This window comes from Chamaea fasciata, unplaced genomic scaffold (assembly GCF_029207755.1).
Source record: "Chamaea fasciata isolate MVZ Bird 193981 ecotype frontalis unplaced genomic scaffold, bChaFas1.0.hap1 SCAF_3, whole genome shotgun sequence".
Taxonomy (NCBI): Eukaryota; Metazoa; Chordata; class Aves; order Passeriformes; family Sylviidae; genus Chamaea; species Chamaea fasciata.
In genome coordinates, this window is record NW_027094088.1 from 14,774,662 (window position 1) to 14,918,840 (window position 144,179).

Here is a 144,179-nt window from a genome sequence, read left to right on the forward strand (position 1 = left end):
GTTTTTTTTTTTTTTAAGAAAGACTTGATTCAGTATTTTATAACCATAATTGGAATAGCACATTAAGACTCAACAGCTCATTTTTTTATTCCAGGAAATGGCAAACAACACATCTTGTACTCAATCAGTCACATTAATAGAGCAATGCTAAAAAATCTTGTAACATGCAGCTACCCACTAGTTTAATTCCTCTTACATATTTGTTTGCCATATAAACAGAGATGAAAATAATCTTGGTGGGCTTAAGAAAGTTTCTTAAACAATTTGGAGCACTTCTCAGTGTATGCTTCGTTGAGCACATCAGCCAGAGAATTGAAAGAATAGGTGTTCTGCCACTGAAATGGCTAAATAAAGTGCAAAGCATGCTCCTCCAGATACAAACTCACATCAATACAGTTGTTTCTGGTTTATCATTAGGACTGAAATATTAAATTCAGTTTGCAAGCAAAGTCCCATTCACATCTCAAAAAGAAAAGCACCCAAAAAGGTGGTGGTTTTGTGCAAACCTGCTTATTTAACTTGTTTTTGCATTAAACATTGCTTCTAGGATTTGAATGCACATGTTTAAGGGAAGGGAACTGTGAAATCTTGGTGTCATTTATGTCAACAGCACAAAATTCCTGATGACTAATATTCAGGACTGCTGGGAAGTTCTCTACATAGTTCTCCACATGCAACTGATGTGGGAGACACTCAGGCAGCACGTTTGGCTCCTTGACACTCGCTCTAAAGAGCAATCACAGATCTCCAGACCTCTGTGGGTTTGCACAGGCTGCTCAGTGCAGGCAGGCAGGCTGGAAACACAGAGCCAGGGACTGTGGCTGCCCACAGAAGGGCACAGCTTGCATCCCCCGCAAAGCTGGGGATGAAAGCTCCGGAAGGTTTTCATCCCTAGAAGCTAGTGATTAATGTTCGGCTACAGAGAACCGTAGGTATGGAATCAGTCAGGGCTTAGAGTGATACAATTATGAATTCATAGCCAGACTGTCATGATACAAATTAGTCTCAGCATTCATTTTCTTTGGCAAAACTCCCATTCTTTGGATGCCTTTCTGGTGAAATTTACTGTGACATGAAAGATATCCAAAATACAGATAAAAGAGTAGTTTTCCAAGTGCAAAATCCACTAGAAGTGTTCACCATAAACTCCCCATAAAATAAGCTGGAAGGTAGCTTTCATGTCTGGTCCATACTCCTGCTCAAAAGAGGGTCAGCTTTGAAGTGAGATGGGGCTACTCCGGGCCTTATCCAGATAAGTTTTGAATATATCCAAGAATGAAGAGCTTACACTCTCTCTGAGCACTTATTCTAGCACTTGATTTTCTTTACCATGAAGTTTTTCTCCTTATATCTAACTGGGATCCACCTTGCTGCCGCTAGGATTCACTGCCCCTTGCCTTTCATAGTGCACCCTCAAGAAGAGTCTGGCTCCATCTTTCTATTATCATTTATTAGGTAGTTACAGAGAGCAATAAGATACTCCCTGAGCCATGCCTTCTCCCAATGAACAACCAGCTTGTTGTTCAACCTGTCCTTGTACTCAATATGCTCCAGCATCCTGAGCATCTTGGTGTTTTTTTTGCTGAACTTGACCCAGTATGGAATCATAAAATGGTTTGAGCTGGAAGGGACCTTAAAGATCACGTCATTCCAATCTCCCACCATGGGCAGGGACATCTTTCATTAGACCAGGTTGCTCAAAGCATCATCCAACCTGGCCTTGAACACTTCCAGAGATGGGGTATTCACCGTGGCTCTGGGCAACCTGTGCCAGTGCCTCACCACCAAACTTGTTGTCTACCAGAACCCCTGGGTCTTGCCTTGAAAGCTGCTTTCTAGCAAGCCCTGCCCATGCTGTTGTAGGACATTACTCCTTACCGGGTGCAGGGCTTAGCACTTGCCTTTATTGGACTTCATGAAGTTTCCCTCAACCCATTTTTCCAGCCAGTTGTCATTCCTCTTCAATGCCCTGGCCTTCAGTGCATTGACTCTTCCACCAGTTTTGGGTCATCAGTGAACTTGGAGAGGTTCCATCCCACTCCATTGCCCAGCTTTAAAGAAGACATTAAATAATACCACACCCTGCAGTGAACCCTGAGGAGCACCACCAGTAACCAGTCACTACTTCAACTCTGATCTGTTGCATGGAATACCTGGAGCCCTGTGGTCCAGTCAATTTTCCACTCATCCTCCTCTCAGTGCTCCTGTCTTCAGCTCAGCACCCAGGATACCACAGAAGGCTGTCAAAAGCCTTGTTGGAGTTCAGGTAAACAACACCCACTGCTCCCCAATGCCTGCTGAGGTGGCCATGGCCCTCTGGCACTGCCCCTTCCAGTGCCCATTGGCATCATTGACCATGGTGTTGTCCCTAGGTTTTGTCACAGAGACCATGTGAAAAGATTCTAATGTCACTGATCTCCTGGTACAGCAGATACAGCCATGAGGACTTGACTGAATACCAGTGCCAAGAGACAGCAGCAAAGTAAATTTTGTTTGGAAATATTGCTGCAAAATCATCATATCCATAGAGAAGGGTTTGATGTATTAGTAATCAACTTCCCTGGAATATTCCTGTAATTGTTATGGTTCCTTAGGGGTAAGGAAACGATTTTCTGGATTTGGCTCACTGTGTTAGTTAGTCTGACAAGCCCAAAATAAAGTAAATTTTCCCACATCAATCATTAGCATATTTGCCTAAGAAACAGAGTGCAGAATTCATGCAAAATCAACAGCTTATTCAAGTAAATACATATTCATAATTATTCTATGTGAAATATTGCTTTCTGAGTTTATTCAGTGAATGCAAACGACATTCCTAACAAATATACAAAAATACCAGTTCCCCTGTTACTATGGAGAGGGAGAGGAGAAGGTATTGTGCTGGAGAACTAATTGTAAAATCTTTGGAGCAAGAATGAGATAGTGTGATTCCCTCAGATACAGTAATAATAATTCAGCCGCCCAAGGTTTTACATTCAAGGTTTTGGAGGGAGAAATGAGAAGTTGCTGATGAGTTAGTCTAGAGATATACTGAAGGGGTGTTTCATGGGAGGGACATTTTCCATCATTCCGAGATACAAGAAGGGAAGGTGTAATTCTTGGCTGAAGCGAAACAAACACAGGAACAGGTTGGGCATTAGCAGCTATGCTGCATCTGAAATTGATTCGAGCTCGCCGGACACAGCCACCCTTACCAGAGCCCATCCCTCTCACATTGCCTGCAGCCCAGCTGGCAAAGCCAAGCAAGGATACATATCCTTGAAGGAATCAGTATGCACATGTATGCACGCGGCCACTCGATACCTCATCTCCATAATGGGATTTGCAGGGAGCAAGCAGAACGCGACCGCTCCGCCCCGCCCCTCTGATGCATCGGAAAGAGCCAGCATTCCATGCTTTATTGCCATGGGTGTGGAAAAACTGGGCTGCGAGTCACATTGATCAGAGAGCCAATAAAGCGAAGAAGGCGCCCTGCAATATGGAGCGTGCAGAAGCACTGCCAGGGAGGGATCACAGCACTGCCAAGTGTCACTGCAGCGAGGCACAGAGAGGCTCAGTGCTGCATCAAAGAAAAGACGGGGCATGCTGCATTTTATAGGGCAGATACAGACAGGAATTTACACCTTTTTGCCAAAGATTGCTAAGCACTCTGCACCAATTCCTGACGTTCGGGTTCCCGGCGCCAGTATGTGGTAGTTTTCCATATGGCAGAGGGGCTTTTTCATCCCTAACAGTGTGCTGCACTCATTATTATGCAGTAGATTTTTTTTGTTTCTGTACACCAGGCCTGGGATCTTACAAGGAAGTGATTATACTTGCCTAAATAGAGGTTCTGGTGACAAGATAATTTACAACGCTCTGTTGCATAATAATTGAGCCAAGGTCAGGGAAACCATTGATGTAGCACAGTCAGGGCAGTTGTAAATAAACCCCACATCACGAAAAGGGCTACTGCCAGTGAGAACAGACGGACAAGAAAGGACAGAAAAGAAAGAACCTTCAGCTCTCTCACCATGGTGATTTCTTACTCTCCTCCCTTATCTCCACAGATCCCATGGTTGGCTAATTAAAGAAGGAGGTGTAACTATCAATCTAATCTCACTTGTTCTCAAATTTACCATAATTTCTACACTTGAGAGGCTGGTGAAATGAAACAGCACTACTAGAATTTCCCATTCATCAGCAGGAAGCAGAACAACTCTGGGAAATAGGCTAAAAATAATTAAGAAGCAGGATCAGGTGCTGTGCACATGCATCTGTCTGTACATGGGCATGCAGGCACACAAGCATTTACTGGAGGTAGAAGCAGTAGCACAGGGGGAGATGAGCACCACCAGTAATTTTATCTTAACATATGAATGCTTGCAGATGTACTCACAGCATACTTATTAGAACAACAAAAACGCCCAAGAAAGCTGCCATCAAATTATGCTACAAACAAAATCAGCTTTTTAAGCAGATAAAGCCACCAGCAGTACTTCAGGAGACACTTGGGAGCTGCTGGGGTGGCAACAGCACACAGGGTGCTCAGCACATGGCCCTTAGCCCAGCACACTGTGGGCACAGAGCAGGTACACCCCCTTTGAGCAAGAAGGTTGGCATTTTCTGGAAGCATCTGTGAATTTCACACACTTTGCTTTGTTTAGCACTTGTGCAGTAACACTAGAGCTTTTCAGAAAGTGTTAGTGGCTTCTGCCCCTTCTCCATACAGGCAGGCTGGGAGTGAGGTGCTGCCAGGGGCCTTGCTCTGTTTAACACAGTGAGGGTGCAGCTGGTCCAGGACCTCCTCCAAAAGACAGACTGATCAGACACACAGATATCCTGGATCACCAGACCTCTTCTTCAAAATCCACTTCCATTTCAAAGGAAGATGTACCTGAGAGGCAGGACTAGGACAGAGGATTTACTAAATAAGTAGCTCTTACCTGAGGAATCAGCTATCTAGCAGAATGATTTTTGAGAAAGATCCTCCAGCTTTACGACTAGTCAGCCTAAACATACAGCTACTTGCCATGTTCCAGGAAAAGCCTGTAGTTTGCAGCTCCTCCACGAAGGGTATAAGGAGATGGTGATGGGCCAAATCCTCAAGCCAGTGTAAATCAATGCTATTTGTTTGCCTCTGCTGGAACCCCCACCTCTCTATTTCACTTAAGAGCTAACATGCAGCAACTAAATATGTATTTATGTTAATGTTTGCACTTTGCAAGGTTTGGTAGATTGCGTGGCTGGCACATGTCAGGCTGAATGTCACTTTCAAAAGGTAGCGGATGTCACTTCCAAAAGCTAGGGGACCTACTGGAAGCTGCCATTAAGAGGGACTAGCTGACAGCATGTAGTTCCTCCCTGGAAAAACCTTCCCATCTCAAGTGCCTCCTTGTGATTAATCTTTCAACTAGACAATACATATTACTATCTAAAAAACTCTGAATTTTTAAGGACAGAATGCATTAATGGACAGAGGAAAATGTGAACAAATTAGTACCTTCAAGCACTGCAAGACATAGGGAAAGGACACATGGACAGAGTGGCCAGGCCCCATCAGAGACCCCTGTCTGCAACATTGCCTCCTGACAGCATAACTGTATCCAGCCCTGGAATCCAGACTCCATGCCAATCACTCCAGAGCAGTATTAAGATGCATGGTGTCTTGGTAAAATTCAAATCAAAGTTTCTTTCCTGCACATTGGAGTGGGACAGGTAGCAAATGTTGACATAAAAACTAAGCAAGCAACAATGATGGGGGATTGTATTACACAAGCTAGAAAATAGTGTGGAATAAAAATGTGTGCATTATTGTCTTTCACACTTTATCTGATCTTGTACTGCCAGACAACTTAAACTAAGAATATGTGGCAGAATTCAAGATCATTTTGCAAAGACTTTTCATTCTCCTTCACCAGATCGCTCTCAGTAAGACCTGATGGGGAGGGAGTTGGAATACATCATATTGGAATGAATATAAATGGTAATGATCATGCTCCTCCGCAACACATCCACTTTGAGGAATCAGTTAATTAACCCTGAACTGAGCAGGCTTGCCAGGCAGGAATAGAGCAGCCCAATTGATAAGAGCTTCCTGACCCCGACTTCTCAAGGACAAGATTCAGTAACACTTATTTATGTTAAACATTAGCTTACCCTGTGAGGAACCTCCAGAAATCAATAGGAATTGCACTACACGAGTAAGACTGACAGAATCTGATACCAATTATAAACTCAGATTGGCCCTCAGCTGGGTATTTGTCTGCTCTTTTCCTTTTTATTTTTTCTTTCCATATTCCTCCTCCCCCATGTCTGCACCCAAGAAAATACAGAACGTTCCCTCTTATAAAAGGCACTTGAATGGTTGCTTCTCCTCTTTCTCTTTAATCCAAAAAAGTATGAATATTTCTTGTTAAAGGAAGGTAATGTTTGACAAAACCTGGCAGATTGAAGTGTATTTCTAAACCTGGAACAAGCCCAGCCTTTCTGACAAAATGGAAGCCACAATTTGTTACTTTTAAATATGAAGTGGTTTATTTCTTCTTGAAGAAAAAAGTGTAGCTGAAACCACTAGAGAAAGCATTAAGGGAAGCAATCTGGACTTTTTTTTAAAAGAGATACAACATCTACACTTTTTTATTTTACTAAAGCATGTGAGGGAAGAGGTGGATAGAAACAAGGAGACGTATTTTCTATTTGCAGTTCCTTTCCCCAGAATTTCCCAGAAGCAGAACAGGCTGTAGCTGGGTAGAGGAACTGAAAGCCTGAAGATACTGGTAAAGAGAAAAATACCCATGTGATGTAAAAGGGAGGTGGGAGAGAAAAATCCTTCAGCCTTTTATTTTGAGTCAGCTCAAAGTGAAATTACATCTTGCTGCACAGGGAAACCACGTCTCCTGAGAGCTGCAGCCTGGCTTTCTGTGTCTCCTCTCTGGTCTGGCCTCCTACGTTGGACTCCTTCTCCCAAAATGTCACTGCCACGCACCACCTACAGCAATCTCCTTGACTCAGCCAAGCCAGAAGAGCTGTTTTGCTGTTGGAGCAGTTGTTGGGATGGGGAGACTGGAGGATGGCAGGGAAGCAATTCAACCTTCAAACTCAACAGGCTGAAGGACAGTAAACTCAGGCCAGGCAACCCTAAATGCAACACTTTTTTTTACATCACCTGATGAAAGAGTTGTTTGTGCATTAGAATTGCTCATGTGGCAGAAACTGCATTTTTGATCAAAAACATGGTTTTAATGGGAAATTTAGAAGCAGATCTATTCTTACTAAAAAGGAATAGCAGAAAAATCCAGTGGGATCTCAGGAATGAAATCATGTAGAAATCATCCTTCCAATACTGATGTGCAGGCACAATAGACGCGGGTGTTTTCTGCTGCTGAATGACTGTTGCGGTGCCTTTTTCAAAGCCGAGTGACAGATTGTGCTGGAATTAGATGGGAGGCATTGCTACCTTGAAGCTGTCTAAGTGTCTGTGACTTTACAACACTGACTAGCTGTGTGTCTCTATTTTCCCCCAGTATAGTAGGTACTTTTCTGCATGAATTAGATGCTTCCAGATGTTTTGAGCTTGTGTTTCACATCAGACAGTGTCTGGTTGCCTTAAACTATTGGATACTTAGGAAGCCCGAAAAAAAAATAAAAAAGACCTGTGCTTGGCTCCGGTGTTGTTTTCTGCTCATGTCCTAAAGCTATGTCAGGTTGAAATAAGGTACACAGCATCTCTCCCATCCTCCTTCATTGGCAGTGTCCCAGTTTCTGTGGAAAAGAAAACCTGGAGCATGCACTGACAGGAAATTGCAGCATGGTCAAATAGGTTTCTGATATAGGAGAGTGGGGCAGCAAGTCTGCAGGCTCCTCCCTGCCTGCAGAGACAGAGCCAGCAAGCCAGGAGCTCCTTATTCTTTCTGTAGACACAGACAAGAAGATTTACTGCTTAGTGTAGCACTGCCTCTGGGGCTGGAATTGGATTTCTCCCCAAACTGTTACTTCCTTTCAAGCTCCTCTTCTGTGCAGAAAATTTTAGAAGGAAATGCCACTGGATTACACAGCTGTTGTCTGCCTGGGCTTTAAATGTGCCAATTTGCATCAGTCTGTAGGCAGTGCTGAGAACAGGCTGGAAGTGACTGCAGTCTTCCTATGTTACTGGTGGCATCTTACTTGCAAATCTGAAACAATTGAAGGGAAAAGGTGAAGTAGGACTAAAGACAGCCAGCTCTCAGATGCTAGAAAAAAACTAAATTCTTCTTTTCTTCTGCGAAAAGCAGGTGTGAAACACAGCACTCTTGAGGGATGCCCTACAAGACATCAGGGTGAAGCCTCAGTAACTGATGGAAGCAAAATGAAGTACAGAATGTCCCCATGAAGTAAAAATGTCCCCATTTGTGCAACTGATCACGCTGGGAATGAAAATCTTTGAGAACAAACCTGTCACTAAACACATTGAAAAATTTTCAAAGATAAATTGTAACAGTATCAGTGCGCTATGAGAAAGCTGATTCCTACTAGTTTTGCAGAAACAAATAAATAGGATAAAAGTTCAACTGCAGAAATGCTGGCCAGAAATGAAGTGCTAAAGCTTTGCAATTAGGTTTTCTGTTAACAGATAAGCAGGCACATTGTCACGGGAAGCATCATCATGTAGCATCACTGGGAATTCTTTTTATTTCTTTTACCTTTACAGTGTGCAAGCAGGTTTCCATCTCTTAGAGAGATCTGCTATCTTGCTGTTCAGTCCTTGGGTTATGCAAGGTCTTTGTACCTTGGCAGGCTCAGGAAGAGGCACTGTGAACAGCCTGGAAACTGGCTGTCTGCCTTGCTTCTCGTTAAAGTAATTCTGGCATTAAGAGTTGTCACTTGGGAACCAGACAGAGATGTTGGGCTAGGACTCCTACATGAAGGAGCTGCCTTACATGTTGGCTGTACATCCTAAATTTAGGACTGGGATGTGTGTGTGAGTTAAGTGATTGAAATTTATAACACCCTCAGACTTCTTCTATGCCCAAAGGAAGGCATAATCACCTGTTAGCGATGCATAAGACACCCAGATGTTAGAAGAAAAGTCAACAAAACTTCAACTTACCTGCCCTTCTTTATAGGAGAGGCTTTTAAAGGGTAGAGTACAGGAAAAACCCTGCATGTGCTCGGTGCTTCCGCAGAGGAGGATAAATAAACCCTTTAGGCCTTGTTGAACCAAGTTAGTAAAGCATAAAAATATTTAGTAATCACCATTCTAGGGGTGCCTTCTTTTGCTGAATGGTAACTAATGTTATTTCAAGACATTTCTAAATATTTGTATCAACAATGTCATGACTGCAATATCAGCTACTTGAGTGCCTCTCTCCTCAATGGTACGTGCTCCATTTCAGCTGGCACGTTTGAGAAGCTATGTTCAGTATCTTAGGTGAAGAAGCACTTAAAAGGCATTAACTAGTAAATTAACATCTCTCTTTTCAAAGGGATGTGTGAGAGGAAGAAAAAGGCAAACTCTCGAGTTAGCACTTAAAAACATAAGTGAAATCATACAGAATTTTTAAAAGAAACTAACTTGGACAGCTGCTGTTATGATTATCTTATGAGATTCATTAAAGCCCTGTTTGACATTCAAATAAGTTCTTCTTTCTGGTGGTAAGAAAGAGGGAGTGTGTACTTTAAAGAAATTACAGGATTTAGAAATGAAGATGAAAGATTCAGAACTACCTTGTAGTTACTTTTTACTCCTGCTGCCCTCTTATAAACTGGAAATATTATGACAAGAGGCACAGTGACCTCTGATGTACCGCACAGGAAGAAATGAGAAAGTTAATAGGGGAAGCACCAAATTAGACACCTGAAAGAACAGGACTAAAAGATGAATAAGAATATTATATCACTTGTCAGCATAGCATTACAGAGTCCAACTTCATCTTTTTTTCAGGTTTCATTAAGGAAATTACTAGATAGGGCTGTTTCTTTCCCAGCCCTGCACAGCCTATTGAAAAGGCAGGATATGTTCACTCCAGTAGGATACATTCACTCAGTAGTTGCATGCCAACAACATGCAAGGTCTAAAAATTATTCCATTATGTTCCTATGGATTTGTACTGCACCTCTCCCCCTACCCTAACTGGTCACAACTGCTCCATGCAGCTCATTCTATGGGTGGGACTGAGCCTCCTCAGAGCTGCTTCACAGGCACTCGCACAGCCAAAGCACAGATGCTCCTTGTGCTCCCTCTGTTACATACACAAGCAGAGGGGATTTGTATCACCTGAGTTCCCCATCTCCCTCTCTGGCTCTGCCCCACCCAGTCATCCCATGACAGCACAGAAGATCAGCTACAAGTTCTCACTACAGCTTTAAAGGAACTAAAAAATGTGGGTGCATTCTGCTCCTCATTTACTATCCAGCAGTACTCAGGCTTCAGGTGTGGATCTTCCTGAAGCAAGATTAGAACTTGCTGCATTTCAAGCAAATGCTTGCAAGTATTAAAGATACCATTAGCCATCCAGGCTTATTCCTCTTGGACTCCCATTTGTTCCTGAATATCTACTAGCCATATAACAGAGTATTTCTTCCCATATGTGGTCTGTAGGAGGTTATGATCAAATACTATGATGATGAATATGCTCTAAAAATATAGAAAATCTGAGTAGATTAAACGAAAATAAACATGGACAAGGGTATATTGGGAGATGATCCTTTTACTTGGAGCTTTCACCTTTGTGTGATAAGAAACAGACTTTTTCTTTCCTGGTATATTATGAATCTTGTGGTTTTCCCCAGGCAAAAAGATGTATTGAGAACAGCATAAGTGGGTGAAAATATAAGAACTGGCAGACTGAAGTGTAATGGATGATGTTCTACTTTTTATCAGCTTATTAGGTGAATTCGTGCTGGTTGCAAGCCCTGGGAAAATACATTTTATAAATTAAAAAATCAGAAAAAAACAGTATACTGCAATATATCTTCACTGGTTATATGCATGCAAACTCTTCTTAGAAATGGGTTCTCAGATTCCAAGTGGTTTTGAAGAAGTTCATTTTGACCTTTAAAAGAAATTTTAGTTATATGGATGTTTTGAAGTGGCACATATTAAAGATGGAGATGTTCAGTTATTGTAGTAACTTGACTGACTGACTCAATACACAGCTATCAGAAAACAGTAGGATTTTCCTCTTTCTTTTCAGTTTGTACAGGTTTGTATTGCTTGGCACCTTACATTAGAATTTAGCTGAAAATAAAGCTCAGTCAAAAACCACTCTTATCAGAGTGAATTCCAAATGGTTTGGAAGTTGATTTGGTGTCCAAGTACATTCATTCCCACAAGAACTCCCTTCAAGACATGAGAGACTGAGTTTTAAGTTAATTAAACATGAGACAAGATTCTAATTGGTTTGATTTTCTTTCAGAAGGCTTGATGTGCCCTTCACAATTTCTGGCACATGCCCCTAAATAAGCAATGTGTCACAATGCTGTGTCACAATGTGCACAATGCTGCATGTGTGGGACTGAATAAGCAAAGCCTTTCAGTTACAAAGGGATGTTCAGCCTAGGCCACTGAATTCAAGTTCTACCTGTATGATCCCACTTGATTTACCAAAGGCTGCTCCCTTAGATATCTGCTCAACCTGTCTGAAATGACTCACTGGAAACATTCTTAGCATATGCCTTAGGGAAAAAATGAAAAGAAGAAGCAGAGGAGTGGAAGGAAAATAAAGAGTGAAAAGGCAAAATAACTGTTCTGTGTTATTTAATCTCTCAGAGCCTTATTTCATCTTGCATTTTGTCACTGTAAACCTCTCAAGTATTTAATTACTAATTTTTTTCTCTGTTATTTTTACAGGGACTGTGCAAATTGATCTGGAGAATTTCTATTTTGGGTGCCATTAAGTAAGTATTATCTGTTCATTCTGACAGCTGATCTCTGACAAGAAATCAGCTGTTATCATTCCTCTGTCTTTTTTCCTGGGTTCAGATGGAAACATTTCACTTGAAATATTCTAACTGCAAATATAAGAATTTTTCTTTACATCTGAGATTATCTCCTGTATTCTGGCTCTCTGAAAAAAAGAGTCCCAGGGTCTTTTTTAACATCTTTCATACAGCCTAAACTTCAATAAAGATGGAATGTTTATCCCTTCGACTTTTTATGCCTGGGACACATCTATGCAACAGCAGAGTGCACAAAGGTGCTTACAGCAAGGATGTTAAATGCCCACAGACGTCTCATGTCATGAAGATTGATTTCGTTTGGTTAACGCATCTGACACTTCCTTTTTATGGGAGGATGTTCCTAAATAAATATCCTGAACTTTGGGAACACCCTTATCTGCTATGTGATCTGAATTAATCTTCTCCTATATCACAACCTCTTATTTGCCTTTCCATTCTTTCTATTTCTTCTGCTGAAAGTTTCACAGGAAGAAAGAATCACAGTAAGCCTTGTTTCTTTATTGCTTATCAAGGCCACTGTCTCTCTTGGAATCAAAATACTATGGTGGAAATCTTCAACTCGTTTTCTTTTACCTCCAAGAAACAGATGGGCAGCCACATGTATTTATCCAAAGATAAAACCCCTTTCCCCATTAAAGCATATTTCTTGATCTTCTGCAATGACACTAGGAAATTATACACTGCCCCTCACATCCTCCTCCTTCTCCCCTGCTTTCAGCTAAAATTTGCAATTACAGGGGCTCCAGAGCAGCCACACTTCCACGCAGAGTCACCCTCCTCCCCATCTCTAGCCCTGTGCAACAAGCCCACCCCGTGAAGTCCCTGTTCACTGAAGCGTCACGTCCCTCTCAGGACATTTTGATACCTCAAGCTTCATCTTTGTCTGTCAGGGAAGACTTCAAAGCACTGCTGGGGTCAGGGTTCAGATCCTTCTCTGGAAAAACAAAAGAAGATTCTAACTGTAGCTTATGAGGAATGATGCAAAGCAACTGATTGCATTTTGTCAAGGAGAATGAACTAAGCCCGGGCTACCCAATAAACAAATCACTTAAAACAATTTGCAAGTCATATTAACTCCAAATTCTTTTAGGAGGTAACCCGAAGGACTTTAGAGAGACATTTACAGAGGAGTTGTACCTACCAGGAGACAAAGCACTGACTGAAACACTAAAAGATTACCAATGAAATCCAAGAAGTTCCATACTGGAGGGAATTTTCTTCCTTTTCTTGAAATGCAGAAATATCAAAGTCCTAAAGTGCAAGCAAAGACAACGATAGTAGGGTAGCCTAAATCACTCCTTCAGGAATTCCAGACACAATCTATCATGCAAGTAAGTGCCCATACTAAACTGCAGAAAAGAAAAATGTTGCAGAAAAGGAAGGGAAATGCATAAAACTAAATGCTAGCCATATACACTTGTCCGTTGAGTTATAATTTACTCACAGGAATACCAGAAAGAATTATTAATCTATAACCAATCTTGAAAATATGAGGAGAGCTGACCAAGTTCCCAGTTGACAGACAACCAGATCACCCAATTGCCCCTTGTGCCTGGATGAGACTGAGCAAAGGGAGTATAAAATATCCTGAAGGATACTAAGATGTTTCAGAAGGTGTTTACCACTTAGTAGAATGGGGAACAGAATAAGCAAAAAGGTTGGGGACACACACTGGACCTGAGACAGCTGGGAAGAAAGGTTGGTTTGGGTAAATTTCTCAGTGATCCTTCTGATGCCATGTGCTTAGAAAAAACAGTAAAGACGACCTGAATTCCTTGGACAAAATCCCTTGCCTTAATGCCAATTTGCTCTAATGACATTAAATCTTGTTTGGAAACTGATGAGGTTATCCAGGGTAAGGGCAGGAACTGGATCCCTATCCAGGGAGATGCTTACAGCTCTCCAGAGGATGATCAGTAATAACACAAATGCAGTTCTTACTCCCTAAACCTGACATCAGTGATGGCAAGCTATTCCCCTTTCCACACTCTATTACAAGTCGTTGTTTTTGCTGTTACTGGTAACAGCTGCTGCTGGTGCAGCGGCCTGGAGACGTTCACCAGGCTCAGCCCCATGGTGCCGAGGGCTTCTTACACACCCAGTAAATGCAACTTGCAGCCTCTCCCGGCCCAGGAGCTCGAGTTCAACAGGACAAAGCAATCAAACGGCAGGAGCAGATCAGAGCATGGAAAGATGGAAAGGGAATCAGCCAAAGGTCACCTCAGTGTCAGAAGGACAAGCAAAGCCAGGCTGTGCTGGCTGCAGGCCCCTGGAGCCCTGGCTGATCCGCACTGGTTCCTTGGTGCCACTTTCCCAGAGAGCTGACTCTGACTAAGCTGGCTCTTCCAAATCAGAACTTGCACAAATCCCCAGATTTCTTACCCATTACTTGCATTTTGTGATGCTGATGTTTATTTGCCCCTTAACAGGTAAGTCAGGTTACCTAAACAACCTGATGATTATTTTTTCACGCTGATACTTGGTAAACCATTACTGAGCAATCTGGGCCCATGGTGCCACTAACCAGGACAGCTTTGGCTCTTTCTCTGATCTCATCCTCTGCTCTCTCCTGTTATTATCTGGTCATTGACACAGGCAAACAACTGCTGGTCCCAGCTCCAGCTGAAGGTAGCGAATGCCCAGTAAGAGATACAAAAGCACATTTGATATGAGGAACTACAGCCTGAACGTCAGCCTCTGTAGAAGGGAAGGGCCAGCAAAGCACTTTCCAAGACTGATTAAAAGCTCTGCTCAGCTGCAGGAGGGTGGGAGATGGCAGCCAGGCTGACAGCTGGCACATCCTCACTGCAGAAGGATGGGGAGGTGGAAGTTTCTGTCAAGGGTAGGAACACAAATCCTTCTTGATACCAGGAGTCATAAAATCTGTAAGAGTGAATTAGGAGAGAACAAACAGGTTTTGTGCTTTTTTTTAACCCCTTGAGAGAATTTCAGCTGTTTCTTGCCTACAAAATACATAGAAATAAACTTGAACACCCTGGAAAAAGTTAAAATAAATATATTTCAGGGAATTGAAATATATTCTATTCTATTCTATTCTATTCTATTCTATTAATAAATATATGAATTGCTAAAACATTTGTAATCCATCCCTTCACTCCCCGCCCCCCCCAAAAAAAACCAAAAAACAAAACAAAACAAACAAAAAAATCCAAAACAAAAACAAAGCAGAAAAATAATCGAATTTGAAAAGGAGTCAATTATATTTCTTTGGGGATTTTTTTGGCATACTGCACTCACGTTTTCCAACTTCTCAACTGCAGATGCCAGAACTGACTTTTTTTTTTTCTAGAAAGTGGTATTTGAACATTATTAAATTATAGTTGAAGTGGGAACCAACACAGACACAAATGCCAATGCTGGTGATGCAAAAAACCACTAAGCCATTTCATCTGACTAAATAGCATAAGAAACAAAAGCCTTTGAATTGCTAACAAGTTAAATCACAAACTGTAGGGTTGTCTATTGAGTATTATATACCACAAGAAACTTTATCACAAACTATTAAAGCTGGTATTAATTCGTGCTTGGCTTCCACTGCAAAAAGCCCAAGTGCACCCCTGAGAGGGGAAATCCTTGTGCCTGTGGAAAATAACTGCGAACTTTGCCCTATGGCAAGTTTGTAAGAGGCTGACACAGGAAAAAAGGAGTGAGTGGAAAGGATCTGACTGGAAACACAATAGCAGACTTAAAAGGCTCTGATAAATGAAAAGTCATTCCGAGATTAGGGTCTCATTCAAAAAAATAACAAAGACATTTTCTGGTATGTGGCTGAAAATAGATTCCATATGAAAATGCTTAGTAAAACTTATCAATACTTTTCATTCTCAGCAGTCTCTGAATAAATGCAACAATTTTTAAAACTAAAATGGCATTTTTAAAACATTCTGTAATTTAGACACAGAAGCCACACAACTAATGTCTTTATTTTTTCAAACCAATAATGTGGTTTTAAAGATTTTGATGTTAGAATTCCTTCACACTTTTTCCCCTTCCATCTGCCTGATCTTGTCCTCACTTCTAGTAAAAATACAACCAGCAAGGAAAAAGAAAACAACTTTCCTTCCCTGAAAGTTGAACCAACTTAAGAGTCAGTTGATTCAAATGCTCTGGAAACTTTGTGGAAAATTAAGAGAAAGCACTGAGAAATGTTTATCATTTTCAGACCATCTCAATATCCAATGAATCTTTAAATCCCCATTTGCAGGGTATATGTAATATTCTGAACTCTTTAAAAGACATTTGTGGACAGAAATTGTTTTCCTTTTCCATTAAAAAAAAACCACCACAAAACAAACTAACAAACAAAAACCCCCAACAAACCAATCCGATGGAATTTTTAAAAGACGAAGCAATTTAAAGTTTTCTCAGGTTGTCTAACATTTGTTCATGGTGCAGCACGTAATAATTCATTAACAGCAAGAGCACAGCTGGGGAGGGGGGTAAAAAGCCATTATTCTGTCGATACACTAGATATTAAAGCTTGCAGCACAGAGTTAGGCACAGGCTTAGTGCTCCCACGTTTCTCACGGAGCACATGAACCTGGGAGAAGAGCTGGTCAGCAACGGCACACAGGCGATCCCCTGCTCCAGTAACTTCAGCCAAGAAAATAACACCCAGACTCCCCAGAGCGATTTCGCTCTAAAAATCCACTCCGGCTCAAGCGGGCCAGAGATGTTGCTGTCTGGCGTTGTAACTCCCGCGCTTCCTTTCCAAAACAAACGCTGGAGCCGCGGCCAGGCGGGAATGCGGGAGCGCGCCGGCCAGCGCCACCTGGTGCCCAGCGCCGGGATAATGTCCCCGCGGAGCAAAACGCACCCCCGAGCCCACGGCTTAGCGCCGCGCACCGATTGTTCGCGTCGTGCTCGCGTCTCTTTCTCCTTGGAGATAGCTCATTTTCACCTAACAGAGTTCTTAGCCATCAGGCGATTTCGTTTACGTTCAAAGCATTAGGTTTTGGTTAAACGTATCCTCTCTGTTTTCAACCGGGCAGGTCTTCAGTCAGAATTTGCTCTTCGATTAAATATGCAGTGTAGGAATCTGGGAATCCGAACCACTAACAAGTCAACTCTGCAACTATGACTCAAGTGAATAATCATGAGACATCTGTGGGACTACTTCCAGGAGTGGGAAAAGCAGCATATGTCTCCAAAAGTGCTTAGAGCAGTGCAATTCTGCCAATTCTATCGTGCATCTCCTATCTGCTGCTTGAAGACACAGCTTTGGGAGTCAAGCGCTTCCATGTGAATCTGAATTCTAACCTAATATGAAAACCAAATTTTTAACTAGTTCAGATAAAAAAGCTTGGGGAGGTGTGAGACATGTGAATCCCCCCCCAAACTAGATACCACCATGAGTAATAAAGCAGTATATTTTAAAATTTTTGTGCATACCACCAAGAGAGTGTGGGCATGGATGCCTGGAGATGACAATACTGAGCAAACTCTGAAATTTGCTCTTGGATGCAGCAGCTCAGTACATCAGCCTTTCAGGGGAGACCACCACCCCCAAATTCTGCAGGCTTGCACTTCACCTTCTGCCCCTACTGAACAACCCTGTGCAAGAGGCTGGAAAACAATTCTGAATCACTTAGGGGACGAAGGGAGAGAAGAGGGGATACTGACAAATCCTATTGATGTTTGCAGATCAAATGTGGCAATGGTGGGTAATTAAAATTGTATAAATTTACATAAATGGTAATGGCAATGTATCTCCTTCATCAGAGAAATCACCTAAATGCAGATACAGCCACAAAATCACCATCTACTGTATTACTCCTCTGTGTGCTTTTATTAAAAATATAAACTAACACACAAATCTAATTTATGGATTGTTTCTTCCCATTTCCACAATGATCCCAGTTTTTCTGCAAGAGTAGAATGAAGCAATGTGAAGTAGCAAAGATTCCCTCTTTGTTGTCTGAAATCTAGCAGCTCGTGGGGTTGTATGATGCTAGAGGAAGCTTTTTTTACTGTTCTGCTGCTGTGGTTTTCAGCCTTTCGTGTTTTTGTTTGGTTTTTTGTTGTTGTTGTTGTTTTTTGTTTTGTTGGGGTTTTTTTGGTTGCTGTTCAGGCCAGTTTGTATCTTCTAGCAGGAAGTCAGCATAGCATCTCAACTGCATCTTCAAACAAGACTTTTGCAAACTGCTGCTCACAGTGGCTCTGTTTAGAGATTTGTTCTTGTGGGGAAGCAGGCAGGTCCTCCTGATTGCTTCTGAAATCATCTCTTCACTGCACTTTCCATCTGCACTAGCTTCTGTTTTAACCACTGAGGTCAAGTCTGTGTGGTTTTCCCACTCTGCCTGTTGCATTAGTGGCACTCTGAAAGTGAGACTTTCCCCGGATGGGAAGTGTTTGCTGAATTTTTAAATACCATTATTGATTTCACATTAATTTTTTTTATGAACCAGGGAAAGCTCTTACGTGAGGGTATAAACAGCCAAGAAGTATTTGACAAGTTGTTTAAAATCTATTGCCTGGAAGAAGTCTGGTAGATCAATTGATTCATTTTCCTGGTATTTTAGTATATTCTTTAAACATATTTTCACTGATAATTATTATCCATCCTGAGGCATACAGCACAAAAGCGATCATATATTACCTGCAGCACGGGTGGCTACCTCCTGCATCTCTGCCACAAGAGATAGGGATATTTTGCCCAAAGCTGGTTTTTTCTGTGCTTTCAATTGAACATGATTAGTACATAATGATTTTGCCTTTGCACCAGTCCACACCAATTCTATAGCTTCTGTTTTAGGGCATCAAACTTCTGAAAAGGGCAGATTCTTTTATATACAAATTTCTCTACCTGTTACATCAGTTTATTTCACATCCCACGAGTGATCTTTTGGATACAGATTATTGATTGCTCTTTAGTGAGTAACTTTTTAGTCATTCTTTGGCCTCAGAAAATTACCTTTGAATGTTTTGTGCAAGAGTATTCATTATGAACAATTAATGTACTGAAAATGTCAGCACCTCAAGAAGGCATTATATAAAAGATGAGTAAATTTATGGTCATGCATCATTCAAACTTCCTGCACTTTTCATTCTTTTAAGATTTATGTCTTACATTGTAGTGTAATAGCTTGTAACAATTTAGTGACCTGAATGGAATATCGTCAAAAATGTCTTTCTGTGTATTTTAGAAAAATTTTAGAAATTAAAGGTTTTCTCTGCCACTATTTTTAGATACCACAGCTTTATAGTAATTCCAAGTATTTACTTTGCAACATCTCTTCTCATGTTTTTTAATCAGAAGAAGAAATAAATGGGTTCAGAGGAAGCTTCAGTCTACATAGAGACATTCGTGGAAAGTGCGCAACGTCTTTTGTATCAACTGGAGGGTGGAAGGACTACTTCTATCCATTTATATTGATATTTGTTAAACTTTATAATGTAGAACACTCTGAATTCAAACTTCTTAAACTTCTCCCTTTGACATGTAGAAGGATCTCAGATTGTTTCATTTAATTTAGTAAGCTTTAAGCCTTGAAAATGATGCATGTTTCACATCACTGTCCAAATGCTCTAAAAAGTATTTAAAGGTACTGCCAGCTAATTAAGCAAATCCAGGAGCTGCAGATTTTAATCTAATTTCCAGTAACACTTGAAGTAACAGTCTCAGTGTTGGTTTGCAGCTGGTTTGCAGTTCTAGGAGAGGAAAGGTCACTTTAGGTGATAAGCTGCAGTCACGGGCAGCACATACCTCTCTCTCGAGTCACAGCTCCACGCCTAGGAGAACTTGAGCAGAGGAGTTCAGTGGTTGGTTCCTCCTTGGCAAGAACAAAGCTCCCCCCAAAACCAAAAGAACTTCAGGTCTGAGCTTTGCAAGTATCAGCTTCCTCCTCTGATTTACACAGCTGCTCTTCTAGGTCATGGTACGAGTGCCAGATGGTCTTTGTACCTTTTTGAGGGGACAGGTACAAGAAGCCTTGGGTTTATGAAAGAGAGGTTTGTTGATTGAGCTTTATTAATCTTTTAGCTGACAGATGTAATTGCTAAGTTTAATACTGAGTTAGTACTGAAGTACTTTGGATTTTAGACAAAAGTCATCAGCTGCAGAAAGATTAGGAATAAATACACTGCCAGTTGACTCTCACTCATTCACTATAATAAGGGAAGTATTGCTGGAATAGGGTCTGTATTTCCAGTCAATTATACTTGGCAGCTCAATTAGAATTGCTCACTATAATACAGATATTTCCTCTTTCAGTTTACTGTAGTAATGGATATTCTTCCCTTTTTATCTCACATATGAGCGATGAACAGGATGTTTCTAATTAAAACCAACGCCAAACATTCCATTCCCCAATCTTCACCTTTTCGTTTCTTCACTTACTGCTCTTCCACACCGCCAAAAATTGACTCATAGATTGGACTGCCACCTTCTTTTTCCACACCTCACAGGCTGAGTATGGAAACCCTGCACACACATAGCCCAAAAGAGTGTGGTGCAACAGAACCAGTGACCTGTGGAAACTGTGATTGTGAGAGCTGGACCTCCCTTTTCCACCCAAACATGTTTAGAGCCATGCAAAATTCCAGCACTGAGCACCCAGTACTGCCCAACACTGACTACTGCACCTAATGTCATGTTGGAAAAGAGCATAGAGAGAAAATTAGATTTGATGCTTTTCCTTCTTCTCAGTTGCTTTCTGCCTCACTAAAAAAAAAAAAAAAAAAAAAAAAAAAAAGAAGGAAAAAAAAAGTAAAATGCCTGACTGCATTTTTTGTTGTGAATACCTATTAATTAGTCCATACACAAAGTGGTTCACAGAAGAAATGCCATCTACACAAACATAAATCTGAAAAAATCCAACTTGTATCAAAATATGCCTGGTTTTGCCAAGCAGCTTACAAGACAAAGTCATCCATTTAATCATACACAATAATAAGATGACCAGTTTGATTAAAAACAAAGACAAGGCTCAACTGTTAAGAAACAAAGATTACAAAACAAACAATAAATGCTGAACTTTTATAAACTTCTAGAGTAACAGCTTCTCTGCTGATGTTGAACATGAACTCTCAGTGACAGTGAGTAAGCTGTCTCCATCAGACAGCCTAGAGACATCACTTGCCTTTATTCAATTCCTAAACGGAAAATTCTCTACAGTATTAGAGTACTGTTACTCAAGTTTTCCTTCTCATCTTAGCTGACACTTGAAAATATACAATAATCTTGATTTCCCATTTTTCTTTTCTAATTTGCTGTGAAAAAAACCTCAAAAACTAAAGCAACAAGAAGATTTAAGACTCAGGAACTCAGTGACTCAGTAAATCTGAGTTTGTAGTACTGGACACAGCCAAGTTGAGGAAAACCAGATTTTATTTAACATATTTAAATCAGTTGTTCTGTAAGCTGTCCTGACAGTGAATATATGTTTATATATACTATATAAATTTTGTTAAGGCCTAGACCACGCTCATTACCAAGAGTTGGTGGAGAGGATTTTACAGTGCCATTGATCTCATTTATACACACGTACTTCTGAATGGATGATCTATCCCTCATGTCTGCTTATCAGCATAAAATAAGATAATGATAAGAACCCGACACATTCACCACGGAAACAGGGTCATTGGGGAATCAAAAAGATCACAACCAAGCCTTTGATGTGATAAAGATGGAATAGGAAAAAACCTTCTTGATCGAGAATAACCTAGGATGACAACCGAGTAGACTCAAAAGGGGATACCTGCAGCATGCTACCCTTAAAATCTATTATATTTTGTCAGTTATTCCTAGGAAAACACCTCCTGTTGTTGATTAGCTGACCCTGCTGAGGTGTAGGAATGCGTACACAGAAAATGGAGGATAAACAGAAGCAAACATATCACCACCATGTGGATAACTGGACAAACCATGCAGACTGAAGAAAGTCACCTATAGGTACTGGCCTGTAAGACATTTCTTGCCCACTTATCTGTCACCTGCCCTCAGCAGCAGAAATCCAAAGCTCCTTGAAGGCAACAACCAACATCACCACCACGTGGCAACAGAGAGAAATTAACTGCTTAGTCATTACGTAGCTTAAAGTCTCTACTTGCTGCGTGCTCCCAAGTTGGTCATCTCTGATGTGCTGCCACCTGGGTGGGTGCACAGCTCAACAACAGAGCAGAACTGGGGTTTCAGCAGCAGCCCAGACAAGTCCCACAGCAGCACAGCCATGGCTGAGAGCATTCCAGTAAAACAGATCTAATTAGGAATGACTTTCACCCACAGGCCCAGGGAAATATTAAAGGCATGCTTCCAGGATCACAGTGAGCCAATCTGTCTGCAAGCTTCCTTCATGTAAGGGCTGTCCTTTCCCACCACATTTCTGCACTACCATTGCACGTGTCTGAAAATAGCTCTGCCTTCAGCTGGATTAGTTTGCAGTCATTTTACCTGCTTGATCTGCCAAACTGTGCTGCTTCAAAAACGCTGGTTGACAGAACTGGGTACACAGTAGGAGCAGCAGAAATGTGACTGTGAAGAGCAGGATTGCTTCTTAAGGGCAACAGCAACTTGGACCCCAACTGCAAAACACTCATCAGGGCATCCAAAACCACGTTCTGATGGAATATCTCTTGGTCATAAGAATAATTAGACCTTACTCCCACTTATCAAATAGGGCACAACCAAGAAGTCCACCTGAGATGGCAAGATGGAGAAAAAGGACCTAAATTCCTCTCTTCTACCTGCTCAAACTAGATAAGGAGCAAGCTGGCAAGACATACATACACAATATGCTACACATTTTTTTTTCACTGGGCAGGTCCAATCTTTCTATACTAAGAGAACTCTTATGGTAGAAAAGGATACAGCTTTGGAGCAGGACATTTAAAATGGCATCTACCAGGCAGCAAAGTGAAAAACTGTTCTCTCTTTTTACCAGGAAGAACTTGTTCCCACCAGTTAACAAAATCAGTTGTTGATAGGGTTAAAACTGTCAGTACCAATAAAACCCACACCCACCTGCTCTCCAGATTTGAAGGGAAGGCAGTTGTATTCATGTGCTGATGGTGAGACCACTTTTGTCTCCCTGCCTTCGAGATTGAAAGCAGCATCACTTCTCACTGCTGACCCTTCTCTGTATGGAGATACAAAATTCCATTTAAGCAACCCACCTCTGACTGCTCTACAATGCTGCCAACTGTTTGACACATTGAAAATGAAGACTGGGAATCCTCATACTTGTTTCATATTTAGCTGTTCATAAACAAAGGTGAAGCAAAGTGTCCCTAACTTCTCCTGCCCCTCTAGGCCTGTGATAGACCAGATTCAGGGAAAGTGAGTACTTTGCAAAAATGAGGAGTTCAGAATCCCACTGAGATATTTTTAGGGAAGAACCACCCCACCAACCAGCAAAAAAATTCATAAAGAAGCCATTCTTTTCCTTTGGTAGGTCTAAATCTGGAGCCGGGCCCTCATGCAACACCAGCCTGCTGGTATTAAATGATTGATTTTTCCAGTTGGGAGTATTGGATGTACTTCTTGTAAACATTTCTCATTTGGGACCTGACTCAATTCATTATGTTGAAAGATCTCTTCAGGCTGCATCCTCTCCAAGGCAATATAAATAACACCCACACCAGCCTCATTTGGGGGGCAGAAAACTCCAGCTCTGAAGACAGAACTCATCATATGGATGTACTGCTGATGCAATGTGCAAAACAAAAGTAGGTTCCAAAGAATAAAAACTGAGTGAAGTCCATACTCGATCTCTGTACATACATGGCTGAAAATGAACAGTGAGAAGCAAACCTTGAGTGAATGAGAACAATTAAGTCAAAATAATACCTCATCACCTATAAAATTATGTGATTTATACCAAATCTATTTAAATTAATTGTAAAAATTAAGCTTTCTATCAGTTCAGACTACCTGAAACACCTAAATTCAGTAAAATCCAGAGGACCAGTTTTAGGGATTTCATCGGGTACTATCAGAAAAATGGGCTGAAAATATAGAATGGATACTTGAAACAGCTCCATATCTCTCTCTCCCTCTCCTGAACATACTCCCAAAAAATCCAGAAAGCAGCTGTGCAGATATATATACATAGCTATGAAATTTCTACCAAGACACTTAATAATGCTTTAAAACTCAGATCCTATCCCTCCAGGACTTTTTTTAGAAGTTACTTTTATTAAAAAAAAAAAATAATGAGAACTGAAGCACCACTCATGCTTCCAGAGAGCTTTCGTTAGGGCAGAATTAGAATTAACACGTTAGATAAACATGTTGCAATAGTCATGTGAGCTTATAGGAAACAACACACATTCCCCACCCTGAGGTCTTTATTTTTAGTGCAGAAACCAGGTTGGTATAGCAACAGAAAACATCCCAGCCACAGACTTTCACCCAGAAGGCAACCCAGGAAGGTCAGCTAACATGAAGCTGGATTTCAGGAGACATGGATTCCAGGTAAAAGGAGGAGAGATTTAAGAGTCTTTTTTTTGCAAGAGTGGGAAGATTCTAGCTGCATGAGATGGGTTGTAAAACACAATTAAGAGGAACTGAGGGTCAGAGACATTGCAACAAAATGACATTGGAATTTCTAAGCTGTGCAGCAAGCACATTCAACAAGTCCTATGTACCAACAGCTATTTCTGAAAGGCCCACATCTTTCAATCTTAGGGGAAACAACCATCTAAGTTTAAAGAGCTACAAGTCAGAAATTCACACTGGGTCAGTCCCAAATCTTCAGTGCAGTATTTTTAGTCCAGGGACATATTAGCAGCATATGAGATGGTTAGAAATAATAGGCAAAATTCTTATATTTCTGAAAGTAGTAACATGACACCATGGAGAAGCCTTAGATAAGGACTCCTTTACCCTGGGTTCTGTTCATAGCCCTGTTAATAGCCTGGAAATGCTTTTGGACAAGTCATTTCAGTCCTTTCTGCTTCACTTTCATCCATACCGAGAGGGAGAGACGTGGTTCCTTTGCAAAACCACTTGAATTGATTAAAAAGCACAAAAAAAGACTCCTTGTATTTCTTGTTCAGATCCACAAGCTGTAGCTAAAGGCACTGTGGTGGGCTTTGCATAATAAACTCTAACCATGATCTCAAAATATTTCTTGTTCTCTCACAAATATTAGGAAGCAAAAGCTAGGGAGAAGACTGTGCATTTGCCACTTAATTAAGAATCAGCAATTTGGGGGGGGTTGTTGGTTGTTTGGATTTTTTTTTTTTTTTAATTTTCAAAACAGTTATTTCTGAATAATTTTTAAATAGACCTTTAGGCCATCATATACAAGTTGAAGTCCATCCTTAGTTACATTTTGTGAATCCCTTACAAGTAATTCACAGATTCATTGAACTCTTTTATCTACACTTGTTTTGATCAACTGCTAAAGCAATACGTGCCTCTTCAGGGTAAGGATGGATCATGACAACTTAAATGAATCTGTCCCACATTCAAAGCACTTCTAACAGGCTCTGAAGCAAAGCTTTTCAGATTGCTAGTAGACATATAGATTAAATGGCATAAAATAGTGGTGATTCCTGCAGATCACCTTGGCCTAAATCAGCCTCACTGACTTAACACTTTACACTGCCCCACAGTAATTTCCCAATCCTGCTTATTCTGTGACCCCACTACCTCTAATCTCTTAGCATTACTTTGAGATTTTAAAAAAGAAACCGATTCCCTATCTTGATATTTAAGTTGTTTTAACTGTCTTCACTTCAGAGAAATTCAGCCAACTCAAAGTTACTCTTCTGTCTCTGCACATCACCTTCGCAAATAGGAATCCCCCTCATGACAACTTGTACTACATCTCTCTAGGAAGCTGCCTCATCTCTAACTATTCTGTGTTAACACATAATTAGCAAGTTACTGTTATCACTAAGAACTCTGTGGCATCTCTTCCTCCATGCAGGAAGAAAGGTGATCTCTTCAAAGCAGCAATCAAATCTTCAAGAAGAAACAGAGAACCAGTTATCATTAACATTTAAATACACACACATTTGAAGTTCAGTGCAGCTTAGAAGATGGTCTAAATATGATGAGCTAGCACTTGACAACTCTGTCCAAATTGCTTATGCTATAAATGCTCCAAGCAAGCTCTTCACCCAGGTCTTACATCTTTCTGTTCATAATGTGAGGCTGTTCAAGGGTCACCAAAAGGTGATTTGTGGCCAACATAACCAGCCCAGCAAGCATTTCTATTGTCGACAATTATGCAAAAAGATCACTGTACAGTTTAGCTCCACTTCCCATTCCCTCTCTTCCTAATTTAAATAAAGAAAAAGCTGGCTTGACAAAGGCAAAATTATCTTGCCAGTATAAATCACACCCACATTCAGGAATGGCTTATCATGCAGGATGGCTTAAAGCACCTCCGCACTGGTCAATACAACGAAGCCCAAACTATTAATTTGGCCTTTCAGTGCCATTTCCATCGCAGAATGGTGTTTTCATTCTCAGAGGCTTTTCAGCAGCAACAGAGACACAGGGTGGCTAAGCAGAACATTTTAAAGACTAACAAACAAACCTGAAATCATGATCAAGTCCCAGACTGGATATATTTAACAGCATGAGAAGAGATACAGAGGTTTATTCAATAATGTTTTGATGAGTTTTCAGGCTTTCTACTGTATAACCTTCTAAAGCACAGTCAAGGATGTCAGACAAGAGCACTGTAAATATTTCTTTACTCCATGCCTTGTAAGCAAACACTGAATACTTAGAGGAATCACCTTTTTTGCACCAGTAATTTATTGAGTAACCGAATCAAGTCTGTATTATTCAGCATGAGGTTCTCATTGTATCAACTCATTTATCCCAAACTTGTGCAGAACTTCTATGGATTGCCCTCAATGTATTTTGGTTGTCAGCGAGAGTACATCTTGGACCTTAAGGAGCTAATTACAGAAAGTGTTTTTGTAGGCCAAGAGACCATTCAATTTCAAACTAGTTCAAGACTTCTTAAGGAAGTTTAGAGTTTGCTTCAATTAAATCAAGTTTTATTCTAGTAACAACCTTTAAATTCTTGAAGGCTCTATGTGAAAATTAGCTTGTCATCCATCCTTGAACAAGATTTCAAAGATTTAGAGTACTAAAAATTTGGAGTAGACCTACACTGAGCAATTTCAGAAAATCTTGTGACACCAAGAATTCATTTGTTTGGTGAAGAGAGCACAATTAGAACAGAAATGGATTCAAACAATTCAAATACTCCAGTTTAAAAATTAGAAGTTTTCAATGAGGGAAAAAAAATCCTTAGCCATGATGCAGTAAGTTCAGCACAATACTTGGGTAGGGTTATTCTTCCCATTCAAGAGTTAAAGCAGTTCCACAATACTACCACCAAAAATAAAAATACTTTAATGATATTTACATGTAATTATGTAGCTCTACAGAATGGTCAGTACAGGAGCCTAGTAATCGTTATGACAGAAACTGGCCCCAAACAGACTGATGTTTATATTCTTTTTCCCTACAAAGTTCTTCTCACAGGAGCTTAACTTCGTTATTTCTTCCTTTAATATCAGAGAAGTTGGCAAGAATTACTTTCCTTGGACATGGAAAAAACATCCTCCACTGTTTCACCAGTCACTCTTTAAGGCAACAAAATGTTAAGTCTAAAAAGTGCTCAACTACTGAGATTTGTCATACATTTATATTTGGTCTAATATGAACTGAGAATAAGAATTTCACTGTCCTCTCCTTTAGAATCACAAGTATAAATGTTTTAAAAGTTTTTTTTTTCTTTTAAAAAGCTGTCATTTCCTTTAGCTATATCATACCTTCATTTGTCAGCTTGAAACAAGCTCCTACCTAATGTGTTTTTAATTGCTATCATTTATTTACATTTTATACCAGATAACACTCTTGCTTTTCAGGCACAGACAAGGGCCCTGGCTCCAGAAGCTCCCAGGGCTCAGTTTAAGTAGGACTCCACACAAATCCACCTTCACAGCTAAGCAGATTCCTGAGCAACCCTACAAAGAAATCCCTTCCGTACTGCTCGTGTTGTGCCATCCATTTTATTAAGTGACTCCTGAAAAGGAGAAAGACCACAAGCTAGCTTCGTTTCTTTCCCTGCTCCCTGAGCACCAACACAACAAACATAATAAAGGAAGAAAAGCTTCATACACTCGCCTAAAGCCCAAAATAGAGCATTACCGTTTTAACAAAATGTAGCACAAACACGAATGGCCACACCAGCCAAGGAACATACACAAATCCAGAGGCGAAAAATGGTTAACAACCAGTCAGGAAACCGAAACCAGCCGGCACCAACAGCACGGCTAATCCCAGCCCAGGCAGGGTTACCAAGGCGCACGGCACCACAACAAGGCACCGTCGCCAGAGGCCCGCCCTCTCTCCTTCATCACACACGGCTGGAGCAGAGCCTGCCGGCTCCGTCCGCTGCCGGCGGCCCCGGCGGCTTCCGGGCTGCGGCGGGCCCGGCTCCCGGCCGGCCCCTCACGGGCGCCACCACCACAACCGGGCCCGGACGCCGCCATTGCCGCCCCGCACGCGCGGCCCCTGCCTTTTATAGCACCGCGCCGCCCCACCCCGCGCCGCGCCGCCCGCCCGCCCCTCCCCAACCCGCGCACCGATAGTACGGCAGCGCGGATTGGCCGAGGCGGCGCCGGCCGTTTGTGTGGGGCGCGGCGATTGGTGTAGCACGGCCGCCCGCTCGCGAGCGCGTCCCTGGCGGTGTCAATGGCTCCTCCTGCCACGGAGCAGCGACGGGCCTGAGCCGGGCAGGACCGTGGGATCGCCGGGGGCCGGGACGGGGGGGCGCGGCGCCATCGTCCCCCACAGCAGCGCTGGGAGAGCCGGCGGCTCCTCTATCTTCGAGCGAGCCGGCAGCGGCGGCGGGACCCGCGCCCGGAGATTTCCCCCCCGCCCTTCCCTGCTGCCCGCGCCTGCGAGGCGGCCGCCCCGGGGCTCCCTCCGAGCGCCCCCGTCCCCGCCGAGGCACCGGTTGCCGGAGGATTCCCCCCCTCCCCTCCCGCCGCCCACACGAGCCGGCAAATGAACTCGGTCCGAGCCGCCAACAGGAGACCCAGGCGAGTGTCCAGGCCGCGCCCGGTGCAGCAGCAGCAGCAGGAGAGGAACAACGCCGCCGCCGCCGCCGGGGATCGGGGTAAGCCGGGCTCGGGGCCCGCCCTGCGCGGGGACCGGCAGGAAAAGCCTAGGCTGCTTCACCCTTGGCTCCCGCTCAGGCCGCGCTTTGTTTGGCTCGGGCTCTGCCCCAGCTCGGGGGGAGGCGGGGGCTCGGCCCCTTCCCCGGCCGGGAAGGGGGGAGCCGATCGCCCGCGGCCCCTCGGGACAGGACACCCCCCCGAGCCCCCGCCCCGTCCCCGGGGACCGCGAGCGGGCGAGGCGCCCTCGCCCCCCGGGAACGCCGGCGCCTTCCCGCGGGGAGCGGCGGGCCGGGCCCCCGAGGGGCGCGGGGGGAGAGCGCCTGGCGGACTGCGGGGCGGGGGGCGGTGGTGCCGGGCGACTTGCGGCGGCACCTTCCCCGAAATGGTGTCCGGGGGCGGCGGCCCCGGGTCTGGCCGAGTCTCCGCGGGGCCGGGCCCGCCGCGCCGCGCCTGCTGCGCAGTTCGGGCTCCGGCTCCAGCGCCGGCGGGGGGGCCGCGGCCCATCGGCCATTGATCCCCCCCGGCCATACCGCCCCCGCCGCCCCGGAGCGGAGCGGGGGCTCGGGCAGCCCGCGCCTCAGTCCTGCCCGGCCGGGGCCTAGCGTGAAAATGTTGACAATTCGGAGCTAATGGGGGAGAAGCACCATTGTGTGAGGGCATGAGGAAGCGGCGAGATGGGATTCGCCCCTCATGGAGGGGTGCGGAGGGACTCGGGGGCGGCGGCCCCTCGGGCCTGTCGCTGTCGCCCCAGGGGTGGCTCTGAGGGTGCCACTGTGCGTGTGCTCCCAGCGTGCAGGGCTGGTGGTGGCTGGGCGCTGCTTGCCTTTTTTTTTTTTTTTTTTTTTTTTTTTTTTTTTTTTTTTTGAAGGCGAGGTGGGGGTGGGCTTGGAGGAGACATTTTGCATGTCTTATCTGGTGGATTGGATTTTAATTTTTTATGCATTACCTGTCACAACTCCGTTGTGATAAAGGAGACTGATCCGTGGTGCGGTCTTAGGTGTACAAATGCCTTTTTAAAATTAAAAAAAAAAAAAAGCTTCATTGTGAGCTGAATGTCTTTTGTTTGAATATCTAGGATATCACATTGAGAACAAGGTATTTTAACTACGGAGATGCATCGCGCTAAATATTTTAGTGCATTTTATACAATCAAAACATTTTAAGTAAATGAAGTAAAGAAAATTTAATCTGAGGAAGTATTTTTAATTCTCCATTCCTCCCCCTCCCCTCCCTCCCCTTCCTTCCCCCGCCCCCCCTCGCACACATTGGTCAGAGCAAAGAATGTTACCCAGACCAGATTGCTGTGTATATAACCAGAGGATGTGATGTCTTATGCCCAATTATGGGTCTTGTGTAAACCTTCCAAAATCTTCAGTAATTATGTGATTAAAATGACTTCTCTGGTATACTGACATTTAAAAGAAAAACAACAACATAGAAAATAAAGCAAAACAACTGCAAAAAAAGAACTCTCAAAGACATACACTGAGGGTTTTCATTATCGATGTTCCATATACATAATATAGGAATTTTTTCAACCCCATGGCTTACTTTGCCTTTTAAACTGATGAAAGTACAGCTTAAAAAAGGCATCCAGAATGATGTGCTTATGGATTAAATGCAGTGATTATTCAGTTTTATGTTGGACTCTACTCTTCATATGTTACTAATTTGCTAAAGATACAGGCAGAAACTTTCTCTATTAAAACGTGAGGCTGCAGTGTGTTTGCATTATTCTGACATTTCTGGGACTCTGGACTCACCTAGTTTTGGGGTTTTTTTTACATTTTTTACATTGTTCTGTGCTGTTGACTACTCAGTGGTGATGAAATTATAACAAAATCAAATTCCACGGTTTGTGGAAAATACTGTTCCATGTGGGTCACTGCTAGCTTTTTCCTTGCATTTTTGAAGGTCAGTTGTGCTAGGTCTCATTTGCCCAAAAATGTATTAACAGCATTAATGTTTTTTTGTCATTAGCGTTCCATCTACATCATTTGGGGTGTCTCTAGTGCAGTGTCTGTTCTATCTCAGGATTTGCTAGGTCTGATCCACTATATCTGGAAAGTAATTTCAGTTTTACCTGTGACTTTGATCGTGTCGTGCAGGGCTATTGCAGTAAAGGCTGATGAATAATGCTACTAAATTAAAAGCTGATATACTGGGGTTAGACTATACCATACAAATCAGTGTTGACTTTTTTCACCTTTATTCCCAAGCAATGTAGGTCATCCTAAAAAAGGCTGTACAAAAGAATCAGTATAAGTTATTAGGAAAGGATGTCTATTGAAGTCAGATTTAAATTTGTTTTAAAAAAACCCTCTTACTGGATACTGTGAGTGCAGCTGTGACTGAACAGAAATTATTTTTTGTTATTGTTAATTTCTTTCCTCCTTCATGTTACAACTCTGTACTTATTAGCACAGATATCATGGGACAGAGTTGATAATACAGCTCACAATTAATCTTTGGAACTTCTTGTTTCATATCATTAGATTGCTTAGTAAAACATGCTAGGTCCTTGAGCTTTATTATTTAATGCTGCATAAGTAGACAGTGTTTTACAGCTGAGTAACAGCTGTTACATGTTCACTACTGGGTAAAAATCAAGTTATTGATGCCTATTGTTAATAAATAGATCACTGGGAAAAATGCTTTTATAAAAATCCTTCCTGAAAAGTTCCTTATAAGAATTTAAAAGTCATACAAAGCTGTGCTTTATACTGAAGTGATTCTCATTTCATGTTTGTAGTAGGAACAAATCTAATGAATATATAACCATGCTGTCTATATTATACCTTGATGAACAATACCTGTGTACCTGTGTTCTGATTAGTGGGGGAGTTCATAAATAATTGCAGATAAAAACATTTGCTCCCCCAGACTCACTGTGTTGTACAGCCAAGATAAGATGTCATCAGGATACACTTTCTAAGATGTTTTGCTCTGCTGTTCACACCTCTCTCATCTAAATTGGCCACTCTGGCTCCACTGTGCCACTTCTGTTTTACCTTCTCCCTCCTGATCTCTCCCCAGTCACCGGTGGGGTTGCAGTGGTTTTGCAATTCTTCATGAAGGTTATAGAATAGATGTGTCGTTCTATTTTCTTTAGGACAAAGGTCTACCTGAAAGGAAATCTGGACTTGGGTAATGTTTATGATTAAATATTCCCATGTTTGTTTATAGTGCTCTTTTTTTCTTCCTTGAGTGTATAGGTTTGGCTAGTTTTAGGAAGAAGACAAGGTGAGACACTTACTTTAAAAGACCAAAAGATCTTGTCCAGAATGCAGTTGAAATTGTCAGCCTCAGCTATCATATGAATATTTTTTCTTGTTAATGTTCTTGTCAAAATAATACCTCCATTAACGCATATGTGCCTCTGTAAAACCAGCACAGCACTGGATGTAGTACTAATGAGGTTCTGAGCTGCAGTGTCCAGATTTAACTGCTCCTAGGGTCGGCTCCTGTGTGCTGATCAGTGCCCAGCGTGCAGCGCAGTGGCAGTTGCGTCTGCTGTTACGTGGTGGCCGTGCCCATGTGACAAGGCAGGGAGCTGCCTCCGGAGCTGCCTGCGCCAAACGCTGGCTTGCCTTTTTTTTTCCCAGGTTGATTTTTTGGCACGAATGCTGCTGCAAGGGGAGGGGTAACACTGAACGCCTGTGGGTGTGGTGGGACTGTGGCAGCTCCAATTTAGATTGGGTTAAGCTGGGTCAATACTTCTGGAGCTGAGGCAAATTTAATACATGCAGCCGGTAAACCTACCTTGCAAGTTTGCTTCCCCTCCTCACCCCAATCTATTTTCCAGTGAAAACAAGATACATACACCCATACAGTCTGTGTGTCACTCTGCAACTTCTGAACTTGTTAGCTCATTTCAACCAAAGTTGACAAAGGGGTGTGAAGTTAAGTTTTGTGGAAACTATTGACTGGGTAGAGGACGAAAACAATAAGGGAAAGACATTTGTAACTTACCCTTTCTACCCATGCCGAGAAGCAGCAACCAGCTGCCCTGTCGGCACACAAGGTAATTGAATTAGTCATTTGTCTGTATAGGGGACACAAGGGCTTGACGTACTGGGAAAAAGAGTAGGTTAGGCTGTGTAAAACAAACATGTAGAAACTAAGCTCCAGTGGAGTCCTTGCTCACAACGTTTGAATTTTGTAATGTTGAGATAAATATCTTAGGAAAGGTAAGGAATCTTTATTTGGCTCTGTTTCAGGTGTATGTGTGTAAGCACGTGCATTATTATATATATATTTTTTCTTTTTTAGTATGTGCACCAAAAGGCTTATTTGATGAGTGCAGGACAGTAACAGTAACTGAATTAAATTACTCTTATTCTGAAGCAAATGCACAGACTTGCATCAAAGCACCTAAATGGGTTTCAGTTTTTGTAGGATCATCCCTTAGGGTGAGAAGTCAAGTCAGGCATCAGTTGCTCCGCATGGAAGGAAATCTAGTTAAGGCTTTTCTCTATTTCTTGAAAGTGAGTCATGGGCTGGGAAAAGATACATTCACATATGGAAATATAATTCTTGTTTTCGCAATGAAAAGTTTCCAAAGCCTGCCTTACAGATAAAAGTTTAGAGTCTATAAACTTGGTTCTTCAGGTGCAACTTCTGTTTCCCAAAGCCTCATTCTGCATTGCAAATACAAAGGAGTATCTGTGTACCTTTGTTGTCCTTCATGTAGGACAAGTGCCTAAACCTATGCTAAAGCTATTTCATTTGGAGAGATCAAAATCAAGTATATTTGTTCTTGGCATATACAGTAGTGTTCACTGCCTATAGTTTTGGTATATTTTAGTCAGTCATAAGACTACTAACATCAGTTGTAGTTTCCCAGAAATGTCAAATCTTTTTTTACTTTCTGTGTTACAAAAACTTGGAGCCCAGTGGTTTAAGAGAGAATGAAGCCTCTTCCATGGGTCTATTTTGTATCTTTGTGCTTTGGGGGAAGGTTATGCTCTGTGCCCCCCTCCTTGCTCTGGTGCTTCCCAGGACAATCACAGTTACAGTGTGACTGTGCAATGTATGTCAGGCTTTTACTGCAGGTGTGCAGGCATGAAGCATCTCATTTGTTGAGCATAAATAAACATTCTATGCACTGGATAGGAGGCTTTGATGTATATGCATAGAATTGGAGCACTAGGAATGCTCTGTCAGCCCTGCAGCTGCCTGGGAAGGCTAGGCCGGCAGCCTGCTTTCCATGGGCAGCTCCCTCAGCAGCGCGGCGAGCCTGGTGTGCCTCATGAGTGCTGAATGTGCAGCGCCTGTGCACAGCCACTGCTGGGCCCTGTGTTAGCTCAGCACACTGAGTGCCCACAGACACACACAGACAGACAGACACACACACACACACACACACACGCACGCACGCGCACACACACGCGGGTGCCATCCCGGGGGCTGCCACTGCAGCCAGGACAACCCCTTTGACCCACGCTCTCCTCTGGGTCCCTGGGGTAATTGGGATGAGGATGCACCAGGTGCATTGTTAACGTTCATCACCTGTGGCAACACTTAAACTTCCTCTTGCAGGCTGTGCCTGTAAACTGTTTGGTCTACTAGTAAGAGGAGGTAGTGTGTTTCTGTAGGGTTTTTAAGTTGTATTGATTAGTGATTGAATATATTTAGTCTTAAACATTACAGCAGATGCAATAGGAAAATTAAACCAGAGCTGTGCACTGTATGGGTAACAAAAACAGAGGTGAACTGACTGAACTAACAGGAACTGAGAAAATGGAAGGTTTGTTCAGTTGAACTTGTCATTGCCTAGTGTTTTTATGTTTTCAGATTATTAAGTATTTAATTTTGTTTCTTACTTCTGCAGTGTTTCTACATTCAGCACTTGGATTGGAAAGGGAGAAAAAATTGGGGGTTCTTGTTTGTGGTACTAAGCTGTAGTATCTGATTATAACCTAGGCTTTTAGTCTGAGTTCTTCAGTTCTTTTGAAATGGTGACCAAGTAGGGGAGAGGGAAAGAAAGCAAATTAAAACATACAGTGAAATTATAGAACATCAATATTCTGCTTTTGTAGTATATTAGTGCTTTGAAATTTTTGTAGAAGTAAAGAGTAAGTTCTAGACATAGGTTCCTAAGTGAAGGAGATGCTCTAGAGGTGTCTTCTATTATGTGCATTGTAGTTCCTGTTAGAAAGTTCAATGAACTTTTCTTGAGGTGATTAAAAGTTATGAATCTGGAGTCCTTCTTAAAAGTTAGCTTGAATAGTAGTTACTGTGGTTCCTCTCAGAAACAGTTCTCCTGATTGTACTGCTGCCTGTTCTTAAAATTATTATTCATTTGTGAAGAGAAGCTGGGGTAAACAAGCAGTGAACACTTATAAAAGTTGAAGTTCTATCACTAGGCTTTTGAGGACTATTTTTTGTGCTCTCCTCTGAGATACCTTCTTTAGTTGCATTTTTTCCAAGAGAGCTAAGTAATTGTCGAGCCTGTTTGTTAGAGAAAAGGGTTGTCCTGGTTCTCTTGCTTCAAACTCAGTGCTCAGCCTTTGCCTTGCTTTGACACCCTTAGCTCCCTGAACCATATCACCATAGAAACCAAGCCTCCCAAACGTTCTGGAGTGGTTACCTGCTGGTCCAGTTGTTGGAGCTCTATGTCTGCAGGGTTGGGCGAGCGCGTAAGAGAATTGGTGATCTGTGGGACTGGCCCTTGCCCTTGCAGGTCACCCTTAGATTGGCTTGGCTCTTGTGTGGGATTGGAGCCTTCCCCAGAGCATGCTGCCAGTCCTGTGTGTTTGAGAGGAGCTGTTGCAACGCTGCTGGGGCTCTGTGCTCTGCTCCGTGCTGTGGGACACACAGTGAAACTTACTGTTCGCTGTAACAGAAACCTGCAGTTTCCATTCTGTTGCCGGGTTTGTCAGGTCCCTCTGATGTCTTGTATGTGAGAGTTCAGGCACTGCTTTGTTCTGGGAGCAGTAGTTGAGCTCTGCCTGGAAACCTTGTCACTCAGGCTCCCAGGTCTGTTTCTGTTGAGCAGCTGTACCCTGATTCTATGTAGGTTATTCCTCAGAAGGCTGTATAGATATGCTTTCCGTACATACCGGATATCACTGGTATTCCAGTATCAAAATAATAGTAGTGTTTATCTTCTTGAGCAACCAATTCTGTGTTCCAAAAAACTGATTCAGCTGTACCATGTGAATGCCAGTCTAGTGCTGATAGAGCATATAAAGCTTTTCCTCACTCTTTCTACCATCTTTCAAGCATTGAGCTTGGTAGGTACGTACAGCACAGAGTAGTGAGCACTCCTGGGAATGAGGTTGGGTAACAAAAGCTTGGGTTTTGTCCTACTTTGAATTGCCACTACATGGCAACAAGGCCAAACCAACAACTGTACTTGGAATTCCTGTACTTATTTTGGATAACCACTGTCCACACCAGCAAAAGAGCTGAATTTGCAGTCTCATGGTCATCGTGCTGTGTGCATGCTTTTATACAGAAGGGCTGGTTAGCATGAAAAGGTCGTGTTACAGTAACTATTTGCTTTTGATAATCCCAGTTTGTAGTATTTGGAAACAACGTGTTTACCTTAAGGGCTCTCATTTGTGGGTTCTCTTCTGTTGCTTGTTTTCAGCTTACACATCCAGAAGCAAAGGTTCCAGGGTTTAGTTGCTTGCTTTCTGAGTAAGGGAGAGTTGTAGCTCTACATCAGGTGTAAATTTCAAGCTGTCTTTGTATTGGGACAGGTTATTGTAGGATGATAGGTTACCATATGTCAGCTGATCTGTGGTGTCTGATTCACAGTAATTGTTCATGTGTATGCTCTTAGCCTGTGGCAAATGGAAGGTAATTTGAGTTAGCTTGACCCTCTTTCATTATGCTCTTGCAAGGCACTCCCTTTTCCATGTGGATTATTAGACCTGCTGAAGAGCCTTGGCTAAAACAATAATGCAGTTTCTGTCTCTCAGCTAGTTTGGTTGTATCTGTACAGCAGCAGGATGAGGACTTCACCATTTTTCTGTATTGTTGCGGTTTTGAGACCATACCTTGCTGAAGAAATAAATCCTACAAAGATGCTATCCTGAAAACCAGTCAGACGTTACACTTGCCAGGTGTAGTTTTCTTTAGCAGAACATACAAAGCTTTATTAGTGCACTTAAAAACACATGAAACAAGTTGTTAATTTCACAGTATCTTGGTACGCTTCTTTCTTGTTTTTGAAGAAGTGCATTTTACCTTGATTTCTTTCCGATGATGCTTGGTAATTGAAATAACACTGCAGGAAAAATTTTCAGTGTTCTAATTCAAACCCTACTGAAATCCTGGCTAACTGAAAGATTCCCATTTACTACAAATGGCATTTGAATTTGATCTGAAATGACATGAAAGGTAAAACAATTGATTTTCTGTTTAGTGCTTAGTTCTTATTTTAAATTTGGTTTTTGCAACAGAAAATCCAGTCCAGTCTGGTTCATCAACAATTGTTAAAAATCTAAAATACTACTTAAATGCTTATGGGAAAATATTTTTCAGTAGTGTGATACTGCCATCCTGTCTTGCTGCCTTACTGAATTCTTAAGGCTTCCAAAGAGAAACTCAGAACTGTCTCTTGAATCTATTCCATTTCCTCTTCTTACACAGATTAATCTCATTAGTTAATTACTGCATTACTGATCCTGTGTGTATAAAGTATCCTCCTTATTTTTTGTCCTTATTTGGTCAATAACTGTTTTTTCTAGGAGATAATTGGGTAAAATTTACAGTTCCCAAGCTTCCTGTATTTGGAAAAAATAAGAGGAAATGTGTAAATGTCTTATTTAATTGGAATTCGAGACATAGGTCTTGGTGCAGACTTGCTGTAGTCCTGTGAGAAATAAATAATTGGAAAGTTTATCAACATAGCCTTAAAAAGTTTAGTTTGTCAGTGTACCTTTAGAAAGAACATTATGCTGCAGAAGCATGGGAAAACTTCAGATTTTAATCATTGTTTCCAAGAGCTGAGGACAAAATGGAATGCTTTTTTGGCTAAATAAGCCTTTCCTGACAGTTGGGAAAGCAAGAGGCCAGAAAGGTGACCCAAATGCTGTTGGGTCATCAATGCTAATTGTGTGTAGTGGCTGCTCAAATTAATGTTTACTATTTCCTTCAGTTGTTGCCATCTTGAGGGAAGGACTACAGCTCTTAGGTGGTTTAGATGGTTGTTAAATTAATCGTTGTCAAGATGTGATGTCTTACCTTTCCCTGAAGGTGGTAAGATCTGTGACCATTTTCTTGGATGTTCATCCATAGGCTTTGACGAGCGGTTATTCAAAATAAACCAGAGTTTACTCTGAAGTTTAATTTGCTCTGTTTGGATCTGTGTTGGCTGCAGCTGTCCAAGTTGAGACCGTGGGTAGGGACAAGAGATAGCTGAGCTCCGCCTGTTATGAAAAACCCAAGGGCCAGGGCAGTTGCAGTATATGAAAGTGCATAGTGGTTTTTCCATCACAGAAGAACTACTTTTCATGGAATCACAGACTGGTTTGGGTTGGAAGAGACCTTAAAAATGATCTGATTTCACCCCTCTTGTGTTGAGATCCATTTGAAGCTTCCTCTGGTTTCATTTGTAAGTCTCCGCAGAGCTCTGCAGTAATTGAGCCTCTGAGGTATGTGCTTCGGGTTGCTGTGGAGAGAGCCTCCTTCAATGCAAGAGTTGTTTGGCCAGCTGAGCATCAGTGGGAGGTGAGAGGATTAGTGCTTTGGGCTACTGTTGCTGTCAGGATGGCGAGCAGAAGAATGAGTGTGATTATGATAATAGGTGATATATGAGCAACTTCAAGCGGTCTTTGGTAACAAATTTAGAACTTTTCGTATCTTGCCAAATTTCTTTTCATTGATCAGCAGTTTGTGATCAATAATCTGCTGATACACTTGAGATTATCAGTATGGTTGTTAGTCACTGACAAATTTTACCTTAATTTGAAGGGTTTGAGTAACTGAAAAAGGCATATCCCAGTAGGTTCAGTGGGTGTCTGTCTAATGAAGCTCTGTTCTGAAGATCAGTTTGTCACAGTACTTGTCAATGTGATGTTGGATCTCTCATTTTGTCTAAATAATTCTTGAACATCTGAGCTTGTTAACTTTAAAAGTCTAAACAGGAAATAATGTTTACTCGCCACCCCATCTCGTCTAAAACTGTTTTTTAAAGTGCCAGAAAAGAAGAGATGAAATTATTCTGATTTTTCAGTTACAGACAATCTAACTTACATATTAAAGTTTAAAGGAAAACGTATTGGTCATGCTAACATAGAAATCTGTAAATTTGTAAAAATGCGAGAAGAAGAGAGAAGAAATTAATTTCAAACAAATTTTTATTTTAAAATTTTGATCTCGATAGTATGTGGTGTTCCAGTTCACGATCAGTTTTCCTATTCACTTCATTAATAAAAAAAAAGCCTATGTTTTTCTGGAAAACTTTTTTGAGAAACTGAAGCTTTGAGTGTTCGCTCCACTGTGGGTTGCTCGTATGCTGATTAATACAATGTAAGTTAAAAGTAGGTAGTGTGTGGAAAAAGCATGATTTTTTAACTCCTGTCTTTCAAAGGCCTGCCAAACAATACCTGTTATCCATTGGTACTGAGAGTGGATTAATTGCCGTGTTCTTAGGTAAATCCCAGCAGACTGTGTAGTTTTTCAATAATTTCAGTTGAGTCAATGACCAGTATCATAAAGAGTGCTACGAGCTGCCAGTATATTTTTGTGTGTGTACAATCTAGGAATGTTGCACAGTTGTGTGGAATCAAGAACATTACCTGAATCGTAGTGAGTTGGGCACAGTGATTTTTCAGACTAAATACACTTCAGTTGTTATCCCAGTGTTTCTTCTCTATCGGCAGCATTGGCCCTGAGCATTCCTCTGGGCTACCACTATTAGCAAACAGATAGTCTGGTGAGGAGATGCTGTAATGACTGTGAAAGGCAGATGCTTTCAACTCTTTATGTCACTTGCATGGTAGAAATAATTACCACTTTCATCATGAGCAAGTTTTAAATAGTAAAACAGACCATTTCTTTCTCTTTTTGTCTTTATGATGTTTTGATGTACATGTAGTCACTAAAATTATGTATATATACTGAGTATTAAACATTAACTAAGATTTATTTATTGTAATGTGTGTAGGGTCCTGTTGGCAGAAAGATTTTTTGCAGTAATATAAATGCTGTGTGTGCATTATGGTGTTTAGGGAAACTGCTTGAGCCTGGATAACATTTCCTTAAGATTTCTGGGATATATTTTGTCTTTTTCCCAAATTCATTAGTAGTACTGAAATGGCCAAATACCTCACAGAAAATGAATTTTAATTTGTCTAGCCTTTGTAATCAGTATATGGCTTGAGAAAGGGCAAAGGGATCAGAAAAGCAAGGTTTAAGAATGTGGTGTCCTGCTTGTGTTGAGTTTTTTGCTCAGTTAAAAAAAAAAAAATCAACCTGCTCCTTTTTTATTAAAACAGATAAGTGATATATTTACTCCCAAGACTTGCCTCTTCCTCCCCTCTGTCAGGTATTTTTCACTATATATATGGAGACAATTCTTAAGTATCCCTTTCTGCAAACCTTGCTGGCAAAAATCTCCCTATCTAGATGAAATTTCTCTTTGATACCATCACTGTAGTAGACTTAATGACCTTAAGAGTTTAAATTAAATTAGAAATTTCTTTTTCTTTTAATCTACTTTTAAGAGTAGATTTGTATACATGTGTGCATGTTTAATTTTTAAAGTGAGAGGAAAAATTCAGTGGTTCTTTGTTTCCTCTTTTAGTATTTCTAGTAACAGCACTGCAGTGGGTGGAGTAAGACTCGTAAGCAGTTTCTAGTCTGGAAGGTTCCTGACTTACTGATCTTTTCACAGAAATCCTTACTCTTGTATATGCTAAGAGTTTACTTGGGAAGGAACTGTTCAAGCATTCAGTGATGTTAAAAGAATACTAATCAGTGCACTCAACTTTAATCCTTCCCTTTTGCCTGAAGGTCTTGTGTTGGAGTTGGAGTAAACATGGGCAAATATCTGTTATTCTGCCAGTAGTGATTGCTTAGAGTAATTCCAGATACTGGTAAAGGATCCCCTTTGTATTACTAATTCGGAGATTTGTACTGCAGAACTCATGTGTCTTGCAGGCCTCCAGTCATGTCTCTAGCTGTCATTGCACACCTGGGATGTGCTGATGTGCCATTGTTCTGACACCAGCGGTGGGAAATGAAAGTGTAAAGAAATGGCATAGCTTGCCCGAAGTCACCAGGGATGTCTGTAGGCACAGTTTCACTGGTATTTTAAGCAGTTGATTGCAAATGGCCACCAAAAGGGATTTTCTCAGTGGTTTGCTTCTTCCTTCCTTTGTTTTAATGACTGTGTACCTATAAAATCATTGGGTAGTGTGTGTGGGAGCTGGTGGGAAAAGGCCTGCACCCTCCTTTCTGGAAGTATTATACCCTTAAATTGTTTTATCTTTATCATGGAACCACATCTGTGGCAAAGCACAGAATTGAACATGATGTCCTTGGGTTCCTGTGGTTGGTACTATAGTTGTGAAGCACACGGTGTTTCTTATAGTACAACACCTGTCTTCTTTCTGGAATTATGTTAGTGCTCAGCTTGTCCCAGGCTAAAATCTGGATGGGTGTACTGGTAGTTGTTGCTCTCAGTTGTCCTTTGTCCTGTGCTCCCAGGTGATCCTTGTTCAAGACAAGGATCACTGAATGGCTCAGAATATGGCTGTGGTGGTGCTTTAATCTTTCAGGGAAGCATGTGAAGGTAAAGGAGAATTGCAGTTGGTTGGCTTAATTATGCTGGGCTGAAAGCTCGAGTTGCTCTTGCCGTGCCACGTGAGCCGTATGGCCATCTGTCATTGGGGCAACGACTTACATTCTAAGGGGCAGCTGGCAGGGTTGACGTTTTGCTTTGCCTGGCAGACTTTTTTTTTCTTTATTTGCCAGTGTGTGTCAGTCAAAGCCCTTATTTGTGGGTAAGGCAAAGAGTAAAGGTTGTTTTAACTGTTCGTGCAATTAACTTTAAAAAATCTCGAGAGGAACAGTGGGCATTTCTGTGAGACCAAATAACATTCTTATAACTTGTATTTTGTGCCCTTATAGACTCTTTTTTGTGCTTTTGAGGTATTAACATTGTGGCAGTTGTGAAACCATAGGTATGCCTGTGAGTGCACTGAACCATACGTATGGCACAGGGAAATTACACGTTGGTACTAAAATGCAGTGTGACGTTGTGAAAGCACAAATACTGAAGGAAGTGCATTGAGAGATGACCTACAGCTCATGTGGGATATTTAAATAGAGATTTTGCTCTGGTTCTTTAGAAACTTTATCATAGGCTTCTGAGTAGGAATATGGGAACTCCTAATGGTATTGGTCATGTTGGCACATTGTTGTGAACAGAAAGAGGAAAAAAAAAAACCATTGGTAGCTTTTTATCTGAGGAAGACTGTGAGTTTGTAAAATGTAATTGTAGGAAAAATAAGTAGTTGGAGAAAACACTGCAGTTGGCAGTCAAACTGTATATGGCTTTTAATTTGAAATGCTTTGAATATTTTTATCAGAAGGGGAAGTACTGCTCGTCTCTTTTTGTTTGGTGGTTGGCTCTTTTGTTTTTCAAGACTAGGCATGAGTTAATAGTTCAGTGGTTCTGGAAGCTCTTAGTGAGTCCAGCATTTACACTGGCTCTTGCATAAGTCTAGCTGCTATAACTTGGTCATCCCATGCAGCCAGCTGATGTGCTGGGGGAAGAGGCTGAGAGGCAACATAATTTAAATAATGAATTCTTAGTACTCAAAGGTAATCTGGACTGATACAGATGAGGTTCTGCTTGAACTTGAACTGGCTACTGACTTCCCTGAAAGGACCTTCTTGAAGATCATACCTGGCATATGGGTGCTTTATCCACTTCTGTCCACTTCTCCATCCGTTGGACCAGAGATTGTTAAAGGGGATATATGCAGCAGGCATTTATTGACTTTGTTCTGGTATGACTCCATAGTTTGGTCTCAGAATCTGTCACAGTGTTGATTGTGCCCTTCACGATCATGTCTAGGAGTAAGTAGTAGGGCTTCCGGGCTGTTAAAGGTGTTTTTTGAACATGCACTAGGGCATGTCTGAGACATCCGCTCATTGCTACATGTAGCTCAGAGAGCAGTCTGGAATTAAAATTATCTTTAATCTGTCCTACTAAATTATGTTGCTTGCTAGGGGAAAGCAAATTTTTGATGGCTTTTTTTTTTTTTTTTTTTTGCTTGTAGATGTGGTGGAAACATTTGACTTTAATAACTGCTTCAGATTAGCAGGAAATTATATTTAATTCTCTGTACTTTTCAAAGTTGATGTAAAAAATAGAGTTGTCATGACTTGGACTAAAATGTTAGAACTGTCCAGAAAGGGCACTGACAAAGTACTGTACTCGTTTGTACTGGCAAAACGAAATTCAGTGGCACTTTCAAAATTACTTCCATTGTAATTATTTCTGATAAAGAACTTGCCTGATATTGTCTGTATTTTGAGATGTTCAAGTCCATGACTTAGTTACCTTGCCTTTGATCTTTACTTGGGCACCATGCTCCCCAACAGTTACACATCAGAGACAACGTTATGTAGGGAACTGCTGTCTGAGGCTGGCCCGTTGCATGGGGGACTCCTGATATTAGTATTTTTTGAGTGGTTTTTAACTTGTTTTAATACATATGTGCCTCCAGTCTCCAGTGTAATTTGTGATGGAGTGGGGAGGAATGTGGTGGTGGGACTTTGTCCTTCCTTTATATCTCAAGTCTGTTTTTTGTTGGGAAACCAGAAGTCTTTTGTGTTTACAGTGAGCAAGTTGACAGTAAGGTTTGGCTTTATAAAAGATGAAAGTTAATTTTGAACTGCTCTGTACTGAAGATGACTGCACCTCTGTATTTGTTCACTAAGGGCACAAAGCAGAATCTTTTTGTGTCATTGACAGTTTTATTGCTCTGTGTTCCAGAAGTTTTCACTTTGTAAGATTTTCTTCCCAACACCGTTGTAGTTGAAGGTTTTCAGGTCTTCAGCCACAATTGATTACTTTTCATTATGGGAAAACTACTCTCCTTTTCCGTTTGTTTCCTGAAGAACATAAAATATTTTAATAAGGGTGTTCTTTTGTCTTAAAATGTAAGCTTAAATAGCCAAACTGGATTTTGATTTTGAGATGCACGTGACTTTTTCTTCTTAAGTTTTAAGGCTCTGGCTCTCAAGTGTGAAATTTTACTAACAAACTTTTCAAAACCTGTTGTTTCATAGCCCTTCACTTTGCTCCCAGAAACAACGACATTTTCTGACTAATAGATGTCACTATGTATAGCATAAATGGGTCTTGCCCTAGGAATACAGAAGACTCTGCTGCTGTGAAAGATAGATTCAGTCTTTCTACTAAGTGCTGCTCTTAAAGTCTTGTTAGCATAATACTGGTTTTGTGTGCTTGATTATGTATATTCAGCAGCTTTCTGCCTGGCAATAAATCTAGTCTGAGCTCTAAATATGACTTTTATTCTCTGTCTATGTTGCTGTAAATGTTTAATTTTTTTTTTCATTCTGATAACCGCATTTGACTAGTGCACTTGATCAGAAAGTATCTAAGTTGTTGTTTCTGTACACTGTATTTCGACCAGGGCTCAATCTGGTCCTGCATGATTTTAAACATACTTCTCTATATGTTTAACTAAAAGGAGCAGGTGTGTGTTGCTTTTAGGAGCCGCCGGCCTCTTGCCTGGAGGCATGGAGTTGCCTGTGGACTGTTCCTTCTGCAGAGTGCCTGTGTTTCTTTAGGAGTATAGATTGCTAGATTGCCCATGTCAATTAAGGTAAAAGTTCTTGGAAGCAGCACTTGTTTCTACCAAAATACTAGTTTGTGAAGTTGTGAACAAAAGCTCAGTGATCAACTAAACCTCAGAAAGTGAACCCAGAATACCATATTTGCAGCATCTGGTTGTAGGATGAATGTTGCTATACATGGAGGAAAATGAGTAAAGGTTACTATCAGTAACTTCTTGATTAAATTCAGAATGGTGAGACATAATGCAGTATTTTAAAGAAGTATTCTTAAAATATGTATACTGTGTAAAACAGTCACAAAATTACACGTGAACAAATTATTTCAGTAAATACACTAGCATTTTTTGTATAAGTTTATTCATTCAACCTGTAGAATATGAACAGTTTGTTTTTTAAATTAGCCATAATTTGAGAATAAACATGTTAAGAATTCAGTCTGACAATTGCTTAGAATACCTCTTAAGACAATTTTTTAACTATGTTGAGCATGAATATGATAAAGATGACTAATACTCTGTGTACTCAACCAAAATATAGGGAGGGAACATGGCAAAGCTCAATGCACTTATATAAACTATCTTTGATACATATTGGAATGTGGGGAATATCCCAGTTTTGCCTCTAGAAAAACACTGAACAGAGATGTAAGAATGCTGTACTTGATGGTTGACAACTACTGTATATTTTAGTTCAGTGGGGGAAAATAACCATTTATTTAGTAGACAGGATTTAGCTGTGTTCGTGACCCTCGTGTCATACTTGAAGCTGAGTGCACAGAATATATTTCACGTGCTAGAAATGTTTTGAATGCTTGTGATTTAAGAGCAACTCATGAAGAATTCTTTTCTTTTGAGTCTCTAGTGATACTGAATCTGCTTGTGTCTGTGCTGGCACTTCAAATCTGACAGACTGTGTAAATGTAGTAATGGAGGGCTATTTGTGCTTCCAAATGGACAGTGTCTCTTGCACATTCTGCATGTGTAGGATTTGAAATTCGCTGTGACTCATTGCTCTGAGTTTGCATCTATGCTGTTGCTGTCCCATGGTAGTCTGCAGAGGGAGTGGGTGCAGAGTGACTGTGTGAAGACCGGATCATCAGTCTGTAGATGCTTTGCATGCAAGGTTTTCCTTTAGGAACGCTTGGACACTTCAGAGGCTTCCTTCAAGGTAAAGATGCTAGACAGTCAATAAAAAACCTCTTGTGTTTGGAAGTGATGGTTAGTACTAGATTGGTGCTGAATTGTTGGCATTGACCCATGTTTCCTGAAGCACTGCAGTTCTCTAGGATTAAATTATTGAGGAAATGTGAAAAGACAGGAGCAGAATGAAGTGGTTCTGACTCTTATTCTTCTAAGTATTTAAGGTTGGTTCTTATTTTTAATTAGCTAGTATATGTATGTATGCAGACATGCATATGCATGCAGATAAGCGTAGCTCTTGCTATGGGACAAGTGTCTTGAACTTTCCTCCACCAAAGACACAGCCTCCTGTAAGTGCTTTGAGAGTCTGAGATATAAAGTAGAGTATCTTTTTCTGGAAATATTTTTCTATATTTTCAAATCAGAGGGATCTGTTAAGGGAAATTAATCTCTAGGGTGATGTCTCAGCTTTGTTTACTTGTTGATTTCTGGTTATGACTGGACATCCATCTACCATAATATTTTTCCAGAATATCACTGTAGATAGTGCAGTGCATCCCTCTGCTACAAGTGTCTATTGTCTATCATATGGAAGTAAAGATTCATTCCATCATAGTTCAGTCATTGGCCTGTTTCTCATCTTGTGCCAGTATCAGAAATGCACACAGCACTAGCATGAAATAACTCACTGATTGTATGTACTACTCTTCAAAGATAGCAGCCTGATTTGATGTCTGGCGTCATAGTTTTTCAACCATGGTTTGACTGATGCACCAAAATTTTTTTGTGTACCTTACATGTTAGTCATCAGTGGTGGCATATGCTCTGACATCTAAGGAAAAAAAGTATTGTCAAGCAGCTCCTGTACAGTGACAGGGTTCTTCAAGGTGTATTTCTCTGTTGCCTGCCTTCTGGCTGTGCTGGCTGCAGGCTTTTGGTTCACAGGGTTTGGATAAAGCCTACTTGCCCAGCCCTTAACTGGGAGTATAGAAGCCATGGGCTGTGTGTTTTCTTCCCGGTTTAACCACTGCCCAAAGCCCTTTTGGGGTGGTGTTTCTGAAGCGCAGGAGCGGCATTGAGATGGATTTGGTAGCTTTGGGTTGGAGGGAGGAGGTGGCTGCTCTATGAAAATTTCAGTTGCACAGTAATGAGTGTGACACTATAGTTGTTCAATTCAGTAAAGAAAAATGTGGGATAAGTGTGGTTAATGAAATTAAGGACTTTTGGTACTGAATTGATCTCCTCCTCAGTGCTAACAAGGTAAAGTAACATGGGAAGCTGTGGTTTGCTGGGTTCACCTTTATTTTCACCAGTAATTTTCAGTCGTATTTAAATTGAGTTCACAGAAAATACTTTTTCTACCCTTGCTTTACAGTAGTGATGTCTGAAAGAAGCAGCAGGTGAAAGAATGTAAGCAGCAATGTCTTTTAAATCTTCCCCACCTACTTTTGAAAGTTGTTAATCCTTTAACTCATGAATCGGGTGGAGTATGCCAAGATGGCAGCAGCCAGTTCTGGTTTGGCTCCAGCAGTTTCAAGCCAGTTTTCCAGTGTAGAGTTCTTAAACAGTGTGCCATCATCTCATCCCAGATTATCAGTTAGAAGAAGGAATGGCTGTAAGCAAACCAGCAGGGACAGAGATGTGAACACTGTTCATGTAACCCCAAAGCACTGCATGGGGAGCACACCAGTCTAAGCCCGTGTGAAAACAAACTTACCATGCCCCCATGTTGTCTCACTTTCTCCTGTTCTAGCCTTGCTTGCATCCGTGTCCATGAGCTCTTTGAGGTGAGTTTGGGGTTTTTCCCCTCTGCTGTATTTGAAGTGACTGACTTGGCTGTGTCTCCAGGTGCTCCTGTACATTAATAACAGCGGAACAATTGAGTGGTTTGTAGGTGTGTCAGATTGGTAAGTTCAGAACAGGTGAAACTGTGACAGGATGACTTGATGAAGGAAGCTGAAACTGAGGTGATGATTACAAAGACTGACAGAAAGTAGAGCCTGGAAAATAAATTCAATTTACTGATGTTATATAACCATCTTAGTGCAGCCTGTAGATTCATTAGTTTGGGAACATACTTTGTAAGGGAGAGTGATTGTGTGTGGCTTTGCTTTTAGCAAATTGACTGTAATTTAGGGTGAAGGTGTAGGAGGTAGAATATATTAATACTCTGATTTTCTAGCTGGTGTGATCTTGTCTAGCAGGTGAGTTTTTCAGCATGTTCAGCCAGCATGTGTTCCAGCATATTTCAATTTACAGCTGCAAAGATCCTTGAAACCATGAATTGGCACAGTAGCACTTGATTTTTTTTTTTTTTTTTGTAACTGGTGAGAGCTTAATAGTATGGAGAAAGAATGTTTTATCTCTTTCTGTACCAGCAGGACATTCACAGGTTCGTGCAAAGATGGTGTACAGTAATTGTGTAAGTATTACCTCATTCCAGGTGAAAGACATGGGGGTGGGGGGGGGCAGATACTATTTTGAAGATCAACCTTAAGTAGGTGGTACTTGTGTGTCATTCATCGTGGTGTGAGCAGAAAGGACTGAAAGAGCATGAGATGGGGAGAGGAGGAGTGGGAAGGGAGCGTAGCTTGCTGCAGAGATTCCAGAGTCCTTTCTGAGCCTTGGGAGAGCTCTCCAGGCGCATCCCAGGGGTTCCTGCCTGGCAGGACCATGGCCTCTGCTCAGCTCACTGTGTCTGGGAGGCTTCACGTCTGAACTGTGGTGGAGGTTACCCCGCTCTGCTACCACCTTAGCAGTGCAGATTTTGAAATCTTAATTCTCTTAAACAAAGGTCTGATGGATGTCTTGGAGTTTGTCTTCCCTTCTTTCTCAGCTCTAACAGTATGGGAATAATCTTCTCCTGTAGCTCTGTAATCAAAGCTTTTATTTCAGTTATAACCAGGTTTGAGCAGTGTAAACAAGATCACACAGGCAGTGTTTGTTTACTTCTTCATGCTGGTCTTCCAGGTAAACACTAAAACCTCATTAACTTTTGGTCTTTAATGTGGAAAGGTGAGGAATAAGCAGCTTGAGTACTCCCGTTTAAAATTTCTGCACATTGTCTTTGAGATGGACCTGTTAGGATTTTTTTTCTGTAGATACAGTTAAAGAAATTGAAAAGGAAGGATATTTCTATCAGTTACTCATCAGCATTCAATTTTGTAGAAATGTTGCTGCTTCTCTAAAACAGCTTTTTGTTACAAATACCCTATCAGTTGCTCTCTCTTTACGCAAACACTGTTTATTTAAAAACAAAAAGATAAAGACTTGGTGATGTTCCACTTGCCTAGTCAAGTGTATAGAAGGGCCCTGGGATGTTTTGCAGCTTAACTCTGGGTTAAAATGCACAGCAGTGGTGTTTTTCTCCTCTCAAAACTCTGGATCAGGAAGATGATGGAATGAAATTGAGTCTGACAGTTGGGAAGGAATGATGTAATATATGGACTATGGAAATCTAAGAGAAGGAGGGAGTTTCTGTTACTTTAACAAGTTATATTTTAGTATTTCTAATCAAAGCTTTAAATTGCTGTGCTGAGGATGCTTTGACTTAACCTAAAAGAGTATTTCTTCGTAACAGATTTTTACTGACAAAATATGTTTTAAAACAGATTATTTGACAACACTGGTGTGGAAAATATCAGTGTTCATGTAGCAGTGTAGTTTTACATGTGTATGGTTGAAAGTGCTCTGGTCTGTCTTTATGTCCTAATGTCACAATGTCTGGGATTTTTAGAAGTGTGGAGTACTCAGCAGAGTTAAAATGGGCTGAGGTTTTTGAGATGCTTAAGTACTACAAACTTATGTTTTATAGCAAAACAGTTGGATTGGAGCTTCAGTGAAGGCCGATGGTAAGGCCTTGTAATAGAAGCCTGGAGGGTAAATACTTCAGGTCTTGGTATGTTAAGCAGGAATGAGAGAGCATTTACCTGATGAGAATGCTGGAGTCAGGCAGTGATTGAATTGTTCTCTGATGGTGCCTTCTGCCTTTGCTGCATTAACATGGCCGTGGCTATCTTGGAATGGGCTCACATAGTTTGGAGACTCCACACACTCCAGGCAACCTGTGCTGATGCTTAGTCACCCTCACAGTCAAAAAAAAAAAAGTCCTCTTATGGAAATCTTTTTCTGATGTCCTTCTAGTGCTTAAATGCTTTCTCACCTTATTTCTATACAGCTGTAAACTCTGAACTTTTGCAGTGTTTTGAGCCAAGAAAGTCTTTGTTTTTAGTTTCAATATTTGAGCAGTTTGTACTGCAGAAGAGATAATTATCTGTAAGATTAGTTGTCATAGAAAACTTATCTGAAGGTTTGTTGGCCATCTGTCTTGTTTGTAATATGATGTTCCTTCTTAACATTAATATTCTTCATTCCTGTAACTATTTAAGGATGTAGTCAGATGATGATATGGTTAAAAACCATAATAAATTAGTACTATGAAATGGAGTCCTCTTGAATGAAGGTACTGTGACTTCCTAGTCTGTTGATGCCCTTAGTAAAATTAGTTTGGCTAAACAAGGAGTGTTTTATCTGTTCCGGTGGATCAGTGTGTTCAGAACTGTTTCAGGCCTGCACACCTGCGACTCTTCTCTCACAGTGTGTTTTTGTGTATATATCAAATTTATCTCCAGAAGAGTGCCTTGACAGCTCTGCATATGCGCACAGCCACATTTCTATTTTGTATGTATTTAACTTTTCATCAACACTAAAAGTTATTGAAAGGGACAAGATCAAACTGTGTAGGCTCATTGGAATGTGGGGGTAAAGGGGTAGTCAGCACTAGTCAAGGCATGATGAGGAGCCTCACCATGGGGCAGCTGTCATGCCACCGCATCTTGACGTCTTTGAATACTTTCTAATCAATCTTTCAATTTTTTTAAATCTTCCTTTGGAAAAAAAAAAAAAAAAATTGGGAAATGTAGCTAAAAATAACCAGAAAAGGAGTTTATTGGTTCCCTTTTTTTTCTGCATGTATTTTGTGCACTGACTCTCCAAACTGCTCTGGTCTGTAAATACCCTACTTGGTGTAGATATCCTAGAGAAAACATTTGAGGTCAGTGGATAATGACGGAACTGTGCATACATGAAAGGAGAAAACTGACCATCCTAATGTGCGACTTCTAGATTATCTTTGATATTTTGGCATAGTGGGAAAGAACATTCCTCTTTAAACCTCTTTAGGTCCTTGTGGCCGTTTAGCATAGGGCTTATTGTTTGATGGCTTTTTCAATCTATCTTTCAATTGCGCACAACACAGGACTACTGTCAGACTGTGGCAGAAGAAAAACAACCCTATTGAAAACTTTCAGTATTTCTGGACAGTTTTGACAAAACTGAAAAAATCAGTAGTTTCTTTCCATTTTGTGACTTATACTTGCTCTCAGGTAACCGAGCTTACTCTGCCTGCTTGAATTTTATTTCTTCTTAGTGTTGTAAGAATAAATTTGAAATGGAAATAACGAGCATCTACTTGTTTCGGCCAGGAGGAATCTATAAGGACTTTTTTCTTTTTTTTTTTTTTTTTTTTTAAGATGGGCATTTCCATATTGTTTAGTGTAACAAAGCTTTAGTCAAATTGGGACCATAAGAAAAACAGTTGAGAGATACTAAGAAAAGCTAGATTTATTTTTAAATGAAATTGTCAGTAGCTGAAAATAGTTCATCAGATACAGGGTTCATCTGTGGTTTTAAACTTGAGAGTGTTCCCTGCAAAAAATCTCATTCTGGGAACTCTGAAATTGTGCAGCCATTACATTTAACTTCAGAATTTATCAGGAAAAATGTATCTACAATTAGTGTAATTAATTACCAAAAGATGTAATTAACAGCCAGATACACAAATTTTTGCCCTCCACCACCTCCCACATATCTTGACAGTTGTTGGTGTTTTAGTCTCTGAAGTTTTACCAAAAGCAGAATTCCTGTATGAAAATCAGTTATGTTATTCATTAAGAACATTTCTGAAGTTCGAATGCACATATATGCCGCTGTTAGATATATATATATATATATATGTATACACATGCATAAATCCATGTATATGGGTTTATGTATACATATATATATATATCTAACAGCTCCTTATGATGTGAAATGAGTGTTTATAGAAAATACTAATGGAAATTTAATAGCTACTTAAAAAAAGCTTTTAGAAGTTCATTGATGCAGCATTTCATGCATGATACTGCTTTTAATGGCAAAGATACATCATCAGTCAGAATCTGACAGCCTGTTTTCCTTGCAGTTGAAAACAGGAAAGTTAAAACCAGCTGAGTGCTGTGGGGTGGTTGGTTGTGCAGTGGTATGGAAGGGGCTGGATAACTTAATGTTTACAGAACTCAAACAGTGTTTAGGTTTGAAAAAAGAAGTGTCTGTAAAAAGTAAACCTGGTTTTAAAAAAGTTTTATTTAAAGGCAGAGAAAACAAAAACAAAGGTAAAAACTTGATTAATATATCAAAACTATGCCATTTGGTTTTCTAATAAAATTAGGGCCTAATTTTATTATTTTTTTCCTCTCCAGATAGCCAAGAGCAGTAACTTCTGGATTGGGGTGTTTAGGAGATCCTTAGTCTACAGGGCAAGGAAGAACAGTGTGTCCTCCCTGTGCTGCAATTTCCTTGAACATATAATACAAAGCCTTATTTCCAGCTTTCCTCATGTTTGATATTCAACACATGTTGGCACTGGAAAACAGATGATCCTGTTCTTCCAATTTGTATTTAAATCATGTATTAGTATCGTAAAACTTGGTAGAAAAGGTATTTAGCCTTTATCTCCCAGAGTAGGTTTAAACAATGGTAGTTGTTCTCTGTGTGGGATTTACTTTTTCTCAAAGCATCTTGGGTTTAGGTAGGCCCTTAGTCCTACAGTATTTGGTGTTGTCAGCAGTTTTTTATTTTTACTGTAGCTCTTAACAAATGTACTTTTGAATCAGATGCTGACTACTGCAGTGGTGCTTTATAGTTTGATGACAGATTTCTTAACCCATCTTAATTACATATATGCTGGCAAATAAGTATTTCCCTCCTGCAGCCCAACGATACTTGGCACTTGCTATGGTTCCACATGTTGTTTTCTCAGACATTTCCCTGAAGCTAAACAGAACCATGCCTTCCTGCTATTGACAGGCACCTTGGAGTTGGTCATTTAAGGAATAGAATACTAGGAACAGTCATTGAAGTTTTCAGAGTAAGGATCAGGTAAGTGACTGTGTGTAAACCTTGCCACAGTTAGGCTTGTAAAATTCAGCCTTATTATGACATATGTTAGATACAACTTATTTTTGACTAATTCAAGGATAAAAAAATGCTTGTTTCCTTTTTTTTTTAAATGTGTGTATGTTTCTGGCATAGTAACACACATAGATACTATTTTTTATTAAATAGCCTTTCTTGTAAGGTTAAAAATAACTATGTCTTGTAACAAGGGATCTCTTTGGTGAATGAAAGAGGAAGAATTTGGCAGGAACTAATTTTTTTTTTTTTCCTCTCCAGTCTAATGTATTTATGTTTTCCAGATGCTGTTGTTAGCCATGGTGTTCTTATAGTGGTATTTCACAGTTTCTTTGAAGGGGGGGTGTATGTGCTGGAGTTTTTTGGGGTTGGTTTGTTTGTTTTTTCATTTCAGCTGTAACATCTGAAATTCTGCATAAGTGTTGATTGTAGTACTAGGGCAGCAGGAGAAAGCAGTGTTCTTGTTTAATATCAGTGTAATAGTAAGGGGAAATAGCAAAAAAAAAGGTAGCAGCATTAATTTTTTTTTGTTTTGCGTTTGCACAGTTGTCTTTTTCTAGAGACATGCTCTTGAACTTTCAAAATTGTGAGGAGTGTTAGCAATAGGTATGTTATTCTCCCAGCTATCTGTCAAGGTTTTAAGGCCCTCGTTTTTTTCCTCTGGACAGTTTGGTGTTTCTCTGTTTCTTCATAGACTAATTGTCAGCTTGGAAACTTTGCTTGTTACAGTAGGGAAGAAAGACAGCCGAATCCAGTAAGCTGTAAAGTATTATTACTATAGTTTTCTTCCTCTTCCTACTTTCTTAGAGGAAATAATACTGACTATACCCCTTGAAACCCAGCACACAAAAAGAACTGTCTGGCCTTTCATCTTGGTTGTTTTTTTCCTTAGCTTTTTGCCACTGCAAGACATATCCATGACTGCCTTTCCTTGTCATGCCAGGCATTTCAGAAGCTCTTTTAATTCTGAAGCACTAAACCAGGAATTTCCTAAGGTTCATCAAAACTGCTCTTTGACATAATGACGTTTCCAGCTGGGCCAATGTATTGATAGATGTCAGTCACTTCTGATGGAGAGTCCACGGAAGGCAGATGGCTTTGCATGGCAAGTATCTCCAAATCTGCTACTATGCTCAGTAGCAGGAGATACGTATTTTTTTCCTGCCTGTTTTACAACAGTGTTCTGCAGATGTGGCTCATGACAGCAAAATCTGTGGGAGGCTTTCATTTCCTGAAAATTGGGTGAAATGATTTTGCCCTGAGATGGTGTTTTACAGGGATTATGCTTGAATAGCTGCAACAGTGTTAATTTATAATGAGACTGTTGAATTGTTTTATTGCACTTTCAAGAGGAGCCATGCTTCTCTTGCTTTTCCATGGATCACAGAAAATTTCTGTAAATTGATCAGTTATGGACTGTAGAAAACTTAAAGTTGTGGGTGCGTTAAGTGAAATCTCTGCATTCTCATTGAATTTACTCATTTCTAGACTGTGGGTTTGCCCCAGTTTTTTTCAAAGATATCAGAAACTCAGCTAGAGAAGAAATGAGTAGTGTCCTGCTCCTTCTTCAGTTCAGCAGTGCTAAAGGAGGTGAGGCTGAAAATAATCGCTGCCAGAAATTAATTCAAAGAGGAAATCACAAACTTGTAATTATTTTTCTGGAGTTATTGGTATCAGGAATACCCAGACTTAGTCTAATTAAAGAAGGTAAGGTTTCTACTTCATAGTTCAGCTACACTCTGCTTATTAGAAATAATCTGTCCTCACAAATAAATATCTCTTATTAATTTTATATATGCTGATTAGAACATTTTTCTCCCTGAGTTTTGGAGGCAGGTTTTCATCCTGGTAATGTCCAGCCATTTAACTGGCATCATTTTAATGAAAGTGAGTTCTTTGGGTTTATTTTTTTTTGATGGTTTGTCTATTTGATTGGTTGTTTTGATGGGTGTTTTGTTTGGTTGGTTTTTTTAAGTACCAGTAACTGGTTCCGGAGTTCCTCTGTTTACATGTTCTGGTGACTTTGATGTTGCTGTTGAAGAATCTATAATTCCTTCCTGTCTGAGAGACACTTTACTTCAGGGTGAAATGGGATTTTGGACTTTTTTGTGGGCCCCAAGGGTGTGGTCACAGGGTTCCATTCTCACCTCTTTGTTCAGGCACCCTGAAGTACCGCCTGAACTTGGAGTATGAAGATTGATCAGAAACATCTTTCTCGTCAGAATAAAGTGGCAATACTTGAACCTATTTCAGTGGTTTTTATTGTTCTCACTGGCTGTGCTTTCCTAATGAGATTAAAGTTTTGCTTTCTCATTTCTAATGAGATTTCAACCAGAGAGGAAGATGACCTTTGAGACTGGTAATCTAACTGCTCTAACAAATGAAGCAGTAGGGCCAGGTAGAAATTTTAATTGGTCCTACTTGGAATCTTGAGTATAGTAGTCGCAATAGACAAGAAAAAAAACCAGCTTGTAGTAATAGTCCATTTTATTTAGTGTCATTCAGAAATGTAACAATGAAAGGCTCTTAGCACTGTGTTTCCTAACCTTAACATCTACTTGGTCAGCTTTTTCACTGTAGCATCAAGGAACCGTGGAGCAAGGCCACAGCTTTGAAAGTATTGCTTTCTTAATGAGGAATGCACCCAAAAAGGGTTCCTTGTCCCTTCTCAATGAAAGCTTGTCGGGCCTGAAGTCAAGCTGCCTATTAAGCAGGGAGGGAAGTTCCCTTAATACTTGCAGGCAGCCACCTGGAGAGTTATTACTTTGCTAAATGTTACAGATGGTGCTATAATACAGGTATCATCAGTTTGGGAAAGCAATGTAATTTAAAAAAAATACCAGAAAATAAAATCTGTCTTCTAATTCCAGTTTATCAGTTCTACGTGCTAGTGCTGATCATTAGAGCTGCTTGTTCTAAGAAAAATCTTAATTGTCCCTCTCTAAAATGAGTTATTTAACAAGTAGCTCAAATATGCAGGTTCTTGCACAGTTATTCTCTATGTCTAAAAAAAATGTGCATGTTAATGATTATTTTTTTAGAAATTCAGTCTTTAACCTGATGTTAAATATCTCTTTTGGGGGCATGGTTGTGGAAAGAAACCAGAATTTTCCATCAAATCCTCATTATCGCTTTTTGATTCTGGCTTCTGAAAAAGAATATATTTTTCATAGTAGCTGTAGGGTTTTTTTAACTGGTGCTAACACATGTTTTTTGTGCTAAGTGGTTTTGGACTGTGAGCTCCCTAGGGAATGAAGTGTAAAGATGTGAATAGCTATTTGTGACTGTTGATAATTTTTTAAGAAATATAGATGAGGACAAGTTTTGGGCTTGCAGCCAGTGTATCTTTCCCAGTTGTCTACTTTTCTATTAGTCTGTTGTGTGCCAGTTCTAAGAACTTAAGTTTTTGCTTTGCTGTGTAAGCCATGTTTTGCTATGCAGCATTTTGGGGGTGCCAGCTGACCTAGCAGACCTTTGAGGGAGTGCTGTGTCTCTGTCTGGTTTGAGTGACCTCTGTGAAGATTGTTTAGTGGGCTTCACTAAAGAAAAGATGAGGTTCTTAGGATCTTATGGAAATTAACTTTTATCTAAGAATAACACTAAGAAATAATCTCAGCTTTAAGAAACTGTGTAGCTAGAAGTAGTTGCTTTTCCTCTTGTAGAAAATACTTCTAAATATGTTGTGAAATTAACATGAGCTTCTGGATAAACACAGATTTTGAGCGTCTGATCTATTCTTACTCTTTTTAGACCATCATGACTGCATGACCTATTTCCAGGGAGAGTAATAGGATATCTTATTTGGGTATTGATGTTTAAAGCTTAAAAGGTAAATGCAAAGAAGGTGCTGTTTGATTCTTTGGGTGGAAGGTGGTGTGCTGTGTGTGTGTGTTTCTTAAATTTTGCTCTGTACTAGTACTGTGACTTATACTTTAAGCATAATTTTTCCCCCTCTTTCAATTTAAGAAATGAATTTCATACAGGAAAATTTTAAAGCATTCCACACAATTTTTATTTTATAAACTGTTACAAGCTACTGTGTGCTTTGCATATTGTTGTATATCTTTGGTTTGTTGTCAGTAAGAAATTGTATGTATATTTAAAATATTCTAGTAGTCAGTAATGGTTATTGTGTCTGGTTGTTTCTTCCCAGAAGGCTGAATCTTTATTCCATATGGCGTTCAGGAAGTCTGATCTTTTCTGTAGTCTTTAAGAAAGCATACATTTTTAATGTTAGGTCTGTCCCCTTTCCAATCTGAGAGCCTGCTACTGTGAGTAGCAGTTCTGACTCAGAATCTCTTTCTTACGGGGTCTCTTCCAGTTCCGAACAGCTTTGTCTTCAGCTGGAAGTTAATCCTTCTCGTTGACCAATGCCATCAGAACCTTACACAAAATGGTACCTTTTAGATTTTGCCTTGCTGTGAGCTGAGCTGCTCTGGATAGTGCTTGAAAAATACTACAGGGTTTCTTGCTGTAATAATTAAAAATTATATCACAGTATTTATTAAAGTCCGATGTTAGTAGCAAAGGAGTTTACAGCTACTTATTTTAATAACATGTATTTAACATTCAACATAAAATGGAGTAGCAGTGTACATGCTTCTTGTTCCTTATGGACCTTTTTTTTTTTCCCAAGTCCACTGTAGTGTAGTGGAGTTTGACTGTAGAGGACCACTACAATGCTCCTGCTTTTAGGACGTGTTGTATCTGAGCTCTGTGTACTTTGCATGTCATCTTTCTCAGTTTTGTAGGGGTTTTGTTGGCTTTGGGTGGGGATTTCTGGGGGTGCACTTGCTTTTTTTGGTTGTGGTATTCCTAGCTAGTGTTTTGTTCTCTTCAGAGAGGTCCTCTGATAGCTCTCAAAAGAAAATGGTCTCCATTTCAAAAGCAACCTTAAGCCATCCATAATTTAAACTAATCCTTAAATGCTGTCTGGAATCAATAGGTAAGCCCCTACTGGTGTGAGAAACCTTTGCTCTGGGATACAGAGTAGTATGTGCAAATTCTGTATTCAGTGTCTTTCATGTTTTGGTACTGTATATGCTTTCAGGTGTCAGCCACTTGTTAGGAATGTTTTCAAGGACACAGGATGAGTGTCAGTCACACTACTGATGAATGCATTTATTTAACAGCTCACTCCCAGAGACTTGCTCCTTAAAGAAAAATGGTGGGTGGGTGTGTTCTGCTTGTTTTTAGGTCAGCAGTTTGTTGCAGAGACATTGCTGTAAGTGCAAATACAGAACTGCCTTGTATGTGTGTTCTGTAAGTTATTTGCCTTCACTATTAGCTCTGTTGGGGATACCTTCTTCTCTACTCCCTTAAACTTCTGTCATCCTCTCTTCTCTGTTGGAGTTCTAAGCTCATCCAGAAGTGGATCCAATCAAGTCGTTGGGGCTGTCATCTCACAGGCTGGCAGGATTCTTGATATGGATTTTGCCAGATTTATGGCAAGATGAGCTCAGTCCAGAACATAGGAGCTGTATCAGTTAACATTTTAGTTGCTTAGTTTGTTTTTTCTTCTAGTTTTGAAGATGGAAAGTGTTGGAATTTGTTTTTTAATATTTCGTTCTGAAGTTGTACTGGTTCTACTTGAAACAGTTAGATAAACTCTTCCTGTTAAAATTTGTTTAATAGGCAAGATGAATCATGGCTTCCTTCAAATAGGTTCAGTATGGATGAACTTTATTTTTCAGAGCTGCTCTTCTAGATCTACTCTCAATTTGATAGAGATTTTCCTGTCTTAAAACTGGTTGTTTACAGTTCTCACCACTTCTTCTCCCAGCCTGCAGGAGCAATTTCAGTGCTGTGTCTGTTTGGAAATACCTGCCACCCTCAGGACTCTGCTTCTCTTGACTACAAATCTTTTTGTTTGGTTGGTTTTGCTCCTCCTGCCCCACTTGGGGAAGGTAGAGAAAACCAGCACAAAAATGTGATGTTACAGAGTAAAAACTTAAGTGTTCAAACCCGACAGGTTAGTGTATGAGCTGCCTTCCTTGGTACCCTCTCCCCCCTTTTTCTTTTTTATTTAAAATTTAATTTAAATTTAAAGCTTTTTTTTTTATTTTAAAGGATTTATCAACCTTACAGCTGTTATTTATATTTATGATGCTTTTTGGAAATATTATCTGATCACAAAGAAGGTAGAAATGAAACCATGTGCACATGTTTTGGAAAAGATGTTGTGGACATGATAAATTTTCTCTAGTAGTGACCTAGATGTGTATATTTTTTGGTAAATAGCAATTGACAGCACTCTGTCACTTTTTGGTAACCTATGTCTTCATGAAACAAGTCAATTGTATAATTTTATTTTTTCTTTATTTTAATGTACTCACTTCCACAGCATCTGTGGAAGTACAGGGCACTCTTGACAACAGTTGCCAGAATGGCAGATTTTTCTTCTTCTTTTCCTCGTGGAAGAATTTGTCCTTTTCAGTCTTTGTGGGTCTTCAAGCTTATAGTGTTACCGTTCAGGTTCGTGAGTAATTTTAAACTATTAGATGAGATAATTTTAAATTTAAATTTAGGTTTTGACCTGTCAGTGTCACAAAGTTCAGTAAACATAACTTTATTTGAAATTATTTTATCTTACTGTGTGATATAATTGGTGTAAAATATTCAGGTAAATATTTTTCTTTGAGAGCAGACTCAGCTTAATTTAATCTCTTAAAAACTGCAAACATATTAACTTGGTTAAAATTGTGACAGCATCTGGCAGTCATTTCAGCAGGTGTTTGTATGATGATATTAATATTACACACACACTCTTCCAAATTTGTTTATTGACTTTTATGCTTCTATCATCAACAAATGTGATTATAATGCTTTTTATGTATGTTACTGCCTGATACTCTTACACTTTAAAATAGAGTTTTTCAAAAATATTTTGGAGGCACTGAGCTTCTGTGTTTTAAAACAGATATTTCTGCTCTAAAGCGGGTGTTACGTTGAAGTGATTTTTAGGGAAGGATTTTCAAAATAGGCCCTTGGTGTCTGGTTTGAGTCTTCTTGCTCAGGGAAGGGCAATGTGCAGTGTTGAAGAGGTATTGCTTTGTGAGCAGCGTCTCTCTGAAGGCTCCCAGTGCAGTTGCCTTAGTCTGTTCATGGCTTCCAGGGAGCATCTGGAAGGCTAAAACCAAGCACCAGGGCTCCTGCTCTAAGAGGTCGCTCAAGACCTTCAGGTTTCCTGGTACTGTTTCACTTGGCAGTAACTACACAGGCTGCATCTGGAAAAATAGGATCGGTTGTTATTCCTGAGGTGCCAGAAATCTGTGCAGAAGCCCCTCAGAAGTGTGGCGAAAACTGCTGGTGAAAGACATCATGGTACCCTTCCCTTGTCTTCCTTGGTGTTCAGATAGAAAACAGAAGATTTTAATTCTTCTTATACCTGCTGTGAGTGTGTGCATATCCCTTGATGTCATCTGTGCTAGAAAAGCGATCTTTTAGTGGGACTCCGGCCATTTTCCTAAACACACCGCAAAAAAATGAATATATTTCTCTCCTGCTTAGCCAGTCTTTCAGTGTTTCAGCCAGACTGACCTTTCCTTCCATTTTACCCCACAGGCTTCTGCTGTCTCTTTCCAGCAGTATTATGTTCTCTGTTTTGTGGCCTTCATGGGAGTTCTTCTGAAGACCTGATGGGGTTTATCTGTGCCCTTTCCATCACCTACTGAGAGATCAAAATTCTCTTCTTCGCTTTCTATTTTTTTTTTTCCCGTTATCATTGCTTATTATGCTGTGCTGTGTTTCATGGGGCAGTTTTGAACTGTTGTACTGACCATCCAGAACGGGGAAAAACCCAGCTGTTCTGACAGTCATCTTGTGTCTCCAATGCAAAATAGGGGAGCATGTGGGGTTTGAGACGCCCTGCTCCAAGTCCCCAGGGGGGATATTAGCAACAGTAATCATAGTTACTGTATCAAATCTAAAATAGAAACCAGGGCTGCAAAATCTATGCCTGCTGCAGTGTCTGAGTGTTTTGGGTGTTTTGCTGTGAGAAGCCTTGGGGCTGGTGGTGGTGCCTGAATTCCTCCTGGCAGGGCCTGCTTCACACCCACGGCTGCTTTTCTGCTCTGGTGTGCCAGAGAAGGCTGGGAGCTGTCCTGTAGCAGCTTCTGTCTTCTGCCTACCTTGTTAAAATTGAGAGGGTGTTTTCGATCAGACATGCAAAGAAACGGGTAAAAGCAAGTGACTGAACCATGAGTATGCATGGAGTCTGCTCTGCACTGACCTTCCACAGGCAGCAATCCCCATGCTGGGCCAGACGCGCCTTCACAGGAGAATTCACTACAGTTCATCTATCTGTGTCCTTTAGGCTTTTTGCATAATTCATAGATACTTACCCTTCCTAGGTAGTGAAGTGTCAGATGCAAGGTGTGCCTGGGAAGCAGCAGACAGGGAGTGTGAGCCAGCTGAAGTTTCAGAGGTGGCCCTCTTGTAGGAAGTGGTGGGTCTTGATAGAAATTTCATGGTTCACTGCTGTCCTTAAAAACCTGTGCTGTTGGTGGTTCTTCCCAGTCATATGGTCCTGTGGCTGTGCTGAGCTGGACCAGCTGCTGGACTGGCTGAAGGCTGATCATGGAGGTACTTGCAGGTTAATTTTCAGGTGGATTAGTGTACTGGTGAAGCTCTCCTCTGTTGCTCTGAGGAGCCTGTGTGAAGGCGTGCACATCAGCAGTGAACTTCATCTTTGCACCGGCTTCTGTCCTCTCTTTGGATGCTGTGGCAGTGTTGTGATCTCTAATGGTACATGACGAGGTTGCCATTTATACATATCTGCTAAGGTAGGGGAAAAATAGTTTGGGGTTTTGGGGTTTTTTTTCACTGATGCAGCAGCTCAGGCTGCATGGTATATATAATCCAGTAGAAGCGCAATGTTTTGTAACGTCAAAATACCCCACACCAGAAACTCCTAGGAAAATCATGAGATTAAGATTTTGAAATGAAAGTGAGTTTCTTAAGAATTGCATTGCTTTGTGTTTTAAACAGACTACTGTAGTATTGGAAGAATAGGGGACTCTTATTGGTGGCATATTGGGTTCTTTTTGTGGTTTTTTGGGTTTTTTTTATTATTATTATTTTAAATTATTCTCTTCAACCTGATATATTCAGGAAAACTGCTGGCTTTGTGGCATTGCTTTTATGGCTATTATTTTCACACCACATTTTGCCCAGTTTAAGAAGAAAAAGGCAATTAAAATGATAAGGAAATGCAAAATTATTTTTTCACAGTTAAGCATCTGCAGAAAGTATACTTTTTTCTTAAGTGGAGTTGGTTTTAGTTGATTTTCTAGATGCTTTTTGTTCTGGCCTTTTTAAAATTCTTGCAGCTTTATAAGGTAGTGTTAGTTATAGGGTGTGCAGCGATGAGTAATTATTTCTTGCTTGTTTCGAGTATTTTCCATAAATATAAGAATAGGGAATATTGAAACTAATGAATCAAAACCTTTAAAATTATACTCATGACACTTTCTGCACTTCCTTCTTAAAGGGCAGGGAGAAAATAATGCTCTTACTTTTTAAAGTGTAATTTAGATGAAGAGAATGTATGTATTTAAAGCTACCTCCGTTTTATAGAAGGTTTGGTGTGCTGGCCTGAGCTATTCCCAAAATATTTGAGGAAAACTCAGTCTTGAGCTTCATACTAAGTGCTATGTTTACTAAAGGATTTTTTGATAACATTTAGTTCATAATTGACACTTCCATGTTCCTCATTCTGCTGATAGTGTTAGGTAGAAAATTTGAAGTAATGAGGTGAGTGAATTAGCATAGTGAATCAAATGCTTGCAGGGAAACCAAAAGCCTAGGGTTTTGATTGTTGGGCTTTTCTTAAGCTGCTTTTGGTATAGCTGCTGTGTATGCATGGAGAAGGTAGGATGAAGGAACTTTGATTCATATGCTGTGATATTCTGACTTTTTTTTTTTTTTTACTAGAAGTTTTCTGTTCTCTAGCACTTCCTCCCCACCCTTCTGACTATGTACTTACCTGAAAATTTCTGTAGTATTTTCCTGGTATAAAGGAAAACTACGATTCCAGTTACCTAATTTCTTTTTTTGTTTGCAGATGATGATGTACCTGCAGATATGGTTGCAGAAGAATCAGGTCCTGGTGCACAAAACAGCCCATACCAACTTCGCAGAAAAACTCTTCTACCTAAAAGAACAGCTTGCCCTACAAAGAGCAGTATGGAGGTAACTTCTTTGGTTTTAATTGTAAAGGAAATTTTACTGTTTCAAGAATATGAAACTAGCTAGTATCTTTCTTACGTTGTCTAATGACTGAACTAATTCTTATTTATTTCACTAAAGGGTGCCTCTACTTCAGCTACTGAAAACTTTGGTCACCGAGCAAAACGTGCTAGAGTATCTGGGAAATCGCAGGATTTATCAGGTAATAAGTTTTGTACAAAAAAGGGGATGAGGGAGAAGGAGTAGAGACCTTTTAATATCACACATTCTCCCACACACATTGTACCCAAACTGTTTTTCTGTGTGTTTTCCAACTAAGAAACAGTAGTGGGAAAAAAATGCCCAAGCAAAACTACAAGCTTGTTCTGAATTTCAAATTTGGTAGCATGATTTTAATCAGCATTTTTGAAATCTGATCCTTTGTTCTGTCTGCTTCACTGCAGGCATGTTTTGGTTGTTTTTTATTCTCATAGTGCTGTGTAGTTGTATCTAAGCTACTGTTAAGAGCAATAATACTGCAATGCTTTATTACCATTTCTCACATTGATGGCATTGTTCAATTGCATTTTTAGGGGTAGTTTGGTTATGTCATCATAGCACTTCATTGTGGAGAAAGGGAGAGACTTGGTGTGTTTGTAAATAAAAAACCAGATACGTGCATACATAATGTACATAGATTTTTGCACACATCTACAGTAAATGTACATTGTACAATAAACACACATGCAGTACGTGGGTATATAACTATTGTGTGTGTATTTTATTTGTGTGCACACACTTTGTAGGTATATACAGGCACACACCCCCTGCTCATTCTGTTTTCTGTGTAGTTTTTCAATCTCTCTGCTTCTATTCTTTTTAGTCTCCTGACACACTCTTCAGTTCCAGGAAATCTGCTGTAGCTTTTGCCTGGAAAATCAACACCAATGCTTGCCAGCTACCATTAATGTGGTTTCTCCTGCTTTTCTTGATTCTGTCTTTTTTTGTCTACATCCCTCTTAATATTGTGAATTAAACTGAGCTGGCACAGGGCTTCGGGTCTGTTTTCATTGCTTCTGTTGAGGTCTGCTCTTTCTGACTTCTCATTTTCTCTATAGCACATGTTGTCTTTTGAGTGCTCTGTCTTTCCCCATCTTTGTTTTATTCTCCCCCTCATTGATCAACACTTCATTTCAGCAGCTGTTTAAGAACCTCTTGACTTCAGATTTATGTTGTTGAAATAGCCAGAACCAATTGGACATAAACCGGTGTCATTTTGCATTGATTCATTTCCTGACTGGCTCTCTGGAGCCTTGTGCAGACTTGCATTGTCACAGACTCTGTTTCTCTTGACAGTTCGTAGTTTTTCTTCCATTTCATTCACTTTCTTGCTGTGTTCGTCATTGTGCTTTTACTCTCCTCCTTTCTTTAGTAAAAGTCTGTAACTTTCCGACGTGAATGGCACTGATTTCCAGAAGTATTCTCCATGCTTTCACTGTGCATTCCATTTGTAAGATTATTGAGCTCATGTGGGGAAAGTATGGGGTTTGTGGAGGCTTCTCCAGCATGGAATTAACAGAGGAATTGTAAACAGTCATTTTACAATTTTACTTTTAAGATGGTGTTCAAACCAGTTGCAGTATAGGAAGGGAGTGTCCTTCTCAAAGCATTTTCTATTAATCTCTTTCCCAGTATGGGTGGTGGTTATTTTTTATTCTCCCTGTTGAGTTTCTAAGAGTTTCCTCTAAATTTGTAAGAATATTGATTCTGGTGAAATTTATCTTAACACACAGTCCCCTTTGCCTCATGTTTTTGGTTTGCATAGGTAATGATAGCTATTGTAACTGAGTTGTGAGTGTGAGCCTTTTTGGATTGTCATGAGTGGTGACTGTGTATTGTCATCTGGGCTGTACAGGTGTTTATTTTAGAACTGTGGATGAAATGAAGGCATGGGACTGGAAGTACAGGAAAATTTCTTGGTGGAAAACCATTCCTTGTTGTACAGACTGAGTGGAGGAAAACTCAACAGAGTTGAAAGGAGAAATGCCAGTCAACTAGAGTTTCTGACTAGAGTGGAGCCAGGAGTTGGAAAAACGTGTTTTAACACAAATTTCTGGGTTAGTTCTGCTGTGAGTGTTGCTATTTTAAATTTATCTTTTCACTGAACTATGGATTTGCAGTACATACTGAGACTTGAGGTTACTGGCTCACTCACTGATTGTTCTGTACAGTAGGAACATGCATAAGTTTTACAGAAGTTACTGACTTTTTAAATTGATTTTTTCCTTTTCTATTGATTTCCTAAGATACTTTCCCAAGAACAATACATGCAGTGTTTCTGCCATATTTCTGCTTCTTAACAAGAAAAGATTTTTACTAAATATGTCTTTATGGAGCTAAAGCTATTTGTCTTCATCTTCTCCTCTGAAATGGACAAAAAAGGCAACCATATAAGACATAATTTATAGTTTTGTATTCTTGGGGTGGCATTCTTGGTCTTTGTGCAAAGAAGGGAATTCACTTTCAGGCAGCTTTCCCTGCTCTTTGTCATGATATTACTTTGCTAGTCCCTATCAGCTAAATGATCAAAACTGAAACTGAGTTAGCTTCATGCATATCCTGTGGAAACTGAATGACAAAACTAGCTAACTAGTGTTTCTAACTTTCAGATATGCAGTGTGTTAATGCTTACCAAATCATAAATAGTTTAACTGTCAACTTACATTAGGGCAAAGATAAAGATTGGTGATGACCTCTTGCACTTTATTTGTATTCTTACCTGGTTTTGATGCTTATTTGGAAAACTGGTTTGGTTTCTTTTAATATGAGTATGCATTTTGTACTTTACCTTCACCTCATCAATAGGCACGAAACTTTCAGGAGTAGGAGCATCTAAATGCTTCTGATTTGGTGGCCAGACAAGCCTTTTAAAACTGTTTTGGCTCATTTTTGTAAACTGAGAGGAAGAACACATTGATTACATCCTTGCTTTGACACATTACTAAAAGATATCCAAGATGTGAAGTGTGGTTTTATAGAACAAAAGCATGTAGGTCTCTCTTGGATACAGAGAAGTCTTCACATTAAGAAGCAAATTAGCTTTTTCAAATTATACTGGAGAATTTCACCTGGTAATCACTGTATCAGTGATTTGAGGTGGAGAAATCTTAAATCAACCCCTGCTTAATTGAGCAGAAGGGCAATTTAAATTAAATTGCTCACTTTTACAGGAATTTGAATAAAGCTGAGTGAGGATAGCAAATACCGGTAAAATCATCGTCTTCATTTTGAAAGCAGTGCCTAAGTTTCCAAGGAAATGCAACTTGAAAATTTGCAGGGGCAAGTAGGTTAATTGAGGCTTTTAAATTTTTATTATTATTTTTATTTCGAGTGTTTTGACTCTTTCTCAAAGTCGGTCCTTGTCCCCTGCAGTAAGGAAACACATTTGGATTTCAATTTTAATTTTGAAATCGAGCCTAGGGAGGAAAATAGGAGTATGAACTTTGGAACACTGGGAAGGCACTATGTTAGTGAGCTTCCCCATTCAATAAAAAATTATTCAAGGTCCTAACATAGATAAAGGAAGAAAAAAACTGCAGGTTGTTTATGGAAGTAACTGCTTAAATTGTATGCCTCAGGGATTTGTGTGTCAAAAGGAGAAGGCAGGTTATGGAAAACTTGGGAGGATTTACTATTTTGCATCTGCAGTATAACATTTTGGCTTTCAGTAAGGCAGTAGAAGACTACATCTAACTGGAAAGCTACCAGAAAAAGATTAATTGAGAAGCAATGTCCAGTTATCCTGTGATGCATTTCAAGAGTAATTAGGACTGTAGAACGAACTCCTCCTGCCTGTCTGACACTGGGAGGACCGTTTATATCTCCAGTGGAAAAACACCTTTTTTAAAACCAGCATTGATAGTGCATGTAACATTCTTTGGTGATGCCCAGCCATGTTCCCCTTACAGGCTGCTGTTAAGCTCTTCAGGCTCCCCAAGTATCTCTTGAGCAGAAGGCCTTTCCAAACCACTTGCATTTCCTAAGTTTTACCAACTTACTGGCCTCAGCCTAGCTCATAAGGTTTTGGTTTGTTTTTTCTTGAATAAAATTAATTTTGTAATCTGCATTAATAATGCTGTTGCAGAAGAGAACTGTCTTGGCCAGCTTCTGGGCATTCATTCCTGTTTCTTCCCTTGTGTCCCATGCTAGCAATTCTGTAGCTTGCTATGGACTACAGCAAGGAGCTGATCATAAAAAAAAACTCTGGAGGAGGATAGGATACTGTGGGAGCAAATAGCTGTGAGCATGTGGAATGCTGGTAATTAACATTTTGGCACAGCATAGATTTTTGTTGGGTGGAAGTGTCATGTACCTGTAGTTTGTGGCTGTAAACTGTGATACTGCTGTGAGCAGCTGTGAACAGCATAAATACCCCTCTGGCATCTGAGATGAAATTGGTATCCTGGAATCACTAAGGGGACATTCATACAATGGCACAACAAGGAACACGTTCAGGGAAGGTGCTGCAATCTCAGGAGTATTTCAGAATTTCTGCTACCTAGTCTGATCAGAGATGTAAGCATGACACTGCAAACCCCAGTTTAAGCGGGGAAAGAAAGTCACAGTTTGGTGCTTGCAGTTCCTGTTTTCTCCATCTTACAGATAGAAATAACACATTTCTTTGTGCTGCCTTAATCGGGGGAATCCTGGGGCAGTTTGTTTGTTTTGTTTATATGTGATGTCTTGCATGGATACTATTTTTCAGAAAGTTATTCTCTCATATTTACTAGGTCGTGTTTCTTAAGGTCACTTCAGTAGGCTTCTTGTAGTCGCCAAAATGACAATCCTGTTGCTCCTTAGGCTCAGGTGTTCTAAGAAAAAATAATGTGATGGCCATTACATAGATGTAATTGTGCTCTGAATTCAGCAGGCACAAACTCTGAATGCCTTGCATACAAATCCTCTAAACTTCAGTAGCTGCTCTGTGTGGTTGTGCCTTTAGGATCATAAAAAGGATCCTGAAGCCATTAGCCAAACAAGTGACCTTTGCAAGGAAAACTCACCTGCTTTGAGGATTCCTGCCCCAGGAGGATCTGTTGAGAACACAAACTGCAGGCAGGGTTTTCTCAAAGGAACTGTAGTATGTGGAGTGTCTGTGTGCCCATGAGCAGGGGTTTAACAAAGTGCACTCCTGTCCTCCACACAAAGATGTGGGAATACAACTTTCTCCAGCCTCTCTAAAGAAATGCATCTGGAAAGACTAATACTTCTTCTGGTTTAGATTTTTCATTTTAAAAGGAAGAACATAAATGGGAGTAAGTGGAAGGAGGAAACTTGGGAATTATTGATGGCTGTTAGTTTCCTACATCCCAGATGTCTCTCTTTCCCTCATGTGTTCGTTGTGGGAGAACAAGGAAGTCTTCCTAGTGGTTTTTCCAAACAGTGACTACTTCTGATTAAATTCTTTTGTGTTTGAAAACTTTTGCAGACATTTTGGCTTTGGGACTGCATTATTATTATTGTATGGATAATGTGGGTTAATTGAACCACAATGAAGCTAATAGCAGTGACAAGCCTGCATTTCTGGAACATGCACAGTAGCCTGTGTAACATCTGCACTTGTTTGCAGAATGATTCTTCCAATAAGAAAGGTGAACTAAGAAGTTTGGTAAGAGGACTTGAAGTCTGTAACTTCTGTTGGATTTTTTGCCTTTGGTTTTAGAAGAAACAAGCTTTAGAAAAAGGCTGCCTTGAGATAATCGCCATTTTTAAATGGGAATCTTTGAAGTGACAAGTTGGTAATCTTTTGCAGTCAGAATTTGAGCTCACTAAATATGTCAATAACCTTGTATTGATAACTGTTTAATAGCAGCACCTGCAGAACAATATCTTCAGGAGAAGCTGCCAGATGAAGTGGTTCTAAAGATTTTCTCCTACCTGCTGGAGCAGGATCTCTGTAGAGCAGCTTGTGTGTGTAAACGCTTCAGTGAGCTGGCTAATGATCCAATTTTGTGGTAAGTGTAAAGCTATTCCTCATTATCTTAGGAAATACTAGATGTGCTGCTCAAGATACCGCTACAATAGAAAAATTGAAATGCTGGTTACAGTTAGTTGAAGGAAACCAGTTGTATTTTGTTGTTTGGTTTAGTTAAACATTATTTATTATTTGTGAATATCTGATTATATGTATTAAATAGTAAAACTTGGTTCTCTAGTAGTGTAGATACTAGTTAAACAATGCCTGTTTTAAAAAAATCAATTCCTTCAGTTGCCATTCCTTCTTCCCCCTTTAACTTTTTTTTTAGGCTACTATGGGGATTGCCGTTAATTCACACAGAAGGATCAAAACATTTCTTCAACTTAGATGCAAGCTTTGTCTTGTGTTACTTATATGGGGTTTTTGTTTGGTTTGATTTTTGTTTGTTTTGTTTAATGGTTGGATGCTTGGGCTGTTTTCCCTGTATGAGTCTGCTCTCCTCCTGGGTTACTGAGAGTTTGAATAAATGGGAACTAAATTTGTAATTTTTTGTGAGGGAAAGCAAACATGTTTCTTAAGCTGCTTTGTTTTAAAAGTAAAGATTAAGATTAAAAGAAAAATAATAAAATAGCATCACAGAACTACCCCTTTTTTTTCTGTCCTAAAGACAGCTTTGGAGATGCCTTGTCAGATGAATGACAACTTCTGTGATTCATTGGCATCCTGTAAGTCTGGGCTTAATATCAGCAGGCTCAGACCCTGCAATTATTTGCATTCTGGCACTAATGAAAAGAATCCGACTGCTGTGTGCCGTTTTCTTCTTTTTAAACCACTGTAATTTGTTCACTGATGAACTCTTTTTGGAATACAGTGCATCACTTGTTCTCAGTGAATGCATTTCTCAGTCTTTTTTTGGCAAGGTGAGGAAGAGGTAGTGGCATGCTTGGTCTTAAGTTTTGTTGTATTTGTCCTACTGGCTTTTGTAAGTGTTAAAGCAATGCTGTAATTAATGCACAGTTTGATTCACAAATAGTGTAACTGCTTAAGTTTCTTCATAAAAATGGCATGTTGAGAACTTTTTCTCTTGGATTGTAAAGCACATAAAAATTTTTGTCAGAAAAACACAAGTCAGTGCAGGAAAAAATTGGTTTTAAGTGATAGGTACTGATCTTGGTTGGATTCACTGTCACTGGCAAATTCTGTTCAAAAGGTCCCCAGGTTTTAGCACTTGGTTTTATATTTAATTGGATGAGTAATCAAAAGCGCATTAATTTTCTCTTCTGCTCAGGAAAAGATTGTATATGGAAGTATTTGAGTACACTCGTCCAATGATGCATCCTGAACCTGGTAAATTTTATCAGATTAATCCAGAAGAGTATGAACATCCAAATCCCTGGAAAGAAAGCTTCCAGCAGCTGGTAACAGTTTTATTCATTTATATTCAAATGTATGGGTATTTATAAAAGTAAAAACACCAACTTCTGAAATGTGGCCAACAACAGTAATTTTCTTGGGTTTAGACTTTGAGATCCTTGTGGTGTTGTGCGGTAGGGGGAATTCAGAAGTTATTTCCTGTTTTGAGGCACGCTTTAGGGAGACAGCACATGATAAAGTGAAGTCCTTGAGTATCCAGCTCTTCTGTGTTGGGTTTTGCATCACTGAAATTTTGTGTTCAAGACTGTCATGGTCTGAGACTCACAGTGTTAAAGATGCTGTTGTCATATCTTACTAAACCAGTGTGTGTGCTGGTTATCAGATATGTGTCCATCTTCCTCTGGTGAACCAAGCATGTATTGGTAATATCACTTGGGCTAAACTGTGATTTACAGCTGGCCTGACTGGAGGTAAACAAATCTTCTTTAAGGAATGTGATTGCACTTCCAGTCCGAACTTTCAAAGGTATTGAACAAATGCCTGGGCATGATACTAGGAAAACAAGGGAAATAGACCATGTGTTGCTGGTTAATGAATTTCCAAAGTGCATTGAGGACAAATGCTTGATTTGGTTTCTTTGTTTAGTATTCAGTCACTGGTGAAGGTATGGGACTCTCTTTTCCTCACCATATAAATGCAGTTTTTGTGGCAAACTGCTGGAGAATCAGGAGATGGAAGTAAGGACAGCTCTTGTGGTATGATTCAGGTGTATGAAGCTTTTCAGTCAGGTTCAAGGCTTATGGCTGTGCGAGTAGTTGGACTCATGGCTTAGTTGATCACTCCCTTAGGCTCAGACGTTTTTTGGTGTTGCCATTTCAAACTGTGTGCCTGGAGTGGGAGATCAGTATATGATCCTTCCTGAGACAAACTGGTATCAGCAAATGGCTTGTTAATTAGGGAATTAGTAGATCTGCCAGTGCATTCAGACCCACCTGTCTGCAGGCTTATCACAAGCTCTCTTCCTTGTTTCAGTACAAAGGAGCACATGTAAAGCCAGGTTTTGCCGAACACTTCTACAGTAATCCTGCAAGATACAAAGGAAGAGAAAATATGTTGGTATGTTTCTAAAGCAGTTTTTAAAAATATTTATGTATCTGTATAAATGGAAATGGACATTACTCTAAATTTGTTCCCTTTTTTCTAGTATTATGATACCATTGAAGATGCTCTTGGTGGAGTTCAAGAAGCTCATTTTGATGGACTTATCTTTGTTCACTCTGGTATATATACTGATGAATGGATATATATAGAATCTCCAATCACCATGATTGGTGCAGGTATGTGAACTGGGAGCATCACTGTCTCAAACTTGTGTTAATTACCACCTTAATTACCATGATACTCAGGTGTATTAAATATCCAGTATTAAATGCCCATCTTTCTTCATCTGCCTAGCAAGTACGTGTTTTTTGTACAAGTGTCACTAACTCAAAAGTAGCTGATGCTTCAGACTGAAGTGCTGTTGTCTGCCTGCTAGTTCTTGGAATAACTTATCTTTTTATTTTGTTAGGAAAAAAATGGAATTTTTCCGAAAGCTTTTTCAGTTATAGGAGAGCAGTTGAAATTTTTACGTTCATATATACGCATATATATATGTATGTATGTATGTATGTATATGTGTATGTATATGTATATGTAAAAGCCATCTCTAGAGTAGAAACCAGCAGTGGGAACAAGCCCAAATTAGTATCTGTCCCATTTTCTTCAGTATCATAATTCCATCTTGAGGAAGGAAATGAGAGCATCCAGCAGAAAGATTCTGAGACTGGAGGTTCTTCCTCTGTTCTCTGCCAACTCTTCCTCTGAACAGAAACCTTTATGGAGAAGGAAATTAGACTCAGAGAATGGGAAAGGTTTAGGAAGTTAATATAATATACCAGGCTACAGACTGTGGTACTTGTGGAACTGCTTGCTTTTCCTGTCACTACTAGGAGCATGCTAATTCCCAGTAGCATGATAACTGGTAGGAATTCACACTATATTACTCTCTGGTAGAGATTTTGATTTAGGGGTCTCAGACCTCTTGCTCCTGTGGTGATCCAGAAGTAAATTACCTGCTGTTTGTGTTTTGTGAGAAGCTATCTCTCTGGGTTGGTTGGGTTTACTGGTTATGGGTTTTATTGAGGGTGGTGGGTTTGGGTTTTTTTGTTTGTTTGTAAGGGGTGGGGGTGGGGGGGGGAGTGTTTGTTTTGCTGGGTGCATTTCATATGTATGTGCTCTTTGTTTTGCAAAATCGCTCTTGCCAAACAACATATAAGTTATCTCTCTTTTTTCTCTCTAAACATATACAAAATCTCTCTTTTTGGGTATTTATTTCTTCTCCATACCAACTGTTTTGTTCTTGAGTGAGACTGTTCTGGCACTTCTTGCCTGGGTTTTGCAGCCTTGGCAGGGAGAATAATTTTGAGCAATGCAGTCAGATTCTTCCAGTGTTATTCTGAAAAATTGTCCCTGCAGATCTGCAAGATGTGGCTGTGTTAGTATGTGAGTTTGTCGGTTTGTGACTACATTTTTGGAGCTAACATTCTGAACATGCCCACTTACAGTGCTTTGGTCTGTGTTTTGGAGCACAAACTGGATTCCTTTTGGATGAGATTTATTTAAGAGATGTGTTCCTGGAATACTCTTACTGCCCTTCAGTAGCCAGTGTATGTTCAGTCAGAGAGACCTGGTGAGGACTAGTGCAAAGCCAGTCGCTCCTCCCCTCCCTGTTCTGCAGTGTGTGCTGGGGGTGGCTGATCCTCAGCACTGGTTCCCTCTGTGGTACCACTCCTGTGTTAGGCTGCAGTGCTTGCTAATGGAGATGTGGCCGCAGATAAATATCCCCTGGCTTCTGTTTCACAGAAGAGAGGATCACAGTACAAATAGGGCAGGTCATATTCATGAAGTGTTTAAAATCCAGAGAAACTGAATCAGCACTGTCCTAAGATACAAAATTTCACAGTCACTTCATGACACTTGAAGTGATATCTTTGATATTTGGGTAAACTTCTGCGTGTTCTCTGCTTTAAGTTTTGAAAAGCCATCTGCTTTCCCTTCCTCTGGAATTAAACTAAGTTATTCAGAAAAACAGTTATCTTAAGTACAGTCCTTTGAAAGCCAGGGATCTTTATTTTGTATTTTTGTAACAAAATAGCTATCTTGCGGAACAAAACCTCCAAGAGGAATCCAGCCATGCTAGATGTATTTATATTTCAGTTTTTGGCATTGCTGACTTCACTTCCTCAGACTTTCTCCACTGAATGGTGAGTACCATTGTAGAGAGAGTCAATTTTCATTTGACTGGAAAAGAAAACAAATTAAAGTGAACCACTAAGTCTTGGAGAACTACCTCTTCTCTGTTCAGTCTGGCATGCTTTTCAGAATGGTAGGATTAAGGCAGCACCAAATCTCTGCATTTCTACTCAAATTTCTTTAATAGTTTATTCTTCTGGCTTCAGAAGAAGCACATTATTAGAAAGGCAGCTTAACATACCTTGAGCTTGGAAGAAGATTCTGCTTGGTCACATAAGTAAAATGTGCTTACAGAATAAAGCCTGTTGTTCTGAGTTTTTTATTCTATTTAACTTTGGGGTTATTTCTTCCCTTTAATCTGTGGGAAGGAGTTGGTTCATAAGGAAGGCTTTGGGAGTATTACTAGTACTGTGGCATATCTGAATTGCCAAGAAAGAGGCAAGAAGGACTTGTTCTGTAAAGTGTTGCATCTGTTTCAGCAGACAGAAATACCTTTGATTTTTGTTTTTTTAAAGAATTCTGTTTTCCAAGGTTGGAGAGGGGGGAGTGTGTTTGCTGCAGGAATAGGAGCCTTCCATGGGGTGCTCATCTCACTCAAGATGCAAAATCTACTAATTGCTGAGTTTCAGCAGTTGTACAGACATGTCTCAAAATGAGAATCTTCACTGAATGTGTGTTTTCAGAGCTACAGCTTTCATTTTTTCCCTTTATTTTCCATTTGACTTTAATAATGTGCAAGTAAATGAAAATAGATTATCAAAAGATCCTTCAGTCAAGAAAAAAAATAGTAAAACCAATAAGAATGGTTATTGTCTTTTTAAGGGTGGAAAAATCTAAAATGGTAAGAAAACTATTATAATTGGATATTCTTTACTTTGGAGTGCAAGAGTACTTTCACATGCCTGAGTTCTTTTTTAAATACCCATTCTGCATCTTTGAATTGAAAGCTTTATTTTGGACTTGTTTAGACCTTTGTGGTTTACATCTTGTTTATTATACGATCTAAAAGGGTATCTGGTTTTTGCTTGGTACAATTGGACAGGGTCACAGTTCCTGCAGAAGGTAGTGATTTTTTGTCTTCTAACGCAGGGAAAAGTGAAATTATTTTATTCCTTATGAGGAATTAATTAATTCTGAGGCAACATCCAGTTAGTTTATATTTCTTTTGACTGTAGGGTTTCTGTTCCGTTATTTCTAAATGGTCTATCCATGGTCCTAAAGCTGAGCATGAATTCTGATCCTGGGGAACATGACTCCCTTAGGTTCCAGCAAACTGACTTCTTGGGAGCTGTGTTTTGCTTGATTACAAAATTAGTGGCCCTTTTCTTCCATTTCCAATTCCAACTGGTTTCTTTATTCTAAAGCGATCAAAGCCAAAAGCTGAAATAGAGTTATTTCTCTGAATGATGACTTCACAAAGATTCAGTAGAATGTTGCAGAGAATTTCTTTGGTGGATTTGGAATGAAACGAATGCTTAAGGAAGTGTTCATTATTTTCCTAGGGAGATCTAAGTGCAGTGATCTTCCTAACTGGCCTGTTTTGTGATGGGCATTCTGGGACCATCCCAATTTAAGAGTTACTACTTGTGTAGGAACTCGTGTGATGAGAGGAAGGTGTCCATAGAGAACATGATCCAAGTGCTTTGCAAACAGTTCCACAAATCTCTGTTTAATAGTGTTTCAGAGCATCCAATGTGTGAAGTGTGATTTTTCTGTGCCACCCTGAAAGTTCTGATACTGATTTATGGCTCTCGTATCCTCCTAAGGGCTCTGTTTATTTCCTGACTTTGGTTCACCTGCAGTCCTGTGGTGCTGTTGCTTTTCATGTGCTGAAACACACAGATTGTTTTATGCCACTGCATTTGCACCATGGTGAATATATGGAAATGTTACCAAGCCACAGAAATATGCTTTGTAGGATGACACAACTCCTTATCAAAGCCTCTTCTTGTTGTTACCTAGTACTAAGTGAATAGTTGTGTAGAGGAGAGCCAGACTACCTTAAAATATTTGCAGTTCTGCAGTAATGAAAGCGGAAATTGGGCTTTTAGATAGTGAGAACAAACTGGATAATAATGTAAATGTTGCTTCATTCTGACTGACATCTTTCTGACATAGTGATAAAGAACAGGACATACTGCTTGTCTGTACTGATGTCAACAGACAACTGAAAAGGATCTGCTCATGAGGAATCGTGTGCATAGGCTTTTCAATAAAACACAGAATTTAGGGCAAATATCAGCTCATGTTTTTGTTGAGTTGGGAATGGTTTAAAATGCTATCAGATGTTATCTCCAATAGTACGTGAAACTTTGACCTTTGTATTTCGTGTGTTGAGGGAAGGCTGCTTCTGGCTTGCATGTTTAATGTGCAGGTTTGAATGAGACAAAACGATCTTGCTTGTGAATGAGCGTCATTGAATTTATTCCAGTGGGTGGCTGAGGTTAACTGGTGCTCCCTCTGCTGGCTCATGGCATCCCAGCATAAACATCACCTGCCTTTGGATTAAGGGTAAAGAATGGAACAGAGCCTCGCCGGTAACACTGGAAATCAAATCACACATTATGGCATTTTGCAAGTGAACCACTTTGTAACTTTCTGTACATGCTGCCGGTAATATAGTTCAACTAATTCAATAAGATTTTTTTTTCGTATAGAATAATGAGGATATCAATTCAAAACTGTGAATCTGACATTTGAGAAGTGTGGGGAGATCACTTGTAGGTCATGAGCAGATTAGTGAATAGTATTTCATGTCAGTGATGGAATGTATGTTTTTAGCCTTAATAAAAGGGTTTGAAATATCAGAAGAAATTGTACTTGGAACAGAGTTAAACTGCCTCTAGCCTGGTACCCATGTTTAAGCTGTTCGTTCAGTTCATTGTGCGTAGTAGTCAAAAACTAGCTTTGTAAGAGGAGGCTTTTCTCACGGTACTAGATATTACTAAATTGGTGCCAGATTGTGTTAGTTAATGACTAGTTTCTTCATTGTCATTGCAACTTCCTTTTTTAAGATCCTTTTGACCGGAAGACTATTTATGTGCCAACAATAGTGTTTTCCTTTGTTGCTTTGAACAGAATTCTCTAAGTATTTTGAAGATTTCTTTTCAGCAGCATAAACTAAGATTTACTAATTGTTTTCTTTGCAGCACCTGGAAAAGTAGCAGATAAAGTTATAATAGAAAACACTAGAGATTCCACCTTCGTTTTTATGGAGGGTTCTGAAGATGCCTATGTTGGATATATGACAATCAGGGTAAGACTCTCATCCTTAAGCAGATCTTTTAAAAAATTTGTTTTAATGCCTGAGCAGTTAAATACAACGTTTCTATTTTCTTCCTTTTCAGTTCAACCCTGATGACAAATCTGCTCAGCACCACAATGCACACCACTGCTTAGAGATTACAGTGAACTGCAGTCCAATTATAGATCACTGTATTATTCGAAGTACTTGTACAGGTTAGTGGGCTTTTTATTGTTTGAAGAAACACAAAAAATTGAGTATGATTACTATTGGCATATTTTTATTTTTTGATGCAGGTATTCAATACAGGTGTGCAAGCCTTAATTGCCTTGGAGCATCACTATTAGAGTGACTTCTTTGTGTCCAAAGCCTCTGTGATAATGTGTACTTGGTTTTCTGTTTGGATCTGTTTGGACTCTGGGCAGTTGGTTTGAAATTGAGAAGTGACAGTTGAATAAACATACCTGAGTTTGGTGTATAGTTGCAGCTGGCTGGATGGGGCATTTGAAAGGTTTACATATGGGACTTGTTCATTCGGTTTGTTGGGATACTCAGCATTGGGACCAATGGCATTAAACAGTCATGAGATTAAACTGCTAAGCTCAGCTCACTTCCAAGTGGAATGATTTGATGTATTCAGGAGGATGAGTAGTAGCTCTACAGCAGAAGTGTTGACTGACTTATTTCACCATCAGAAAAAATGAGGAATTTATACCACCTGATTGGGAAAAACTGGTAGTCTAGGTTGAGGAAAGAAGGGGTCAGTGTCTGGAAGTGAGGGGCTGGATGGCAGTTTAGTCACTGGCAGGAAGACGTGACAGTTTGCAATCACTAGATAAAAGACATGCCAAGTTGGACATCTTTGAACACAGCCAGATGAAGTGGAGTGTCAGAAAGAAAAGGTTCAGGAGACTTTAAGATAGTGAGTCTTTGCGTGGAAATGACCATATGAACTTCCCTGAGGTCAGCTAGGGAGAGGGGATGGATCTGTGCAGCAGACTGTGCATGGAGGTTGCTCAGCTCAACATAAAGGCAAGGAAAAAGAAGAGTTCTTCCAACTAGAGACAAAAACGACATTTTTCTGGTACTGCCTGTGAAGAATACTGCAGGGGAACTATGATGAGAATGGTGGAAGGATTCCTGGTGTGTGCCTTCTAGAGGAAGATGTGCTCTCTTGAAGGTTTTGTGCTATAAACCATTGCACTTGGTCAAGGCACTTCTGTGCTTTGCATTATCATCTCTTTTATTGGAGACACATCAGTGAATACTTGGAGGTGTTAAAAATGACAAAAGAGGAGCGAAGGACAGCAAGCTTCTCCCAGTGTCCCAGTTATCCCAGTGTTAATGCTAATACTGGGAAGTTGGAAGTATACGAAGAAAAGGTGTTCTGGAACTTATCATATACCAATACTGGGGACCCTGACAACCAGTGAGAGGAATTAGATATGACCATGTTCAGCTTGATTATTAAAGTAGTTTGAAGACCTGCATGACTTCATATTTTTGTGAAAGTTGTTTATGAAAATTAAATTTCAATAATTTTGTTCATGACCACTTTCCGTTTCGGAAAATTTTGAAGTTTTGCTCCCTCCAAGACTCTGGATTTCTGGATGGTTACTGTATTGAATTGTTGATTCTCTTCTCCAAAATTAAAATTTCTGGTCAATTTTGGAGGCTATGTGTAGGCTATACTATGATCACTTACCGATTACCAAGTTTTTATTGGCTTTTTAATCCTACCAAGCCTTGCTATTACCTACTCAGGAAGTACTGAGTTTGTGTAAAAAGGAAGGAAGAATGGTAGTCTGCCAGAAAAGGCATTTACTGTTTCCAGATAATTGACATCTCTGAAGTATTGATCCATAGGCATTCAAAACCTCTTTCCTAGCACATGCTTGATACCCTTTCTGTAGATGCCCAAGTTGCATTAAAGCGTATTTCTACATTGTCATATGTAAAGTTTTTAATGTATGTCATATGTAAAGATAAGAGCTATGTAAGTGCAAGTGAATTAAGCTGGAGCTTCCTGCTGCCAGTCCAAAGCATCTTTTGAAATATTTTCAAATAAAGTTTAAACGGCAAGATCCTGAGTCTAGAGGTTCTGTTACATCCATTGTGTAAGAAATCTGTGTTAGCCCTCACCTAAAAGTAGTAGTGGATGGCAATGTTCCTTTTTAAAAAAAAAATTAATATTGCTGAATGTGTGCAATCATTATATTCTCAGTAAACTAAATAAAGCTTAAACCAGTACTACATGTGCTTTGTACTCCAAAAGGACCATTTTCACACAGTCAGTACTCAAGTCCAGTGAAGTGAGTCCGAATAAAGATTGCTTAAAATTTAAATAAGCAAAATGTGATAGAGATATGCTTTTAGAACATCACGCTGGATTCTAAAAATCCATAGCTCCTCAGTCTCACGAAAAGAGATAGAGGAAGGGGAGTGAAAGCAATTATGAAATACAAGAAATAAGTTATTCACAGTTAATACAGATAGGAAATTAGAAATTGAAGGAAACCATGGGGACCTCCTTCCAAAATAAAAACACACCGCTTTACTGCCACAAAGAACTTGATAATCTAGATGTAACATCTGTCTAGGGGAGACAGTACTTGTGTCTTAATCTGGGGAACAAAGTGAGTTATAGCAGTGATGCTTATCCATCATGGAATGGAAAAAATTGAATGGCGAAGTGTTGTGTAATTTTTGTTCCATATTTAATGAGAATAGGCAGGAATGATGAATGCCTTCATCCCCTGGAGGAGTAATGAAACGTGTTCCACTCTTGACAGTAACTGTGGATGAGATTAAACAGCTGGAAAAAGGGACATTCTAAAATAATGCAGGAGTTTAGAAAGAACTGGCCAAGAAATTCTGTGGCTTCCTATTGTGTATCAATGGTAACTTGAAACCTCGATGAGATGGTCTTTGTCCCTGGGGGAGGTGGCAGGGGAGAGACTACACAGTATGAATTATGATAGGAGTACTGCCTGTTGATCCTGGGTAGAGTGATGAAGTATAAATGCAGGGGTTTGGTCAATCAAGAATTTAAAATTTATGATGAATCAAATTAGTGTGCATTTACAGAAAGTTATAATGGTTGCATTACACTGTTGGCATTTTTGATTACTTTCTTTGATCAAAAGAAGGCAACAGTCTCAGTATAATTATACAGATATTTGAAAAATATTTGACATCAACACATAGTGTCTTAAAATTTTAGAGCTCTACAGAATGCCCAGAGCCTATGCTAAATAGATGAAAAATAACTTTCAGGGTAACTGTGATGGCTTTTTTTTGGTGGTTATTTCAAAGATGATTTCTTGACTTGCAGAGAAGAAATAAGATCCATATTAATGAGACCTGTAGACAATGAGGACTTTACTACAGAGTGTTATAAATACAGTGAGTGTAATATAACTACAATCTTAAAAACAACCAGGAGGATGGGTTGCTATGATCCTCCTGGTAGGTGGACTGTCAAACACCACTCATATTAGTCTGACGAAGTGCAGAGTTACACATGCGGCTTGCTTTTGTTTCTGTTTCTAAGGGCTGATCCCCTCTCCTGGAAAGCCGGGAAAAGCTTAAAGAGTCACTTTGGATAAACTGCTAAATATGAGCCCTCGTGTGGTCGAGCGGCCAAAAGAACTGATGTGATCCTTAGTTACACCTGTGGGAATACTGAGTAGATGTAGAGAGACGGTGTTAACGCCTCTGCTTAGTCCTGCTTCAGAGTAAAGTGCTCTTTTCTGGTGTCCATAGCAACATGCTGGAAAATTTAGAAACTGTTCAATGAAAAGTCATATAAGGTAAAGCAGAAAACTTCAGTTGTAGTGGAAAACACAGTGACTGCAGTTTGTTACTTTATCAAGGATAAAGCTGGAGCAAATTGCTTGCACTGAGCATGTGCGTGCATTGCATATGGCATACACTGGTATAAAGAGATCTGGGTGCCAAAGCTGGAGGGATTCAGATGAGCAATTAAAGTGTAAATTAAAAGGATAACAGCCCTCTAGCCAGCTAACAAGCTTTATGCTGGGTTCTCAGTTGCTGGAAATCATAGTTATCAAAATTTAAATATGTTTCTACAAGATACGTGCTGAAGTTCCTGCTTATTAGAATTGAAGCAGGACTTAATTCCGGGAATTAGTATAGCCTGTATTATTCATAAGGTCAGACTAGACAACCAAAATAATTTCTTTAGGAATTAAAAAAAATAAGCTCTCTGTAAATGAGTCTGGGAATTATTTAAGCATAGTCATTGTGGTGCTTTGCTAGAAGGATATATGAAAACTGACTAAGAGAGCAGGTACTGGCTTGCTTATTTAGTGATGCTTAATTGTGGGGAAATGTGTTACGTAGGCCGGGCTCCCTGAGATGAGTTCTTACCTTTCAGAAATCACTGGTGATTTTAGTGGCTGTGGAATTTTGCCTTGTCACACTTCATGGAGTTCAGGGAGTAAGCTAATCTGCTGAAGTCCTAAGCAGTTTGCATCCTAGTTTCCTGGAAAATTTTTATTTTCTGGGTTATGGTATGGTAGCTGAAATCATTCAGGGAGTTCTGTAATTCAGCTGGAAAGAGGCCTGTTGGTTTCTGATGTTTATTCTGTACTTGAGACTGCCCATCTATGTTCTGCTGAACATTGGGTAGACAGTGTGTCTTTGTATGCTACAAAATTGTTGTTTGGCCTCTTACGAAGTACTGAGTTGTGAAAATTTTAAGGGAAGCAAAAGAAGGCAGTAATTAGCAGAGAATTCTGTTGGATTTCTGTTGTCCTCTGCAGTGAACAGTCAGCATACAGTGGGCCTAACACAGGGAAATAAATGAGTGAGAACTTTCATAAGCATGAATTAATACATAAACCATTGTCCTGGCAGCTGTTTAACCTTGGCAGGGTGATTTTAAAGTGACTCCTGCCATGGTTTTTGCATCAGCAAAATTATGACATTAGTGTTTTTCTGCCAGTGGCTTGCAGTGCTTTGGCTCTCTGCACACCAGATCTTTTTTAAATATCAGTTCACACTAACTTTTCTTGTGAAAGCACTGCTAGACTATTTATAAATACACTATGCTTTGAAGCTATGGTAACTGTACTGTTTTCTTCCAGTTGGCTCTGCAGTATGTGTTAGTGGCCAGGGAGCTTGTCCTACGATTAAACACTGTAACATCAGTGACTGTGAAAATGTTGGACTTTATATTACAGACCACGCACAGGTAATTTTCCATATTAACTTCTTTACTTTGATAAAGTTGTTTACTGTTCTTGATTCCTGTCTAAATTTACATTTTTATTTCCCAGGGAATATATGAGGACAATGAGATATCCAATAATGCGTTAGCAGGGATTTGGGTTAAAAACCACGGAAATCCCATTATCAGACGGAATCACATTCACCACGGACGTGACGTTGGCGTTTTCACTTTTGACCACGGAATGGTAACCTATATGTTTTCTTTTGAAGAAAGAAATACAGATGTTGTAGAACTGAAGTACTTAGATTTTGCCTGTCATTGGAGAAATGTGTTTTAAAAAACGTGCATTTACTCATGAACATATACTCTAAGATGTGCCTACTGTTGTTCTCTTGACCTTAAGTGGGAGACATCACTTCAAAGACAATTTTAGCTGAAAGAGGTTTGAGTAAGCTTTTTGCAATTGATTGGCATCCTGTTAAATTGTATTATATTGCAGTGACAAAATACCTCTTGAAATAGGATGTAAACTGTCAGCTTACATTTATACTTCATTCTTTTCCCTTTGAAATCGAACAAAAATGATTCAGAAATGAAAAAAAAAGGCTTTGTGGAGGCTTAGTCTTATTTTAATGTTAAAACTCTGAAACAAGGTATGTACACCTTCTCTGGGAAGAGGACTTTTGTAGCAGGGAGTTAGTTGTGGAATTTTAACACAATTTCATATTAGAATTCAGGCCTTCTTTCATAAATACGTTTATTTGTGTGGGGCGAAGCTCATAATTTCCAAGTACATGTACAGCAGTGAGAAATGACATTCATAGCCCTTGAAATAGAATAGATTTTTGTCTCTGAAATAAAAGGTGGTTTGCTGATTTGTTTTACAAAAATATTCTGCATGTCTTCCTAAAAGTGCCAAATCATTGTTTTTCCTGCTTGAATGACAAAGTCCCAATTCCCCATGCCCAGCTGGCAATACAACCTGTTTTCTTTTAGTCACTCTTAAAATGGCAGATCTCTAAGGATGCTTTCCATAGGGTGCAAAAGCTTTTGATCCCCAGGTGTAAGAAATCAGGAAAGGAAGGCAAGAGTCCTGCTGGGTTGAGTCTAAAGGGCAAGAAGGAAATGCACAGGCAGTGGAAGCAGTGACAGGTGACCTGGGAAGAGTCCAGAGGAACTGTCCAGTTGTGGCCAGGAAGGCCAGGGCATGAATGGAGCTGAACTTTACAAGGCATACAACGGGTGACAGGGAAGGCTTCTACAAGTTTGTCTTTCAGAAAAGGAATGGCAAAAAAAGCGCACATCACCCCCCCCCCCCCCCCCCCCCCCCGTAAGCGACAGCAGTGACAAGATGAGGAAAAGGCTGAAGCACTCAACAACATTTTGCCTTAATTTTTATTGGCAGTCTGTCTCCCCACACCTCTTTAGTGGATGGACCTCAAGGCAGAGACAGTGAAAACAGTCACTCCCACTGAAAGAGAGGATCATGTTTCTGACTGCCTGAGGAACTGAATGTACAAAAATCTGTGGAACTCAGTGAGATGCATCCCTGAGTCCTGAGGGAATTGGCTGATGAAGAGTCCAAGCCACTGTCCATGACGTTTGAAAAGTCATGGCAGTCAGGTGAAGTCCCTGGTAACTGGGAAAAGGGAAACATTGCACCCATTTTTATTAAAGGGCGGAAGGGAGGACCCTGGCAGGTACCAACCTGTCAGCCTCACCTCTGTGTCTGGGAAGGTCATGGAACAGCTCCTCCTGGAAGCTGTGCTAAGGCTCATAGAGGACAGGGAGGTGACTGGGGACAGCCAGCACAGCTTCACCAAGGACAAGTCCTGCCTGACCAATTCAGTGACCTCTGATGGAGTGACTGCATCAGTGGAGAAAGGAAAGGCTATGGATGTCATTTATGTGGATTCCCCTACAACATCCTTCTCCCTAAATGGTAAAGATGTGGATTTGATGGGTAGACTGTTCAGTGGATGAGGAATTGTTTGGATAGTTGCATCCAGAGCGTAGATGCCAGTGGCTAAATCATGTCCCTCAGTGGTCTGTAATGGGACCAGTACCATTCATCAGTGACACAGACAGTGGGATCGAGTGCACCCTCAGCAAGTTCCAAGCCAGACATGTTCAGGTTTTGGTGAGAGCTGGGAGACTGGAAATACCATTAACAGAAAATCCACTGTGGATAGAATCTAGTGAGGCCATTCTCCTTTTTGCCCAGGTTGCTGGGGAGGCAGAGATAAAGGATTGAGGCAGTGCTAGTTGTAGCTGTTGGATTTGTGGTTTTCTGGTTTCAGTAGAAGGCAAACAGGTCACAAGGCTGCTATTTTTGCTGCCAGCATAAAATTTTGCCAGTGGAAGGTGAAGCACGGTGGGATTCTGCTGGTAGGTGCCTCTTCTCCACTCTAATAGTTAAATTTGGAGGACCATACTTGTTCTCTTGTTGGGCAAGATTGCACCGAGAGGATGGCTTTACATAATTTTCTGTTCTCTGGAGATGATGTTGTTTGGCTGGTTTGCAAAGAGTGGTGGCAGATGTCTTTGGTTTATATTATCTGTTTGTTTGGACTGCATTAAGCTGTGTTAACATACTGTACGAGAACTTCTAATCTGCTTCAGTGGGTATGGATATCCATATACCCCTTCAAGACTTAAACAGACTTGGAAACATGGAATGAAGTGAATGTAGCAATAGAAAAACTGGTAAAGAAAAGCAGTTCCTGAAGTGGAGGTATCTGTGCAGGCTTGAGGGTTAATTGGAAAGTCTGGGTAGGAGCTGCTTCTTGTTTAAGTACTGAAGTATAAATATTAAATATATGAGTACTGAAATAATAAAAAAATTAAAAAGCCAGGCTGAATTCACTTGATTAATTTTGAATAAAAGTGTATTTGATCTTTTTTTTGTACCAATGAAATGCCTATTTCAGAGCTGTGATCAGTGTGGTATCACAAGCAAAATGGAATAGAAATAAATGTTTCTCTTTTGTTTAAGGGAAACAGTAGCACATTAAAGAGAATGTATGAATAATATTTATCTCAGCTGCAAATATTATTGAAATATTTCATAAACTCCTTTGAAAGATTCAGTCCCCCATGTCTCAAAGTCTGCTTTGGCAGCATCTTCTACTTTTGCATCCTGTCTAGTGATAGAGTCGATAAAATTATATCATTGGCAATGTTTATATGCTCATTAAGTGGCAAAGCAACGTGGTATTCTTTAGATACAAATCCTATATTCCTAAACAAATTAATGGATTTTGTATTTTTGCTTCTCTCAGTTCTCTTCTGTTACTTTCTGTAAATTTTTTTTTAATATTGCTTGTGACTGTGAAGTGGGATAAGTGCATTCCAGTGCTGAATTCCTACCCTACACATTCTTTTCCCATGGGTTTCTGTGCTGGAGTGCTATCTCCAAAAGATTCAGGAGTGCTTTGTTTTTCAGTTTCATGTTCTCAGACTGTTCTTTGTGTTTTGATACTTGTAGAAACTTAACCTCTTATTTCTAAACTGTCAATATCCAGACATTTGCCTCAGTGCTGTGACAATTATGTAACAAGCTGGCATTAAAAATGCAGCCTGACATTGACAGCCCTGGGTGCATTACCCTCACCTTTCAGGTGCCTGAGATGAGTTACCAGGCATCTGTCATAAATTGTATTTTGTAGTTGTATGCAGACAACAGAGAAGTTCCAGTTTAATGTAAGAATAAGCGTAATTTTACAGTTTAAACCTGAACTCTAGGCAAAACACTTTTCATTTTCGTTGCTCCCAAATGAGAAGCTTGGGGTTGAGGATGTTTCTGGTAAAATAGAAGTGTAGCAGCTTGTGTCTAAGCTGGGTGATCATGCCTAGTTTAATCTGTCTTCTAAATACTACAAATCAGATCATTTTAAAGAAATGTGTATATAAAGTCCAAAAAAATAAAAAGCATATGCCAGATTCTATACAGACTACATTAAAAATCCAATTTGCTGTTTGCTGTGCACAAAAATAAAGGATTTCTTTTGCATCTTGGATGTGATTTTCTTTATGTTGCATTTGAATTTTCATAAAATGCACTAACTCTCAAAAGACCCTTCCAGGATTTGGAAGGCAAATTTTTTTAAGCATAGGCAGTTAATTTTTCTATATTGATTTCCTGTTGTCTTTTTTTAAATTTTGTTTTTCTCTTTTTTCCTATTCTATTGGGGATACCAGAGTCAATAAATATTTGGGAAATGTTAAATCTTACACAGTTTTATCTTTTTTCTTTTAATGCATGTGTTGTTCAAACAGTAATATGAAATACCTCTGTGTTTCTGTAATGTTGTCATCTTCAAAACAGAGAAAGAAAAACAAAAGCCCTTTCAGAAATAAAGGGGAGAAAAGTCCTCTGAGAAGAAAAGCAGCAACAAAATCTCATCAGTTAAAAGTTTTTTAACTCTAAAGCATTTCAAAGCCATGTTTGTTAAACTAGACAACATGCAGAAAGAAAAAAGCATGCAAGTTCAATTACTGAGTTAGTCTTGATGTAAAAAGTCTTCTGAGTTCTTCCAGCTGTGCAGGATCCCATCTTTGTGATCACATCTTTTTCTGTACAGTGTGTGCCAGGTGGGAACTTCAGCATTATTGCTGTGGCATTTGTTTCTGATTCCTTTACGTGCTCAGATCTTACCAGGCTGCAGCAGTGTTCTTGCCCACACATGCTGTCAGAGTAGCTGTCATTTTGTGTCCACAGCTAATGCTCTGCCTGGGATTGTAAATAAATTTGATGTACAGAGCTGGTTTTTATATTTAGGATTTTCAAGCAGAAAGCTACTTGGTAGTTTTGTGCAAGATTGTAATACTTCTTCCACATGCATCCATTATTCCTTCTTGTTAACCACAGAGGCCTCTTTTTCCTTAGCAATCCTGACACTGTCTGGTGCTGTCCCCCCCAGGTTCTTCTTCTGTTAGCTGCTGAATTATAACCAGAAACCTTCACAAAACCCGAGTCAAACGTTTGACACAAGTCAAGCACCCAGCACACTTGAAAACCATTCTTAGAAGGAGGTGGAGGCAGTATAAGGCTTGCAGTCCCTCTGTGCAGAGGAGGGGTATTGACCTTCCTGACCTCAATCGCTGCCTGGCAGAGTCTCCCTAAAGGATGGAGGTTTGAGCTGCCCAACAGCTGGACAGAGCACAAGGGTTGGGCAGTTCCAGTGTGCTGACAGACAGAAGTGGGGAGAGGAGCAGCTGTGCCTGATGGTGGTAACTTGTTATAGCTGGAACTGGCAGTAAGCTTTGTGTTAGCGGTGTTGGTGGACCCTGTGCATGATAGGTCAGGGAGCTCCATGCTTGGAAACACAGTTTCCGTTTTAAAAACATACTCAATAACTTTCCAAAGAAAAAGTGTTGCCTGAAGCCCTGTGCGATTTTTTGAGATCCACAGGTTCATCACCAGACCTCTCTGAGGGGCTCTATTTCAAAGGCACAATAATGCCTTTTGAAGTAGTGTGGCTCCTGTGGCTGAAAAGATACCAGGGATTGCCTGGGGGCTTCTTATAGACAGAAGTCAATATTAGCCCTTTCTGTGGGGTGAATTTGGGCCAAAAAAGTTGTTGGTATCAACAGAGAATGTCATATATATATATATATATATATATATATATATATATATATTTTTTAACATTATATACAAAATTGTCATTTTAGGTGAATTTCTCTGAGGGCTTCATTTTAAGTGAAAATTTGGGAAAAAAAAGCCAGTCTTTTCAGGGTAAGAAGTCAAAAGACTGCCTGTTGGCATGGAGGCTTATTTCTGAGACCATCTTTGGATTTCCCCTGTTTGTTAGCGTGTAGCTTCTTTTAGAACTCTCAAACCATCTTGACGCACTTAGGATTGGATTTCTTCAAAGGTTTTGAAAAAAATATACTCTGAATATCTGCAGAAAGTAGGCGTCTTCCATTTGACTTTGTTACCTAGAGGAATCTGAGGAGCCAAGCTGTGCACATGGATAGTCCTTTTTGGAGAATCTTTAATCCACCACTGCCTTTCCTGACTGCAATCCTCAGAGTGGGGAGAAAAGCATGCTGCCTTGATTTCTTTGTTAAACTGGGTGTATTTCTGATTTTTTACAGTCAATGTTTGATGGAATCCCATAGTAATTTACAGCACAGTGAAATAGGGTGCTAACTGCCTAGGTTGGCAGTAAATTGAGTAATTTTCATGTGATCGGTAGTAGGAACTTCAGGTCTGAGGCATTCCTGGTAGTAGATCATGTGAGTATGGAATCTAGTTACTCTAAGCAGTAGCAGGAATTGTAGGGGGGTTTTTTGTTTCGTTTTGTATTTGGTTTGGTTTTGTTTTACGATTTTTTTTGGTTTGGTTTGGTTTTTTGTTTTGTTTTTTGGCTTTTTGGTTTGTTTTTGGGTTTGTTTTTTTTTTTTTGGTTGGGTTTTGGGTTTTGGGGTTTTTTTGTTGTTTTTTGGGGTTTTTTTTTGTTTTGTTTTGTTTTTTAGTGCCCAAGTATAACAAGTCTTACGGTGAACAGGTCTAAGTAACTAACTTAGGTGGCTACAGGAAAATTAGTGCCTCCTGGGTTGGAGTCTTGGGTTAGAGCTTTCAGGAGCTTGCCTCTAAGCCATCCACAAATTACAGCACATCACTTGGTGGTTGTCTAACATCTCCAATAAAAGATGCTTCCTGTCTTTCAGTTTAGTTTCTGTTCTTCTGGTTGGACAAAATGAGCATGAAATACCATTGAAGTTCACCTTAAGAAGAGGTTGCATTTGAATACTAAAATGTTCTAGGACCATGTCAGGAAAATGCTTTGAAAGAGGTGACACAGTTACTCAGCAAGACTCTGGAAGTAGAATTGGTGGAATCATCAAGCAGGAAACAACTATTTTGTGAGATGAATTTTCGAGTGGGCCAGTTCCTGGTGCTGCTCAATGGTTGGCATGGAAGGAGTGTGCCTGGGATGGCTTTGTGCAGTGACCTTTTTTCTCCCTGCCCATAGCAATACTGTTTATAATGCTCTTGTTTAAATACAGTTGTGTTGTAGGTCTAACACTACTGTTACAGTGTCTCAGTATACACCATTTTAAAAAAGAGAAAAAGGAAAGAATTGCACCACTTGGCCACTCAGACCAATTCAACCCTGGAGAAATTACTGTATTCTCACATTAGAATTACTTATTTTGATCAGTTGTTTCAAAGAAATTTAGCACATTTCTTCCTAAAGAAATCTCTTTTTTTGCCAAAATGCCAAATGTATGTAGTTCCTGGTCTGAAAACAAGCAGGTAGTCTTCTCCATAGCACTGTCCTTTCTGTGTTGGGCCTGTGGACTTTATGGCCTTTGAAAGGATCCTTAGGAGCTGCTGAGGAAACCTGATACTGAATCCTATTCAATGTGCTATATCTAGAGTTGCCATTTTTTCTTGGTATTCCATGCGTAGTCATAAATAGCAATGCAAACACAGTGTCTTTGAAACAGTATTTTATTTTTGGAAAAATGAAATTACATAGTGTCAGTAGTTGTTTTAATTAGCTATATAAGTACTTATATGTTGTCAGTTTTGGTACTGTTTCCTTTTAAATGAGGATTGAATTTAAAGGGGAGGGAATAACCTTCATTTAGAAAAGGACTTTGACAGGAAACTGCATGTTTTATGTCTTAAGGGTTATTTTGAAAGCTGCAACATCCATAGAAACAGGATAGCAGGCTTTGAAGTGAAAGCATATGCCAACCCAACAGTGGTGCGCTGTGAAATCCATCACGGCCAGACTGGAGGAATCTACGTGCATGAAAAAGGAAGAGGACAATTCATAGAGAACAAAATCTATGCAAACAATTTTGCAGGTGTTTGGATTACCTCAAACAGTGACCCAACAATAAGGTATCATTTTCCTCATTATTATTTTACTACATAGGAGAAGAAGAAGATATTTGATGGGGATGGAATAAGTGCACTTTAATTTAATTTAATTATGAGAAGTTGTAAATACTTCTGTATATGTAGAAATGAAATTTCTGTGTGTGTTCAGTTGAACTGCATTTTTAATTTTTTTGTGCACTTAGGGGTAGGTCTTTCTCAAAGCAACGGAACATAAGTCCTTTATTTTAAATCTCCATGAGATACAGTCCAGGCCACTTCATACATACGTAGTATTCTACAGTGTATTGGAATAACTTCATAATGTTGATTTTTTTTTTTCTTAGGGGCAATGCAATTTTTAATGGGAATCAAGGTGGTGTTTATATCTTTGGTGATGGAAGAGGCCTTATTGAAGGAAATGACATTTATGGTAAGCTGATTTGCTTGCTGCATATTGATTTCTGAGAAAAATGAATGTGTAAGTTGTAGTAAATAACACTTTTGTTGACAGGTAATGCATTAGCAGGAATACAGATTCGAACAAACAGCTGTCCCATCGTTCGACACAACAAGATTCATGATGGTCAACATGGAGGAATTTATGTAGTAAGTGCAGCCTAGGACAGGCACAGACTTGTGTTCTGTTTTAGAAATGTTGGGGAAAAGTACCCTATGTGAAATGTTTGTGCTTACAGTGTTTGAGCTTCTTATGTTATAAACCAGTTCGTGGTAAGCGACTGAAGCTGGTGCTGCTATTTAAAAGATGAAAGTTTTTATGAATGCAAATAAATTATTCCTATTACAGAGTAAAATATTTAAAGTGGGATAGATTACAGAATTTTATCACTGCTTGGTTGAAAGCTTTTTGAAAAGGCTTAGTTTTCATAGTAGTATGTCATAATTTAAAAAAAAAGTCTGTTCAGCTCTTTTGGAGTGTAATGTGTTTATCACTAACCTCAGAGAAGATTTTTTTTTTACTGTCTGCAGGATGATAGAAATTGCAGTTGTTGTATTGAGAAAGTGTGAAATAAAGCACAATTCCCAACGTGTGCAAGGGCTCTGCTAACTGAACTGAAAGAGCTGTCAGGTTCCCTTAAGCAATACCAGATTTTCAGAAATATCTGTCTGTTTTTCTGCCGAAGGTTACCTAAGGTCCAGCTAACGCTGCAAGTGTGCAGCTTCATCTCTTCATTGAGTAAATTTAACCAGAACAGCTTCTTCCCCTGACTGAGAAAAACTGTTTGACCTCTGAGCCCAGAAATGTGGTGGGGATGGTGACCTTCAGAGCCATGCCAGCTTTTTGTGCATCTGGGGGACAGAGCTGGGTGTGGGTTTAAGAATCACGAGCCAGGGTTTTCATGTGAGTGCACAGCACTGGGGAGGCGCCTCTCCTACAACAGCCAGCAGACATTTACAAATACCACTGCAGAGCCTTGAAACAGAATAATTTACATGTAGGGTGTTCTTTGTTTCATGGCAAATATTCAAAATCATCGTATGCTGTTCTTTAAAAAAAAAAAAGTGAAAAAGTTTACTCAAATGGAAAGGAATTACTTTGCTACAGTGGGGAAGCCAGGGGTGGGAGGGATGGATACAGCAGGAAAAAGAGTACTGGTGATTAGCAGGTTTTCTTAACTCTTAAACCATCTTGTATTTAGCATGAAAAAGGACAAGGTGTGATTGAGGAAAATGAAGTTTACAGCAATACATTGGCTGGAGTCTGGGTGACAACAGGGAGCACTCCAGTCTTGAGGAGAAACAGAATACACAGTGGGAAACAAGTGAGTTTTGCTCTGTGGTTACAAGGGGGCCACAGAAAAGAAAGTCCTGTGGTTTTATGCCTCATTACTTTGGAATTAATACTATCATTCTTGATGTGTTAGGTTGGAGTTTATTTTTATGACAATGGACATGGCGTGTTAGAAGACAATGACATCTATAATCACATGTACTCAGGGGTTCAGATAAGGTAACATTTATTCTAATTTTATGCCAAAACAGACGTTGCTTATTATGTGCTCTATTGTGTCCTTTTAGCTGTTCTTGTCATTTTGTTTATAAAAATAACTATTTTTGAAATCCAGTATGTCTGAATACTCTCTGCTTTAACCTACAAGAAAGTTACCACAAATACAGCCTGGGTATAGACTGGAATGTGTGGCCCTTGAAGTTTGTAAAGCTAATTATGTTTGCATATTTGGAAAGAACTATATTAGTGAAGAGTTTTAAGCAGTAAGATCCATGGGGCACTTCTTTAGAGGTGTTTGAGATGTTTGGCCTTGGGATATATTACATGACTTTTAAATGACTTCTTTTTAATGACTTTTAAATGACTTCTTTGCTTCCATTTCACTACAGAACTGGAAGCAACCCCAAAATTAGACGCAACAAGATCTGGGGTGGTCAGAATGGTGGTATTCTTGTCTATAATTCTGGTAGGTTTGTTTTTCATGTTTATCCAGAATTGTTTGTATTCTCTGGTGTTATATTATCTTCTCATTTATTATACTTTTTGATTTTATTTTTTTCCACCCTTCCTTCAATTTTAGGGCTTGGATTTATAGAAGACAATGAAATTTTTGATAATGCAATGGCTGGTGTATGGATTAAAACAGACAGTAATCCTACACTAAGAAGAAATAAAATCCATGATGGAAGAGATGGAGGCATCTGTATATTTAATGGGGGAAGAGGTAACTTTCCCTTACTGTTTTTCACTGAATGTTCTGGATAAAAGTTAAATTTCAGTTTAAGCAGTGTTCTTTTTAAAGTGCTCTTTAGAAACACAGCTCTTGTCTTCTGAAGTGGTGAAATAGTTATAGCGAACATACCCTAATGCTTTTTAGCCTTAATTACATTAGTAATACTGAAATCTGTGGGAGGCAGAGAGGTAATTAATCTCATCCAAGATAACTGTTAGATTGGTGCTTAGGACAGTCCTTTTATCCCATTTGCTTTTGTAAGCTTTGCATTTGACTGAAACACAGTATTGAATTCAAGTCGTGTAGTCAAAATCGTGCACCTGAGCAGTCTAGGTTCTGCCAGAGTGTTCAAGATTCAGGGGAAAAAAACTCACAAATCTTTAAGGAATCTTTTGTATACTTGTAAATTCAGAAGTGGTCCCTGACTGTTGTGTGTCCTGATACCAGCTTTTGATAGTCTGTAGATAATGACTTCCTCTAACTGAGCTTTAATTTTAACTCAGCGTTTTAAAGTAATCCTGTCCTATAACAAAAAAATGCTTGGCTTTGGCAGTCTGCTCATTTTAGAAGACAAGAAGAGAGAGGTGTTAGAAAAATTTGGAAAGCAGAAAGACTTAGTTTTCTGCAGTGGTGCCTATGATCGCAAATTCCATGCTGTGTACTGAAAAAATACACTTCCAAAATTATACACTGAGGACTACTTTAAACTGGTATCACTGATGTCAGTGCTACTGGTGCATACTCTCTAAATGAAAGGAGTTATTAGCAGGATTGTGACATATGACATCCTTTGAAAATAATTCACAGAAAGGTTACAGGTCAGGAAATGCTCCCAAGCTCAAATGTAACATTTCTTGGTCTGTCACAGGTCTTCTGGAAGAGAATGATATCTTCAGGAATGCTCAAGCTGGTGTTCTTATCAGCACCAATAGCCACCCCGTGCTAAGGAAAAACCGAATATTTGATGGATTTGCTGCAGGTTTGTGCTGTTTAAATCAAATTTGGAAGCTTGGAGTGAGCTCTTCACAAAGCTTACTCTGAGTTTCTTTCCCCCATGGTGTTTAGATGTTGTAAAAGAGATTGGGATATCCTTCAGTGTCTTCTAAAAGCCATTTGAGAATTCAGAATTGTAGTCAGGGTGTATTTTACAGCATGTTGGGAAATGACACGTATTCTGTCTTGTCATTTTTTTGTGAAATACTTTTCATTATTTTATTTTAGAAGCAATTGGAAAAGTTGTCTAGTACATACTCTTAGTCGATGTGCTGGATGGGCTGGTACAAATATCTTATCACTGCTTTAAAACCTAGGAAACAGAGCAAATACGCATTTAAAGAGATTTGAATTGCATCTCAAGTTCAACTTTCTCACTCCACAAAGTTGAACAATTGTAAAAATGAGCATTTCTTTCTCCAAAAGAGATGAAGAATGTTTAACAGTGATTTTTTGCAATTTTACTGTTTAATCATCACAGTTTCATACGTCTTGCATTCCATTCCATTTCAACTAAAATTGCATTCTTGAGTTTTCTCCCATCTTTCTTTCAGAAGAAGCAAGTTTTCTGAGAAGAGCCTCTAAAGGTGTTGTTTCAGTGTGGTGGGGGGGAAGGATAGGTTGCTGTCAAGAGCAGTCCTGGACAAATGACTTGGAAGACACGGGTTACTGATAAAAGCTAAGAATTAAAGAAATGAATTTTAGGTGCCCATCTTGAGAACTTTTAAAAAAAGATATTTTTAAAAGGGTAAGGTATGTGCACAAGAACTTTCAAATGTACATGAAGATGACAGCTCTAAGCACCCAAAAATCATAGCCCCTTTGAAAATGAACATGATCATAGTACCATTTTATTATCAGATAAACTAGTGGTGTGTTGTTCCTCCTAGAAACCATGTATGCCAGCTGTAGCTCTTCGAAAGGATTCAACAGCAGCATTTGAACCTGTTTCATAACAAATTACAGTGCAGTTTTGTAGCTATGTCATTTTCTTCCCCTTGAGTTTATGATGGCTTAAAAAAAACCAGCCCAAGAGAGGTACAAATGCACAACCACCAGGGATTAACCTTTGCCACTGTCTTTTCTCTCCTTTGTTCCCCTGACCCACTAAAGGTATTGAAATAACAAATCATGCGACTGCAACATTAGAAGGCAATCAGATTTTCAACAACCGCTTTGGAGGTTTATTTCTAGCATCTGGTGTCAATGTCACAATGAAAGGTGAGCCCGAGTCCTCCTGGCTTGTGTTTGGTCACTTGTTTGGTGCTCAGTCTGGGGTTTATCATGCCCTTTGTGGCTCACAGCTTGGCACCACCTTAAGCAGAGTTGTGACTAAGCTTCAGCTGAAGGTAATGAGCCACATTAAGCTGTGTTAAGATTTTTAGACAAACAGATGCGTTCAGAGATAACTTAAGGTTTTGCCGTCGTGTTAACTCTGTGATCAGCTCTTCTGTCTCAAAATCACTTCTGAACTGGTTCCTGATCTTTGGCCCATCTCACACTCCAGTTCTGAGTTAGTACAATGGAAAGTCTTTTTCTCACATATCCAAAAACTAGTGTCCAGTAAAGAAACATGCCTCACTTGGCTTTTAGGTTTTAAAGGCATGAACATTCACAATCCCAAACACTTTTTTTCAGAGAATATGAACAGTTCACATATATAAAATTACTTTATATAGTGGGGAAGTGTGCATGAAACAGGATCCTCTTAGACAAGATGGGAGTGATGGTTTGAATACCAGACAGCTCCAGGAGATTATTCAGGAAGAAAAAGCTTCAGTGTGCAGGATTTTTACATCCTTGCTTGTAGCTGCTAAACCTTGTCCTGTGGATGATTTGCCTCTCTTAAAACACAAGCTCTGGCTACCTGCTTCCCAGCACCTGGGCCTCCTGATAGCATCACTCAGTGCTCTGATGCTGCTGGGAGTGAGCAAAACTTTTTGAGCTGCACTTTGTGAATAGACAGAAGATCAGGTCGTTGAGTAACAGAGGGGATTATCAAATTCACTGTGCCTTGGACACATCTTTGAAGTACTGGAGCTGGTCAGACCTAATTTCCACTTCCAATTGTGGTGGAAAGTACCTTATTCCTAAACTTTCCTGGGGAAAAAGAGCCATCTTTTTCCTCCTTCTAAGGGATGTGCAAAAGGCCTTATGGTAAATGAGAGGCTTTCAAACATTGGGTTTCAGGCTCCTCAGCAGAAAACTTACACCTGCTAGAAAGGCTTGTGTGTCTCTAAGCATTTATTAACAGCCAGGTTCAAAGAGAGAATTTAAATGGAGGCTATTAGGTATTTCATGCCACATGTGCAGAGGAACAGTGTTACTTGCTTCAGGAGTGCATGGCACTCTGGGCATGTGGGCATTGAGAATTTTTTATTCTTAAATGCCAGAACAAAGTCATTGATCCAGATGTGATTAGTCCTGGATTTTTTTTTCCCCCCAACAGATAACAAAATAATGAACAATCAAGATGCCATAGAGAAAGCTGTCAGTAGAGGCCAGTGTTTATATAAGATCTCAAGCTACACCAGCTACCCGATGCATGACTTCTACAGGTAACAGGTTCTTCCCCATCACCTACAATAAGGCTTTCCAATAAACCCCCTTTCTCTTCCAGCAAGGCCCCTAGAACAGTTGCTGGGTGTCAGTGAACACACAAATGTGTGCTCTTCCTCAGCTGCAACAGAGGAGGATTTAACAAGTTCCCATTTTCTGGAATTAACTTTGGGCTTGAGGAAAAGAGATTGTTTCTGTGAACCTGAGCCTACGGGGTTGCACAGCACAACTGTGTGACACAAGTAACAAAAAGTGTGCTGTGAAATCCAAGTTCGTGTAAAATTCTCAAACTCTACAGTCCTGTGCACCCTCTTTCCTTCAGTGCACTTCTGGCCCTCCAGCCTCCTGGAGCACTTCCTTTGAGAAGTGGTCAGGTTTTGGTTCCTGGCTAACATGCTGCTTTTCCTCGCAGATGTCACACGTGCAACACCACAGACCGTAATGCCATCTGTGTGAACTGCATCAAGAAGTGCCATCAAGGACACGACGTAGAATTCATTAGACATGATAGGTACGTTTCCAGCTAGGGCATGGGGCTGCTCCCAGAGCAGGAGGGAATGGCCACTAAAAGCTGTCTCTCTGTGTTGTAGGTTTTTCTGTGACTGTGGTGCTGGAACACTGTCCAATCCTTGTACGCTTGCTGGAGAGCCTACACACGATACAGATACACTATATGACTCTGCTCCACCTATAGAATCTAATACATTGCAGCACAACTGAATTCTTTTTCAGAAAGAAAGTCCTGCCATTCTAATATCATAACTATTAAAACTTTTTTTTGGAGGAAGTTACGCTTGCCCATTTCTGCAGAAAGAGACTGTATTAAAGTGGATGTGTGAGGTGTTGACACTATGGAGCTCAACCTACCAAAAAAGAAAGTGGCAATATGTTGACTCAGGATAACAGAACTGGGCGTTTTAGCATTACTGTGTAAACAAAGACTTTGAAGGGACAGAAGTGAAGAAAAATAAGCTGCAATTTTGTACAGATACCAACTTCTGAGAGCTGGTGTTTTTACAAGTAGCATTGAAACGCAGTCCAATTTGCAGTAGTACTATTCTGTAGACAAGCAGCATTCTTTGTTGCTGCCTTTATGGACATGGGTACCAATTGCTTTTGTAACATGGTAAAAATGTGAGCTAGCACTTCTGCATTTCTTTTGATTTTTTTAACATTTATTCAGATTGAGAAATATGATTTTAATGCTTTAATCTCATGTAGTTTGTTTCTAATTTCAAGCAAAAAATCTTATTGTACTTGAATGTGTCCTGTTTTGTTAGCACACCTAGACTTGCTGTAACTGTACTCATGTCCCAGTATGTACGTTCTTTCTATGAAAGAGAAAACACTAATCTTAAATTATATCCAGCAATTTTTCTGGTGTCCTCTGAAGTTAGAATAATCTCCTCCCCTGCCCCAGCAATAGTCTGTACTCAAACCACCCTAACAAAAGAAAGAAAAGCGAGTGTTTTAATGAGACTTCCTAGACTATAATGCACTATAAAACAAAGTACCCATGTAACTAAGTTTTGTGAAAGAAATTTTACTATGTTTTAAAGTACAGAGTAGAAAGTCTCCTCAAAACAGTCTTGTACTTTACTCTGTTCATAGTTTTTTTTGAACAGTCTGGACATTACTTACATAACCTGCTGGAAATCACAGCAATTTCCTGCTCTAATGAAGCTGAGACAAGTATATATACAGCCCTATACAGTTTCATAGCTTTTTTCCATTTATGTGTATTGGTGACAGTGGGTAATCAAAAGCCTGAAAGTGTATGCATGTACCATAACATCTAGACTTAATATATTGTGGAGTACTCAATAACCATTATGTAGAGGGTAGGTATGAATTAAAGGGTTTAATTTCCTAGGAAAGACAATGGAAAAATGGTCATTTTTAAAAAATAAAGTTTATTAGATCATAATGTTGTCTGCTCCCACCTTCTTGAGAAACCCATGCGAGTTCCTAAAGCTGGTTGATCATCACTATGAGTTTCTGAACCGCGTCCGCATCACTGGCTGCACCATCCACCACCTGGCACAGGTACCTGAGGGAAATAACCACCTTTACTGACACAGACACTGAGGGGCAGAGCTTAGGATTTCCATTCCTGCAACAGCTTTAGGAGCTATGGGATGCTGGGCCTGGTGTAAAGGCTGCCAGTGGCACCTCCCAGCACCTGTGTGCAAATTCAGACTGGCACAGTGACCCAAGGCTTAAAATCTGCTCATCACATGTGCTCACCCATAGTACCTTCCTCCCTGTGAACATCTGATGTTCACAAGAAGGAGTTGTAACTGCCCCTCTTGCTGTGAGGGAGCAAAAGCCACTGCCCAAATGTTAAAATGGGTTCCTATAAGCAATTTGCAACTTAGATACAGAAACTCAAGGCCTTACCTAAATATTCTCAGTGAGATGGTTGTTTTTTCAAACTCTTTCGCTTTTCTGTGCCCCTTCTGAATGACTTCCTCTGGAATATCTGCAAGTTTTGCTGCATTGAAGCCATAGCTCTTTGGGCAGGCTCCTTCAATGAACTTGTACAGGAACGTAATTGTTTCCTGGCTTGGATCTTCGCTCTCATTTTCAACCATGCATGCCTAGGAAGAGCAAGTCACAAGTCAAGAGTTTGCAATACTGACCTGCAGCCTAAGAAATGCATGGGACATCATGTCCCGTCCTCAAAACACCCATTTCTTGGGGCAGAAGAGCACAGAAAAGCAGGAGAAATCCCATCCTCAGGCATGTACCATGTGGCCCAGGCGCACGGCCCCATTGTGGGAATAGTCCTCCACCAGGGAGTGGTAGTGAGTGGAGAACAGCGTCCGGCACCGGATCCTCTCCGCCAGCTCCTTCACCACTGCACTCGCTATGGCTGTTCCGTCAAACGTGGCTGTGCCTCTGCCTGGGGACACAACAGGACAGCATTGGCACACAGGAACACAAGAGAGACAGTCAGGTCAATCCATGGTTCACATGCTGCTGGAGAGACAGACACCCGAAACACAAATGCAGCAATGCACTTGTAGTGTTTGTTTTTCCCCCTCCCCGCTGTGCGCAAGACAAACAAACAGCAGTGAGGGCGAGAGCCATCTCTGGGAAGTGACCTGAGTATTGGCCCCATGACAATCACCCTCCTCTGCACTGTAGAAAAAAGATGCTTCTGCTGTCCTGAGGTTTGCTACAAGTAATTATGCAAAAGAAAAGCAGGAAACCACAGCTGGAAATAGGGTAATAATAACTGGGGGTGGGGAGGTGGTGATGAGTTCCTAGGGCACCCAAGATGTGTTCATGTTAGAGAGGCTGAGACAGCAGTTAAACACCAGCAGCATTACGATGAAACTGGCCCTGTGTACTTAACTGCCATTCAGACAGCCCAAAAACCTTGCAGCCAGTCTTTCAGCCCTCAGATTTAGCTTCCATCTCTTACAAAATAGTCTAATTACCCAGTTCATCCACGAGAACAAGGGAATGCTCTGTTGCATGCTGCAGAATGCTGGAAGTCTCGCTCAATTCAACAAAGAAGGTACTTTCACCTTTAAAGGAATGACAAAAAAAAAAAAAAGGCAATGAAGTAGTCAAAGATCTGAGAACCACAACTAAAACCTCATTTAATCTGCACTAGAATCTTGGTTAAGCTAAAGTGAAACTCAATAGCAAACTGAAGGTGAAGAAAAACATGACACTTTTTTCCCCAGTGTGAAAACAGCAGGTTCCCATTCACCAGAAAAAAAAAAAAAAAAACAAAAAAAAACAAAAAAAACCACTTTTGGTTCCTTTAGAGTACAGGTAGAGGCACAAACACAATTAATTAAGTTTTCAGGCCAACACACCTGCTTACTTTTAAGAGCACCACTCAAAAGTAACAGCTAGACAAAAAGAGGGCAAAGGGCTACAAGATAAGGAGAATTTTTGTCCTGTTCCTGCTCTAAATGCACAGGACAGGCCAAAAGTGTGGCTTTCCAGTAAAAAAAAAAAAGAGCAGAAAAATCTAAGAGAGACTGGAATTACTGGTTGGGTCAGGATGTCATGAGGGAACTATTTGGATAACAAAGGCTTTATTTGTATGTGCCCTCCTTGAATTAAGTATGACAAAAGCAATATTCTCCTGCTAAGGGTCAAGCATCTCATGGGAGTTTCAGCAACCCAGATAATGCAAGGCCTGATATTTACACCTGAAATTGGTTTTAGCAGATTACGAGCCAAAGTACACAATTATTCATACCCTTCCCCATGATAAAGGCACGCTTACAAAGTCAGGATTTACTTGTTCTTTGTGGGGATCATTACAAATAATCACAAGTAGCAGCATTTAATGCAATTTATTCCATTAAAGGTAAGCATTTATTTCCTGTACTCATGCTGCATGAACACAGCTTTGCTCTAACATAAGTTTCCCAATATGAATTATTAAGGACTGTCCTGATTTTCTGCATTTATTTAGAGAAATTACCAGGATTTAATATGTTTTAAACAATATCTAAGAATAACCATTTATTCTCTTCAGAAATAAGCTCTAAAATTGTATTACTAAAAAAATTAACTTCATAGAAGTCCTGCTGACATCCATTACAAAGTGACTGCCGTGGAACAACTTTTGCTGTGCTTTCCTATCTACACAGTGTGCAAACAAACGCATCAAGAACATATTTCAAAGCTTGTTCTGTGCAGTGTTCACCCTCACAATGTGAAACGTCAGATCAGAAGTACACTTCTCAGTTAACTGAAAAAAATTTGAAAATGCTACATTTTGCTAGACCATCTCTCCTGAAGGAAGGGCCCTTCTCATCTCTACCATAAGCACTTCAGTGTTCTTCCACACTTCTGATGCCTTCTTGTACTGAAATTAAACAAAATGGAGACAAGCTGGGCAAAGAAAACCTTAATAACATTCTCTAGCTGCAAAAAAAGCCTTGATTTGGGGAAGTGTAAATATTTTTTTTAATTAAGAACTCAGAATGATTCATTTCCAAATTCCTTCTGTGCAACAAGTTCAGTGGGCTTAACTCCTTTCATATTCACTGACCCACATTTTTCAGCAGACAGATCACAGAAAATATGTGCTCTCCTTAAATGAGCAGTGATACTATTCTTACCACAACAATCATTTTATTTTTCTAGCCCAGTGGCATTTTGCCCATCACCACTGGCACACTTTACCATTCCACTTGTCATGTTATCCTCGACTTGTGTTTTCCTTGCCATTAAAGGAACAAAATACTCCAAGAACTATCAACTACTGCTTCTAAGAAGGACTTTTGCCTCTCTTCTTCATCAGAAGAAATCAGATTTCAAACATAAGGCATTCTGATTGAAACAAGGCACTTCTACAGTCCTTGCAAGAAGGTACAAAAACAACTCCTGTGCCAACAGCTGCCCCAACATCACTGTCCTATTTCAGAACATTTAGAAAAAGGTATTGATGAGAGTAGAATATAATCAGTTCTACAAAAAATATTCCTCAGACTTGCATCCAGCTGGGAGTTAGGCTTTTAATATTAAAACTCATTAGGAAGTGATCCCTTGAGGCCGTCAAAAATCAAACGGACACACACAAAAAACATAAAGCCTAAGTACAATCCTGTCTCCACTCTCAACAAGAAGAGAAAAGAGTGCCCAAGTCTCCCGGCAAAATACTGTCCCCTTTCCAACTTGCCACTTGAAGCAAGAGCAAAGTTGCTGTCACCAGCCCTGTGTGCAGCTGTGTGTCAGACACTCACCGGCCATGATCCTGTCGGAGGCGCCGAGCCGTGTGAACACGCGGTCGATGGGCGTGAGCCTGCAGGCTTCCGCGGGCACGTAGCACCCCAGCTGGGCCATGACCACCAGGAGACCAGCCTGCACAGCAAACAGGGACATTGGCACTCACACTGGTTCTCGCAGCTTCAGTTCCACACACACAGCGAGGGCAAGAAGCTGTGTTTCCCCTAAAACAAGGACTGCAGTAGCTAAAGCTTCCCACTGCTTTAGCAACTCCAGGCTGCAGCAGCATCATCTCTGGCAGGACTGAACTACTCTGAAAGCCTTCAAAACAAAAATTATCACAGCAAGCAGTGTTATAGAGCAATCTCGCTGCTGATCTCTATTTTCATCTTATTCAACCTGCAGAAGCATCTTTTGCCAGCTGATGCTAAGTCCTGGATAAGTCACTTGAAAAAGATAAATGGTACTCTTACCACTTTTTCCCAACCACCTCCCCTAGGACAAATAAAACTTATCCCTCCCTAAAGCAGAAAATCTTTCCGAACATGGGCATTTTCTACCAGCCTGTACAATTGCTGCACACCCTGAAGGTCCCACTTCTGGGACCTCCTGTGACACCCATGCCCTTTAATTCCCTCACCCAAACCCCAGAGGTTCCCTGGAACATGTGACAATCACCTGTCTCATGAGCGTAGATTTGCCACCCATGTTTGGGCCAGTTACCAACACACAGGAGGCCTCACTGCTGCTGCCTTCATCCTCGATGCCTATCACAATGTCGTTGGGAATAAAATCATCCCCAAAGAAAGTTTTTGTGATGCACGGATGGCGGGAATTTCTAAGTTCCAGGAAGGGAGCAGCATTATCCATAGGCAGCAGGATTATGGGTCGGCACAGGGGTCCATCACCACCTTGACTGTAGTGAGCAAGGGACATCAAGACATCTAGAAAGTTAAGAGAAATTCCAGCCAGTCACACTTTCAAATTTCTTCATCTACTGAAACTCATTTACTTATTCAACAGCAATTTTGCAGAAACATTTTTCTATTTTATTCCATTTTCCTCATAAGGGAAACATCCAAGAAGGATTCCAGAACAAATAAAAGGTAGAAATATTTACAGTGTCTTCCCTCATTCCTTGCAGGTTTCTACAAATGTCATGATAAAAATGCTCCCCTATAGTTCTTTTTAGTTTAAAAGTCTTTAAAATCCACATAATTTCATTTCAAAAGTACACGTATAAAATACTATTTTCTTGCATTGTTTTTTCATTTAGAACAAGTAAGGAGGAAATCAGCTTCTGTGACAGTGATTTACTTTGTGAAGAATCCTAATTCTGGTTGAAAGTTGCCAGAGGAAAACTGTGTAAATATTAAAACTCTGTTGGTCCAGCAGGAAGCAGTAGCACAAGACCTCTCAGTTAGCTGAGCCCTGTGGTTCTAAAAACTGATCACCTACACAAAAAGACTGTTTTATGATTTTAGAGGCTTTATGTACACACATTACAGCTGAGTCTGGACACTGAATTCCTCTCTGCTGGGAACCAATTCAGCACTTGCCCTGGGCTGTGGAGTAGCTGATGTGACTCCTTCCCAGCTCTCCCTGCAAATCCATTCCTAGCCAACACTCCCTGCCTGCCTGCCCTCCCTTTTCTGCTCTAGTGGCATTCAGAGAGTGCTTTCATTTTTCCCTGGAACAAAGACATCCCAGAGTGCCTCATCTTAGCAGAAAATCCACAGGACAGAAGTATGCCAGTCCTGAGAAAGGAATACAGGAGACTGTCCTATCCCAGAAATTTAAGGAAGATTTGGGGAAGCCTTCTTAGTAGACTACTTTCTTCAAGGCTTGACACTGAGCACTTTTATTTTTAAAGGATGCCCAGAAAGCATCCTGCTCAGATGGAAGGAAGATTATCAGCAGGTTAGATTTTTATAGCTCCATTTAATAAGAAGCTATTAATCCACACACAGCGCTCTGGAAGCAGCGAGGCCCACCAGGCTACACTGAAACACTTGGCGGCACATCTACAACCACACAACAGGAATGGAGAAAGAGCTTGCTAACATTGCAAGGCCCAGCAACCGTCCTGCTATTTAGTGACAGGAAGGAAACAGGGAATCACCCTTAATTATCAACACTGTTACCACAACCAACAGCTTTCAAACAAGTTGAGAGCTGGCAACAAGCTTCCCCAGATCAGATTTCATCACCACAGGGGCAGTTTTACTGCCGGTCAGAAGGAGGCAGAGCTCTTACCCAGCACAGCAATGCACTCCACAGCCGTCTGCCAGTCCTTGCTGTTCTTGTCGAAGTTGTAGAAGAGGCGCCTCATGCAGTCCTTGAGGGCGGCGTCGCGGCGCTCCTCGGCACTCACCATCGCAGCCAGCATCTTCTCGATCTCCTTGGTCCAGTAGCGCTTGTAGCCCTTCCTGCTCGACCTCAGCTCGTACTCCTCGGGCAGGTTACGAGATATGGCACTTTCTGGGATTTCCAGCTGGTACCGGTTCTTGCCTGTCCCCCAGTACTGCACAGATTTTGACCCAAGCAGCTTGCGTTGCTTATCCAGGTACTTCCGAAGATCTTCCTGGATAGTTCTGATATCCTGTAGTGCTTCGTCATAATCGGTGTCAAAACCTGCTTTTGGAGTAATCACTCCTGTCTTCCGAGCATGGTTGTGATCAAAGGCAGTGTCCCACCTTGTGAGCTCTGCACTCAGGTCTGGGAAGCGGCCGTCGGGATTTATGGTTTTGCGGGTGACCAGCTGCTTCAGGACTCTGGATTTGAAGTCACTAGCAATCTCCTCCATGAATTCGACAATTTCATTCATTATTTTGAATCCTTCCAGGGCAGACAGAAAGTCAGCGATTTTTTTTTTGCTGTATTTGAGTTCTTCATAGAAGATGGCCCTGCTGTCAGGATGGTTCTGACTTTTGAGTGGTGACCCGATGCTGTGAATTTTGCTGAGCAGTCTTTCAAGGTCAGGCAGTTTCTTGAGGTGCTCACTGACTTCAGACATTTTATCTGGCACTGCCAGGAGGTCCTCAACAGCATCCAAACGATCATTGATGGATTTAGGATTACAAAGCGGAGCGCACAGCCACTGTTTCAGGAGTCGCTTCCCAAATGGCGTACAGCAAGAATCAATCCTTTCCAACAAAGTACCTTCTGTGGTTCCATTGGTTCCATTCTGCAGGACTTCCAAGTTCATCAGGGTGACACCATCCAACACCATCCGCTGGCCAGTTTTGGCAAACAGACTACTTGAACTCATGGCTTTTGCAGTAGCAATATCCACAGGGACATATTCCTCGAAGTTTGCCTGTGATAACAGCTCCTGATCAATGAGACATTTTTTGAGATAGTAGACACATCCCCCAAGAGCTGACAAAGCTAATTCACTGTTTTCACCAGGAGTTAATCCCAGGGAGTCATTCTCTGAAGTCAGAGATTTGATTACAGAGGGCAGAGAACATCCATTTTCAGAATTCTGCTTCTCCTTGAAATATCCTTCCTCAAGAAGGACTTTTAGTGTTTTAGATGCATTCCAGAACTGGGAACCCGAGGTCAGCCCTTCCTGAATGCAAGAAACAAGCGAGCCCTTCAGTATCTTCTGTGTGTCCACAGACAGGTTCCCCTTCTCAAACAGCACCTGCACAGGGGTGTAATGAGCTACCAAAGTCCTAAACCTGGAGCAGTGGCGATCATCTGGGAACTGGCCAACATGGAATTTCCCCATGGAGGTGTCGACAAAACAGACCCCGTACACACGTGTCCCGGCCGAGTCGGACTTCTCCTTCACGCACAGCAGGAACTTGCTGTGGTTCTCGGAGGGGTCGCAGTCCATGACACTGTAGGTCTGGGTTCCCTTGGTGATGATCCTGCAGATCTCCCGGCGCATCACCTTGTCAAACCTGCCCGAGTGCCCCACCGACTTGCAGCGCGCTTCCATCATTTCAGGCGTTTCCGTCTGCTCCACGCGCGCCACCTTGTAGCCCTTCTGCACCAGGACATCGGAGAACCGGCCAAAAGCAATTTCTGGAAAACCTGAGTGGGCCCAGGTGCCCTTCATGAAGATCAGGCCCAACTCATTCACGCCAGTGACCGCGTCCATGTGATACAACTCATAGAACTTTCCAACCTTGTAGCAAATCACAGCATCAAAGTTTTGGCTTTTGAGCTGCCACCACCTCCGCACACCCGGCGTGCACTTGTTGAGATAATCCTCAGGCACATACAAAGTACAGGGGTCGTAACCAGGGTCACCCTGACGCCTCCTGTGTGCATCTTTCCTCTTCCCCTCTTGCAGCCAGTCCAGCTTTTCATGTTCCCACACTGAGATGCCACCAGTGCCTCCGCTGGAAGCATTTGCTTGAGATTCAAAACTTTCAGGTGCTGCAAATGATGTCAGCTTAGACTTGGCTTCTGAAGAGACTGTTGCTGCTCTTTTGGGTGTTTCAGAACATTCATTTCCCAAGCTACTCCTTTTAGCAGGCTTTTTCACCTCGCTTCTCTTTCGCTTAGAAGGGACTTTTATGGGGCTCTCTGCAACACTCTCTGCCTCTGTGTCAGAAGACTCGTTTTCATCCACCCCACTACTGGCTTCCTCACTGCTTGCTGCTTCTTTCCCATCAGGCTTGAACTCCACATCAGAGCCATCGTGGTCACTGTCAGAATCCAACACTCTCCTTTTCTTGGCTTTTACAGCTCTTTTCCTGCTCATCACTCGCTTTTTGCTTTTCACATCCTCCTCACTATTGCAGTCTTCACTGTTGCCTGATGCATCTTCACTCATCTCCTGAAAAAAATAAATTATTTTGTCTGCAGATAATTCTGGCTACAAAGATACCGCTGCATAAAGAAGTGCAAAAATGTGCAATAACGCAGTGCCTATGATGCTTCAAGCAAGAGACAGCAGAGTCACAGCCAATTCCATCTACATTAACAGAACTCAGGATTTTTCTGGATAACTAACTGCTACTGGCCAGTGGCATAATTACTCTTATTTGTGTTCTTTAGACTCACTCATTACTGTGCATATGTGATGCGGATGAACAAAGCATTTAAAATACACAAAAAAGAATATGACACGTGCAGGAGAAAGAAAAGCAAATCCATTATTTGCCTTTTCATCCTCTAACTTTAATGGAAAACCACCAGTGGAGGGACTGCAGTGAGTACAAAGTGGCACTGCACATAACAGGATGCTTGGAGTGGCACCTGTCCCTCAGGGCACTGTCACACTAGAGACTGACTTGATGAGGAGCTAAGGGAAACCACTATTCCACTGACAGTTTCCTCATACCTTTCCACACCAAAGAAATCTATTACAAGGCATATGGTGCTACTGAAACAACAGCTGAATCAACACATGAATATAATATAATAAAGCATCACTTTTTAGTTACTCCACCAAGACTGGTCTTAACGGTGCAAGAACTGGTATTTTAGTGCTACTCCACAAGATGAGGGTAGGATCCAAAAATTCAATTTAATGCCTTAGATGAATAGTCAAAAAGCTAGAAATTTATACATTAAAACACACTAAAACTTCAGATCAAACTTAGGGCAACTTGGACTATGAATAGCAGACAGAGAAGATAAAATGATGCACCAGAAAAAAGCATTTCTGAGTGAAAAAGTGGGTCAACAGGGAGTGATGAGGGAAGAGAGTCAGAGAAGTTAAGTAGATTCTGAGGTCAGTCCTTACCATACAGAACATCAAAAAGACTTGTCTTTCCAACTAGAAAAGATGAGAGACCAGCATATGACCTGACAACACAGAAGCAGCACAAAAAACGACATATGGATACATACACGTGCAAGATTAACAATGAGATAAGCTGTGATTACTGTACCAGGGAATTGCAGGATATTCCATGCTTAGTTCCAAGTCACAGCTTCCAAGTTCTAGCAATATTTCTGCAAATGACAGCAATTTAGAAACATTTTACCTCAGTTTCTTCCTCTTCCTCCTCTGTGTCTGAAGGTTCATTGCACACTGCCAGTTCAAGCCTGTTCATTTTATCTTTGCTCATGGCATCGTCTGCCAGCACCATGGCTCTTTTAATTTCAGGCTTTGTACTGTAAAACATACCTCCCTTCATCGTTTCCCTGTCTGATGAACCTGTAAAAACCACAGATTTGTTAGGAACTGATGCCGGTCCAGCATTTAGTCAGTGTTCATAGTTCACTTTTAAATGTATTCAGACAACTAACATTCATGTTCAGATAACTAAACTTCTGTGCTGCTACCACTCATTCCCACCACTTCTTAAATACAGCAACCTATCACTCCTTCAGCCTGATAAACTACCCCTGGGGAAAGTATACACACAAATGAAATGCCAACCTACATGAACACTTGAAGAATTGCTTCTATTTCTGTAACTGATTAGCACACATGAGCGCTCCTAAGCTGAGCTCTGAACACCCTCACACTGACTGTAGTTAGTGCTGAATTTTACGCTTCACACTGGCAGTGCAGCAGACAGACCTGACTGAGACCACAAGGCTGTTTTGGCAATGACAGGTATCTTCAACCACAGTTATCTTCACTTTCTAGGCACAAGCCACCCATGGCACAGACCTAAAAGCTTGCTCGCCTCCAAACTGCTGCTCTAAGAGCAGCCAGGCACCCAGCCCCAGCCCATTAGCCAGATTAGCTGATGGCAAATCGCACTGCCCACTCAGCCTGACACTGCAGGGCCATGAACAAAGCCTGCTATTAATAACTGCTCCATTCCCTCATCCTCCTGCACAGCCCCCATGCACCACAGCTCCTCCTGCCACCACCTGCACAAAAACCCAACGCCAACCAATCTACAGACTGATTTCAGGTCCTTTTCCCCACTCTTGTGAACCCCATCATCCACCACTACTGACTGAAGCTTCAGCTCTAAACCAGTGGCAGACAAAGGCAGCAGCCTTGGAGGAGGCCTGATACCCCAGAAACAACTCAAACAAAACTCTAACTCACAATCAGCTCCCAGTTTGCAGTAGCAAAGCAGGGCGTTACAAGTAGCTGCTTCTACAGCACAAAGGCAACACTTTAACAATTAACTGCAGATCTCCCTTTTAGTTTTCCAAATACTATGAGGCAGTCTAAAAATATTTTGCATTAATATTAAATGTGACTGAACAACATAAGGAGAAAAAATCTCCTCATAACTGAGCTGCACACTCAAGTGTGCAACACCTGCATATTCACTTAACCAACTGCTATGACCTCCACTTCTCCATGCCCACCTGTTAGAGGTCTGGCCCTGCCCTGTCTGCATTTACTCAGGTACAAAAAATAACATAACCCAAGAAACGACTCCATTTTGTTACCCAAAGACTCTAACACTCTTCCTTTGTATATAAAGATGCTTTTTTTTGAATTTAAAGCAAACCAAGTATTTTAAATATTTTTACTCTGTTGTGCATTCAACGCTTTTCCTGTGATAGATCTGTGTATCTGTACTTCAACTTCTTTTTGGCAATTTTCTTTTGGTAAACAGATTAATTCCCCTTACCTGTATCTGCTTTTAAGTGCAATTGCAAGCTCTTAAAATACTTCAATTGTTTTCAAATACTTTTGGGAAAGACATACATAACCATGGACCAATTTACTTACAATAAATTATGCTAATACTCATAGCAATAACATTACCATTTTAATTCAAAACTATGGCTGAAGTGCAGTACACTGAAATACAGAGGAGACAAAAAAGTGGCTACATGATCACATAAGATGGAACTCTGACTTGTAAAAAGGAAGAAACTGTTTTAATTCAGGGTTTTTTCAGTGACACAAATCCTACAGGGCATCAGAAATACTGTATTACATATGAAGTATCTGACTGACTAACAAGACAGTTTATAGCAATATGATTTACACATGACAGTTTACAGCCAATGATTTTGTTTTCAGCAACAGTAAAATGATGAAAAAAAGGGGGAAATGGATTATGATTATTAAAAAGGTGAGATTTATTATATAAAATGTTAACTATTGATTACATTTGATTTTCACTAGTTAGTTCATAAGTCATTTCTTCAGTATCACAAACACCAACTCTGATCTGTAACTAAAAGCACTGCCCTCACCAACACTCAATTCTCAAGTTATATACTCTATTTACAAAACTGCTGAACTGCTGGGAAGAAACACTGCAGCAGAATTAATTTTATTTACCCAACATCCTGGGCCTAGCCTTTTAATTCTGGACATACTGTAGTTCCTAAATAGCTGCTTAAAAACTGGGTTTGACACTCCTAATATTTTAAGGATTTCAGGGCTAGAAGTGGAAATACTGGATTTATCTTTTACATAATTTTTATACTGATGGGAAAAATAAACGAAATATCTCTAAAACATTAGCAAGCTTTAAGTTTGCTTAATTAGGTGTTCTAATCTAACAAACGAAAGGCCTCAGTGTTTTATGTTTCAAGAACTGTATAAACACAAATGTACCCGTAACCCTCAAAAACTTGTCACTTACAAAGCACAAAACATATTCAGTTCTACTCTTGGTTTTGCTGCTCTTTCCCTATTGAGAATAATATATCCTATATTCCAAGCCTGTAATTCCAAAACAAGTGGCATATTTCCATTTCAAACAGTTTTGTTTCTATCTCTTACCTTTATATGGCTTCAGGTATTTAACACTGACCCAACCCCTTGTAGGGCTGTCATCAAAGAACTGCACGTGGATACGAGTGGATTTTCCTTTTCCTCTGACTATTGTTCTTTCAGTGGGGTGGTTGTATATGAGACATGGCCACCAGGGATAACCTTCCATCTTGGCCCACACCAGGTCCCCAGGAGAATACTCACAGGAGACACTGCAGAGACAACAAATGTGTCATTTAAGGAACACAGACATTTGGAACAGCTCTCTTCATAAACGTTACTGCATACTGCTGCCGAGCATTTTGCCCTCTTATGGAAGCCTCCCAGGGGGTGCAACCTGGATTATACAGTTCTTCCATACCACCACCAATGCTTCCCTTAAACTTTTTTGGTTTGCTCCTCCAAGATCTGCCAGATCCCCACAGAGATACAGATTTATCATAGAATGGTTTGGATTCAAAGAGACCCTAAAGATCACCTAGTCCCAACCCCCTGCCCTGTGCAGGGACACATTCCACTAGACCAGGATGCTCAAAGCCCCATCCAACCTGGCCTTGAACACTTCCAGGGATGGAGCATCCACAGCTTCTCTGAGGAACCTTTCCCAGTGCCTCACCAACCTCACAGTGAAGAATTTCTTCCTAATATCTAATTAGACCTACTTCAGTTTGAAGCCATTCCCCCTCATCTTGTCACTACATCCCCTTTTCCTGTAGAAACTATTTTTTAACCAGGCACCCAAAGAAAAGTGTAAGACTTAAAAAACCCTCAGGCTACAAAAAAATGAATAAATAAAAAACCACCTGTACAGCAAAGCACCTGATGCAGCTTTTATTCCCTCTCTCCTCCTTCCCAGAGATTCCACCCCAAACACTGCTCCCACAGATGATGGCTGGGACACTCCTGCAGGCTGTGGCCCAACAACCAGTGACACTCAGTTTGCTGACATGTGGGACACTTGCCATCATGGTGTTCAGCACAAGAGAGACACGGAGCTCCTGGAGCAGGTCCAGCAGAGGGCAACAAAGATGATTATGGGAACGGAGCATCTCTCTTCAGAGGAAAGGCTGAGGGAGCTGGGCCTGTTCAGCCTCGAGAAGAGATGACTGAGAGGGGACTTCATCAATATGTATGAATAACTAAATGAGGGTTACCAAGAAGATGGAGCCAGGCTTCCCTTGGTGGTACTAAGCATTAGGACAAGAGACAAAGGGCAGGAAGTTCCACCAGGCCACAAGGAAGAACTTCTTGATTGTGTGCGTGACTTCGCTCTGGAACTGATTGTCCAGAGAGGTGGAGTCTCCCTCACTAGAGATATTCAAAACTGCGAATACAATCCTGTGCACAATCCTGTGCTCTGGGATGACCCTGCTCGAGCAGGGAGGTTGGGCCAGATGCTCCACTGTGGTCCCTTCCAGCCTGACCCACTGTGTCATTCCATGATACAGCACGGAAAGCAAATCTACAACGCCAGTGCAACACTGCTTCCAAACAGCAAAACCCAACTGCACGCCCCCGTCCCCGCGGGTGTCCCACTGTCCCGCCAGGCCCGCCGGGAGCACAGGCCGGGCCGGGCCAGCCCCGCGGGCCGGGCCGGGCCCCACAGCCAGGGAACGGCGGGGGCTGGGGCAGCGACGGGGGGGACGGCGACACGGACACCCCGAGGGTCCCGCTCCGACCACCGGCGGCTGCACCTCCGTCCCGCCTCCCCCTCCCGCCCTCCGCTTCCGCGGGCCGCGCTCCGCGGCCTCCCCAGTCCCCGCCGGTACCTGGGGGCCTTGGCGGCCGCGCCGCCCCCCGCACCCTTCTCGCCGTTCTCGCCGCGCCGCGCCGCCGCTCGGCCCGCCCGGCCCGGGGGGCTGCCGGCAGCCTGGAGGCCATTCCGCTCCCCCGAGGCGCGGCGGGGGCGGAGCTCGGTGCGGGGCTCGGTGCCGGCCGGCGGCGGGGCGGCCTTGGAGAAAAAACGGAGCAGGGTGCTCTGCCGAGACATGGCCGCGGCGAGAAACGCGGGCCGCGCTGCGCGCCAAACCCGCGCCGAGCACGCACCTCGCCCCGCCCCCGCCGCGCCCCGCCCTCCGCCTTGGCGGGAAACGCTGAGGGATGGGCTCCGCCCGGCGAGCTCGCCTGTCCGTGTGGGCGCAAAACGTGGGACGTGACGTTTTCGTGAGAAAGGACGTTTTGTCATGTCTGATCTTCGCATGCTTTCAAGCCTAATCAACACGAAAGGAGATTTAACTCCTTTGAAACAGCAGCTAACAAGCAATCCCTGAGTGACTTCCAGGTGTTAAAAAGACAAATCACGTGTGGGTTGAGTTACCTTGTTAAGGTTTAGGGCTCGAGGTGATCTCCAACCTCGGAGGAGGTTAACAAAGCCTGGGAAGAAGGATGTGTGGCTCATAGTGGACACAAAGAATGCAGAATTTCTGGGCCACAACAAGGACATTTGGCAGGACCCCAAAACTAAAAAGACAGCTAGCAACTGCTGTATCAGCTCCAGCTGGGGAAAAGGTAATTCTGGCAGGAGGAGATGGTGACCACCAACTCACGGACCCAAGAAACCCACTGACCCAAAAGAAGAGAAAGACTGAGTACGGGACTAATTAGCAGAAGAAGTGAGAGAATAATTAATAAGCAGAAGATAGAATACTAATGAATAAGAGAACTATGTAACTTTTAGCCAATGAACATTAATGCCTTTTTTTACTAATATGTGTAAATACTGAAGGGTTTTGGTAGCTGCCGTGCTGGCATTGTGGCTTTGCCACCCAGCACCCCTTTCTGTGCAGTACTGTGAATAAATCAAGTACCTCAACTCTGTGTGGATTGGCCTCTCGCATACCAAGTCAAAGAACCTATTTTGGAATAACAGCTACTGCCCTCCAAACCCCGTTCCCTGCTTGCCATGGGGCCAAAAGTGCTTGTTATGGTTAATGGTGTGAGGGCATGAGCTGGAGCCATCCAGCAAAAACATCCTCAGGGAAGGAGAAGTTGTAGCACTGGCATCAGAGAACTTCCTTCCTGCCCTGCGGCGCTGTGGTGGGAAGAGGAGAAGCAGGTGTGTGGCCAGAGGAGAAACTTGGAGGGGTGCCAGCCCCACTTCTCAGCTGGTTTCGCTGACAGAGGCACAGCAGAGCTAAGAAGTGGCAGCTAAAACAACAGGATCTCTTCCTATGGTTTGGGGGGTTCTTTTTCATATTACTTGGTGAGGCTATGTCCTTTAAAAGTAAATTTCTGATGCATTATAACACATGGTGCATATGGTGTGACTCTTGGGGCTGTTCTGTGTAGGGCCAGGAGCTGGACTTGAAATGTCCTTGTGGGTCCCTTCCAGCTCGGAGTATTCTGTGGTTCTGTGACTATGTAAGACAACTCCATTTCATGGTTCTTGACTGGTATGCTTGAGATAAAGGAGCACTGACCAAAAATAACTGATTTTTATAAGCTTAAATCCACAGAAAAATTATTTGCTGTCACCAGATGCCAGTTAGCACAGCTTTTCCTTTCACTAACATTGCTGCTTAGCATTTCAAGCCAAAGCCTCTCCTTCCCTTTCGCACAACTGTAGGAGAAAAAGCTACAGGTGCACTCCCACCGCCAGCAAAGATGTGGAAATGTAAGTTAGGGCTTTAACCACAAGAGGTCCTTCAAATCCAGCTGATACGGAAGGGTTTTGAAAGCCTGTTCCTTCTAAATCTATTTCCTTTTAACATCAAGGTACAACTTCCATTTAACTTGTCATCTGTTGCATCCAGAAACAATCTGATGTGGTCTCTGCCTCAAACTGAAGTACAAAAGCAAAGGCATTTATTTTCCTGAGAAGAATGCAACAGATTCCACTTCATGTGGCTTATGAAGTGCTTGGAAGTGGAGCATGCTGCAGGATAACCCCTTCAGCAGGTTCCTGTAAAAAGCACTCACCAGGACAGGCACCTGTACAAGTGTTTGGGTGGCTCATTTTTTCAATTTTTTGCTGTAAATAGGCAACACAATTTAAATTTTTCTGGAAAATTACAGTGATCACCTATCTGGCAGGTATATGAGGATGAGGCAGGAAGAGGAAAAACTTGGGAGAATGCTGAAAGCAGGCCCAGTTTTAAAGATAAAGACTGTTTTGATCAGACTCCAGATAGATTCTCCCTGGAGATGACTCTTGTCCGTATGAGGAATGGAGATGACAGGAAAACATGAAGGGTCACCTGAATTTGGTGGCCGCCTGAGCCAAGATTTTATGAGTGGCACAGAAGTCATTTTATTGTTGGGGTTGAGTTTGGTAGTCCTGGGGTTTCTTCAGGCTGGGAGGAGCATGAGTCAGTGCTGGTGACTCTGCTAGAAGAGGGACAAGTTACTGGTATGGGAACACTGTGAATGTCTCAAGAAGAGACTGTGATCCTTGGACTTCAGACCACGTGGTCCAGAAACTTGGATGAGGGGCCTGGCAACTTCTTAATTTGTCCCATTCCATAATTCCATTCCCATAATTTTAGAAGGAACAGGCTTTCTCCAGGTCTGGGGTGTCCCTCTGTCTGTGTCTGGATGGCCAGAGGAGAAATATGGTGGCTCCGTTTATGGTGACAGCCACTTGAAAAATGCCACACTGGAAACATACCTAAGCCTGTAATTTAGAAAGTCTGGATCCAACATCAGACACCCTTGCTAAGGTGTTATCCACAAAAATGTAGAAATTTAATTTGCAGTAATGGGTTGTTGTATATCCCCTTTTCTCTGGGATCAGGCTGGGGAAAACACAGATCACAACAGCATTTATTGTATGTTTTTTTGTTATGCAGTTGTCAATAGCAAGGGACTCATTACACACTGCATTTATTTATTCCCTTGTGTGGTTCACAAACGTCTGCACTGACGGGTGGAGCAGGAGTTGGGAGACCAACCCCAGCTGGTTACTTAAAAGCAGAGGTGTGTGTTGATGTGTCAGGATGTTCAGGAAGTCCCTCCAGATCATTTTGTTTTGTCATTTATACATATATGTGTGTGTTTTATGTATTCATATCCATAGACAGATAGACAGACAATCTAGTAGTTCTGCATATAGCAGCCTTCATGGATGTAGCCTGCATTGTACAACCCCCATGGCTGATGCCAATGGATTTGGACAGATTTGGCAGGGTGTCTGTGCTCAGTTTATCGGTTTTTGTGGATTCAGCAGGACCGTGAAGTCTCTGTAGCTTTTCAGTTCTTGGCAGACACTTGGATGCTGCTGCTTGGCGCACACGTCCCCTCTCTTCAGCCTGCTTGTTCCTAGTGCCAATTTCTCCATCCACACACGTGCCTGGTAGAGCCACTCATGCTAACTCAAGCAGAGGGGGTTTTTAGGACAGGGTCTTCGTCTTCTCCCTCATAATATACATAGTTCTACTTGTTCTTCTGCCAATCTCAACAGGGTAGGTTCTAGAATAATTAAAACATGAAAGTCTGAAGTTGTTTCATAGGAGGCTACAAAAGGTGTTATTACTGAAAACTCTACAAACTACTCTGTCCTCCTCCCTTTTGTTAAATTTCCTATTTTTGAAGAGAAAGCCATTGGGAATTATATACTTGCTGTAGTGCAGACTTTACACAAAACTCATCTGAGCACCAAAAAATGCTGGATTTATCGTAATTCTTTTCTTTCTCTCCCCCTGACAATGCATACACATATACACCCACACAGCCCTCAACTAAGCTTATTAGCTCCCAAAGGGGTTCTGAACATTTTCCATTCTAGAAACAGTGGAAATGGCAAGGATTTGTCTTTTTTCAAGAGAATACCTTAGAGTTTTTGAAAATGAAACAACTTTGGCTATACACAGCTTTTCTAGATTATACAGTGACCCTCTGCTATACTCAGGCTTTCTTCCAGAGTTTAGAATAATTCATTTCTATATTGTTAGTTGCTGGAATAAGGGAAAGGCTAACAAGGTAATTTTGAGGTCTTTCTGGAAAAAAATGAAGTCATGTACATCAAGAAGGATAATTACAACAACAGAAAAGCAAAGTGCTCTTGAGGCCAGGTGCCTGGTTGTTTATCTTCTGTACTGTTTGCTATCTCTCAATATTCTTTGGAAGATACATTTAACAGGAAGGAAAAGTCATTCTCAGGTGAGGGGTCTTGCTCTTGAAGTTGCCAGGTACAGTCAAGAGCAAATTGGTGAGGCTTAGGGAGCAGCAGGAGCAAGGCTGCTCCTGGCAGAGACAGAGCCTTTGCTGACCCAGCATCAGAATCCCAGAATGGCCTGGGCTGGGAGGGACAACCTTCCATTTTTCATCCACGAGGATCCCCAGGTCCTTCATGGCAGGGCTGCTCTCAACTCCTTCATCCCCCAGCCTGTATTGGTACTGGAGTTTGCCCTGGCCTCTGTGCAGAACCTTGCACTTGGTCTTGTTGTAACTTCATGTGACTCTCATGTGACTCTCATGGGCCTCAAGCCTGTCCAGGTCCCCCTGGATGTCACTCTGTCCCTCAGGAACAGCAGCTGCACCACTTGGCTCAGTGTCTTCCGCAAATTTGCTTCTGCTGCTGCGCTAGATCTCACTGTCTATGTCATTGATGAAGGTATTAAGTACCACCGGTCCCAGTCTGAGGGACACCACTCATTCCTGGTTTCCTCATGGACATTGAGCTGTGTGGGCAGAGCAGGGTGCTGGTCACCACAACGCCCTAGACAAGGTGAAGGCATGGATCGGATCCAGAGGCAGTTCAGGAGGAAAGGCTGAAGGCAGGCACAGCTGCAGGGAGCATCACTCAGGCAGGGGCTGGGTCCTCAAGGCAAAAAGAAATGTTGATATCAAACTTTTGAAAGCTCTTCAGACAAAGTTTTCTAGGAGAGTGTTATCTGTGAGGGTTAATGTCAAGAGCAGTCTAGGAAATTTCACTTTGTTAAGTGTTTGAAACACCAGCTGTGTGCACTACCCCTCTCTATGTGTCAGCTGAGCTGAGTGACAAATTTGCTTCCAGATCTAACAGAAATCTCTGTAAGTGAGGAAAAAAACCCCAAAGGGCTAGCTATTATAGGTAGAATTTTCTCATTTTGAACGAGACTGTTAAGATTTTATCATCCCAATATTTTGCATTTTACATTTGTAACAAATGTAGTGATTTTCACTCTTCTCCTTTATTATAAACACATTTTCTCAAAAATTGTCAATATCTTTTATATTCATTTTTGCCACAAGAAATGACTGTGGACAAAGATCATGGGATTTTCCTGGTTTTATAGAGCTGCTGTAAACACCCAGTAACTATTAAAAAATTGGAATGACTCTGGCATACAAATAGCTTCTGGGGAGTGGAAAGAGGAGTCCACTGCTTCATTTGATTAATGCGTGTCCTTTCTCTGAGGCTGTCTTGAGCTGCTTTGATGTCTACAGCGGTGAGGTGATCAGAGGTAACCTAAGTGCTTTGCAGGTCTTACCTCGGGGACAGAGTCTGCCAGGCCAATCTTAGACTGTGAAGTGGAACAATTCACAGGAACAGTTTCATTGTGCTGATAGAGACAGGCCTGAAGGAGGTGTTGACCTTCCTCAGAAGCTGCCCCAAAGGAGAATTTAAGCATGAGGTGAACGCTGAAAATAAGGCAAAATAAGGCAACCAGTGAAAATGTTAAGTTTTAGAAAAATATGACCATGACAAAATGTTTATGAGTACTGAGTTCATTCTGACCTAAATATAATCAGTCTGTTAGGCTGGTAAAAATCACATATTCTAATTCACTCATGTTGTATAGGCCTGGAAAAATGTTTTAAAAGTGTATTTAACAGGCATTTTTCCCCAGTGCTAAGTTTACCGCTGGTCAGCATCCAGCATATGTAAATCAGAGACTGTTCATGCAGTAACTCATTGTCCTGTAATTGGGCTGAGAAACCACCTTTATTTTAGTAGCAGAAGATGATTAATTTCCTCTTTGCTTGCTTTTTTTGCATGTCTGCAGACAGGCAGATTCCTTGTACTAGTTTTAGAAGAACTTGTACAGCAGTGAGAAATGAAGCAAGAACTGCATGTTCATTTAGGGTCCCTTTAATGTCACTGTATGACTAAAACCTGTGGGTTTTGTTTTTTTTTCACATGACAAAACACCAAAAAGAAGAGACGGAATTGTAAGATTTCTGAATAAATTACATTTTAGGATGCTTTGCTTATATTTTGCCTTCTTGTAGATGCAGATCTGAAGTGAGTTGAGAGCTGCCAGAACAGCATGCAGCAGAACTACCAGAAACAGGAGTTCAAAAATCAAGAGTCTAAACAAAACCTGTGAAATTAATTCCCAGCCAGAACTGCAGACAGACTGCATCTCCAATTTCGATATTTTTCATGTGATACGGTATAGATCTGTGCATAATCATAGAATGTCCTAAAAAAAAAAAAAAAAAAAAAAAAAACCCAGAAAGGAAAAAAAAGGCAGGAATCAAAATAAAAATGGGCCAGGACTGAAGATGATCAAACTCTTCTCCATGATTCTATACTGCTCCCACAGAACAGGAACATTCATCTGCTGATTTTGTTGGGTTCAAGATGCTCCTGCTATTTGAAAGTGTAGTAGCCACCCACAGTTATCCTGTTTCCTGCCTTCTGTTTTATTGTGCTTCTATTAATAGTATGAACACTTGTAGATTTTCCACTGATACAGTTTGATAATTTCAAATTGCAAAGAAAAAAATAACTTGCAAATCCAGAGGAAAAAAACAACTGCAATCAAATGGTCTGACCTGTATAGCACCTGACATTGAATTTCCCTGAGTCAATCCCTGTTTAAATCAGATGATCTCTTATGGAAAACAAAGAGTTTTGATTTAAAGGTTTGCAAAGACTGATAATAGCAATGGTCTGTTAATAAAGTACCATGAGATATTTGCAGCTGTCAGGGCAGGGCACATAAATTTGAGCTAGATGGATAGGGTTAAGCAAGTTGCAAGATTTTTCCCAGCACTGCATCAGTAAATTGATGTTGCAAAAAAGAAATTATTTGTATTTTGCATTCCTGATGTCCTCTTGCTTCAGAGTTGTCACCTGTCAGCATTGGTGATGCATGAGAGAGGCAACTGGGAAGCAACCTGGTGATGAAGAACCAGCATGGCCATATTAAATGCCTCAGTCCTGCATCCCTGCCAGATACTGCTTGGAGAGCCTAAGGAAGATTGGTTCCCACTAATTAAAACGTGGAAAAAAAGAAAACCAAACCAAAAAAACCCAAGAGAAGGGTTCTTTTTTTCTTTTAAATCTATAACTTTGTTCCTTATGTGGAGCTGATCTATTGCCAAGTTATTTTGGCACTAAATCTGGGGAAATATCTTCCAAAAGTTGTTTTTCTGATGCAGGTGCAGGCTGGCACAAGGGTGAGGTGACATGGGGAGAGGTGGCCTGTTGTGCTATCACATGATGCTCTGAGTTTCACACTGGAGGAGTGTTGTGCCCAGTGAGCCCTGTCCACACAAGATCCATCCTCTGACTCAGACCTCAGGTGATAACTGCTTTTCCTAGCAAGAGAGAGTTTAACTATGAGCCTTTTCTGAATGAGTATGCTTTTAGAAGAAAATGGTAACCAGTCATTCTGCTAATAGGAAATGAATAGCTCATTAAAACTAGTACTCTGATCCCTTTTCTGCAGACTTCTTTGTGCAGATGCTCTGAGAGGTCTCTTTCCTGAAGCTTCTGTTTTGTTAGCAGCTTTGTATTTATGTAACTTTATTTTTAATCATGTATACACTGAGCTTGTGACAGTCAAAAGCTCACTGATTGAAATGAGTCTAGAAATAAATTTTGCCCATAATGGCCAGGTTAGTGCTTGTAAAGCAGCACAAGGGGCAGAAGGGCAGAGGTACTCACAACATGATTTCAAATGCTTAATAGGAGTTTGCTTTCATCAAATTCACTGCCTGTGTGCTTGTAGGTGCACTAGGGAGCTGGTTCAATACTCATTTCTCTAACCTGGCAATTCACTTTGTGAGATGTCTCAGTTTTATAACACTGCTATTTTAATGCTGCTCGGTTTTTACTATCACATTATCTTTCAGCGGATGGGCTTGGGAGGCACAAAACACAAATCTTCTGGGGAGACAGGGCTTGAGATCTCTGAGGTGGCACTAATGACCTCTCCTTGAAAAAAGTCGTGCTTGGCCCAAGGTAGAGCAGGAATCCTTCCCTGGTGTGTCTGGTAGAATATAAACCAGGGGAAACGTGGAAGCTGAGAGCTCACCATGGAATTACCAGGGCTTTCATCCTGTTCATCCCCATGATGATAAATCTGTTCTCCTTCCTGTACATGGCAGTGCTCTCTGTATCACTTCACTTGTTCCTGTCCATACCATTTTTGCCGCCCTCATGAGTGCAGGATGCTCTCTGTGGTTATCTCCTTTTTTTGCTGCATACATCTCCCTTCACATGCTACAGACACAAGGTTTCCCATTATTTAATTTTTCCTTTAACTCTTACTTTTCTCTAAAGGCTTTTCCAGTCCCTGCCAAGAGCTCCACTTGGAGCTGTTTTTCTTTCCTTTCTCATTGAGAAGGAAGCCTGCAGGGTGCTAATATTATATATTCCATCAAGCTGCTGTTAACAGACGTGAGAACAATGTCATGCTGTAAGATGTTGATCTGTAGGTGGTTATCAATCTGTCCTCATTCCCCTCCTATTTTCACAAGGTTTTGACCACCCTAACTGAACAGAAACAGCAGCAAACCCTGCAGACAAATACCACCACATTTGAATATAAAGCCCAGTTCATTATTTTTTTAATAGTGAACTAATACTTGGAAAAATATCAAAGCATCAAATACTAAAGCTGGTCCTTCTAGTGGGTCCCTAATAATTATTATTGAAAACAGTTTCTAGTATAATTGCTTTGGTACACAGTAAGTTATATTACAACCTGTAATCATCTTCATAAACTCCTGTTGTAGTGATAAAAAGAAAATAAAAATACATGAGGTGTACCTGGGTGGTGGCTGTTGCATGATATGGCAATTAAGCAGGCTGGGGAAGCAGTGAGGCAAGGAGTGACACAGGGACAATTTACCTACAGTACAGAATTGTTAGATCTATTTGTGCAGCTGGCACACATCCCTTGGAAAGGCAGAGAATTTAAAACTGAATTCCTTTCAGGTAAGGACAAATGTGGGACAGTGCCAAATACACTACTCCTTTCCATAGGTCAGCTCTAAAAATTATTTCTTTTCTCAAGCAAGTTTCTATTTTAATTAAAAAACCTGAAGATTGATTGATATTTAAAATAAGCTAATATAAAAAGGTGTCCTCCTCTGCCCTTCCTTTAACTGTCTGCTAAAGCCAACAATCCAGACATGATCCAGTGACAACTGTATTACCATGGAACTCTGTACTGACAGTTGCAGCCCTGCTGGTCTGCACTGAGCAAAAACATTATTTGAAACTTCATTTTTAGGACCACTGCAGTATTTTGTTGTCTGTTTTCCTGTGGAGAATTTGGAAGAGACACGTGTAAGGCTTTTTGCCAGGACAGAGCAGATAGCCTGCCATGTGAAGCCTTGAGAAGGATATGCAGCCAATCCTCATGTGCTCGCCTTGAGGCCGACATTCAGGCAGCCCCTTGGTGTGATCCAGACCCCACCCAGGCTGCTCTCCCCCTCAAATACTGGATGACCCTGCTGTCACTCTTCCTCATCCAAGAAATAGTCCCCATAGTCCCTATGGGCTTCCACATTGCTTTGCAGAGCAAACTCCAGGTGACCCTTATGGCAGAACATTGCTGGGTGTTAAAATATGGTGGGCACCATCTCTGTTCGTTGTATGTATAACACAGGCACCAAAAATACACAAAGTATATAGTTCTGAATATATTGCAGGGTTTTAGATATTTTTGCTGAATTGTAGTGGGATAATTATCTCTCTGTGAACAGAACTGCTGCAGCCATGAATGATGAGTATCTTGTCTATGGGACTCTATAACCTGTGACCTGTGATTTTCATCAGAAATGGGAGTTCATGTGTCTATGCCAGACAGCAAATATCTATAGTTCTCCTTTTCACAAATTTGACAGAGTGGTTGGGAGGTTACATTACTTCCATGGCAAGTCTGCTGCTGTCAGCACTGCCTGAACTTCAGAAGTTAAAGCTTATAGTTGTGACATTCATTCATGCATAATTTAAGGTATAATCTCTATCTCTAAATTTGACTTTTCCACAGGGTTACCAGGAAACAAGGCCTCATTTTTACACACTTCCTTTTCATTACTGTTTTTTTTTAAGCTTCACATTTAATGGTTTTCTATTTGACACATTCTCTTTTATTCCTAGTTTCAGGAAGGCAACTTCAGCCGGAAGACTCCCACGTCACTGCTTGACTTGTCTGCTACCACGTGTCTTGAACATCCTGTGTTCATAGTAATAATACAGTGCAGGTTCTGTATTAATAGAAGTACACCTAAATCCTTTTCACTTGTCTCAGAGCATCTGCTATCTCCTCCTACATTCTTCCTTAAATCTTAACACAGGGGCTCTTAGAGAAAATCCTGCTTCACACTTAAACAAGCTCATTGAATTGGTACTTATTAATGCATATATTTTACAGGTCTTTTTTTTCTGCGAATGGAAAATGCATTTCATTAGTTTGAAGCCTTTTGTGTTGGAAAAATGACTAAATAGATGCAGTAAAATCTGATCATTTTCTGGGTGAAGTTTTTATTCACTGTCTTTTCCTCTGCCCTCAGGTGGTGGCTTACTTACCTCACAGCCAATTACAGCTGGGCAGGACTTGCAACAGAGATCTGTAATTTTAGAAAAAACTCTTTGGTAACAGATGGCCTCTTTTTTTTTTTTTTTTTTTTTTTTTTTTTTTGGTAAGGACTGCTGAAGTCCTCTAGTATCTAATTTAAGTAAAATCTGTGAGCTGACAGCAGACTTATGCTACATTGCCAACTCTGGGCATTAAAAAATAACAAGTTTTTAAAATATAATGAACTTTTAAATTTGCCTGGTGATTTTTCAATCCAAGGCACTGAGTGGTCTAAATTTCAAATATTTCCCTGGAAGACTGAAAGTCAAGAAGTTGCCTTCCTTTCAAATAAATTCCCATTTAATCCTGGGGATTTAAAACCCAGGGTTTCACAGAAGGTATCATCTGTTGCAAATTTCATGGAAAAAAATCCCCTGAAACTTGCAACTGTGCAGCTGGCAGTGCAAAACAGGACAGCCCTGCTCCCTCCTGGGGTGCATCTACTGCGTGTGCCCGTGGGTATGGTCATTGTACACACAGACACGCGGTGTGAAATTCAGAAAGTTCCCTTTCCCAAAAAAAGGGATCAACTTTCCAGGAGTGGACAAAGGGGAGTCTGTTTCCATTAACTCTCCACCGAGCTGTGCAAAGTACCTGTAGGCAGGGACAGCCCGAGGGGGCAGCTGTACATCTTCTAATGGGCCTGCCTGGAGTGGCTGGGAAGGGCACAAGAGCTCAGTGCTCAGAGTCATCCACCAGCTGGATGGTTGTTACCTTCTGCACCTGCTTCAGATGGAGGTGATCCATCCACTGCCAGTTATTTTCACACAGTCAGATGCAAGCTGAAATCACAGATGTTCACTGATAGTGCCAAGGCTTCCACAGCATCACTCTGCTGCAGAGGCCAAGCAGTGACCTCCTGCACAAGCACTGCTGTCACTCCAGGTGCCTGCACAGCAGGTCTAGATTTACTGCTTGATTTCAAGCAGGTCTACCTAAAGTAAGTGCCAATTGCCATTCAACCATTTCCCAGCCCAGTTTTAAACGCAGCCCCTAGTCCGCAGTCTCTTGCTTCCACCTGATCGACTGAGAGCAGCCCAGCTTTGTGTGGGACAGGGATGTGACATCAGGTCACACTGATGTCACACCACACTGAGATGGGGCACGTGTAGAAGCACAGATCTGACCCAGCATCCTTCCTCTCATGGTTGTGTGAGTAGCAGAACATGGTTAACTTTTAATTTTTGTGGTGTTGGTGCACTGTAACAATGCAGCATCAGGATGCTGAACCAATTTCTTTTTGGGCTGCCAGTGCTTTTTTTCTCCACTTTGAGGATTTTGTGGCAATGGTCAATGCTACTGTCAGAAAAACAATAACTCCTTTCCAAGCATTTTGCCATATAAAGAAGTGGTGAGACAAAAAGATCAAAAAGAATAAACCCAAAACAAAAAATGGAGGGGAAAGAAAACCCTAACACACACAAAATGAGACAAAAAGAATTGGGACATAAGGAGAGAAAAAGAAAAGTAGTTGAAAAAAGAGAAGAGTTATCAGTGGAAGCAGAAGGGAAAGGAATCTTAAAACATGATTCTGGAGGAATACTCCATCTCTCCTTAAGGTACCTCCCTGCCTTGAAAGGGGCTACAAGGCTCCAACTGCACCTGAATCTCTTTCAAGGGGGGAATTTGTGTCTTCCTGCCAGCCCTGCTGCCTGAAATGAGGTATGTCTTTGTGACTTACTCCAGAGAATCACAAAGCTATTTCTGAATGAGCCAAAATCTGTTGGTGTAATCTTTGGTGGTGGGTTGTTTTTATTTAAAAGAACTGCTTCTGTTCTCTCACAGCCAAGCCAGGAACAGAGGCAGGGACCAACAACACCATCCAGGTTACTGCAGTAGAGGGAGCCACACCATCACCATCCCTGACTGATCATGTAAGTACAGTCTTTCAGTTTGGCTTTTTTTTCTTTCTTTTTGTTTTAGTATCCAAGAGCTGGACTTCTAAAGACATTTAAGAATCAAAAAAATTAGAAAATAATTTGAAAAAATATAGAAAAAAATTTCATCCTTTACACGATATTATAAATTGTGTTTTCTCATATCCCTGTACAACACATTGAGGTTAACCTGATCGCTCAGTATTCCCCCTCTTCCAGAGTTTTGTTGCAGAAAAAAGAACTCAAACCAAAACAGTAATGTTGCAGATTTTTGTAATGTTTTTTAGGAAAATGCCAAGTTTACATAGTACTGTAAAGAAGTATGCAAAGGGAGCATCCCTGTTGTGGTATTTTCAAATCCTGCCAGTAAGCCCAGCCAATAGTGGGTTCTTCTAAATGTTTTTCAGTTTTGCCATGCTGAAATTGTCTTTTTTCCCCCTGCTTACACATTTTAAGACCCTTAACTTTTTGTCCCCACTTTCCCTAATCTTCCTGCTGTTGATAAATGGTAGGCTGGTTAATATTTGTACTGTTCAATATATCCAAATTATTGTGTGATAAGAGCTCCCCTACCAACATTAAAAATATTATTAAATGAATTTTTATTACGCAAAAGTTAAATGATTGTTCATTTTGAATTGTAGTGTGAGGTAATAGGAAAAAAAATGAAGCTAAGAGAAATTCTGCCTGAGAAATTATATTCCCTAGGTTTGCTAAGTAGCACATTAATGATGCATATGCATTATTAAATTCTGGAGAGTACATCACTGGCATGTAAATTTCCCTTAGGCATATGGTTAGATCACTAAGTACCTGCATTTGTCTTCTGAAAGAGTGATTCATACATAGTTGATTGTGATTTCATACCACACTTAACACTGTGCAAATCCCTTTCTGATTGACTTCTTGATTTGAGTATCGATTGTAACCTCTTGTAACCTCGATTTCTACGATGTGTAAGTAAAAAATTTCAAAATTTAGATGTAATATGAGGTATATTCAGAGGTGACACTCCAGGGATTTTCAGATTTAAGGACAGGAAGACAGTTATGGCACCAAACAACTCTGCTTTTAAGAGGATTGACATCTGAAAATTAATTACTGCAAATCCATAGAATGATAGAATGGTTTGGGTTGGAAGGGACATTAAAGATCACCCAGTTCCAACCCCCCAGCCATGGGCAGAGACACCTTCCACCAGGTTGCTCAGAGCCCCATCCAACCTGGCCCTGAACACTCCCAGGGGTGGGGCATCCACAGCTTCTCTGGGCAACCTGTGCCAGGGCCTCACCACCCTCACCGTAAAGAATTTCTCCTAATATCTAATTTAAACCTACTCTCTTTCAGTTTGAAGCCATTGCCCTTGTCCTCTCACTAGAAGCCCTAGTAAAAAATCCCTCTCCAGCTCTCCTGTAGCCCCCTTTAGGTACTGGGGGGTGCTCTAAGGTCTCCCCAGAGCTTCTCTTCTCCAGCCTGAACAGCTCTCTCAGCCTGTCTCCACAGGAGAGGGGCTCCAGCTCTCTGAGCATCAAATCACCGACTTAGTTCAGTTTTGTAGCATGGATCAACATGAACAAGATGTCAGTGAGCGTGTGAGAGGAGCAGTTTGAAAGTCTGACTTCATACAATTTGGAGAGGAAGAAGTGTGAATTACTTTCCAGCTAGACTTCTCTGTGCATGAATTACAACATTGTAGTTGATATTCAGTCGAACACATGATACTGTAGTACACAGAATTTTGTTTGTGATTACAAATGGGGAGATCTGTATATAAAGTTTGCTGAAATTTTTCATACAAAAAATTCATTTGCAGATATTGCACTTTTGGATCAACTGGAACTATTTGTAAATCCAGACCACAATTTGGCCAGTAAGCTTCATCAACAAATACAGAAAACATCCTAAAATTTAAAAAAGTTTATTATAATATATTTTAATGAGGTGTGCCACTTTTTCATTTTAAAATAATGCTTAGCCTTGAGGTTATTTAAGATGGCATGAAAGTATATTTAAATCTAACAAAATAATAGTATTTGGTTACATAACAATTTAGTTTGTCCTAAAATCGTAGTTACTTTTTCTTTCATCAGGATGAAACCCCAGACTTTTCTTTTGACTAGACTTTAAATAATCACCCCTTAAACCCCATATATTTATTCCACTTCTTTATTTAAATAAAGAATACTTTTGCATCTTTAGGTCTCATTTTAGAGAATCTCTGAGCTGCCAATACAGAAATGAGGCTCTATCACTCACCTTCTCATTGCAGGTGCATTACATGGGAGAGGAACCTGGACTATTCCTTGCACAGTGGAATTGAGGAATAAAAGTATACAGCTGAAAGGTGCCTGTAATTCTGAAACCAAGTCGACAAGTGGGCTTAGTTCTCATGTGGTAACCCTGTGTATTGATGACTTACAAGGACAAGGAGGATTTTGTGAATTACAGGAAAGATTGCTAGTAGTCATGATGTGCTTGGGTTTTCAAAAAATCTTTGACAAGAGTCCTCATGAGAAGGTATTAAAGAAATTAGGTTTCCATGGGATTGGAGGAGGGGTGCCTTTATGGTTTGAAGTCTGATTATGGGATAAGAAGCAAAAAGGAAAGGCAAAACTGTCATTTTCAGTGCAGAGAAGGGTCAACAGTAGGTCTCAGAAACTGGATGTGAGGCAGGCTTTATTCAACATCTCAACCTGGGGAGGCTGGTGGAATGAATATCCCCAAGTTTATGGAGATTAGCATTCAAACAAAGCTCTGAAGGTCAAAAAGGTGGCAGATGATGAAGGTCAGAAAGGTGGCAGATATGCTTCAGTGCAGATAAAAGTATATTTAATATATCTAAGTCACTGTCACGTAAAACTGAGCTCCAGACAGGCAGTTAGATCCCTTGGGAAAGGGCTCCCCCAGCCACCACTGGCAGGTCACTGAAATCCTCAGTTCAGAACACAGCAACAGCCAGAAAAGCAACAAAACAGAAAGGAGGCTGGAAACAGAACAGATGGCACCTTGGTGCCTTCACAGAGGAGCAGGGCAAACCCACAGCTTGTGCTCTGCCTGCTGGTGGGTCTGGTCCCAGCACCTCAACGTGGGCAGAGAGACACTGGATGCAGCAACGGGATTTTCAAAGGATGGAGCCACCACATTGCATGGAAAGGCCAAAACAGGACTGTTTGCTGGGGAGAGGAGGAGTGGGATGTAGCTGAGGTTTACAAAGTCACTCTAAGATGGATGGGGAACTGTTACTCGGCAAGTTGTGCAATGTGGGGGCTGAGGGACACTAATGGAAACTAACAGGAGATGGGTTTAAAAGAGGTGAAAGATGTACTGCTCTCCATAGCAAGGCCTGAACTCAAAAGTAAAAGTTTTAGGTTGAGATAAGAACAGTTTAATAAATAAAAACAAAGTAAAATATAATAAAAATAGTAAATGGTGATGATTTTAGAAATGGAAGAAAAAAGAAACAGACAAGTGATGCACCATAAAATTGCTCACCATGTTGATGCCACATCCCATTCCTGAGCTCAGATCACTCCCTCTTCTGGGTAACTCCCCTAGTTTAAATTCTGGGCATGATGTTGGTGTGGAATATCCCTTTGGCCAGTTTGGGTCTGTTATCTCAGCTATGCCCCGCTCACAAGTTTTTACTTTTCCATACCTCCTCCATAGCAGAGAGCATGGAGAAAAAAAACCAAAACAGTCCTTGACTTAGGATAAACATGACTTAGCAAAAACCAAAACATCAGTGTGTTATCACCATTATTCTCCTTCTGAATCCAAACCACAGCTCTGTACCAGTCATTGAGAAGAAGTTAATTCTATCCTAACTTAAACCAGGACAACCCCCAATCCAACAGTTGTGAGTACTGAGGGAATGTCCCCAGGCTCAGGTATTTTCCTCTCGGGGTCTCTCCTGTTGCCAGTGTTGGAGACACAGCACTTAGTCTGGATGGATTCAGCAGCTGGACCCAGCCAGGATGTTCTTCTATTCTTGCATTTGACATTTTCAATAAAGTCTGGGCTGGTCAATCCCTACAATACTAAAAGTAGCTCAGTAGAGCTGTCACCCCAGTGCGGGGTGGGCTCAGTACCAGACTAAGGGATTTTAAAAGTGGAGAGAATAGTAGTTGCTCATCTTCACAGGTTTCCTGGGCACAATCTAAAGTTTTCTCTTGTTACCTTTATTTTATAGAGGTGAGAACACGCTTTTTACTTGCGTGTGAAAGTCATGAAATGACAGTGAGTAGTCACTTCTCAAAAGTCTCTTCTCACAGACAGTGACAGCCCCTTCTGTGGAGCTTTTTAAAATACAGAATAAACTGTGAATTAGCAAAGACACACTTCTGTCTGAGTCACCAGCCCAGTCCAAATGACATCTCAAAGCTGTGTTGTGCTGGAAAGGCTCATAACTGTGGAAACCAATTTGAAAAGCACTGGTTCTTAATAAATAACAAGGAGTAACTCCAGCAGAAAGGAACTGGGCTGGCACAAGACTCCTTCCCTCTTGGTGTAAAAGCCAACCCACAATGTCAAATGCTTTGACTACCTATGGGGTGCCAATTCTGCCAATGTAGGACATTAAAGCAAGTAGGCATTGAGGCCACAGTAATATGGAGGACTCAGCTACAGTCTTTATGTAAGACATTCAAAACTAATCCACAAGCCTGCAGAAAAGGACAAAACCCCCTAGGGTTTATAATGAGAAATACATGTTACAGGCTTAGGGATCTAATGTGCCTCGCTTTTCCACCATAAAGATTTTCTGTGAGATTTCTGGAACATGAAGTCAGATGCTGCTGCCAAATCTGCAGCCACAGGGGGCTCTCAAGTCATGAAAAGCAGCTCTTTATTCCCTTAACTTATTTGGATTTATAGGATTACTGTGCTGAGGACTAGCTTGATGCTAAACACCCTCCCACATTTCAACTGGCTCTTGAGAGGACACTCAGCAGTTGTTTTTCCCACTGAAACAGGTATCCTGAGAGCATCACAACTGGAAGACTTCGTGCTCAAGTGGTCTCTCAGTGTCTCACCCCAGCACCTCCATTCATAATCCTCTGTGCAAGGTGAACTGAAGGATTTCATGGTCTATTGGCAAAACTCTGAGACCCATACTCAGGCAGGAAAAAAGCCAGGATTGCTTTGCAGAATTGTGCTGCATCTTAGAGAGGAAATATTTATCTGGAAAAAGTAGTGTTTCTTACAGCTTTAAAGGTCAAAAAAGCCTCTCTAAACCTGAGTTGCACTAGCACCCTGTGCAGCACAGATCCCTGCCTAAGTCTCCTCTGGAAGCCTGGAACATTTTGAACTCCTGGGGCAGGTCTTGGTTATAAACAAACCACTGCATCTTGTAGTCTCTTCATCTTCGATGTGGCCTTGGAGCTTGTACTGCTGTAGATCTCTGCTCTGTGGTGACCAGTGACAGAACTCAAGGCTTGAACTTGTGTCAGGGGTGATTGAGTTTGGGTATCAGGAAAAGATTCTTCACCCAGAGGGTGGCTGGGCACTGGAACAGGCTCCCCAGGGCAGTGGTCACAGCACCAGCCTGACAGAGGTCAAGAAGCATTTGGACAAAGCTGTTCAGGGCCAGGAGTTGGACTCAGTGATCCTGATGGGTCCCTTCCAGCTCAGCATATTCTGTGATTCTGTGCTACTGTGATCTTTGTTGCTACACTGATACACACTACAGATGGTTTATACATCTGAGCCAGATTCTGTCTCATTTCATTTTTTTTCTCTTAACTTTTTCTCCTTCATTTCGTATTCCTCCAAACTGATGCACTTTCGCTCCCGTTCTGTTTGCAGCTTTCATGCGTCACATTCTGCTCTTATTACAGTAGTAAAAATCGGGTGGGTTTGGCGTGACACCCATGTTGCTGGTCAGAAGTGCTGTCCTGGCAGCTGAGCTGGGTTTTTGGAGTTACTACCACCCCAAGGGTGGATCCTTGGGTGTGTGCTCCTGCCCCTGCAGCAGTGCTGCCTTTGGAGCTGCTGGCAGGGTTACACACTCAGTGACTCCCTAAAGTCAGAGAACAAAACTCAAATCTGCATGTTCAGCGACGCCTGCAGATCTTGGAGAGGCAGTAACACTGAGGGGGAGGTGGTGAGCAGAGTTCCAACTGTAACCTCTTACCTAACTGAAGTCACAGCAGCAAATCTGGCTGTAGCCTAAACTGCTCTCTCCATTCTTTCTGCTTCTATTGTTTGTCAATTTATTTCCCTTAATTCCTAAAAAAAAGAAAAATATGTCTGAGCATCTCTTTATTTCAGCTTGTTTTCCCCAGAAATGTAGCCAGATAAATGGGGCTACTGAGAGAGAAGTAAGAAAAAGTAGAAATGCATTCACATATAGTTATATTATGTAGCGATATTTCTGTTTCTGTTCATATTCCAGATGCTTTACTGTGGCTCCCTCCTTCAGTTCTATTTCCTTTTAGCTCCCTGTTGAAGTTTTCTTTATTCTGCAAGTCAGTAGTATACCAAAGGTTGTCCTGAGTTCACCGTGGGATAGAGACCTCAGTCAGTTAAATGTTGTGGTTTCTCCTAGTAAATCAGAAATAAGCATATTTTCAGTCCCTTGAGATTACACTGTCAGATCACAAATATCGTGAATAACAGTAGCTGGTAAGCAGCTACTGTTAGCTGATTAGAAGCTGAGCAATTACAACAGCTTTGCCCAAAGATTCCACCGCCCCTCCCCCCCACTTGCCTTAGAACCCACTTTAAAGCCTTTATTAATTACAAAAAATACTTAAACGTTTTAACAGATGAAAATAGTAACAAGTACCAAAAGACCAGATGATGCTTTCGGTTATATCACATAATTGAGTTTAAAAAATGGAGACGAGCCAATTCTATAAAGTAGGAGTAAAGCAGGCTGATAACGTTATGGCTCAAAGGGAAGAATGGCTTTCATTAATTCCAGTTTTCTGCAGAGTCCTGGCTTTCTTCTACTGCTAGACTTAAGTGCCTAATTGTTCAACACCCTTTCCTGACAGATTCAGCTTTCCTTTATCCCCATGTGTACTTCCAGGGTTCTTTACACAGAAAAATAACAGTTCACCAAGCTATGCAACATTCATGAACTTTCAACATTACTTTTCATTACACCCTTTTATTAAATGACATTCCCAATACGTGGTGGCTGGAATAAAATAATTCAGAGCCCGTAAGTATTGCCAACAACCTTTCATGTCTCTGTACTCAGGAGCCTTCTGCTCCTGGTCGTACTTAACCAGTGCAAGTAGCAGTGGAAATAAAAGCCTCTTCTTTTTTTGCAAGAGAAGAAGGAAGATCAGCAGGGTAACCTGTAATGCCTACATTAATTTGCAGGGCGCAATGGTTTAGTGAGTAGGCAGGGCTTGCCACAATTATCTGTTCCTACCTTTTCACTGCTCTTTGCAGGGATGGTTGTCGCTAGCTTTGCTGGGACCATGGATTCAGGAATAAATATGAAATGAAGTTGCATACAGGAGTTCACACTCCTTGGAACACATTTCAGGCTCTCAAGCGTATCACAATTCATCAGTCTCTCTAGAGCTCTTGTTTCAGGCCCTCAGGCAGATGACATTGCATCAATTTCATATTTTAAAGCTTGAAGCTTTCTGTAAGGGCAAGAAACTTGCCATTTCTTTTTCATGAAAATGCAGAATCTGATGTAATTGTAAGCACTGTGAGCTGGAGCCCAGAATAACTGCATTATACTGCCTTGACCATAAAATTACTGTAGGATTTACAGTATTCCCTAAAAGTTCCTACAGAGGAACAGCTCTACCAGCACAAGAGCTAACAAGACTGCAAGTCATTTAAACAGTGCAGGGACTGCAAAAAAGTGGGTAGTGTCTCCTGTGTGCATCCCCCTGTGTCAGCTCAGATGGTCCTGAAGCATTTCAAGGAACCCCAGACTGGCAGCCATGGGATGGTCCCATCTTCAGAGGGGGCATTTCTTAGGGATCCTGGATGGCCTTTTTCCTTTCACGCTCTGCAACAACACTGAGAATAAAAGAAGAGCCACGCTAGTCTAGAGAGCCTGAGCCCTCCTTTGCAATTTACCTATGGAGACTTGGAAAGCCTGGATGGTTATCCTGGACACACCCACCAGTGTGGGGAATTCAAGCTGTCTGGCATGTTCAGTGAAGCCAGAGATGAAAGGTTTCCAGGAACACAATATTCTCTTTGTGTGAGGCTGACAAATGCAGTCCCCCATCAAGGAAGCACTCACCAAAGTGTGGGTTTTAATTTTTTGTATTTAGAAAGACTCTCTAGTTCTTTCAGATTCCAGCCTGCTCTTAATTAGTGCTGACAGCTTGACTTTGCCAAAACTGATGTTTGGATTCTTAAACTATTATCTTTATTTTACTCTGCATTGCACAGAGTAATTTCAGTTCCATTATTTCTGGGATGTGGGTTAAAGAAATTGTAAGGGGTAATATGTCAAACACAAGGTGGATTCTGCATCACCTAAAAAAGAAATATCAATTTTGTGGGTGGGAAAAGTAATTTGATTTAATATTTTGCCAAACAGGTCTAATTCTTTTAATACTTCTATAGAATAGAGCTTGAAATAATAATCCTCTATAGTAAGTATCTGATGCTTGTTTCTATTTTGTTATTTGCTCAGAAGGAATTACTTGTTAAGTCTTCTGACATTTTAGTTCATAATATGGTTCAAACTATGTTTTCTGTAAGGGTGCTGCACAACTTGTGCCAAATTAATTTGGAGATAGAGCTGGTAACCAATCTGTGTGTCAGACGAAGCAAATAAATGTAGTTAACACAGGAAAATTACTTACATAATAAGTCCAAACGTGGTTTTTAAGGGTTGCATTTTATACTCACAAGAAATTTTTGGAGCTGCTATTTTTAGTTTTCAGGTGGCTTCCACTAGACAGAGAGAATCCCTTGGTCTTCAGATTTGCTGGGCCTGGCTTGTGTTCCCTGAAAAGAATTTTAATAAATAACAACACAATAAAGCAGAATTTGCTGGTTAAATACAATGAGATGTATCCTGGGAATAAATCTCACACACGCAAAAAAAATTGAGCACAAGCAAATTACAAATTTGAAAATGCTCTCTGAGAGTTGCTAATATGAATTTCTAGACTGAGAGAATATGACTGGATGCATTTGATACCTCTTAGTCCTTAATTGCATTCAATTAAATCAGTTGTTCAGGAGCTTGCTATCCCTTCTCAGGTTCTCAGACAGCTGCTGTATGAGTTCTGATTGGTCTGAGTTCATAAGTAATTTATTAGGGTTAGTCTCACGCTTGTCAAAAGCATCAAAACTTATAAAAATATTCTGGTAGATAATTTCTATCAGTAAAAAGCTTTTCCCTCTCTGAAACCTGTGTGATGGTCATGAATACCTTCTGTAATTTTGTGACTGTTGGTGCTACATTTGCCTGTCTTGCCCAACTGGATATTTTTCCAGTCTGCAAGTAGACTGAGATTTAGGAGAAAAAAAATTTCCAGAGGCACTGGGGAAAAAAGCTCCCATTTTCTCAAGTAGCAAGGTCTGTTATGAAAACTGAGCAGGGAGCTAGAGCTGTGAGTCTCTCTCCCTCAGCCTTTGTTTATAACATTTCCAGTGTTAAAGCTGCAACTTCTGCAAGCAGAGCAGGAGAAGATCGATTTTGAAATACAGTGTGAGATGGTGCAAAGCCCTTTGGACACAGCACATTAAATAAAAGGATTTTATTCTTTCATGAGACAGCAAAACTATTTAGATCTGCAAATCCTGCACCTTCACCCAGCTTTCTGCTCTTGGTGCGATGGTGGATACCCATGTTGTGCCCTAGAGTGGAGATGGGACATGGCTGGACCAAAGAGCTCTACATCTCTTTGGGATCTCACAGACACAAACTGTGCACTTGCTATCATTTTTCTTAACAGTTTTGTCTTCCTGCAATTAATCTGTGATTTTCAGGGAAATCTAGTTTAACTTTACCTAAAAAATTTCTTTCCCCATAAACTGCCACAGAGTTAAGCTACATTTTTCCTCCCTGATTTTCAATGTTCTTGTATTTTTCACACTGATTATTTTGTGTTTTTTCATCACCCAGTATTTTAAAGCACCAGTAGTAGTATTGTAGGTCTAAGAGAGTGATAGGGAGAAAAAAACCCAGGTTTTATCAGATAGACATGGAAAACCAGGTCATCTTTCAGCCAATTAAAAACTGGCCAAGAGTTTTAATGAAATAATACTTTAGTTTTCCTTTGAGAACATAGGATGACTTCAAACAAGCTGTGGTTTTGGTCACTCAAGAATTTGAACAGCATAAAGAGGCTTGAGCCATCCTACACAGTAACCCCTGTCATCCCAAAGGTTCATTTTCCACTGCAGGATGATAATTATCCTTTTTCTGCTCTATGTTCTCTCACACTATCATCTGGCATCTCTTTACCACAATTCTATCCTCTTCGCTAGAGCCTCTTTCTCCTGTAGATTAAAAACAAACTTAGTCCCTATACATGATTTACCTTTGCCTCTTAACCTGATAAAAGAATTGTCAATGTCTGAAAAAAATTAATTTTTAAAAAATATTATTTTAGTTTTACATTTTAAAAACTATGTTCATAAATGTTCTTCTTTTGCTTCTTCCTTTCTCTTGCCTTTATTCTCTCCTCAGCTCTGAGGTCAGTGTGCTTCCATAGAATGCCTTGATCTCTCTGCCCACAGATAATGCACCACTGCAATTCAGCAGCTCCAAACATTTACATTTAGAAATCATGAACACTCAGGGATACAGAATGGCTTTCAGCAAGAGAAATATCACCAGAAACTGAAGATTTTTTTGTCTATAAAAGAGATGCAACACCAATTTAAATGTCTCATGCGATCTTGTATCCATTATGCCTCAGCCCTGACCTTACAGACTGGAGTTTGCAGCTAATGGACCTCATGATAGCTTTTGATTTTCCCAGGGTGTCTGGAGGTGTCAGGAGTCAATCTCTCAGCTTTAACAAGGCCTAATGGCTCAAAGACACCCAACTTCCAGCTGTAGAAATATGATATTTTAAACTGCTTGTCTTTTTTAAACTGCTGCCTTTCTTGTCTTTTCAGATTCTTACCCTGATCAGTTGAATGTCTGTCCAATTAATCCACTAAAAACAGAGGATGAAAAATTATTATTTTTGCTCCTGCTTGTTTTGCAGAATCAAGTCCATTTTTCTTACGCTTACAGGTTCTGGACAGTTTAATGAAGTGTTGACATGTACTAATGACAGGCAGGGAACTGCAGCACTCCTGTTTGCAGTGTTAGTCTCCTCATTTCAGACTGGGAACAGCAGCATCCTGTAGCAAGGACTTGAAACTATCACAGGCAAAATACAGAACATTTTGAAGTAGACTCTTCAGAGTTTTTGAACAGCGAGAAAAATGGAATTAATATACTACTCGGATTTTACACATTTTTACCATATGTGATGAAAAGCAGCAAGGAGTATATGGGACAGGAGATGTCTACAGTACCTCACAGAAGAGAGAAAAAACACCATTTGAAGTCCTGAGGTTTTCTCAGTCCGATTCCAGTATTCCAGCCAGTCTGTTGAGTTTTTACATCTGTGGTGTCACAATGGCTACAAGGAAAACATTTTATAACATATGAGGCGTATTTACAATAAGAAATTGTTGAATGGGTTGAATTATGCTGCTTCTCTAGATGCCATACACGAATCCCACCCTTATAGACACTTCCTGGCACACAAAGGTAGAGATTGGTTTTGAATCAATGCCAGAAAATCTAGACTTTGACCATTCACAAATGTTTTGACCAAGAATTGGTCAAATAGAAGAACTTGTTTACCAGATGCAATTTAATGTAATAATTTCAGTTTGCTACAGTTTGCTCCTAAATTTTGCTGAAGTGAATTGTCACCTTCCAGAAATTATTTGGATAGCAGGTAACATGGGTTTATATTGTAAAGCAGAAGTTGGTAGGGGATCTCCTTTACTGACCTTTTAAGAAGCCCTCCAAGGAGATTTTCTCTGCTTGGAACAGCCCATAGGAAGCTGCTTGCTTTTAGCAGAACTGCGCTTTGCCAGTGAAGTGTTGTGCTGCAATCACAGCTCTTGGGTTAAGCGAGAGGACAGATTTAAAACTCTGAGTCACATGAAGGGGGATACATCCTTCCACATTTTTTTCTGGCCACTTGTATTTGTGAAGAGTGCAAACTACAATAGATTTGCCCCAAAAGATTGTGTGGCGCTCATTCAGGATTGCCAGGCACTGGGCTATTTTTCATAAATTGAAGAATGTTTTTAACTCCATCATCAGCAGTCACTTGTGGACCCTCACACTCTTACCAGAAACACTATTGTACTTTGGAAGGCTGGAGACGGCACGTGCCGTTCCATTCTGCTGCCAGAGGCAGTTCTTCCTTACCTTCCCACTCTGGTCACCAGACAGAGGCAGATGCCTGCAAGTTGGGGACTTAAAACAACCCGGAGAAATAAGATACTCCTAAGCTGGCTCTGCTTTACCAGGCCAACCCTCTGAAGAGTCAGAAGTTAGCTAGACACTGCAAGTGTTGCTTTAGAAAGGAATTAAAGTTCTTCCTTAAGATTATTGCCACTGAGATGGAGTGATTCACCTTCCCCAAAGCTGTATAGGAGCTCTGCCCTCACAGAAGGATCCAGGATGCAAAAATCTGACAAGAAGGGGCAATGATTTATTAAAAGTCTTTGCAAGGAGCCCCGATCTGTCTCACAGACACTCTCCATTTGCCCCTGGATGGTATTCCCTAGAAGGGAATGTCAAAACAAGGTGAAGTGTTTTACCATGCTGTGTGGGTGGCACACATCAGGCACCAAGAGGCAGGATACAAATTCTTGGAGCAGCAGAAACCCTGCAGGAGTTGTGCACTTTTCCTCTTCTAGGAGACAATATCACCCCTGACAGTAAATAAAAATCACCTCCCCCTCATCTCCTCCTCCATATCTGCTCTCCTACCCTAAGTTCTCTTCCTTTCTAGCTTTCCTATTGACAAGGATTTTTTTAAACTTTCCTTATAAAACCCAAAGACTGACCTGCTTCAGTGCCTTCACAATGAAATGGAAGGCTGTGATGACAAAATTACACCTTTTAGTTATTTTGGAGAAATAACTTTGGCAGTTAAAATGCATTTGCAGCTTGTTACTTAATTACCTGATATCTTCCCCATTGTAGTGGTTTGAAAGCAAAACAAATGAGAGGCTCCAAGTCAGAGATGCAATTTAATAGAAAAAAAAAAAAGAAAAGAAAGAAAAATCAAATAGATGCAATAATACAAAAGACCACTGACAGAGTCAGAATACAACCTGAGTGGAGTGATGGAAGCAGTCCAGATGAGGTGGTCTTCCTGAAGCAGTGATCCTGTAGAAAGGTCTGGTAGCTCGGGTCCTCTGGGAATCCAGTGGGTAACCCCCCCTCTGGTGTTCAGAGTCTCAGCTTATATCCAGGCTGGAATGCTTGGTTCCTCCCTCTGGGCGGAGCATCTCACAATGGGATGGTGAGTCATGTGATAAGGCCTGATGGGCCCATTAACAGGAGGTAGTCCAGGAGGGGGTTATCTGTGAGCTGTGTGGCAAAGGTGCTGATGGGCCCATTAACAGAAGATAAGCCAGAGTGGAGGAGGTAGGGAGCGCTGCCTCACCTGGTTTCAACAGTTCATGAAGATGGTGATAGAATATACTTCAACCCAGGACACCCATGCTCCTTGACCAGAGTACAGCTGGCAGGTGAGATACAATAGGAGCATAGAATTGTGTAGATCGGGAAAGACCCATAAGATCATCGAGTCCAACATTAACTGAGCAGTGCCAAGCCCATCACTAAATCGGGTCCTAAGTGCCACATAGACTTCCGGGGATGGTGACCCAACCACTCCTGTGCATAGTCTGTTCCAACATTTTACAAACCTTTTGGTGAATAAATCTGTCCCAACATCCAATCTAAACCTCCCCTAGAACAACTTGAGGCTGTCTCCTCTCTTCCTGTGACTTGAAAGAAGAGATCAACACCTGGCTTAAACCTCCTTTCAGGGAGCAGTAGAGAGTGATAAGGTCACCCCAAGCCTCCTATTCTCCAGGCCAGACACCCCCAGCTCCCTCAGCTGCTCCTGATCAGACTTGTGCCCCAGACCCTTCCCCTGCTCCACTGCCCTTCTCTGGACATGCTCCAGCACCTCAATGTCTTTCTTGTAGTGAGAGGCCCAGAGCTGGACACAGGATTTGAGGTGTGGCCTCATTGATACAGATTGATTACTTGATCCCACTGAGGACGATGTTCAGGAGACACCTGCTGAGGGGCCTGGTGCTGTTTCAAGGGTATGTGGCCAAAGAGCACGAATCAGCGAGCAGATTTCTGCCTCGCTTCTCTCCTGCCAATTGCCAAGTGTATTTTTAGCAATGTGTTTCCCTGAGCCTTCCAGCTTCATTCTTCCTGAGATCCTAATAAGTACTGGTTACTGCTCTGGGGCCATGGCTTGTGCTTTCAGGCTGATTCTGCTTGTCTGCTGGAGCCTGACTACAGGGAAATGCATCCCGCTGCCTCAATGGCAGGCTGACAGTTTTTCAAGCACTTCTTGAACCTCATCCAGACAGAGCTCACCAGTGGGACAGCTTGGACAGCTTACACTGCTCCTACCAGAAAGGGGAATCCGACATGTATCTTGCACTCTGGGCATTCATCTCCAGTGCAGTGAAGCCCTGCTGCTTTTCCCAAGGCAGAGGAAGAAAGATGTGCACCTTGCATCCATGTGAGGGGTATCAAGGGACTGCAAGAATGCAAGAACTTCTGTAGTTCCTGCTGCCACTGCTGGCATGCAGCAGGCTGAACTGGCAGGATTGGCACTGGGAAGGCAGGAAAGCTACCTTTTCAAAGCGGTAGGAAGGAACGGGTAAAAACGACTGAGGGGAAGAAGATAAGAACGTGAGAGATGTGGAAGTGCTCCATCTTCTTCCCCACACTCTGGCCATCTGGAAGTTATGGGATCAGAAAACATCAAACAAAAGAGTTTGTTCATTACTATTTTTGCTCTTTTAGACTTTCAGTGCATTTATGCTGCTGCAGTAAAGGTGATCTGAAGAAAAAACCCACTGAATCCTCTCTAATAACCTGTGATTTTTAGATCTGTGGCTTGTGTTTTCCTTGTCAAAACTCCCATAGCTTTAGTGCTACGACACTGTCTCCTGGCCTGTGTACAGATATGTGTTAACCACATTTTCTGTAACATCCATCATGCACTGCTGCCAGCTCTGTTGTTTTTGCCTGCAGTATAGATGTTCCCTGAGAGCTTATCAGGAAAGTACTTACTGCTTTCTCACTGCTCTCTGCTTGCTTGCATCAGCCCCCCTCCTGTATTACATTCTTCCTTCAGTCTGTTATCACTTATGCTGGGAAGACTGTTCTGTCAATCTGCAAGATTTGGATTTGCTTCTATTTTACAATGTTTTGCTGTATGTCAAGTCCTGCACATCCATGGGCAGATTACTTGAGGTCAGACCAGAGGAAGGTTTTCCAGACATCCCTTACCTCATGATGAATCTGCCACATTCAAAATGCAGTAGTATGCAACACTTGTTCTCTGCCTAGTACCCCTCCAGAATTCTTGTCCTTGGCTTACGGAAGTGTATCCCTTAGCTGAAAATGTCTCAATCTAGGATCAAATATCCCAGCTCTCTGCTCAGATCTTGCATCTCCTCTTCATTGAGCTCAGCCCTATTGAGAGGCAACATAACCCTTCCCAGCACTGCCGCAGTGCTGCAGAGCACAGATTGTTGAGAAATTATGCTCTCTGCTTCCATGTGCCATTCCCACTGGAGCTGATAATGGGCTTGGGAAGACTGGAAATGTTATTTACAAACCATTTCACCCACTGCTTCCAGCCTCTCCTTTGTGAATGGTAGCTACCAGCAGAACAGGTGGTGGCTGAAGGTACCCTCAGATAATTCTTCTTTCTCTATGCCCAAAGCTTTTGGGGAGTTTGCTTCCTTTCCCTGCTCTCCCTTTGACTGCTGTAATCCCACCTGTTTCACAGGCTGTTGTCACATATGGAGAAGGAGGCAAATCAAAGGGAATCAGCAGAGCTCCAGAAAACCTCAAGTGGTGATGGTGGACATTCATGTCACCTAAATTGTTAAGCAGAGTAGGTCATGAAATCATGGAATCCTAGAATACCTCAAGCTGGAAAGCACACAAGGATCCTCAAATCAAACTCCTGAAAAGAGGAGGGGAAAGAGAAGAAATGAATATAGTCTGGCATCTGCAACAGATTTCCATATACAAAAATCAGGGTCCAGACTCACATCCACGAGCGGGCTGCTGAGTGATAGATATTTGACCTTGAGTACTGTTTGAACACCCTTTGGCTGAAGATTAAACGTAGAAATGTTTATGGGTGAATGCAGATCTTTCTGAGGCACCAGCTGGAAACAGAGAAAGCTGCCAGAGCCACAAAACCTCTGTGTCTCCATCCTTGAGGATGCCTCTCCTTGAGGTGCAAAGGTGCCTCCTGGTTGAGCTGAGGGGAAAGGTCCTCCTGTAATGACCACAGTTTGAAGAGTCCTGCCCTGGTGACACCTGGTCCCTCCTCAGCTCAGGTGCCAGACCATCATTTTTTCTCTGTTCCCTTCCCTTTGCCCCCAGTCGAGTCCTACCCTTGTTTTTTTGGCAAAAAACCCTGCAGCAATCAGGCACATTTGTTTTGGCAACACCACACAGAGTTTGCACAGTTTGCTCCTTCCTGCCTGCCTACTTGGTGTGGCTTTTAAATCAGGTCAAGATCCTCTTTCAAGGACAGACTAGTAGGGCAGGAGGTTATGACGTGCTGCAATTATTCCACATCTGAGTGTAGTTCATCCACAGAACAACCACAGCTTTTGTAACCAGGCCTCTTTTCCATGATTTTGAACTGAGCTCCTGCATTGGCAATGTTATGAAGATAATGACCTTTTGGGGTTGATTAGATTTTTTTTTCTTGGAGCAGGGAAGGGATTTGTTTTATTTCACTATTCCTGTGTAATGTTGTAATGCATGGTAATTTAGAAATACTTCAGTAGGGAAGTTTGTAGAAAAAAAGTCATTTTTTGGAACCATTTCCCAGAACAGTAAAGGGTGTATTTTCAGCAGTGAGTAACAAAAGCATAAAGTACAGAAAACTGAGTTACTGAAGAAGTCTCTCTCCATGTCAAATAAAAAGTGAGTTGTTATCATTCTAAAAGGTCTCTTGACTGCCAGCAGTGCTTATTTCAGCTGACAGTAATAGCAGTTTTGTAAACGCAACTTAATTCTATTCAAACACTTGGATACAGGGCCAGGTCACAAGGAATGCTGAAAATTTTCTGTGTTTCTGACTGTCAATAAAATTAAAAGGCATTTTTCTCCTTCCAAAAACTGGACCTTGAACTCTCCCACACACACATTTGCTTCCGTTTTTCTTTCCGTGGTAAGGATGGGCCATCTAGCCAGTAACTCCACTGGCTTGAAGAGTGCCAGCAACAGAGCAGTATAATTTAGAGAAATATAGAAATCTGTAATTAAGAGAAATTTTTGGGGCCGGGGGGAAGTTTCCAATGGTTTATGCCTGCATTTAAAGAATCTGCTTGCTGAGCAGCACTGTTTTGTAGACTTTGAAATCTGAATATTCTTTGAAATAGGTAATTTAAATTTGCATTCCTGGGATTCATGTCTTTGTCTTAAAACAAGACATGTGAGATACTATTGATAATACCTTCTAGCCACAATTCAGAGTTTGATGGTTACTCCCCAGCGCAGATGTCTGTCCTCTGAAAAATCAGATAAAATAATACTGAGGATGGGTGGCTGCTTAGAGGATTAAGGGAAAAAACCAAAGATCCAGGGTGAAGGACTTGGCATTTTTTCATTTAGTTTGTTGTAGGATTGCTCCAAACAGAAATTCTTCCAGGGTGCAGTTTTCTCTACACATTACCACGGGACTACTTCTCAAAAAAAGAGTGATCTTTGACAGCACCCTGGGATAGTGATGAGCTGGGAAGGAGACAGCTGGGAGAATGAACTATTTATTCCTACCTCTGAAGAAGTTCCTATTTTTTCACTCTGACTAGGGATCTCCTAAATTCATTTGGGCCAAGTTTAGAATTAGCTATGTCCCTTCGGGGACAATGTCACTGACATGTGGAACAAGGATTTCTAAAAAACACGTGTAATATTTCAATCACTTTTAGTTTCGTTTCTGGGTTTGTTTGCTTGTCTGTGTTTCTCAGCAAATGGGAGAGACCTTCATCCAACTTGGCAGGAGTAGCTCTTAGAACTGTGTTTGTCCTTACTGTAGCAGTCCCATCATTCTCTCGTACAGCTGAAAGGTGGAGACACACAAGGAAGGCAACCAGAATAAGTGCAAATAAATAATTTTCATCCAGTGCACACACTGTAGTGACTGTGTCTTCAACACACCTGTCCTGGGTTGTAGTATAGGATGTGCACAAAGTATCCTATCACCATCTTCACGAACTGTTGAATCTAGGTGGGGCAGTGTTTTCCCAGACCCCTTCCCTCTGGCCCATTATCTTCTGTTAATGGGCCATCAAATGCCTTGCCCATGACTCATACATAACTCCCTCCGGGAGTTGTCTCTGTTTAATGAGCCATCAAGGACCCCCTGCATGATCCATCGTCCCATTGTGAGATGCTCCGCCCAGGGGGAGGAACCAAGCATTCTCACCTGGATATAATCTG

General features: G+C 41.0%; 2 protein-coding genes and 1 long non-coding RNA gene across 6 annotated transcripts; 2 read left to right on the top strand and 1 right to left on the bottom strand.

Moving 5' to 3' along the window:
• Window positions 1–28,650: 28,650 nt before the first annotated feature.
• Window positions 28,651–97,813, top strand: FBXO11 (F-box protein 11). Of its 3 annotated transcripts, none has more exons than XM_066178101.1 (23): window positions 28,651–29,036; window positions 63,265–63,392; window positions 63,510–63,591; window positions 69,238–69,382; window positions 70,634–70,763; window positions 71,752–71,835; window positions 71,924–72,056; window positions 77,163–77,269; window positions 77,361–77,472; window positions 82,369–82,475; window positions 82,561–82,698; window positions 90,101–90,318; window positions 90,642–90,727; window positions 90,809–90,903; window positions 91,956–92,078; window positions 92,181–92,266; window positions 92,656–92,732; window positions 92,847–92,990; window positions 93,868–93,978; window positions 95,106–95,213; window positions 96,442–96,550; window positions 96,964–97,062; window positions 97,142–97,813. In XM_066178101.1, the coding sequence occupies exons 1-23, from the start codon at window positions 28,925–28,927 to the stop codon at window positions 97,269–97,271; spliced, it is 2,664 nt and encodes an 887-aa protein (XP_066034198.1). In that variant the 5' UTR covers window positions 28,651–28,924; the 3' UTR covers window positions 97,272–97,813. The 3 variants fall into 3 exon arrangements, with proteins under 3 accessions (XP_066034198.1, XP_066034199.1, XP_066034200.1); XM_066178102.1 differs by having other exon boundaries at window positions 69,241–69,382; XM_066178103.1 differs by lacking the exon at window positions 28,651–29,036 and adding an exon at window positions 34,606–34,786.
• A 631-nt stretch (window positions 97,814–98,444) lies between these two features.
• Window positions 98,445–112,850, bottom strand: MSH6 (mutS homolog 6). The gene is made up of 10 exons (XM_066178100.1): window positions 112,638–112,850; window positions 110,878–111,080; window positions 108,206–108,378; window positions 104,511–107,049; window positions 102,933–103,198; window positions 102,272–102,389; window positions 99,998–100,087; window positions 99,302–99,456; window positions 98,952–99,151; window positions 98,445–98,601 (listed from the first exon to the last, which is right to left on the bottom strand). Exons 2-10 carry the CDS (start codon window positions 111,035–111,037, stop codon window positions 98,520–98,522), a joined length of 3,783 nt encoding a protein of 1,260 aa, XP_066034197.1. The 5' UTR covers window positions 111,038–111,080; window positions 112,638–112,850; the 3' UTR covers window positions 98,445–98,519.
• Window positions 112,851–124,589: 11,739 nt separating this feature from the next.
• LOC136287608 (uncharacterized) lies at window positions 124,590–130,192 on the top strand. Of its 2 annotated transcripts, XR_010720203.1 has the most exons (4): window positions 124,590–124,760; window positions 125,168–125,270; window positions 125,394–125,482; window positions 127,755–130,192. It is a non-coding gene; the product is annotated as an uncharacterized lncRNA (long non-coding RNA). The 2 variants fall into 2 exon arrangements; XR_010720204.1 differs by lacking the exon at window positions 125,168–125,270.
• The last annotated feature ends 13,987 nt before the right edge of the window (window positions 130,193–144,179 follow it).

Coding starts and splice junctions, on each gene's coding strand:
- FBXO11 (XM_066178101.1), top strand. CDS start 28,925: ATGAACTCGGTCCGAGCCGCCAACAGGAGACCCAGGCGAGTGTCCAGG. Junction 92,079..92,180: donor GAATACACAGTGGGAAACAA/GTGAGTTTTGCT, acceptor TTGATGTGTTAG/GTTGGAGTTTATTTTTATGA. Junction 92,733..92,846: donor TATTCTTGTCTATAATTCTG/GTAGGTTTGTTT, acceptor CTTCAATTTTAG/GGCTTGGATTTATAGAAGAC.
- MSH6 (XM_066178100.1), bottom strand. CDS start 111,037: ATGGAAGGTTATCCCTGGTGGCCATGTCTCATATACAACCACCCCACT. Junction 99,457..99,997: donor TGTTCTCGTGGATGAACTGG/GTAATTAGACTA, acceptor TTGTGTCCCCAG/GCAGAGGCACAGCCACGTTT. Junction 99,152..99,301: donor CCGTGCGCCTGGGCCACATG/GTACATGCCTGA, acceptor TGCTCTTCCTAG/GCATGCATGGTTGAAAATGA.